This window comes from Ascidia mentula, chromosome 5 (assembly GCF_947561715.1).
Source record: "Ascidia mentula chromosome 5, kaAscMent1.1, whole genome shotgun sequence".
Classification (NCBI taxonomy): Eukaryota; Metazoa; Chordata; class Ascidiacea; order Phlebobranchia; family Ascidiidae; genus Ascidia; species Ascidia mentula.
The window spans coordinates 3,540,082-3,661,977 of NC_138570.1; the positions used below are offsets into that span (position 1 = coordinate 3,540,082).

At 41.1% G+C, this 121,896-nt stretch overlaps 6 protein-coding genes across 20 annotated transcripts; 4 read left to right on the forward strand and 2 right to left on the reverse strand.

The window, feature by feature from the left end:
* The first annotated feature begins 8,297 nt into the window (after nucleotides 1–8,297).
* On the forward strand, nucleotides 8,298–12,659 carry LOC145902664 (ciliary microtubule inner protein 2C-like). 2 transcript variants are annotated; one of them, XM_082990721.1, is made up of 6 exons: nucleotides 8,298–8,313; nucleotides 9,286–9,402; nucleotides 9,644–9,779; nucleotides 10,062–10,202; nucleotides 10,413–10,525; nucleotides 12,012–12,659. In XM_082990721.1, the coding sequence occupies exons 2-6, from the start codon at nucleotides 9,329–9,331 to the stop codon at nucleotides 12,166–12,168; spliced, it is 621 nt and encodes a 206-aa protein (XP_082846847.1). In that variant the 5' UTR covers nucleotides 8,298–8,313; nucleotides 9,286–9,328; the 3' UTR covers nucleotides 12,169–12,659. The 2 variants fall into 2 exon arrangements, with proteins under 2 accessions (XP_082846847.1, XP_082846848.1); XM_082990722.1 differs by lacking the exon at nucleotides 12,012–12,659 and adding an exon at nucleotides 10,863–11,387.
* Nucleotides 12,660–12,978: 319 nt separating this feature from the next.
* Nucleotides 12,979–16,793, reverse strand: LOC145902584 (protein fuzzy homolog). Its single transcript, XM_082990617.1, has 9 exons — nucleotides 16,679–16,793; nucleotides 16,432–16,560; nucleotides 15,789–15,971; nucleotides 15,516–15,608; nucleotides 15,251–15,345; nucleotides 14,894–15,022; nucleotides 14,486–14,688; nucleotides 14,031–14,288; nucleotides 12,979–13,582 (listed from the first exon to the last, which is right to left on the reverse strand). Exons 1-9 carry the CDS (start codon nucleotides 16,743–16,745, stop codon nucleotides 13,330–13,332), a joined length of 1,410 nt encoding a protein of 469 aa, XP_082846743.1. The 5' UTR covers nucleotides 16,746–16,793; the 3' UTR covers nucleotides 12,979–13,329.
* A 261-nt stretch (nucleotides 16,794–17,054) lies between these two features.
* LOC145902668 (uncharacterized) lies at nucleotides 17,055–25,759 on the forward strand. 9 transcript variants are annotated; one of them, XM_082990726.1, is made up of 20 exons: nucleotides 17,055–17,336; nucleotides 17,561–17,707; nucleotides 17,816–17,897; nucleotides 17,952–18,049; nucleotides 18,120–18,236; nucleotides 18,448–18,618; nucleotides 18,693–18,782; nucleotides 19,033–19,215; nucleotides 19,298–19,402; nucleotides 19,594–19,735; nucleotides 19,902–20,056; nucleotides 20,257–20,328; nucleotides 21,059–21,112; nucleotides 21,377–21,451; nucleotides 21,526–21,633; nucleotides 21,855–21,932; nucleotides 22,003–22,098; nucleotides 22,584–22,688; nucleotides 23,986–24,129; nucleotides 24,367–25,160. In XM_082990726.1, exons 1-20 carry the CDS (start codon nucleotides 17,264–17,266, stop codon nucleotides 24,522–24,524), a joined length of 2,253 nt encoding a protein of 750 aa, XP_082846852.1. In that variant the 5' UTR covers nucleotides 17,055–17,263; the 3' UTR covers nucleotides 24,525–25,160. The 9 variants fall into 9 exon arrangements, with proteins under 9 accessions (XP_082846852.1, XP_082846855.1, XP_082846853.1 ...); XM_082990729.1 differs by lacking the exon at nucleotides 22,584–22,688; XM_082990727.1 differs by lacking the exon at nucleotides 22,003–22,098.
* A 609-nt stretch (nucleotides 25,760–26,368) lies between these two features.
* LOC145901724 (SUN domain-containing ossification factor-like) lies at nucleotides 26,369–40,832 on the forward strand. 2 transcript variants are annotated; one of them, XM_082989491.1, is made up of 21 exons: nucleotides 26,369–26,544; nucleotides 26,815–27,271; nucleotides 28,897–28,986; nucleotides 29,083–29,160; nucleotides 29,278–29,338; nucleotides 29,435–29,593; nucleotides 30,053–30,135; nucleotides 30,439–30,564; nucleotides 31,103–31,201; nucleotides 31,553–31,744; nucleotides 33,845–33,994; nucleotides 34,265–34,413; nucleotides 34,855–34,956; nucleotides 35,535–35,732; nucleotides 36,677–37,448; nucleotides 37,512–37,655; nucleotides 37,732–37,859; nucleotides 38,240–38,390; nucleotides 38,735–38,865; nucleotides 39,293–39,406; nucleotides 39,473–40,832. In XM_082989491.1, the coding sequence occupies exons 1-21, from the start codon at nucleotides 26,486–26,488 to the stop codon at nucleotides 40,008–40,010; spliced, it is 3,981 nt and encodes a 1,326-aa protein (XP_082845617.1). In that variant the 5' UTR covers nucleotides 26,369–26,485; the 3' UTR covers nucleotides 40,011–40,832. The 2 variants fall into 2 exon arrangements, with proteins under 2 accessions (XP_082845617.1, XP_082845618.1); XM_082989492.1 differs by lacking the exons at nucleotides 26,369–26,544; nucleotides 26,815–27,271 and adding an exon at nucleotides 28,474–28,689.
* An 11,135-nt stretch (nucleotides 40,833–51,967) lies between these two features.
* LOC145901690 (focal adhesion kinase 1-like) lies at nucleotides 51,968–121,423 on the reverse strand. 5 transcript variants are annotated; one of them, XM_082989453.1, is made up of 40 exons: nucleotides 120,994–121,423; nucleotides 119,705–119,779; nucleotides 119,386–119,475; nucleotides 119,054–119,153; nucleotides 117,610–117,924; nucleotides 116,857–116,945; nucleotides 116,543–116,601; nucleotides 116,214–116,442; nucleotides 115,407–115,518; nucleotides 114,858–114,963; nucleotides 114,304–114,451; nucleotides 113,652–113,728; nucleotides 113,024–113,129; nucleotides 99,912–100,002; nucleotides 97,943–98,048; nucleotides 96,453–96,625; nucleotides 95,944–96,031; nucleotides 95,324–95,466; nucleotides 94,763–94,958; nucleotides 94,145–94,249; nucleotides 93,167–93,247; nucleotides 92,431–92,541; nucleotides 91,946–92,081; nucleotides 82,718–82,762; nucleotides 82,283–82,373; nucleotides 81,862–81,959; nucleotides 81,329–81,429; nucleotides 80,862–80,977; nucleotides 80,063–80,163; nucleotides 79,861–79,950; nucleotides 79,551–79,695; nucleotides 79,343–79,402; nucleotides 64,037–64,106; nucleotides 55,950–56,102; nucleotides 55,509–55,643; nucleotides 54,685–54,787; nucleotides 54,342–54,445; nucleotides 53,614–53,769; nucleotides 53,139–53,328; nucleotides 51,968–52,956 (listed from the first exon to the last, which is right to left on the reverse strand). In XM_082989453.1, the coding sequence occupies exons 1-40, from the start codon at nucleotides 121,331–121,333 to the stop codon at nucleotides 52,754–52,756; spliced, it is 5,037 nt and encodes a 1,678-aa protein (XP_082845579.1). In that variant the 5' UTR covers nucleotides 121,334–121,423; the 3' UTR covers nucleotides 51,968–52,753. The 5 variants fall into 5 exon arrangements, with proteins under 5 accessions (XP_082845579.1, XP_082845578.1, XP_082845577.1 ...); XM_082989452.1 differs by having other exon boundaries at nucleotides 117,793–118,113; XM_082989451.1 differs by having other exon boundaries at nucleotides 54,685–54,772; nucleotides 117,610–118,113.
* On the forward strand, nucleotides 85,958–91,476 carry LOC145901554 (uncharacterized). The gene is made up of 10 exons (XM_082989281.1): nucleotides 85,958–86,021; nucleotides 87,082–87,322; nucleotides 87,745–87,873; nucleotides 88,308–88,417; nucleotides 89,752–89,911; nucleotides 89,984–90,083; nucleotides 90,147–90,308; nucleotides 90,404–90,577; nucleotides 90,695–90,917; nucleotides 91,031–91,476. The coding sequence occupies exons 1-10, from the start codon at nucleotides 85,958–85,960 to the stop codon at nucleotides 91,474–91,476; spliced, it is 1,809 nt and encodes a 602-aa protein (XP_082845407.1).
* Nucleotides 121,424–121,896: the final 473 nt, after the last annotated feature.

Below are 121,896 nucleotides of genomic sequence, written 5' to 3' on the forward strand. Positions count from 1 at the left end.
AAATCAGTTTGTCGACAATGCACTTTCGTAAAATCTTTTTTTTAATTGATTGAAAAGATTTTAGAACAGTATGTGAATTATAATGGTTGCTCAGTGGTTTTAAAAAATTACAAAAAGGAATCTATGACGTATGTTTGACAGAGAGGTTGGGTTTAAAGGTATTCCAGCATATTTTCTTGGAAGTGTTAAATGTTTGTATTACGGCAAATCACACCAGTAATATTTTTGTAATTGTGTCGCGCCCTGGTACGGATTTAGGTAGGTCGCATCCAGGGATCCAGCAAACGCTAAGCACGTGATTTAGGCAACGCCCAATTCCACTAATCCAAGCTTGGTCGCAAGCTACAAATTAAAACCCAATCACACACCAGACAGAAGAAACGTGCAATCAATGTCGCATAACGCAAACACCTCAGCTATTTCTGGCTCCTCTTCAAAGATAGGGCGCGTCCAAGGTTTCGCATCCCACCACGCGGGCGTTTTTCAGGCGCAGTGCACATCTGTGTCAAGCGAGATAGACCCAACCTTAGCGACACGCACTGGTACTAGCAACGCCTCTTAACCGACGTCTCCAATTTGCGCCAGTCGAATTAGGCCTTCCGCAACCTTAAAAAATCGCGTACATCTTTGGTTAGGGTCCCAAGTATCGCTGGCGCAGGAGGTAATTATCAACGTTCGGTTCCTAATTTATGAAACCACAACACCTCCTCTGGTTAACGGTGCTAGGCCGTGTAACGGGCCGACACGACTAATTGGCCTGGAGACCGAGCGGAAATAGACGTGTTTGTTAACCAGGCTCTTCAAACTGGTTTTCCTGAACACGTACAACTTGCAAGCTCTCTGTGATCTTATCACGCCCTACCAGCCGCATGAAATATGTCAGATATGCTCCAAGGTGTCAAGGAATTCGGTTCCCACGCCTGTCTCGATTTGGTGCGGGGGAATCACGGACAAGATCTGAGGACTGGAGATAACGCGTATAATTTGCGTCGTGCCTGACCATCCCAACTTTGGACGAAATCTTTCCAACTTTCCTGACTCAATGGCACGATTTTAATTTACTCCAACATGCATCTAAAAAAGTAGCGGGCGAGGTTTGGGAATCGCACGATCATGCTGCACGACTGTCACCGCATTTTGCTGTTTTGACAGTTTGTGTTGGATAAAGCTTTAGATTGAAATGCCTTCTGTGAAAACGATTGTTGCTTACGCATGTTAGACAACTTCACCTTGTTCCTGTTTGATAGTATGAAAAGACAACCTTCATAGACAAGCATATTATTTAAAGAATGTCGCAAATGTGTATTACCGGTTTAACACATAAATGTATATCATTCTGGTGGCATTTTGAAGGCAAAGTTTCACGTTTCTTTCGTTTCTACTTACGGACAGGGATTAAGAAAGACAGCTGCACATTTCGGTGGTGATAAGATACTGTTACACACACGCAACGACCGACGCTTATAGGTAGAAGGTGAATGTGACCCCACGGTCCTCACGATTCGTTTATATTTAAAGATCTACGGGCGCAAAGTGAGCATAAAAGCCTTTTAATGTTTGGTTCCACATAAAGAGACGCTACACCTGTGACCTTGAAACCTAAGATTCAAGTGGTGTTGTCGAGACAGGGCAGGGTCCGAAAACATGATGACGGATTGCGCTAATTACAGACTATAACCGTACTTTTCCTAACAGCACCGCTCTACATACCCGGTAGTTAGGTCAATATAGTTGTCGCTCAATACAATGGGATCTAGAAAGCGAAGTGGGTGTTTTTCAGTGTCGATGATACTTTTCTCACTAACCCGATGCTATATATGCACATGGTCGTTTGTAGGCCCGGATGTTGCACTTCAATGCGGAAACCTACAAAACAACAAGGTCAGTCCACGACGCCTGTGATGACGTCAGATAGTGCCCTGCCCGAACTCCAAACACGGGGAGGATGACATCTCGCGCCATTATCAGATCATGCGGGTTTCTGTCTTATCGCAATAATCTACAGCCATTCTCATGACCCTTAAAGATTGCATCAAAAGTTAATCGGCGTTGCGCGTGGGGAAAGGAAAATGACATTTATCGCTCGTGTCCACGCCCTGTTGGACGATATCCGCAGATGATTAGAGGGCGACAGGTCACTGGATCGGGTTCCTGCTTCAAAAATGTATTGTCTTTCGTTCTGGCATCTACATCAGTGGTCATGGACGCCCGCAAAAAAAAACTCAGGAGGAATTAGTTTCTGTGCTGGTTTTACGTTTCGAATTGCCCGCCAATAAAGTAAGTGATTGTTTACTGTTTTTAGGGGGGAATTTCCAACCTTGCCCCCATGTGGCGCTTACTCAGCAGCGTAAATGACGAATGCGCTTCAACCAGGGCAAGAATTCGTGTAAATACTTTAATATTTTCCGAAACTGGCGTTTCCTGTAATGGGTTACAGGTTGTGCATTTCCTAATGCACACAGAGGTGACGCATTTCTGGAATTATTGCAATCCTTTTCCTACAACTTTGTCATCTTCATTGTGCATTGCCGACTGCTACATGGCATGATGGTTTGAGAATCTGGACACCTTGTTTCCTGTTTACGCCGCAAGAAGTCTGGTGTATATTTGGGCCTGTAACCGCTAATATATCTTTGATGTAAAGATGAAACCTTTCGTCAGTATTTTGACGTCAATAACGGTTCGATAGACCGCAAGAGATGAAAGCTGTTTGTGTTGTACTGTCATAAAGCCGCAGGACGCCATTGCAGAATTGCTCACAACTCTGTGAACGTGACGGTCTTGTGACACGATTCAAGCATGAATCCTTAAATGGGCCTTTGGCTGAGAATAATTGACTACGGCGGTTTTTTGAATCACTTATCGCGTCCACGTCGCAATCCGAAAATTGTGTGGTTTGTGTTGAGCAGGAAGTTTTCTGAAAACGTTCTTCTGCGATGTATAGGTATTTTTCGTGGGTGTGCAAGATTATGTGCTTCCCAGGGGTTCCCAAATTTGCTTGATCTGAAGTTCAAATTTGTGTTTATGTGGTAGTTCATGGCTAACCATGTGCTGCAAATTTTAGATATAAAGACCAGCGAATATAAACATTCACACTATATATCTATATGAAAACAGTGAGAAACAAGAATTCAACAAATCACAACTTACAAAAACGTCACAAAATCGATCAAGTCTGCGTCTAATCGACCAGACTGCAAATAAAATGTTACAAGCCACAAAGCATGCAATGGGCGTGACCGAGCAGCACATATTTCATATGACAGGAATACAAAATAATCTCAAGTTCGTGTCACAAACACAAGAGTTGGATAATTTAGGAATGAATAATTAAATCTCACGTTTTACCTCAAAACCCATTCCAACATGTCAATTAAGGTTGGGTTCCAAACGGTCGCGTTTAACACGCCCTTAAATCGCTTTTAATGGCAACGCACGAGAAATATATATTCGCAACTCACGTACTTTAATCTTCGTCACGTTTTTAATACCAAAAACGCCAACACACAAGAACGCAACTTTCTCCAGCTCTTTGCATGCCGTCCGAATCTGCCATTCAAAAAAAATTTGAATAGAACTCAAGTAGGATTTGGGTGGGCGATCGCCAACTTGCAGACGATTTAACTCCAATCTGCTTGAATGTAAGCAAACCTTTTTGCATGATCACCCGGTCGCCTCCGACGAGATTTGCCGCATACCTTGAGACAAGAATCTATTTCGGACTTATCTGAGGCACGCTTGCAAACCCCGTCAGGCTCGGTTCAATCGCCTGTGAACTTCTGGTTGTTTTTGTTTCGAAAAGGTCATGATTGATTTGCTTGCGATAAATCTAGTTCTGGTTGGGGCTCATCACGACAACAAGCGTGGTCAGTGGAGTTTGGTGCTCGCAGCATTTTCACCACCTGGTACCTGTTTAAGCCGCAATCCATGTTTGCTTGCGAGGTGCCTTACCCTTTGCCCAACCCTGGACATGGTCACGTATTTGGCAAACTGCATGCAATCAACACGTGATTGCGATCGTTGCTCGCAAGGACAGAACGTTTGGACGAAATATTCTGAACATTTTATTCTTAACATAGTTTATGTTTATATTTTATTTGCTGTGGAGTCACTATGTTGCTTTGCATGTTGTGCTGTAATGCTTACTTTTGTTTGGAAATCGGTAATATATGCCCAATATCGCTTGTGTGTAACTGTCATGAGGGTGGAAGGAGAACACATAATTTTGCGTGTTCTTACCGCAGCCAAAAATAAATTGCATTTGCGACGGACTGCATTATATACGTATACTGTAGTCAAAGTAAATCCCATCAGAAACAAAGATCGTTCATTACGCAAATTCCTCAATTTTGTGTGCTATAAAAATATCCGTGTCAACGTGACAAGGACAACGTTCAGCAAGAAGTTTCTCGCCACACTGAAATTTCCCGTTATCATTTCGCACTTGGGGGCTCGAAGCAATCTGATAGGTCATCATTTCTCAGCAACCGAGCAATTTCCAAAAAAACTCTGTCGCTAGTTTTGAGCATGTAACGGATCGTTCAATCACATTGTTGCGTTGTGGCATGTTTCGCTAGATCCCTATCGGTCTGGTGTAAATTTGAAAAGCTATCATAAATTTTGGCAAAAGTAAACTTGTTTTTATCTGAAGTCTGAAGGAAATTCGTATATGCGTTTAGTTATAAATTGCCCTAAATGGCATATTTGTCTGCGGGGTTGGAAATCTTGCGATGAGCTAATTGCGGGCGCACGGCAAATAAAACCTTTTTGTGGACTTTAAATACCAAGAACAACTTCAACAAATTCCTTTACAATGCGCAGGTGTTCATTATGGATTTGACAACACCGTGCAAACCGCAACCTTTGAAGGTCTTCAACGCCAAACGAATGTCGCCGAGAAACGGGATCTTAGACATGTAATACTGTGGCTGTCTTTAACCTGGTTGTAGGAAAATTGAAATTCCTGTTGCTGCCAGGCATATTGCAATTTAAAATGTATATTGCAATTTAAAAATGAAATATACGTGCTGTATTTTTTCGACGTTTCGTCTGCCATGCGGCGAGACTTCATCAGCTATTGATACCGAAATTTTGAAGTAAACTATTTTTGGATATATTTGTAAGAAAAATGTTCGCATTGTTCCGTTCGTTATAAATGGCTACATTAGAAAAAAACGCAATTGTATCTGTAAATCTCAAAATATTCATACATTTCGGTTATAATCCAACTATCCATGGTATACATCGAAAACGTCTGCTTTATCATTAGCCAACTCATTATCGATGTACGAGTCATCAGACGGAAGCGGTTGCAGTATAGTCTCGTCCAGGCCGTAATTCTCGTGTCGTTATCACCAATCAACGCGGTTTAATCTGTTGGTGTTGCAAACAAGCAGATCTCTCGCAAGTTTCTCTAAATGTCACATTCAACTTGCGCTAAATTTACTCTGTATTTGTGGAAGATATTACATGAGGTGAAGATTTGTGTTCATCCAGAAAGGCAATGACGAATATAAACATAGAAATGTTTATTAATAAAATGTTTTATAATTTGGTGAAACATGCAATCTTTTTGCGCGCGAAACAAGAGGATTTTACTAGGTATTCATGTCTATTTTGGGATCAACCTGTTATGGATAATCAGGTTCGGAGAGGTAAAATCTTTTCTCCGTTTGAAACACCACGTTTCCAAAAAATTGGAAAACCAGCGGAAAAGCCAGACGGAAATTCTTCATCACAGTTGCACTGATATGGTGACAGGAAGTGGTGTTGTGACTCGGGCCAACTATGTTTGGTCAGACCACACCATCACGCCAATGCCAAATGCTGCACGTTAATTCCTGCAAACTGCCTTTGGCAACGCTGTCGGAGCTGCGAATTCCCCGTAGCGCACAACAAGGTGTTGAGCGATTGTGTTGTCACAATGACCGAAGCTCGCAAATCGCGCGACGTACGTGTTGAAAGAGTGTTTTTGAACTTGTAGCGGCCGTCGCAACCCGCTATTAGCCCACGATTAAACGGAAATTCCTACCTCCTGCTGTCGAGTATATTTGCGCCCAACACTCATTGCGCCTCGTGACTTTGCAAGTTGTTCCTTGAATTAAACCCACCGTAATTGTGATTGTGGGAAGGGGTAATTGAGAAAAACAGAAATTACAGCCACACGGACCTATGTAAGTCGGTGGTGAAAACACCTTTTTGGGACATTTTTGAAAGATTTTTGTTCGGCCGCAATGCTTTAAAATATCCTGTTTTCGCGTTAAACATATTAAAACCCGGATAATGAAGCGTGTATTGTGTAACTGTGACTTGTCCACACATTGCATGTGAACTATTTGGGTATTCAATTCAAATTCATTTTTTCGTTTTACCGAATAAAAACGACACAAGCTGCATATTCCAAGGGACACCGAATCGAGGTCGCAGAGTTCACCGGTCAAAACAACTTTGTTTAAAAACTTGTTTCGTAACGTTGTCGAGCGACAATGCCTCTCCTGTGGTGGATTTTGTGTTGTTTTTCACCGACAGAGTAAACGGAGTTCGAAATTTGCCGCTATTTTTGCGGCCATGATCGGAAGTTTTGTTCATATACCACAATACCAGTTATCAAAAAGGCCGATTTCTCCTACTTGGTCACTACTAGTACTGCGGGTGCAAAACATGTTACGTAAATTCTTACGAAACCTCAATGTTAAGTAAATGTTAAATTGTCTGTATTTTTCCGCTTTTCTCGGGAAGGTTTGTATTTCGAACGAACGGTGACGTCAAACTTGTTTTGAAACCGCATTCAGTGAAACCGTCTCTGGAGAATTGTTGTTGTTTGCGACACTTTACGAATTACGGTTTTCAATCCATCATTTGACAGTTCAGCATGGGTCACTCTTTTGCAAATGAAGCAAAAACAAGCTTCCCTATTCCCTACCAATCGTTGTGTAAATTTTGAAAACCAAAAGAAAGCTCACTAAATGTCTGATGTTTTATGGATTTTTTTGCAAATAAACAGAAATATATGCTATTTTGTATAGTTATCTCCGGACCACTGTGTATTTCTACTGTAAATAGAAATAAAATTCACTTTTCTGTGTTTCGCGTTATTGTACGTGAAGAAAATGTCCATTGGCCGAAACATCTAGTTGTCAATCGACCGAACTTCAACGTATTTTCGATCTGGCCGCAAATTTGAAAGTTGTACGAAGCCATTCCAACCCACGCATGACATGACTTGTGACCTTTAGAATCGCCGCATTCTTCATCAGGCTGTATGGAGTCAATTCCTCGAATTCTTGAATTGCGTGTTTTCGCTTTCAGTTTCCTGATGCGTTGCTGAGAATTAGGGCCATGTCGGATTACCTTAAACAGGTATGATGCATCAAAACGATAACAGCTATTGGATATCACCAGTTAAAAAAATAAATACATCATGTTGATGAAAACGAATGTTTTTAATATATTTGTCATATTTCGTAAGCCTAAATATTTTTGTGCTAATCGGGCAGTGACTCCAGTTTACTGGTAGTTTAAGCCCGAGTAATACTTCGTTAATTGCGTTGCATCGAGCTTTGTCACGTTATGCTTGTTCATGCGCACCACACCAATTCCGTCTCAATCCCCCGGGTCCTTTCCTTTCGGTTGGCTCATTTGCATGTTAAAATTTTCCACTCGAAACGGAAGCATGTTGCTTTCAGCCAATGTTCAGTTCGCCAGCAAAAAGTTTTGCGGCGCAATCCTGGATGCAGGATATGTTTTGCTTTTGCGTTACAATAACGATGATCCCCTAATTTTCATATTTTCCGAATGTCTTTTAATTTGACACAGATGTTTTTTTGACTTGGCACACAAAGGTACAAATGGCCCAAATAAATTCACAACAACAATATAATAAACTTTTTAGAGCAAAAACTTCAAGTGAATAGGCACCTTTAGTGTAACACAACGTACGGTTGAAAAAAAGTGCTATGTGAACAAATTCACATAAGTTTTCAAAATACAAAGAGAACATCCCAAAGCACGACTTGCAAGCTTGTTTCAGCACAACGTGCTATCTTATCGGCGAAATCAGAAACTAGCTTAAGTGCCTTAAACCTTTGCCGTTGCCGCTAAAGACGGATAATGTTACATACCGACTGATAATGCGCAATTTCAGAGGAAAATGATGCTGGCCTGGTCGAGAAAAGCAGATTTTCCTCGCAGACTGATGATTTGTGACGCGTTGAATGCCCTTTGTCACGTCACAGGGCGGTTAAGTTTACGTGAGTTTGTTAATAACGCGTTTGTTATGGCTTGTTGGGTTGTTTTGTGCGGACTCTTGAACAGGTAAGATTTTGTGTATATTTTTTAAAGGCGAATCGTTAACAATTTAGGATTTTGGTTCATCGAAAAGAGGTGTAATTATTTGTTTGACTTAACATTAAACTCTTTTCCGTTGTTTTTAAATACGAAACGTTTGACGATCCTGCCTGTGCTCGAATAGCATTCTTAAATTTACTCTACGTCACCCACTAGTGGTCAAATTATTTTAAACGCAAACCTCCCCCTTAACAGTTAAAACGCATGAAGCGTCTCATCCTCAATTAATTGCACGTAAATATTACATTCACATGAAAAAATCGCTTTGTAGATATTTTTTTACCAATGTTACAATAGCCACGAGAGAGCTATATCGACTGGCACATAGAAACAATATCCACTTGCTTTGTCACAAGCCACTTTCACTTCCAGTCTCCGCGCGCCTACTTAAATAGTAGCGATTGTGAGGGCACAAGAGGCTCTGTTTATTATACGACGCGAGCAGCCATTCGCCTCTCTCAATATCGCCTTACGCTGGCAAGTGCCTTTCCCATTGTTCCTTTTCAACGGGCCTTGTTATGACTATGTTCGCAGTCGGGCGGGGGTTGGCGGTTTGATTGTTGCGCTCGGGCGTAATTTGGCAAGACGGTCGTATCATTCGGTCATACGGAGGTGACATTTCCGTCGTTGCAGTGGGGGTTAGTTTCTGTGTTTTTCAGAGTAGACTAACGTTGAACGACGGCTTTCAATGGAGATGTTTTTATTGCGTTTGGCTGCTGTGCGTTTTCAGTTGTCTGCCATCAAATCTATGACTATAGAAACAACTAAGTTGTCGCATATGTGGTATGTTATATTTAGCAGTGTAGCATACAAGTAACAGTAATAAAAAATAGCCACTGGGAATGGAAAGCTTTAGACATGTCGGTGCTGGTTCGGGCAAGTCCGTGCAGGCTTCCGTTATTATGGTGCTTTTTAAAGGATGGAATGCTTGCTTTTCAGGTCTCTGTAGGAACATATTTATTAATCGTACTTTGAAGAAAACATGGCATCCAGAAGCGCCGGAACGCTGATAACGACACACAATGCAACTTACATACCACCAGCTATAATGCCAGGGTAAGGATCCCTGCAACATGACTTCAGGACAACTAAATTGAGCCTAATATGATTTTATCGTTTTGAAAAGCCGTTGTCCTTATGCTCCATTTTACAGAAACAATAACCTTGTCATTTTTTATATTTCTGCTAATTTTTATATATACGAGTCTTCGAAAAGTGTGATATGATACACTATATATTAGGGGCCCCAAATAAGACGAACAATCATGGCGAAATGTAATTAGTTTTCTGCTTACAGTTACAGAGGGTACGTGCCCAACCTGATGTACAAATACGGCGACACTTACGGCAACGCAACCCTCAAATATTTCCAGGACTTTCGATCGGCCACCCTCAATACAAGCAAGTCTACGTACAGTGCCAGGGGTGGAGAAGTGAGTTGTTGTTGTTTTTTTTTAAAATTCCTGGGGTCTTTCCGATCATTGTGGAAACTAATCAACATTTGCCTGACAGCATTTCAACGGTTTAAACATGAATTACAAGATCTCTATTTAACTTTACGCTAGAGTACCGGATGCACAAGGTTTATGAGCCTATAATCTTTATTATGTTAAGTCTTTAAGCGTGGTACGTTTGAGAAGAATTGCCGGGCTATAGTAATGCACATTGGGTAAATTCGATTTTCTCTGTAAGCCTCTTACGCCATATTCGTTCAGTTCCCAACTATTTACACGTACGATCCGTCTCTGGTGCTCGGCAACCGAACAAGGACTAGGGAAAAGTATAGGACGACACCTACTTGGAGCCGTTTCAACGTCGACTACGACAGAACGAGAAATCTTCAGGAATTGGACACGGTGAGTCCCAAAACTAGTTTAACGTTCAATTAACCTACACAGCATGCACTCACCCAACTTTTCTTGTTTACATTGTTTTGTTAAGACATAGTCTTGTCAGTTAGTAATAATTTTGAAAGCATTTTGTAAACCTAGAACGTTCTCAAAAACAACAGAACAGACAGATATAATTTTTTGACAGCCACAAGTATATTATTATGTTACCGCCAGATGTCGCAGTCGCACAGGGATTCCTATCGCGATAAGACGGGGACCGTGAAGGGTCAAAGCTTCTTCGTAATCCCGATTAAAGCTGAAGAACGTTTCGCCGGTTTACCTGGGGTGTAAGTATCAGTTTTACTCTTCGTGTGCATTTGAATTTCGTTTGCGCAGTGTTTGCTTTCGTTTTTGAGTTACTTTTTTGTTTTGTAATCCTATATTACGGGCTTATGTTAACACTTGACTACACTTTGACAAATGTATACTTAGATGTCAAACATATATAGGGTATGCATGGAGCAAAAATAGATCTTAATAAAAAGTCTACAATTAATCCCAATAAAACGCGTTTCCACACTTTCCGTGAACATATTTTAGTGTGTTTTCACCACTTCCGGCCATGCCCACCAAGCCCACATTACAAACTTTCATTTCATGAGTTGGAAAATATTTCTTACCAAGTGTCAAAGACAAGCATCGATCGAAAAAGAGCGCGGGTTGCGCTCCAGTGACGTCAACTTATGCTGTTGATCACCGGGCGCCACCTAGAGTTAAGAATCACAAGCAAGTGTTGATGTTCTACAGGGAAGGCACTTCCAAATTGGTCTAATAAGCATGTGGCCGTCGTGGCTATTGTCCTGATTTAAGTGGCGTTCAAATATTGTCATTGCGATTACCACTTGATGTGGCTAACGTTGCAAAAGTACCAATATAATTTTTAGCCGATTTGTTGCAAAACCATGTAAAAGGCCAGCACCTGTAAAAACTATCCAAATAACCAAGCCAAGCACTTATATTTGTTTTCCCTTTAATTGTTGGTGCTTTATTACCTAATTGGTACTGTCATCTTTCATAGTAGGATATTGTATAGTAAGCAGACTGCATAGTTTTGTTTTAAGTTTGTCGTTTTGAGTTTTGCTTGTGTCATTTCCTTAAGTTTGCCTTTTGTTTGATTTTGCTTTTTTGCACAAAATACAAAGTTATGTTTTTTATTTTCTTGCATGAGTTTTGCTTGTTTGTGTCGGAATGGAGTTGCTGTGAATATTGATGGAGAGATTTATAATTCGAATATAATTAGCGTGCCGTGGTTCTCGAACAACATTTTATTTTGGAAGAAAAAAAAAATTTGTTTGGTTTATCCTAAAAAATTAAAGCGCAATAATTTTTGCAGTGGCAAAACCTGAACAAAGTAGCATAAGCAGGTTTTAAAACAAACTTTTAAGTTGCCTTTTGTCAATTGTCTCTGTGAGGTAAATATAATGATGGTCAAAAATGATTTTTGGCAATAGGTAATATGTATAGATAAACTTGATCATGTTTGAAAGATGTAAAGTTCATCAAGTTATGATTACCCCAGACAAAATTGCGATGTAACAACTAACGTCCCAATCTACTATATAATTTTATTACTATACGATAGATGCGTACTTTGTACAAACCACTATGCTTTTCTAATGCTTTGTACAACCTAACACACAACGTTACACGTAGACGCTATAAACCACTTTTATTAAAAGTAGAAATACTCAAAAGTAACCTACTGAATTTTTGCATAAATTTGCGTAAATCTTTAAAGTAACGAATTGCATAAACACCAAATCCGCGTTGCAGCTCGTTGGAACCAACCCGTTTGGCCAGAAGTTCGGACGTGGACGTACAGAACGTGACAGACGCTCACTCCAGGACAATCGCCATGCGCCAACGATTTGATCCCAATTCCAGCGTTCGAGACCGCGCCATGCGTGACGTCCACTTTGAGGAGCGTTAAATTACCGATCGCCAAACGCAGACGCCTCGAGAATTCTTTTTTGATGTTTTAACTGTTTCTGTTTACGCTTGTCTGAGATTAAAGCCGCCGAGATTGTTTTTGTGTGAGTCACATTTTGGCATTTCCAGTCTCTGCGTGGACGTACGTTCTGCGACTTTTCTTTTTACGTCAATGAATAAGCCTACTGCTTCTGGGAAGAGTTGTTTTCCGAAAGAGGGAACTTTGCCAGCGATGCGGTCCCCGCTAGTGATGTGTTGCGCCGGGTATTGACCAATTTTCATTAGCCGGACTCGGCCGGATAACACACTTAATTTTACCGGATAGTTGGGAAAGCATTTTGTCCTAAAAGCGGACAAACATTTCACAAATTACTCGTTTTGGGACCCAGTCTGTGATACTAGCCGATTTTTCTGTTGTTTGTTATTAAGGTTTTTCGTGACTTGTTATACCATATTAATAAATGCCCACGTTTATTTGTTCCACTCATGACAGGCTAACCTTAACAAAGCATTCTGTTTGGCAATCAAACATTTTTGCTATACCGATAAAATGTACGAATCGGTGTTAACAAACTGCCGGATCCAAATTATTCGGCCGGATTTGATTGATAACTATCCGGATCCGGCCGGGCCGGATAATTTGGAACTGGGAACATCACTAGTGCCCGCAGAGGCGTAACAACTACACCGATTTTAAAGATGCATATTGCCATGTACTTCCAGCAAATTATATTGGGCAAACCAAAGTAAGTCGTCTGGAAAAGTTTCAGAACTGGCTTCGCTAAAACCAAGGGAATATTACAACTTAACTCCACCAACCTCGTCGACTTTATGCACAAAACACAAAAGTTCTAAAAATATAAATTTATAAAAAGATTCGGATGTACAAGTAAACAAACAACGATATTAATGAACAATCTGGGCCACCGTGTGGTTTTCCATACTTCCAAATTTAGCGAACCATTTCAATTCCAGCAACTGCCCAAGGCATTTCCTGTTATCTCGTTCAAATTTTCGCGGTTTGGAAAACCACCTGTTAAATTCAGCAATTTAACGCACAAAAAAATTCCAGCACTTGCATTGTTATGACGTCACGACCCAAGATACGCAAAATAAAAATCACGACTCTTGGATGGAAGTAAGGGTGGTATATAGGCCGTCTTCATAAGCTAGACAAGGCGCCGCATTTGCACAGACTGTCCAGGGAACTTTCGCTTAAACTTTGCAACGCAAAAGTCGGGGCATCGGATTTGTAAAGAGCGAAAAATTGGTTTGGAGGGCGCCAGAGAGCGTAGCACTTGTGTGACGCCATACACCGGTAGTGAGCCAATCCTGCGTGGGGTGAAAGGTCATCCAGGGGTACTGGGGTTTCTTCCACGCTGTCGGGTAGCGGAAATGACGTGCCAACAACGTGCCTGTGAACACAAATGAAGGAGTTTTTACAGGAAAAACTGTAGATCTTACTTATTCAGAGCGGCCATTTGCTACTTGTACAATATGGGGACCGACAGGACGCTCGGGTGAAATTGTTAGAAGCCTGTATTAGCGAAAGGCGTTGGCTTGCAGGACCCCTTTAAGGCGAGCAAGACAATTTTATTTACTTCAGTTTGTGTCTCTTCCTTTTTGATTATTGGAGTAAAAATCAGCGCTAGACGCGCTTAATCTCCATACACACGTACGTAGAACATTATGTTGCTGTTGCTGCCAGATATATCATAATTTACTAATCTGTCCTTCAGACACAATTAACGTAGAGTTTACCCTGATGAAGTCTAGCTGAATAGCGGATAAAACGTCGGACAAAAAAATCACGTTAATTGTGCCAGAAATCATGAAAAATAAAGTACGTGTAGAACAACCTACTTGTAGAACTCGCTGAGCTTGGTATGGACCCACGCCGAATCGACCTTCTCCTTGTCGCCCTTCTGTTGCTTCCGTCGTTTCATGTTGTCATTTTGTTCCGTTCCAGTTTGTGGGTTGATCAGGCAGAGACAGCGATGTGCTTCGGCATCGATGAGCAAAAAACCCAGCAACGCACTCGGAAGACTCGATTTAACCGAGGGCGGTATGTTTTCTGACAGCACGCATTTCTGCAGTGTGCTCGTGCCTGGTCCCCAGAACCTATTGAACATTGGCAGTTTATGGGTAGCCTTTGTTCCTTTTTCACTTCCGACCGAATAATATTGTAAAGTTTGCAAGGAATAGTTTTAAAAGCTTGCTTTGGTGAAGAAGTTAACTTCTTTATGAGAAAACCAGCTTACTTTCTGCGACAACCAAAAATAAACTGATCTTGGTTTAACACTACAATTATCACAAACCTTTCCACATAGGAATTCTGCACATGGGCTAAAGAAGGTTGCGGCCCGCACAGCACACAAACACGCACACCTCCTGTCTTGCCCATACCCACTCCTGTCACAAGGGTAAAAATAAGGAGTCGGTGGGGGATATTAGGACTGCTGTGAGGCAGGTAGACAGCTATGTCTGACGAAGTCACAGAGGAAGGTGCAATGCTGATCAGCTAAAAAAATTAGTGCTGTTATGCTTTGTTGTACAGGTATTGTTCGGAGCAATGGTTAACAAGCAAAATATGCACTGTCCTGATTAAATTAAACTGTTCCCTCTGTGACTTGTTTGAGGTGCATTTAATCTTTAAAGCCAGTTGGTAACATCATACCTTAACACTAATTCAACACAAAAAGTTTTGCAAGTAATAAAAATCATACCCTTCCAAGCAATGCCAGTTCCTGGCCAGTCAACATCCACCACTTTTCAGTGGCACACACAACTTTTCCATTAACCACCAAACACCCATATGTACTGTCTGCAGCTTCAACAAATGCCTGAAGGTGCTCCTGCAGAAATTGGTCAAATGGTAGCTTATGCATACATTATTTATACCCTGAAAACGGGTGTTTCTTAAATTTTATTGTTGTACTTTAACTGCAAATAAAACTTTACCTTATTTAATCAAACACAAACAAAAATGGGTCTTTACAACAAGTTTGAACAATTTGCTAAACAGTATTAAACAAAAACTGTGAAATTGCAGGTTGCATGAATAAACCATACGTGATACGTACATGCAAAAGTTTCGCATCTTCATTTAGCACCACATCCACACTGTGCGTCAGGCCTCCAAAAAGTTTGAGTGACAATTCATGGTTTTCCACATATGCTGAAACACAACATTTAGGAAAATGGCTTGTAATGCACTCAATCCATGCAGCTTTTAGGGAAATTATATTCCTCTAAATATGCTTTTAATTATATGCCTGTTTGGCATAACCAACTACATTCTTGCCGACGCTTGTTCCATACAAACAACAAGTTCATCACAAAACTTACAAGTGTCCAGAAATGTATCCACAATTTTGTAACAGGCTCGCAGATCCTTTTTCAGGCGATCAATATTTTGCGTACTTGTAAGTTCATTTAGGCCTGCAAACAAGTATTAAACCCTGAGTACCAACTTCCAAAACATCTTCATTACATGCTAGTAGTAGAACAAACACAGTTGCATACGAGTCTCGTACTTACTAAGTTACAAACTGTAGATAAGTTTGCATGGTAGGGTACAGTATGAGACTTGTAGAACTGCCACAATATTGTTATACTAACCAGTTAACAGAACTAGAGAATGGAAGACATTATCAAGTAGGCGCAGGAGGTGAGCATCACTAACAGTTGACGCAGCATTTCTTGAATTTTTCTCCAAGTCAAGTGCTGGGTTATGGCTGTGTTCAGTTAGGTGGCCACACAACCGGTCTTCACATGGTGCCACAGCAATTAGAACAATGCTATCTGCAAAGCACAGTTTAAAACTTTGAATAGATCAAACAGTTTTTGATATTCTGCATAAAATGATTTAAAGTGATGTGATGTCAGTGTTCACAGGCAACATGAGTTTCGTATGTTTCATATTTTAAAACTTTTAACTTTAAAAAGAGTCAAATAGACTTTTACAGCTTTGCACTTTTGTTCATTTCGAAACGATATCATCAACACACAGAACTTATAAAGTTAAAATTTTTGGTAGCTGCACTTTATTTTATCTAAAATATCAGGATTTCTGAGTTTGGCTGATTTAGAGTTAGTGACAGAACAGAAAAAGGGCCAACTCTGTCAACCTGAGGACCCTACGTACACAAAATATAGAAACTTGTTGTATGCTTAGGTCAAATTGCCGGGCTTACCAGTAAAGCCTTGTGGACACCATGATTAAAGCTTAAAGCATACTTAAGAAAAAAACTGCATGCAATACCTTCATATATTTTCCATACAATGCGGTGGTCTGAAGATAAAGTGCTGATTAACTTAACATCTCTATTCAGTCCGAACATGTGAACACCGTTTAAGGAACCGACCACGGGAAAAGAAAGTGGTTGACATCCTTAAAGAAAAACATTGATCTTTAAAGCTGTTATAAAATTGCACCCAATTCAAAAAAAATGAAACCAAAACACATCCGTAAGATCAACTCAACATCAAAATACAATAAAAAACAAAACCTGGTTTCGTTCTTGTCAACAGAGGTATTCCACCAGCAGCAGAAATGCAGACTATATGGTCTGCCATGTCTATGTTACAGTCACATTTTTAACATCAAACGTTCGCTTAGAGCCGTGACTACTCAAGTGAAACGGTATTTATTGTTTTGGATATTTAACTTTTTTTTACGAGAAACGATTTCCGTGTTGTTATTGTTTTCCGAATTGTATGTAATCGTATTTAATTTTTCTTGTTACATAAAAATTAATAGTTTAAGAACATTTTAGTTTTAAAACTATGTTTCACAAAATGGCAAATATGGTGTTTATGCTAATATTTCACTCTTCTACCCCGTGTGATTCGATTTATACATAAATTTATTTTTATTCTAGAGTCGTCTTATGAAGAATTAATATGTCGTTACCTCGTTACCACGCAGTCAAAACGTGGTAAACATATTTAAGAATAGTTGGTTCCAACTGTGCCTCATTTTTACACATGAAGAAGAAACAACAATGTGATGTGATTCAGACTTGAACATTTTTTCTTTACCTGGAGAAATTTTATGTCACTTATTTAGGTTGTTGTCACTGAATCCCTGTAGAATGTGGCTTAGGATTTCTTTAGTGATCCAGTTAAGCTTATCATTATTACACTTGTGCTCAGTAAGGGCAGTCGGTGAGTATTTTATTACAAATAAACCCCAGGTTTATTTTGTTTCTGTATAACAGGCATATTTATTTGCATAAAGATTACTTGCAAGGTTGCCATACCAAAAAACTCAAACCTTAAATGCACAATTAAGATCAACCTAAATTAAAATTTGTACAAAGGAGTAAGTTTTTTTTAAAAACTTATTTGGAAACAATTTTGAAAAATATATGTTACCTTTGTTATTGTAGCAAATACCAATTGCGGATCACGCCAGGAAAATTCACTGGAACCTGGTAGAAAATGTAAAAAACCATGCACGACCAGTTCGGACTGTACTGCCACAAGAAAAGATTGTCATTGTGATGGTTTATGTGGATTGTCATGTTTCAATAAAAGTATGTTAGACTCTTGCATACAGCTTTTGTTGTTCTCATGTATTCTGCCATAAAGCAATTTCATTTTTTAAAGGCTTTAAACCATGTGCATTTTATGCTTCAAAACAGATTTAAACTGCTCTGCTCTACCAACCACTATTGCAAATGGCAGTGTGACTATTCCATCCATCACATATGGAAGTGAAGCTAGGTAGTAATATACATTTTTGTTAAATTTCCTTTTTGTTTTAATCTTTTTACACAGCTACACCTGTAATGATGGGTTTGTTGGGGTCAGTGGAACACCATTGCGCCAGTGCAGATCTGATAAGAAATGGAGTGGGTCTGAATTGGTTTGTGAAAGTATGAACTGAAAATTTTGTTGTTTGTCAGTGGATTTTTTACTGCACTGTATTGTGTTTCTTTATTGCAGGGGGTTGTGGAACTATTAGTCGAGTTGGAAAAGCATATCTCAACCCAGTAAAATATCAAGACTCCAATTTAAAAGGTTATAGAGTGGGTTATGAAATGCCCTACAGCTGTGATAACGGTAATATATTTATAAGAAATTTATAGGTATGAGTTTTCATAAGAAAGCAGGAATGTAATTTTGAAGCCCTGATCAACATTTGACATACACAAAACCTGTAGATGGGTTAAATTAGTGAGCAAAACATTAAGGTGTACCCTTCTTTTTCAAAATATTATACTTTCATGTATTATATTTAAACCATGTATCACATCTCTTTGTTTTGCAACAGGCCATCTTATGGTGGGAAATGCATCTCGATACTGTCTGTCCACATATCAATGGAGTGTTGCCAAGTTTCAATGTTCGCTCAGAAAATGTGATGAGCCAGTTTTGGCACCATTCGTTCACTATTCTGGCAACATCAACTACGCCAATAAAATTACATACACTTGTGACAAAGGCAATAAACATATAAGCTAACTTTTTGTATAGTGCTATGCTACTCACTTGTAAGCAAAACATACATTTGTTCAGGCTATACCTTAAAAGGAAGAAAATCCAACACATGTTATGAAAATGTTGGTAAGATAATGGGTTGGTTGTATGCTCATCCAACATGTGAAGGTGTGTGTTTGTCAAAGAATTCAATTTCAAGTGAAATAATACATATTTAAATAAAAAAAAATATTATTTATTGAAAATTTTGTATGCTGCTATTGCAAGGTACTGCAGTCATTTGGTTACAGAACTTTTTTCAGGCAAGAGTTCAAGCATTCTACATATTACTTAATTTCCTCAAATTAATAGCGGCAAACTTTAATTGTCACTTTTTTGTTTCTGTTGGAAAACCTTTCTCATTCCACGTTTTTCATAGTGGTTCGATGTTCTGCACCAACAAAACCTGTCAACGGACAGGTAAAAGATTCTGGGGTGGATTTTGTTTATGGTGCAACTGTAACATATGTTTGCAACAAGGGCCACATATTTGTTGGCAATGCACCAACAGAGGGCACTTGCAACGAAAATGGCACTTGGGGAATGGTGCCGACATGCAATAGTAAGTTTTTAACAGGACAAGCTTTTGTTTTGTCGTTTTTTTTATATAAGGGAAATTAATGGCCTTTATTTATTTCAAAAAGTTACATACAACTGCGACTTTGAGGTGTTCAAATTGGCTACCTGTGGTTACACAAGCACAAGCTGGAACCGTCAACAACTGGTTGATCACACTAATACAGCAAGAAGTAAGTTGGCTATTGTCTTTTAAACAGTCCTCTGTATGCAAGCATCAAAGCCATAGATAGAATCTACTTCCTTAAAGTGATCATTAGTTCATTTCTAATTCGGGACTGATTTAGGAGTTAACTGGTTTTGATAAATTAACTTATTTGCGTTTCAACATATTTTGTGTTTAAATTCTTCATACTTTCTGCAGGGTATGGCTTGAGAGCTAATGGCGAGGCCAGGCTAGCTTCCCAAGTACTCCCAACTAGTGTCCATGCATACTTGATCAACTTTTGGTATAAAACTTCTTCATCTTCCAAAATATCACTTCAGTTGTATTCTGTAGATGGACGGTATGTAAACATATACTATACCAAGATGTGCGTACTGCGTACTCCTAAGTGCACATTGCTTGTTTTTGATAAGAAAAGAAATATACCGATATCATCTGAAATACGGGCTCGGTGCATTAAAGACTTGCCAGTTGCCATAATATGACAGCAAATCTTATTGTCACAGTCTTTTGAAACCATACGAGCCTACTGCTGCAAGCCAAACAACTTGGAAAGAAGCAACTGTGTATATTTCACCCCAGGATACCAATGTTACATGGGTGTTCGTGAACACTGGAGGAGGGTCTTATCTGGATGACATAACTGTTACGCAAACTGCCAGTACGATTACAACTACTGCTCAACATAAATAATAATCAATAAAAGACCATGAATGTATAGCAGCTAAAGGCAATTTAGTATCAGTAGAAAGTTTCTATGTATCCTTGGGTATGAGTGCATTATAGTACTTAAATTTATGCAACTGATCTTAAAATAGATCTGTTTATTTACAGTGTGATGTATAACCAAAAATTTTTTAGTTACGGCTACTACTGCTTTAACAACAAAAACTACAACAACTAAGGTTCTGCCATCAGTTACACCACCACAAGGTAAGCACCTACCTCAGAAAAGAGTTTTTTATTTGTGTTTTTTTATGACTACTACCATGTAGTGTGTGTGTGATAGCAATTAGATTGTTAGTGTTAGTTATATGTGAAAGCTCTGCTTCTGGTTGGTGGTAAGTGATTTTATTTATAGTTTACAATACAAATTTTGTGTGTGTATATATACATGTATATACATATGTGGTATTTACATTATATTTACCACAATCCCATCATCTACAAAACAAAAACCCCTGTACTATTTTAAATAATTTATTTTTACCATCCCAGCCATGCTTTATCATGTTATATTTATAAACTAAATGCGTGCTTGCATATATATACTACCATATATGTTAATATTTCTCAGTGCCTGTGAAATTTAATTCTTCCTTGCCTCCACTTTGTCTGACTTCCGTAAATTGTTGCATGGTGTCATTTGACTCATGCTTTCATTTGACTCATGCTTTCGATAGATACTGTGTGTGGAATATTTCTCCAAATGCTGTCACCACTTTATATTGTTTTTTGTTTTTTTTATGGAAATATGTATTTCCAAGGTTAAAATTGGCTGACTTTTATATAAGACAAAGATATGTTTTCAACAGAATCGTCAATCGATATTTTATTTAAGTGTAATTGGCAAGTTTATCTGTAACTTAACAGAAAAAGTTTCACAGCAATATCTCCGGGATTACTTGTTAGTCTTTGTTTGAATTTATGTGGTATTGTTCAGCTTCAACACCAACAGCGACTACAACTGTTGTTCCATATAGCTCCTCTACACCAGGTATGTGTAATGTGTTTCGTAGTGTTGCATGCAATACCAACAATCACCTGACTGTTGAAGAACCCTATGACTTGTAATTTGCAAAATCATAATTGCCTTTTTTCTGCAATGAATTTCATAGTATGTGTTTAATTTAGACCATAAGATTGAGCATGACTTACACAGATATATCATTACAATGGAGAAATGATTGTGTTGGTACCTTGTCCAGTAGATTTTCTACCCACTATCCAAAGCTTTAACATAGTAGTAACCTTGTTTCAGTATTAACAACTTCAACAGTACCTGCAACCACTTCTACTAAAGGTCAAATTAGTGAAACTTCAACTCAAAAACCAAGTATGGTTATTTTCCTCTTTGTACCTATATGTAGTAACGTACTAACCACAGCCATGACATTGTGCCATTAACAGTCGTGACTTTAAGCACAAATAATCCAAAGTCAATGACACCAACAACAACAATGGCCACCAGCACAAGAATTAAGGGTCGCGCAGCTGATAAAACCACGAAGACAACTGGTATGAAAATTGGGTTCAGCTTTTTTTTCTCATTTTGCATGAAAGCATTTTTAAGAAGATCAGGGAATAATGGGAAAAATAAAATTTGACGATCCAAATAATTTTACATTCTCTGTTTGAAGCCACACCATTTCTTTTTTTAGTTTTTTTAACAAGCTATTAGCCATTAAATCTTCATCGGTCATAAAATCTTTCATATTAGTCAGCTAACCTTGTTTCAGTAATAACAACCTCATTATCACCTACCTCCAACACTCCAAACAAGGGTGAAATTAGTACAACTCCACCACGAAAACCAAGTATGGCCATTTTCTGTTTGTTGCATTACCGAGTAAACCAACATTCTAACACACAGTCATGACATTGTAGCATTACCAGCGGGGACTTTAAACACAAATACAAAAATGACCATAACGTCAATGATGACTGCCACCAGCACAGCTGATAAAACTACGAAGATGTTTGGTATAAAAATTGGGCTTAAGTTTCCTTTTCTCTTCTTGCTTCCAAACTTGTCTGCATGATTTGTTTTAAAAATCATGCAAGACTTCATAATTCACATATTGAAGCCATGGTAAACCAGATATCATCTCATTACATTTTAAGTTTCTTTACAAAAATAGTGCAAGAAGGTGCTCAGTGTATCCTGTAAGCAATATATCACTTGAAACATTTTAAACAAGTAAACTTGTCCTAAATCTGCCTACAACTACTGGTGACTCGCAACACTAATCAATGGGTTTCACCTCTGTTTGTAATTAACCATGGTTATGTGACAGCACTCATGACATTGGGGCATTAATGAAAGGGAACTTTTAGAAAACCTTTACCTACATTCACTGGTGTTATTCATGCAAAATTTATTAACTTGTGTCACACATAAATCAAGCACAACATTTGGCTACATTTAGTCTTTGTTAACTATTATGCTAACTTCGCAATTTCAACAGCAAGTACTTTGAGTTCGTCTTCAAAATCAAACAAAAAGTCCACATCTATCTCCATTACTATGAGCATTAAGGGTCGCAATGCTGGTGATACTCTGAATATGCCTGGTACTGACATTTGCTTTGGTTTTATTATTTAACCAGTTTGCTTTGCTTGCATGTGCATGGTTAATTTTTGTTTCAGTTATTTAGTTGAAATTTTGGCAACAGGCAGTGAAAAGGCTTTAGTTACTCGCAATAACACTGTACATCCCGCTACACAGTACCTGTTACTTCATTTGAAAAAATACTTAATTGATCTTTTTTTTATTTTCTGATAAACACCTTCATTATCCCTTCCTTTTTGCACCAAAACACTTTTAATATTTCATTGTTTAATTCATGCAACACAACTGCTTGATTTTTTCCACAATTTTGCACTGTTTTGTTTCCTCGTTATATGTAACTTCTTCGGTATAGCATGAGTGCAGTAGACATTTGTGGTGATGATTTTTTTCTTGATGTTTTATAATTTGTCGTATTCTCTCCATACTGAAATTTTATTTGGCCTACTTTTTTCCACTGTTTTTATGTTACTTAAAGTTTGCCTGCGCCAGATTTACCTGATAAACCAGTGTTTCTTAACCTATTATCATGTGCCCCAGAGTTCCTGGTTTAGAAACACTGTAAACAATTTAAACAAAAAAATCATTTTTTATTTTCTTTAAGCTTGCCGATTATAGTGACTTTCATAAAAAAAAAATTGGCAGCTAACATTAATTTACAAAATTCGAATAAATTGTAGCATTTTGATGTAGCAATAAACAAATAAAATAATACATTGTTTTGCCATCATAACTTACGCATTGCACAAGTTTTTTTTGCATGTGCAATCATTTTAGCCCTTTTTATTCATTGTTAGTGCAGCAACTTGGCTTAGCTTTGACTGAAGATGTTTCATGGTACAAATTTTACCTCAAACCACACTTGCTCTTTACCATTTATTCCATTTGGCATATTTTTAATGTCATTTCCATTTGATTTACACCAAATTGTGCACAACTATTTTGTGCTCAACAGCAGACAGAATTCTGTTTAGATTTTGCCCATAAATATCTCCCATTTTCATTTTTTTCCATAACCCCAGCTATTTCTACAAGTTTGTTGTTCGTGTAAGTGTGGTGTACATACTGCAATGGCACATACATATGTTGAAATATATATTTTGTTGAATTTAACTTTCAATCCAACTTGTCATAACTTCACTATTTCTTTGCCATAAAAGGCCTGAGGAAAGTGGGTCTTTTAATTTTGAACAAAACAAACATTATGAAACTTTCACAGCCCCGACCCCGTAAATTTCACAGCCCAGATTCCACTGTTGGTTGCAAGTGTACACTATATCTTTATGTGGAGTACTTTGCAGAACCTGAACCTGATGTTGGATGGATCGTTGCAATTATACTTGGAATATTTGTCTTCATTTCAGCAGTGGTTCTGGTGGTTTATCTGTATAAGAAGTTTTACCACAACAAAATTGGTAAAGATAATGCCGCATCTTTAGGTGCAGGTATGTATCAAAATCAACATAAATGTTACTTAGTGTACGCATTGTTTCGCGTTATAAGATCTCATCAATGCAGCTGATGACTGTAGCAGTGAACTATTATGACTTATTTGCATATAAAATGTACAAAGTTATGAAACTTTTTTTTCAAACAAGTTTTGCAAAAATACGATTTTGTTGTTTGTAAATGGTTGATTGGTTTTCGTTTCTTGATATCTGAATGCCACGGTTGTATCGCAGGAGAAGCGCAAGATCATGACCTGATGAACGCTTTCACTTCGATTCTTCACGTGTACGTCGTTGTCGCAATAGGACGGCCCGGAGAAAATTGGCGCGAGTCGGTTGTAAAGAACGGACCTGAGGAAAAGCCGCTCTTAACTACAACCTCCACTGTGTGAAATGTTCATCATATCACTTGTGGATCCTTGTTGTTTTTCCAGCTCATGAAATGTGTTCCTGCCACGCGGATAGCAAACACTCCCAACTCCCACGAGCCTATTGCTTCAATTTTAATTTTTTTTTTTGGCATGTGAACATTTTTAGTTTGTTTTACTTTCTTTGTTGGCTTTACAAGTTCAATGCGCATGGCGTCGTCGCAGATGGTGATAACTTTTGAACATAACGATTATGCATTATCCTTAAACTACCTGTAGTCCCTCGAAGGCTTAACAATTAGTCGTTTGCTGGAGGTGCTCCATATGCCTTAACTTGCCTTTGCGTCGGTAGGTGGTCAAAGTCGCCACGATCAAAAAAAACAACACCAAAACATTTTGTGTATCGAAAAGCAAATAGACGTTTTTCAAAATTTTTAAATCAACAAGTAAATCGCATCACTTTGACCACCTCTGTACCCATGCGTGTGGTATTATTGTTGTTTGATTTTGACTTTAGCTGCTCCATCGACCACGTTGCTGCTACAAGAAGACGTATTGTTAAAAGTCTCGACCACCACTTCCGGAGTTGCGTCCTTCGTGGCACGTCGATCTTCTGTTTTTCTGGCACTGCTAGTGGCAGCCTTGCACCTGGTCCTACTGCCGTGATGTCGTCAGTTGTTGTTTTAGCTCCCGAATCGAAAAAGTTAAATGAACTGTACTTGAGTAACTTGCTGTTCAAACACAAATTTACCGTCAAACATTATTTGCCGAATTGACATTACATCATACCGGTCTCAATGTTCTTCCTGCTTCCTTTCACTTCCCTGCATATGTATTGTGTAATGAATTGTTGCCAATAGTGCTGGAAATCGCGATAGTGTCGAAAGCAGTAAAAAAGTGTTATACAAATGCATGTTTTAACGATTGTGCTTAATCTGTACATAGGCTAGTTTTGTTGAACTGTTTCTTGTCTTTTTTTTTACTTTCTTGCGAAATCTGCCAATTATTTAAAAAGCCTATACGTACTATTTTTAAGTTTTTAGGCATTTCTTCGTCATGCACCAAGGCAAAACAACACAAAGGCAATAACCTTGGCTATTATCTTTGTTAATTTTGTATTCTTGTTCACATGTATTTTGTTTTCCTTTTTGTGCGCCTTCATTTGCGTTGGTTCCATGTTATATGCTTGTGGTTAAAGAGATCATTGTAAATTTTGTTCCTACCTACCGCCCTTATATACCCACAGTTGCTTGCCGCTAGTTACAGTCCTCGTGGAATGGTTGCTGGAAGGATTAGCCTAACAACAAGGTTTTTGAGGTGGTCATGTTCAGATGTGTTTATAGGCTACGTTCGTATAACAGATGTGGCCAATCCATTCAAGGTGCGAAGATTCCTTGCAAAACGTATTTCTAGGAACAAGGCATTGCAAAGGGCATAACAGAGAGGAAGTGTCAGTTACAAATAATAAGGGTGTGGTGTATTTCTCTGGAGCGAAAAAAGATTATGTCTATTCCAATGTTAATGCAGATGAACCCAAATTATTCAGGATTTCGCAAACAAATTTTTGGTTTATTAACAAACAAATTGACGACTCGCATTTTCGTGACTACTGCTGTTCATCAGTTGACAGCTACTATTTCATCGGACGAAGTCGTTGCATTGTATGGGGTGTCGTTTATTTGCTTTTTTCAACAATGTTTGTGTTTCAAAAAATTAATTTTGCATCATATAAAATATATTTTGGAAACACTGAATTATGACGTCATTCAATAATCCCCTGTTGTTTGTATTTTCCCTTCTGTGTGTGGCGTCAGTCAGTATTTCAGTGAGTTGTCAGGTTTGGTTTGTCTGTTGGAAGGTTCTCTGGCTGGTAAATTGTAGACAATTATGTGTGACTTTTGTAATACTTGCTAGAAATACCAGGGGAATGTATTAATGGTTTGAATCGTAAAATTAAATTAGTCATTATTCTGTTTGGCCTGGTCATGAAACGGCACAATATTATATGTATTTTGATAATCTTACTCAACCATGCTTCACACAGGTAGGCGATATGGTGTTTTAGAATTATTTGAGCTAACATAAGTTTTTTGTACCATATGCAACTTACACTTGTTATTCATTATATTTTTCTCACTTTTGTTTTCTGTAATTATTTTCAGCACCTAACACAGTGTAACCTACCTTCATTAACTTTTCTCATGTAATGTAAAAAAAATTTTTTAACCTTATGGGTGTATCCTAATCCTAATAAGCAGATAGGATATTTTGATTGCTCATTAACATAGTCTTTCTTTTTGTCTTGTGTTTCCAGTCCTCTGGCAGAAAGTTCGCAGCCCAAAACTGATGATCTTAGCAACACCACACTGGATGTACAAAGTCAAGTGGATAAATCATCAATGGACCAAGTTCAACCTTCCAGTTCTGAAACAAATCCAATTGACACTGAAAACAAATTCCCACAAGAAAACAGTGTAGATAGTAACACCCTAATCACTCCCAAAAAAACTGACAGTGTTGTTCCAACATCAGGGCCTAAGTCGGCTAAAAGTTTTCTTTTGAAAGATAAAATAGAAGATGAATACAGTCCCACAACAACTGAACCTGTTAAAGTTGTCAGTCCCGATTCTGATGGTTTGTTGGAACAGCCCGAAGTTGCTGTTGAGGAAAAAATTGTTTTAACCAAGCAAGACGACCGTTTAGAAGAAACTGTGGATGACACTGTGGTTTTGAATGACAGTAAAAGTACTACCAAGGAATCCAATAAAGAAGTAAGCCCTAAAATAATTTTTAATACATATGCAAATCTTCATAACCTTTAAGTTTTTAAATATTTGTTTATATTCTGCTCCTTAAAAAGTTAACAACTGCTTTAAACAAGTTTGGTCCTACACACTGCGTTGAAAGTTAATGGTAAATTATAGCAGACTTTATCAGGCTGTACTAAATTGGTGTTATATATGATCCAAGCAGTAGTACACTGACTTCCTTGACAACCTTTCTAGGTCTTTGGAAGTATATCTTTTGCAGGTTAACCAGCTCACTATTGAACCTTGACCCATTGTGACAGAAGGCACTCAGTGTCTGCAGAATATATGTTTGCCTGATCTTTGTACTCAGCTTACAAATATAAGTCAATGTGGCTTGTCAGGGATGTTTAATGCAGCTTAGTGGCAAATTATTCATACAGTATTTCACAATCTGATTCTGTCATACTCAGCTTTGGTAAGTTATTCGCAAGATTTCAGTTCAGTTGGAGTATTTTGGTTTATTTATGAATGTCTGCATTTTAATTTAGTGCATTCATGTGAAATAAGCTAGTCTTATCTAAATGCTTGCAATAGTTAAGAATTCTAGGCTTCTGTTGTAATTGGAAGGTTTCCTAGAGCCAGTGGTCCAGTAAAGTTAAACCTCTTCTATATATTGATAAACCTAAAAAAGTACAACCACCTCTGCGAAACAGCTTTTAAATTGAGAACATTTCAGTAAACCATTTCAAAGATGGTTTAAATTGTGTGTTCAACAGGCTGCTTTTTGTTTTACAGTGACATAAAAGATCCATCAAGATGGGTTTGATTTCAACATTGCTAGCTGTATGTTGACTTAGAGTACACAATGAGAAAAAATCTATCCTCAGTATTTTTTGAGCACACATATGTAATGGACTGTTTGTTGTTGTCAGGCATAGATGTTGTAAATCGCCGACAGGTCCTACCTGTATTTAAGCGAAGTTTAACAGAAGTTTTGCTAGTTTGTTTCAGAGTAAACAGAAAATGTTTAAAGTGCTGTACTAAACATTTTTTATTGAAATATTTTCTCTGTGTAATGTTTATCATCCTCAATTGTTTCCTGCAAATGTCGGAAGTCATGCAAGCGATCCATATGTCTAATGCCCGTTCTGCAACACATTTTTTCCTTCTTCATTGCTGTATGGAAGTGCAGGGACCAGCTTAGTATAACTTTATCTTTATACCTGGTGCAGAGTTTAGTTATTCTGAAGTCTAATAAGTACAATTTCACAGGTTGTAAGTTGTCTTAGAGTGTTTAACATGGTTTTGATCAAGAATAGAATGAAAGTAGAAGCATAGCTTTATCAGACAGTCTGTGGATATAACAATCAATGAATGCCGTTGCTGTGAAAATAGTCATTCTTCCCCTTCTTGTTTGCTGTTTAGTTGCCAACTCTGAGGTTTGTTATTTTAACCACTGTTGATTGTGTTTCAAAATTTCCATTTCATGCTGTTGTTCTGTCTTTGGTCTTTTACCTATAAATGCATGTGTGAATTTCAATATAATTTTACATTAGACTTAATGTAGTTAATTTAAGATATGCTATTCTGACTATGTCAGTAAATGTTTAACGAGTTCATCTCAAACCCTGCAAAAATTCTTTCAGGATGACAAACGCAATATTAAGGAAGAATCATCAAATGAAGTTGACGATTCCTCCAAAGAAATCAACAGCACAGCTGCAGAAAATGCTCAGGTATACCAATTACATTTAAATGTTGCGCCTTATCATCATACCATTTGGATATTTCGTCTTGGGTTGTGATCAGTTATTAAACTTGTATATATATAGGTTAAAGAGGAATTAGTTGTTGGGGAAAAAGTGGAAAACAAGCAAGAAAGTAAAGAAGAAGAAAACGCTGAAGTTGTGGTAATTTTAACAGTCAAAACCATAATTTTTGTACCTCATTTAATTAATTACTAAACGTATTTGTTCCCATAGTAATTGTTGTATGTATTATATATGTACTTCAATGTGTTAATAAAGGTACCGGAAAATGATGGCAAACAAGATCAAGTTTCAGAAAAAAAAGAAAATGAAGTTACAGGTATATATGTGAAAACTATTCTCAATGATTTTATGCCACCAATTTATCTATGCGTAGATGTGATAGTAACACTATGCTTTTTTTTATCAAACACAGAGAATAGAGACAGTGAAAATCCATCAGAAGAGAAAGAGTCTGTCGGGAGTGAAGCAGATGGCTCAGCAAGGTTAAATGCAAATATGACAGAATCAAATGCGGAAGCTGTCGGAGATGGAAAAACAATTGACGAAGGGACAAAGGAAGGTGAAACTGCAGGTCTGTTCTGGTTTTCACATACCATTTTTTATGATGTCAATTTTTTTTTTTTTAAATAAGAATGATTTGGTAGTGTGATGTCAGTAAGATTCACTAGTACCAGAGTCAGTTATTTTTTGCGACAGGGCGGAAACACACTTCTCACAGTTAGTCACACTGGTGGTTCTGTGAAAATATAAAAATGAGTGCCATGTTGCATCATTGGTGTTTTTGCCTTTTGCACTATCGCTTACCAAGCAGATCCGTTTGGCCATAGTGCGCTCCACAGGGGTGCCATGTTGTTTTGACAAAAGCATCTAATTAGGTCTTAAATAACATTTTCATGAAAAATTGCAAATGGTTGACCATCTTTTCAGTGTAGGTGAAAGGTGTTCAATATTTGCATGTAATGCTGCACTGCAGCCCACTCTGTAAACTATAATTCATATATCCAGTCACTCACTTTTTGTTTCCGTACAGACGACAAACAGGAACATGTTAAGCTGGAGGTTGATAGCATTCAGTCCTTCGAGGAATGGAAGAAAAAACAAATACAAGACCGTGTATGTTGAAATTAATTGCTCATCTCCGTAGCTTAGTCAATATTTGTATTTCCTTGATCTGGTTGTTTTGGGTCAGATGTTTTTTTATTCAATACGAAATATTTTTTATACATTTTCCTCAGTGGTTGCCAATCTTGTCTACCTTTATTGCTTTTGGAAAATTAGTTGCAACAACCACTTTTGTTGACGAAATTGAGTAAAAAGACATCGGTTTGCTGAAACACCATCACATATTAAATGCATCATTCGAAACCTGTGATGTATATCACTGCGAGGTTTCTAAAAGGTATTTCCTGTCAACAGGAAGAAGCTGCTGCTGTTGATATCAACGTCTCCTCGCAGAGAAAAATCAGAACCAAAAAAACTCAAGTCAATTATGCCTCACAGGACTGTGGAGCAAAAATACTTGCACACAATCCAGAATCCAAGGTCAGTCTTGTGTGTTTGATCTTATCATTGCATGTGTAGTACTAATTGTATGTATGTACCTTTATTTAACCTAACCTGGCAGCCTTGCAGATGTATTTAGTATTCAGTAAAATATTTGTAAAACCACATTTAGCAAAAACAGACTACAAGGCAAAATAAATTTTAATCTAATTTCATATATAGTGTAGCTTTTATGTGGGGTGCGGCTCGCGGGATATTTTTGCATAACTTACATTTCCTGCCACTTATTGCAATATAGCCCTCTGGTTTTATACATACACTTGCAACCTGCACCCCTGCCATAGAATAAACCTTCCCTCGCATCTATAAACTGTTTGCAGCTGACCATTTAAATTGTGAAGCATGGCTTTGTGATAATAGGGTCAAGCGAATCAATCTGAAATCCTTTGTCAGCTATTTAAAGATTTGTATGCTCGAAATGTTCATAGTGGAACAAATAGGCATCGCATGAGTTGTCTCAGACATGTTTTGTGATGGTGCATTTGCTTCACTTGACATGAACTAATTATTTGCGCAGCACACCTCTGCTATTTTGGATGAAAACAAGGATATGTATATGCTGAATCCGTGCTCTGCTAATATTTGGTTTGTTGTGGAGATGTGTGAACCGATACAGGTAGTTATATATGTTATTTGTATGTGTGGATTTAAAAGGGATATATTTTTCTTTGCCATTATTTTCCGCTTAGGCATTTTTTATGTTTGAAACTGGAATCATATCATGGTTATTGTGATAAAGTTAGTTTCATCATATTTATTTTTGTTGTATGTTTTATAAAGTGGTTGGTCATTTTAATTCTTTAAAAAGAAATCTTTACGATCTTCTTGTGATATGCCTTTAAATATGTTTGAATTTTAGACACCTGTCATTTTCTACAATGGTAGATGTTTTGTTTACAGTGTATACATTCTTTTCTTTGAATTCCTTTATTCTTACCTTTGCAACAACATGGCCTTACTTTTGCAGGTGAGGCAACTCCAGCTAGCCAACCTGGAATTATTTTCGTCGGCCCCCAAGTTGTTCGGTGTCTACGTAAGTGAGCGTTACCCGGCAAGAGAATGGCACCAGTTGGGTAATTTTGAAGCAAGGAACGAGCGTTCAGTGCAAACCTTTCCCTTCAACCACCAGAATGACCTCATGTTCGCCAAATACATCAAGGTGGGTGCGATTAACGTGTACAAAAATGCCCAAGCAAGTTTTGTTGATGAAAATGTTAAGAGGTTACTATTCGATATACCGGTAAGATGTATGTATATGTTAAACTATTCGGATACTTTGAAACGTGCTGGATTTGTTTTGCACCATTCGCTTTAGGCGAAACATGGCTAATATTTCTAATTTACATTTAATATTCCACTTATTAATTTGCACTAGTTGTGATAGCGTGTTAGAATTTGGAAACTATTTTCTTCTGCTCCAAATGAAATTAAGAAGCCGTACGTGTTCTACTTTATATTTTAATATAGAGGGTATTGAAAAAACGTATATGACATTTGCCAATCATTTTTTTGCATGTTTTGAATTCTGTCATTCATTTAAATTTAAGAAATATGCAAAACTTGGCTCATAACATGTCTTCTCCATGTCTATATTTGTGTCCCTATTCCACAACTACCATATCGCCAGCACCCATAGGCGTAGGCGTCGATTTTTTAACGTTTTGTAAAATATTAAGGGTGACTTTTCCAGGTTTTAGAAACACGCAAAAAACATTTCGTCAGTCGTATCGCCCTAGACATCGGTAAACAACGCAAATTCCGTTTCGTGTCACTTTGTTACGTAACAATCGACGAGACACTTGTGTTTCTCATGATTGTGACGGTGATAATACAGGTCGTTTGAAACTAGCTTAACGCATAGTTTAATGTATGTGGTTTTTCTGACAATAATTTTTAATTTAAACGAAATCCAAAGGTAACAATGCATGCGTTGTCACCACTGTTTGTTTGGGAGGGGTGACATGTCACCCCAGTCACCCCTAAATCGACGCCTGTGTCAGCACCTATCCATGCGTAACATGTTAAAAGATAACAAGCCGCGCCTCCAGGACCGCCGTAGGGTAAATAACGCAATTTACGCCAGGCCACTGTTTTACACCGCAAGGCCACGTGGCGTGCGAACGCGTTGCCAAGTGTGCCTAGACACGGAACCGCCTGGAAAACTCGCAGGCAGTGCAAATTGTCACAAGGCCCGTAAACATGAGGTATATGCTTACTTTGCTTGGAGTGTGCAATGTTCGAGTGCCACTCGGTCGATCATTACCTCTCAAAACAAAGTCCTCGTCGATATTCGCATTGTGTCGCTGACGGGTGTATTGATTTTAACATCATTGGACGCGATTGCAGTTTGAAATCGTCACCCGAGGGTGTTGTTCGGTGACTTTGGGTGTCTCAAGCGTTTTTAGATGGAAGTTCGCTGTTTCTTTCGAAGAGCAAAACCACCCAAACCGCAAATAAATTTTTTTTTCTCTGTTAAAGTTATTACCATAAAACGACATAAAATTGCATCGACGCTTTTTTTGTGAAGAGCAAGTTTCCTTTTGTTTTATTTTACAATTACTTCATAACACAGTATTTACAGCAATGTTCAAACCCTGCTCTGCTGTTTTAAAATGTGAACCGAAAGTGTCCAAGCCTAGTTATGGCTGTGTGATAATTACGTCAACTTTAACCTTCTGCCGTCTCGCTCTCGCACAATGCGTGCAGAACATCACAATAGTTCACCAATGTCAAATTTGTGTGCGATAAATCACCAATGACAATGTAGCCGACGTTTTCAATCACCATACATGCAAAATTAATGACGCACGGCCTCTCGTTGAGTGTTAGATGTGAGCACGATATGTTTCGATGCACTCTGCTCGTTTTACCACATTTCGTACCAGCCACACTCATAAATGTTGGCTGTTTGGTGTTTGACTGCCAGACTGCACAAAGTATGCAACTTGGCTTTTTCGAATAAATTGCATGGTTGAAAACCGCTGCGCAGTTGTGTACAATATAAATACCTTCACTCTGTTGCAGTGTTTCCCAAATTTTTTTTGTCCGCGTATCACTGCAAGGTTATTAAGTTGAGAAAGCCCTTTTTATGTGTGTTTCCAAATGTACAAAATAAGGCCCCATTTGACACCCATATGGAAAGTCTTTACATTGATCAAACACAAATTTAAAGTATTACTTATCGTGAATAAACCAATTACATACCGCAACTTATGTCATCGAATAAAACGTCATTAATTGTTCGTCGTTTTTTTTTCAGTTTGAGATGAAAAGTCATTTCGGCAACGAGCACTTCTGTCCCCTCACACTGGTTCGTGTGCTCGGAGTTTCGATGGTGGAGGAATATGAAGAGACGGAGGAGAAAGAGAACAAGAAGTCTGTTCCGGTGGATGAGGACACAGTTCCTATCGTAAGACACCAACTCTTTCATCCTCATTTTTGGACTAAGTTTAGGCGTTGTATTCAGCAGTTGATCACTATATAGTGATATGTCGTGTAATGTTAAGTTTTGACGAATTTTTGTGCCGCTTGCTCACAGTGGCCTGAGACTTTTTTGTAAGCCGTGATAAACAATATCGGTTTCATCCAAAAAAGTTTTCTAAAACTCTCTATTTATGTTGCTTAGCGCAACTTAAATGACGAACTATATCAAGGGAGCAAATAAATCGATCTTTTGTAGAGCGAAATGCGAGACGAAAACGTGGCCGTCCCGCAAGGCCAGGTCGACGAAGACGGAGTGTCGATTGGAAAAGTTCTCAACATCATGAAGAGCGCAGTGGGCAATTTACTCGGCAACGGCGTCGAATCAGACAGCAGCGACAATTCGAGGTGGGAGCTGTAATTACGGCGCAAATTTTGAGCCCAGAAACCGTAATGATATCCTGTTAGTTGTGGTTGATGATAGGATGTGTGTGTTTGAGTGCGCGGGTATTGATAAAATGTTATTGGTGAGGTGCCACGTCGATGTATTTCATAAAGTGTCACCAACAGCTGCAAGAAAGTCTCCTGGTTTTGTGCACAAATTGTGTGAAACGTATGTAGGCCTTTACGTTCACTATTGGGTTTAACAAACGTTAAAATATACGATTATGGTTTATTTGGACGCGGTATTCACTGTAAAATAATCAACAAAATGCTGCAAAATCGTATTGGAAGCGCTGTGGTAAAGATATTGATATAAAACATCGCAACGTGATAGGCCTTGGCCGATGTCGGCCTACGATGAAATGCCTGCACAAATATAACAGGTAAAACATTGTGTTGATTCAGCTCCTCCAACCAAACCGAGTCGAAAGATACAGTGAACAAAACACACGAAGATGACTCGTTTGACCCAAACTGGGAGTCCCAGGTCACCTTAGTCACAAACAAGTAAGTTACCCACCAGTACGCCTTGTAAATCAACAACAGAATTCGTACTCTATTATTTGTTGATTAGCAGTGTAGTGACTTGAAAACAATGCGCACTGTTTCGACCTGTTAGATCTCATCAGCGTAGTTGGTGACTGAGTACCGTCTAGACATAGACTACCCCTATACTTTGTGGTGACTTTGCGTCAATCCGTTTGGTACCAAATTAGGTACAAGCCCCTTGAGACGAACAACGAGAAACCTGATAGAGGTCGAAACAGTTTGCACTCTCTGCAGCTCACTAATCATTATTGCTGCTATATTTGCTTCTACTTGATCATTGAATTGCCATTGTAGTTCATAAATGTAATCAAACGTAAAACACTTTTCTGTCGTACTGTACTACGATCAGCGAATGTCTGCACTCTCCTAAAGCCATACCAAGTTGAGTTATTGTCATCTTATCCATATTTCTTCATTCCATGTGGTTCTACCGGACATCGCCTATTTTACAATCTGATTTCATTGGTGTTGTTATTTTTAAAAATATAGCGTTCGTCCGCCAAGTTTGTTCACAAAATTTCATTTCCTTATCAAAGGTCGGAGGTCGAAAGGCCCAAAGCTGGGTCGGACAGACCACTGGTGACCTTGGTGCAGACGGGAGATGGGCAGGAGATTGTGTATCTCGGGGCAAGTTCTGTCAACCCCCCTCCTATAGTCGACCTGGCATTTCTGAGTAAGCTTTCACATCACAGGTTCAGCGCTCACCTCTGCTGGTTCCTCGAGTTCGTGTACAGGTTCGTACAACTAGGGTTTATCCGCAAAATGTCAAAAAGATGTGTTTGAAAACAACATTTTATGAAATCATATTTACAAAGTCAAAGTAGATGACACATTTTTATATCATTGATAAGTGGTTAAAATAAATGGAAAATTGTTGCATTAAAAGTAATTTAAAAGGTTAACAGCGACAAAAATATTTAAATACCAATTTTTCGCTCTGTGTTAATGCATTGGAATATATATTGAACGCCGTTGCAGTGGAAATAGAAAACCAAATCACGTCATATTTGATTTTTGATGTTTTCTCATACAACCTAACAATTAGAGGGGATCTTGGCAATGTTTTTCAAATGAAAGTATTTTGAACAATCCCAATCCACATATACTGCTGGTATTCCATACTCATGTCATATATTTACTGACTGTACGCTATTTATGTGCTGGGTTTTTCCTCTTTAATCTATTCGGCATTCGGTTTATACAAGTTTTTTCAAGAATCGAGAATCGCTGGTCATGGATCTATGACGTAACAATGCACGCGTATTGCGCAACCGTTTTCACAATCCCGAAGATCCCGTTATTTTGACAGGTTTTTAAGCACGTAAATGTCAAGGTTCTTTTTTCGAGCTGTAAACCGTGCATTTGTGACGTGAACCTTTTTTATAGGGTTGCCAGCAGTTGGTTTTGTGACGTCAGTGTCGAAAGCGCTGGCTAATGTTTCCGGGTGTGATTAGATCCACGCGTTAGGCCTTACAAGAATTACGCGTTTCGTGGAATTTCCTTTTTCGGCTCTACCAGTATTTTAAAAAATAAAAAAAAATCAGATGTGCCTTAAAAATACAATTCTTTCGCGGAAAAATTAACTCCGATGAAGATTTAAATACAGCTTATAAATTTTTGAGACTATGTCTATACTATCCCACTATCGCTTACAGCCAACCTTCTGTAAATAACGCAGGGTCTCCATCCTATCCTGTATCGTTCAACCGCACAACAACCAAACTTCGGTGTCGCACGCATTCGTGGAAACTGTGCGGAAGCCGATTATCAACGCAACCACAAACAATGGCGAATTAAAAGTTCCCCAACAGAAGGACGAATTATCGGCGACATCAGGCGAACTGGATCACGTGACAATTGACCCCGGGGAAACTAAGTCTGAGTCGAACGACGGCGTCGATGCTTCCGCGGTTGCCGGTGAGGATAAAAGTCCTGGCGAAGATTCCAAAGCGAATAAAACGGACCGAAAACCGTTGGGTGACGATTCTGGCACCGAAGAACCAGTTGCCAAGCAACCCGAACCGAAACTGGCGCCAGTTGCAATTCCAGACGAACTCAAAGGAGAAACCTCGAAAGACCAGCAAAAGTGCCAAATTTCGGACGAGGTTAAATCAAATAGAGATACGTCATCGTCCAAGGCCCCAAATGATGACGTCATCCCCGATAAGCCACGTGATAACCACGATGACTCCAAAACAACACAGAACGACGATACTGTGAGCACTGGAGACGACTCGAGCCCGGATAATACACAGAACACTGTGACGTCATCTCATGACGTAAAAATTCCACCAACGGAAAACGAACAAACGGACGACATCCCGGCAATCGGTAAAGACACGGACACTGCGAACGCAGACAATGGTCAAATGGTGGAAGAGTCTGCGGAAAAACCGGAAGAAAACGTGAAGGATGAAGTTGGCAGCAGGGAAAAGATGGATGAAAATGCGGTAAGTTGTCAATTGACAATTACTTCCACCCAAGAAAATACTCAACACAGTAAAATACTTAAGGAAACTGAGGCGGACTTCGTTCTTCCGGCTCCCACCACCACCCCGTCTCCGTTAACCCCACAAGAGGAACCTGGTACCGCGATACCGCCACTTACGGGAAACGAATCCGCGAATTCCGAACAACAACTGAACGCCATTGTGGAGGTACTATACAGAAACACTGGCGTAATAAAAAAACGGGTTGTGGCGTCATTGCTACGTAACGTTGACGTATTTTCAGGATCAGGTCGTGATCAACCCCGGTACGAATCAGAAGGAATCTGTGTTAATGAGGTTGAGTAATAGGATCAGGGCGTTAGAACAAAACATGTCCCTCAGTAGCGACTACTTGGAGGACCTCAGTCAAAGGTATCGAATCCCTTTCCGAATCTTAAATTCGAATATGCGCACAATTGAGATGCAAAGTTATTTTTTTTTGAGTTTTATGTTGATGTAAAAATGTTTGAAGTGAATTGTCAATCTGGAATAACTCACACAGAATTAAATAAGCAGTTAGAAAAACTCACCGAAAACGTAATTGCCTTTATTATTCAAAAAACATTCAAGTTTGGGCCGAATAAACGAATTTCCACACAATTAATAAAACTATCATAAGCTTTTATTTAAAAAATAGAAATGTTAGGAGTTAATCAAGGACAACCCAAACGAACTCATAATTGTGTTCATCATTTTACAAACTTAATATTTTGCCGGGAATAACACAGTATTAACTGTGCGATATGTTTCAGGTACCGACGACAGATGGACGAAATGCAGAAAGCTTTCAACAGAACCAAGACGAAACTGGCCGAGGCTGCGCGCAGAGCTGAAGAAAGCGAACATAAACAGACGGAGGCGATCCATCTTGCCCACAACAAAACTGCATTGTTGCAAGATCAGGTGCCAATAATTGTTTTTATTATACCTGTTTGATGCTTCAAATTCGTGACACAATCTCGAGTCATCAAAGTTTTACCATAAAATATTACTTGTTTGTGAGTTGTGACGACACAAATTACAAAATACGGTTGAACGTACTGACTTACGTTTTCTGTCTAATCCGAGAACAGTGTTGGCAAACTGTGGCCAATTGCCCAGCTAAAACATTTACCATGGGCCACTGAGATATTTGCATACAAGTTTATAATTAATTGCTCTGCTGAAGCATTTCCAAAGTTTCTGCTTTAACATACGGGTCAAAAAAGTTTGGAAACCACTGTTCTAGAACTTTTGTTTCCTTAAAGGTATCGGATATGTCGGATGGATTCGAATACCTCAACCGACAGATGGTCGCCCGCCACCTCTGTCTTATGGCGCTAGAGAGTGTGGTACTCATCATCATCACAGTCACGTGCTTCGGCGCTCGTCAAATCAGGTTCGTTTTTTATATATAAGAAGGAAGCGTCAATCGCAGGAAGGTGTTGCAATAGTTTGCTGCAATGCTTTTTTTGAATCGAATGACCTGCAATGGTTTGCTAACCTTGGTGTATTTTGAAATCGAATATCACCAGAACAAAATATTCCTGTTGTTAGAAATGGCGACCTCTGTTGCAAGAGTTTGTGATTAAAAATTAGTCCTTTTGTTACGAAACAATATTTCACTTGAAATGCCGTCTGTACATTTAAAAAACATTTCAAATGTGTTAAACTATAAATGACATTTCGTGTATAATTGTGTCTGTGCCGACGTTAGTTTATATCCAGTATCTTGCTTATTGCTGTTACAGCGTGTTTAGGGTGTCAGCACTTGGCAAGTAACATATTCTTACGAGCCGAGTTCACAACCTTGTCTCTTGTTATAGGTTGGCAAAGCGCGTTGAGCGGGCTGAAAAGCTGGTCCTGCAACTATACCAGCAACACCCCCAACTTCCCAACGGAGACGTTCCTACCGATGACAAAGCCGGAATCAAGAAGAGGTTGGTGCTTTGTGTGCAACTCGCGATCGTCCCGGTTGCTTTTAAAACTCCACGTTCCGCTTGCAGAAAAATCGCTGTCAAACACGCTCCTAAAACCAATGTGGAGAGTCTTCATCGCTCGTCGCCATCGCGTAACGGTAAAGTGCGAAACTTTTCCCGTCCACCGCTGTCGCTTGGAGAAGGATGTCCTGAACCAACTCCCCTACGACGAAAAAGCCTTAAGTCCACTCTCAGCGTCCAGAAAAAGCACAGAGGCGGGGGCCAGATCACCAAGAGTCGGAAGATGAAGATGAACGGCGCTCCCTCGAAATCCGCCTCCTCCGCTGCGGGAGCGGGATGCGCAAACGGAGCGAACGGTTTCCATGGCAACAGGAGGGGCAGCTCCTCCGGATTGTTGACTTCCGACATCCTCAGACCCCCCCAACAACCCCCTGCGTCCAAAGGGCCCAAGACCGGGCCGAAGGTGGAAACCAAAAAGGTCGTGGCACCCCCCCATGTTTTAGGGACGGTTGCCTTTACCCGGGAAATCCCCCCCACCGTTGGGTGTAGGAATCACGTGCCGTGGGCTTCCCCAACTGGCGTGCTTTCGGGCAAGGCGAGGTAGAGGGACAAACGAGTTCTTTTAATCACTTATTTGGGCAATATCATCGGCTGAGGTGCAATGCAAACGCCCTGTGGCGGCGTTCCAGCAACTTAAAAAGTGTGCTGACGTCACGCCCGAAGATTCATTTTGCTCTTACTTAGTTATGGTAACGCATTGCATGGTGCAAATCCTGGGCCCGAAAAGTCTTGTTTAATTTGGGCAATCCAGTGAGTGAGCGTAACAAGTAGCCGGAAATCGATTTCTTTCATCCAATCGCAACTACACAGAGAAAGATAATGTCCGCCATTGTCGTGAAAGTTTTTCGTTTCATGGTCATTGCGATCACACTGCGCCCAATAGTGGCGGTGAGGGTATAACACAACATAACGTAGCAGCACACGTATTTAGTATAGCGCCACTTAGTAACCACGATATATACATACTTAGATTCTTTACATAGCTGCATATTTATTCAAGCCCGTCCTACCTTACAGCGCGAGGACGTTGTAGAAAAATGTCCAATGGTATTACGTTTATTTTTCGCCCAAATTGAGGCGCTTTCCGCTCAACACGTAATTGTAGGCTGGTGCTTCGGCGGTTCCGCTCTCCCTCGCTTTCAAATCCTCGTTTTCCTCGCTCGCCCATTCCCTCGATTTCGATCGTATTTTTTGTCGCGGTCGCTCCGCGAAAGGCCTTCTGTTGTGCGTGCTTCTCTCGCCGCCGTGAATGTATCTTTTCTACTCTATGTTGCGGTGCTTCGAATGTCTTCAAAGCTCGAACGCTTGCCTTCCACACCCGAGGTCCTCACAGTGAAAGTTAATAAATTACGCACCACTCTGCCGACCCGGATTTATTGTCAGTCGTTTTCTTAGCAGCAAACATAACCTGCCAAGTACGCAAGATACTAGCAATGTTCGAAACTACATTTCTAAAGCTAAATCCTGCAACACGATGGAGACTTTCACATTGGAGTTTTAGGATCAAGCTGTTGTTCCTATCATGTGGACGCGGTGACGTTGCAGTCTAAATTGACAAAAGTCACCTCTAAAGGATCTTTTGACGTGAATGTGAAATCTTAAGTTCGTTAGTAACCGCATTAAATTTTTTTTATATATGTATAATATAATTCATCGGAGGTGTTAAAAGCTAAGAAAATCTGTATTAAACTTCATTCTTGCGACCTGCGGTGATAAATCCATGCTGACCATATTTAAGGTTCACGTTTCCTTCTTTTAAATGTTCTGATTTTACCACTTAGTTTCATGCCCTTTAGGGGTTTGTCATAGTGGAGATATCATATTTGGTTATATGGAAAATAACACAGCAAACTGAAAAAATACACTTGTTTTATTTTCAGAACAGTTAACATGATGTAATTTTTTATTTGTTAGATGGCCAGAAAATATTGGTAACAGTCTTCCTTACCAGTAGGCACTTTACGTTTTCACTGTTAAATGCAAACAAAGGCACTCACCCATACGTTCTGGAACAAACCGCAAAGTGTAATTTGCGACGAAATTTACGATGTTAATATTACCAATCTCCAAAATGGAGCCAGCAGTTAGTTCGATTCACTATGAGGAGTTATAACCGACGTCATAAACACTTTGTCATATAATATAAAGAAGACTGTCACCATCACCTTCAATTAGGTATGATGAAAATGTTGTGTTTGCTCGTTTTAACATTGTTAAGTGCTACCACATATAAAATCGTCCGCTAATAAATCTTTAACTACTATCCACAAGAAGCGCCCCTGAGCTTGTAATGAGCCCAGCCTTAGAACTGTACGGATGTCACCAGCAATGAAGGCTCTTTTCTGTTTTGCTCCCTTAGAGATTAAATTCGGCTTTTCACAATTAATATAGGCTTGCACCATTTCAACAACAAATTGGACAGAAAATAAGAAAAAACAATCGACACTGTTCAAAATCAACGAATTAACATAAAACACCACAATGAACTTTCATATCGAAATGATTATGAAACTTGTTATTAAAAATGTGTAATTAGGCTGTAATAAATAAAGGCAAACCCACAAACAACGCTTTAAGACCATGGTGGACGAACAAGTTACGGTTTCAATATTCTTTGGTTGTGGTAATTGCAAGCATAACCCGTGTATGACTAAATAACTTTTGAGCTTTTGTGGTGACAATTTCAGTACATATTGATAACGGGCTTCGCTGTAGACAAAACTGCAGCACTTTGTATTGGCGTGAGTGCTTTGCATTTTTATTGATACGCTTACTACAAACAATACTCTACTCCCGCAAGTTTTGCTATCGCTCGCTTTGACAATAGCCGGACACCCCATTGTTGTTAATATCTGTTAAGGCAAAGGAAAAACGCCAAGGCTTTTGATTTTGTTAACCCATGGAATAAGCGTTACGCCGAATAAAATGAAAACCATGCCATGGAATAAATGCTCCAACCGGAAAAAAGACATCTTGAACCAATGAGGTGAGATGATAACTTATTTAATAGTTTTGTGCATGGGAGAAATCGAAGTGCTATTATTTTTAAAATGTTTCACACTTTTAAAATATTTCTCACTTTTAAAATATTTCATACTTTTAAAATATTTCATACTTTTAAAATATTTCATACTTTTAAAATATTTCAATCCCCTTTTCAAAAAAAAAATCACGAAGCGGCCGTTTTATGAGCACGAGCTTGCCCATAAGTGTATGAATTTATAACTGTGAGGTTTCTTGAACATGTTTCAGCTAAATGTTTTTGAGCTTTAAATATAATAAACATGAACATATATCTGAAGATAGTATGACCGCGTGGCAACAAAGGCCACTGTTTCTATTTCTAAATACGATTTACGGGGTTTGAGAACATTTTGTTGCTTACTAACTTTGCCATGATCAATTCTTATATTAAACCCGTTTATTTACGGCTTGATGTAAATATTCAGAAAACTGTTAGTGGCCAAAATTGAAAGGTTTCTATACAATATAACGTTTTGGAAGTATGAAAGGGCATATCAGTTAGGGTTATATCAGTTCGTTTTATGGAATTTCGGTGGAAGGGCTGTCAGTTTTACAAAAAAAGGGCATTTTAACAGAACATCATTCAATAGCGCAGTAGAATCAAAATGAAAAACACTAGCATCACTGTTCCATTCGATATTTTGAGACTTTTTGCTGATAATGAGCAGATGAATGTAATGATTGGCCCCACTTGTTTATAGATTCTATTTGAATAAGACACTGAAGATGATTTATAGCGAAATATAATTGTCTCTCACGAAAATTAATAGATTTTAACCCAGAAAACATATTTTCCCACTTGCTTGTATATATATTCTCTAAATTATTTTGCAAAAGGTCAGGGCTGAAAAGGGTATAGACATGGTGTTGTAAATTAACATTTTAAGTTCAATTGTACCATTTCCGTATTGTTGTTTTGTCATTTTTCAGTTGGTAACTTTTTGCTTCCTGTTAAAATGTCGACAGCGCCCAATAACCAACAAGGTAATATAGATTATACACATACTGTACGAAAATTTGCAAGCTTTCTTTTGGTTTTATATTTTTTCTAATAAATATTAAAAATAGCGACAGTATTTCATTATAACAAAACTTGAGCAGTGATGCAACCTATATCTTCCAATCTACATATTAATTGTGAATTTACGTGTTTTGTGTATAGGTCAACAACAAAGCGGCCATAAATTCAACTTCCAAGGTCCAGTTCAAGCAGCAAGCATCGGTGACGGTAACACTGTGAATATAGGTAATTTTTGATGGTCACAAATAGTACTGAATTGCAGAACTTGATCGATTGTAAAGCCTAACAGCTTTTTTCCTTGGCGTTTAGCATATTACCTGAATTTAATTACACACGTCATTGGCAAAATGTAAACACAAATTAATTTAGTTTGTTTGTTTTGTTTTGTTTTGGTTCGATGCTAGTAACTTGTTTTTGTAAATTTAGCATCATCCCCAAAACCAGACAAATGAAAGACGTGAGAGAACGGAGGATAAAACTGATGCCAAAGGTGGTACTGCAAATATTACGCAAATAGTAATCATACATTTACTAATACAAAAAATAAAAAATGTCAAGTGCATATTAAACAATCTTTATAAGTAAGTGCAATCGGAAGAGAGTGTATTAGTATACAGTGTACAGCCAGCTAGCTCAAACATATTCAAGAGCAACTTTAAACTTGCAACTGCGGTATTAAGTATGTAGATTTGCTTACAAAATAACAAATAGTTTCAACAAATAGAGCAGAAAATATTGATAGCAATCTTCCTTACCAGTAGGGATTTTATGTTAGCACCATTCAAACAAAGGCACTCACTAATGAGCATAGAACGCTCTGGAACAAACCGCAAAGTTTACTTGGCGACTAAATTCCCAATGGGAGTCAGTTTAAATTCACGATAATAAAATCGACAATCTGTGAAATGTGAAAAGCCAGTCAGTTCGATTCGGTAACGAGTGCAGATTAAACTGAAGTTATAGGCACTTTGTCATATAATATAATAAAGACTGTCACCAGCACACATAAAATCTTCAATAAGGTAAGATGAAAATGTTGTGTTTGCTCGTTTTAACATTATTAAGTGTTATCACTTATGCAAAATGGGTAAATGTGGATCGCATCGACATGAAAGCCAGAACTTTTTTTGTTCACTAAAAAACCAAAACGTACGAAATAGTTTTATATCCCTTATATAGGTTTTGGCAGTAAAGTATGTTATACAAAGAAAAATTTGACAGCTCAGCTTTTTTTGAATATTTTTTTTTGAACTAACACTTTTCTGTAACAAAAATTTCTTACAGGTATCGCTTTTTGTGAGCTAAATTTATTTAAAACCGATGATATTTGCAACTTAAAAGTTATTTCTAACCAATATTTCGAGTAACAAAATTTTGTTCCATCTAGCACTTTTCGTAACAAAATATTGTTCTAGCTAACACTTTCCGTAACAAAATTTTGTTCCAACTAACACTTTTCGTAACAAAATTTTGCTCCACCTAACACTTCTGGTAATAAAATTTTGTTTCAACTGACACTTTTCGCAACAAAATTTCCTTCCAGCTGACATTTTTGTGAGATAAATGTTATTATTGCAACGATTTTTTGTAACATAAATTTTGTTTCAGCTAACACTTTTTGTAGCAAAATTTATTCCCACTAACATTTTTGTGACGTAGTTTCTTCCAATAAACAGTTTTGTATCAAAATTGTGTTACAGCTAACACTTTTGGTAACGAAATCCAATCGGTATGTTTTCAGCATCTATGTACGAACTTAACATACAAAATCTTGAGAATATATTTAAAAAATTTTCTCTGTCGCCATCTAATGAAAAAAAAATATGGTAACAAAATTTTTTGTTACAGCCAATTTAACGATATTTTTCTGTTCAAAAAATTTTGTTACAACATACCAGAAATTTTTGTAACTTGTAACAAAATTCGGAACAAAATTTTTGTTCCGAAACGAAATTGTTCAATTTGGAACGAAATTTTGTTACTCGGATTTGCTATGGAAAATTGCATTATGCCCCATTACCGAGGTCCTCACAGTGAAAATTAAATTACGCACCACTTTGCCGACCCGGATTTATTGTCAGTCGTTTTCTTAGGAGCAAACATACCCTGACAAGTACGCAAGATACTTGCAATGTTCGATGGTACATATCTAAAGCTCGATCGTGCAGCACGATGGAGACTTTTACAGGGTAACACTAAATGCTTACGGAACTGACCAAAGGCGTCTGAGGAAATACATGGGGCTTACGGAAAAGTTCTATCTACATTCCTTAGACGCCCTTTTCCCGTTCTGTAAGCAGTATGTATTTTCCTTAGACTATATCTGTTCCTTATTCCGTAAATTAGTGTTACCCCCTTAACAACTATTGTCATTCTGCCAAATCCATTCTTTTTTTGTTAAATTCGTTCCGCATTATTAAGCAGTCTTTCAGGATAGGGTTTTCACTAGGCAAACAAAGGCACTCACCCATGAAAAATCTCTTGAACAAACAGCAAAGTTTACTTTGTGACGTAGTTAATATTGACATTCTGCGACATGGAGCCAGTTCGATTCACGAAGGAGTGCAGTTTAAACCGACGTTATAGACACTATGTCATATAATGTAATTGAAACTGTCACCACACATATCACCTTCTTTTTTTAGGTATGATGAAAATGTTGTGTTTGCTCGTTTTAACATTGTTAAGTTACATATGGAAAATAGGTAAATGTGGATCGCATCGACATGAAAGCCACATCTTCAGAAAAGAAAACATATGGCCTGCCTGGCAACGGCACCAAATAAGGTGAGTGCAGATTTTTTTGTGCACTACAAAAACTGAAGCGTACCTGTTGTCGTAATAGTTTTAAATCCCTACAACCTAAATTAATTTAAAATCAATTGTGGTTTATACCAATTTTAGCATGAGTTTGGCAGTAAAATATGTTATACGGAGAAAATTTTGACAGCTCTTCCTTTTGAATATGTTATTCCGAATTAGTGTCAAAATTTAACATGGTTAAAATCGACGTTTATTGCCTTCTGATTCTTCTGCAAAACGGCGACATGAAAAGATTTGCAGGAGGCATGGTTGTAACTAAGCGAGAGTCATGTTGTTTGCAAAAAAATAATCGAAGTGACATTCCCATCTATAAACCATTAAAAAGTTGCATACAACGCCCCGCTAATAAATCTGTAAATATTGTCCACAAGGAGCGCCACAGGACTTGTAATGAACCCAGCCTCCAGAACTGTACCGATGTTACCAGCAATGAAGGCTCCATTAAATTTCGGCTTTTCACAATTAATATAGGCTTACACCATTTCAACAAAAAAATGCACAGAAAATAAGAAAAAAACAATCGACACAGTTAGAAATCAACGAGTTAAGATAAAACACTACAACGAACTTTTTTATCGAAATAATTATGAAACTTGGTATTAAAAAAGGTATAATTAGGCGTGTAATAAATAAAGGTAAACCCACAAACAACGCTGTAAGGTACGGTTTCAATATTCTTTAGTTGTAGTAACTGTGTGAGCATGCCCCTTGTGTGACTAAATACCACAATTTAAGGAAATATGAAAGAGGAAGTATAAACAAAACTGCCCGACCTTTGTATTGACGTGACGTGCTTTTCATTTTCATTGATGCGCTCACAACTCCCGAAGCGTACCAGAGAAATGAGCTGTGGTTCTTAACCTGGGTTTGATGCCGAGGTTTCAGGGGTTTCGACGAAGGTCCAGTAATTTACAAAACTAAGTCGCGTTTTTCAAAAAAATTAATTGCTCGCTTTGATAATCGTCAGACACTTCATTCGTGTTAACAGTGTTAATATTTTAATATATTCTAAGGGAAAGGAATTACGCCAAAGCCTTTTAATTTTGTTTACCCACGAAACAAATGCGACGGGGAATAAAAATGAACATCACCTTGAAGTAACAGCTCCAACAAAGAAAAGACAACGTGTACCAACAAGGTGGGATGGTTACTTATTCAAATATTTTGTGCATGCGAAAAATCGAAGTGCTATTACTTTCACCCCTTTTTTTAAAAAATCAAGGAGTTTATTAATTTTAAAATATTTACCTTTAAACAGTCAAAAAATCAATGGGAGGGAACCACTGATCTCCATTAAACACTATAGAGATCACTCACCAATAAGTGTGAAAATATTGGAATAGAGCTACAAAGCACGCTGCTTCGAAAATTTTTGCAGAAACATTTAAAGCTACAGACTATGGGCTAAATAGTTTATTTTTATAATTTTTGTACAATATCGTGAAGTCAAAATGTAAATAAAGGCGAATTTACGTGGGTTCTGTATGTTAGTTCACGATGGCAATCAATTTTAGTCATTTCCTTTTTTTTAATTCGCCACCCTCAGTCTAATGTAAAGATAACTGGAATGCACACAGGGCTTAAAAAGAAATAGCAGCACACTGTGGGTATAGGTAGGCCATTATGGCTCAAATATTTTAAATCAGCCTTAACTGGCATTCTATCACACACATAAAAATAGAATTTCTTTGAAGTTTAATTAATGTTTAGTGTCAACCTTATTCCTTCTATCACCACAAATTTAGCTATAAACTCTAACCGTTTTTGAGTTAGTTTACCTATATTGTTTGGCTTTGCAGACAAATTCAAAAACATCCCATTTCGTGAGCAATTTACATTGACACACAAGCTGATAGTTCTGCTGATTAGTCTAAAAGAAGGGTTTGGGTAATAGGCCAAGGACCAGCCTTTGTGCACATTTTTGGGCGTTATCTTTATACGGGAAGTCAAACGGTTTGAGCACGAATACTTTGAAACTTGAGTCCTGTAATATCCGCATAGTAATTGTGTCAGAAGAAACATGGCATTTCGGTGGCAGGGCTGTCAGTTTTACGATTACATGACTTATGAAGATGTCATTTACAGAAACAAAAAGCACTGTTCAATAGTACTGTACTATCGAACTAGAAAACACTTGCATCAAAATACCCATGGCTATATTTAGATTTTCTGCTGATAATTTTCAAATGAATGCAATTCAAGTAAGAAAAAACATTTATAAAACTAACTCCTAGGATTTCGCAAATTGGGTCTATGGCTATTGATCAGGCTGATAGTTTTTCATATACTAGCCCAGTGGTTCCCAACCAGGGGGGGATTCCTCACTTGAGGGGAATTTTTGTCATAATATTAATCTCTTAGCTTAATTTCTGTTCTAAGAATTACATTAAAATGTTAATGTAAACGATATTTTAGCAAACTAAATTTGTAGGGGGGAATTAGATTTGAATATCCACTAAAAGGGTGCACAGGACATAAAAGGTTGGGAATCACTGTACTAGCCGGTATTTCAACGATTATTATATGAATTCGCCTCAATAGTGGCAAAAGTTTCCTGGCTTCACATTAGGTGTATTAACTTGCAGTCCTCTCTGGCCGAGTTGATTTGGAGAAGTTTTCATCTCCGGAGCACTAACGGCGACATCACTTCAAATGATCTGGTGGGTTAACATCATATAAACTTACAACCTCTTATGATCAAGGCATGACTTCAATGTATAAAGCAGTAATACATCGGTTATTGTTCGTGGTACACAAGCTTAAAACATCAACTGCTTTCCATTTGATAAAGCTGGTTTTAAGTAAAACTTATTAATTTTTTACAAGTAACTATTAGCTGCTCAATTAGGCAACCTGACAATCCTCAGGACATAGCACAGGCCACAGGCCACAGGGCTATTCATTTAATGTCATTTTTTCTTTTCTTTCATGTACTCGTCCTCTGCTAAAGACATTGTATATGTAAGTAAAAGTTGGTTTATTTTTGCAATACGATATAAAATTAATTTCCATACCATGTCAGTATTTGTAAAATTGCGCGTTGCAGTCAAGTTCTTTGCTCGTATCTGATGAATTATAACGCATTGTGTTTAAAATCACGAGACTTTAACATAAACATCGGTATCTTAAACTTCTATTTTCTTTATTTTGCTTTTCAAACCATACATGGTTGTGTTTTTGCTTTAAGGGAGTGCTTGAATCCAGAGAATGGGCGAAGCAGAGGTGTGTATTCTTAACCTTAAGGAAATATTTTCAACATTAACTTTGTGTCGTTTATTTGCAGTAATTCAATTTCCCATTAAATTGGAACGTTCAGGTGACTTTTCACGAGCAGCCGCGGAGTATTATGCTGAAAAACTTATTTCACAATCCCAAAAAATTTGGTGACGACATTTGGTTCGTTTTTTTTTGTGGTGCTGTTTGCAACATATCACCTGTACAAACTGTTGGCTATGATGAGTAAATTCTTGCATTTGCATGTTTGTCTTTCTGGGATAAACCCTTTTATCTAATTTGCAAAAATGTCAAAATTGTGATAGAAATACATCACAGGACAAAACTTCGCCACTGTCGCTATAGTCTTGGTTGCTGATTCATGCTGGTTTCTGTCGTTTTCAATCGTAAAATTTTCATTTGTCATTTATTCAGTGAAATGCTTTGCACACAATATTTACTACTTTTACCAAGAGTATCAACCTATTCTGTGTTTGCATTCAAATCGTGCATGCCATGAGATTACACCACTTACCATTCTGACGTATGGTGGAGAGCAATACCTATGGATTTACTCTTGGTAAAAAATAACATTTCTCCCGGGATAATTGCCTCAATCGCATTCTTGGTCAAAATGTGGCACCATCCGTGAATACCCGACTGTTTTCAGTGTATATGTGTTGTTCGTACTATCATCCCGTTGTTTCTACGTTCATTGTCCATGCATGTTTGTTGTCGTTTGTCCACTATAAACATACAAACACAAAAAGCGTGGTGCTTGCTATGACAATCCAGCTCGACTTTACAGAATCATAATTTGTACAAACTTTCCCGAGTGGGAGTTTCCCTCCTCAAGCTGTCCCTTTTCACGAGACAGTCAGTGATGCATGACTCAACCTCAATACACATATGTGCAGATTGGTGGATCGGGGATGTAAATTTGACCATTTTCTGGCATTTCTTTTTTCTTTTTCGGCGTTTTCAGTCATTGTCCCAAATTAATTTACAAGACTTTTAGGAAAACTTAATGCCGAATGGGGAGTATAACCGGGGAAATGGGCTGATACAGCAGCCATTTTGCAAAATTTCGTTTCATTTTTTGTCAGCTAGTCTAGCTAAACTTTAACACCACTCAGCAATTGAGAAGATGTTTAAAGTTGCCTAAACACGTAATAAACTAATCAAATCAGGCTCAAATTTGCAATTCCAGCTGCCTCATTCAACCGCAACATCAATCAACAGTTTACTTGAACTTCTATCTTGTGAACAACCAATATGACAATTAAACCAAGTGACTCTGTTTTCAAGGCCCTCTGCGATAGTGCACCTGTCAACTGTTCCGCTTGTTTCTCAATAACCTTTGCTAGGCCCTGTGACTCATATACCTAATATTATGATAGGGACCTAATATTCTTCTAAGTTAAAAACTATTGCACCTGGATAGGACTGTACAGAGCAAGGATTTGTGGAGCCTCCGGGAAGATCTTGTGACCCACAGAGTTGCATAAATAGCCCTGGGAGGTTGCTAATGCAATTGCATAAAACCACAATAGATGGGATACTTGAACGATTCATTTTTTTGCAAAATCCAATTGCATTTTGTTGCTGTTTTACCCCCAAATAATGTCCAACTGAGGGAGGATCAAATGCCCCCAGGGGTCAAAGATGCATGTGTCCGGCAACCATAACACCACAAATTGCTGGGCCCTTAATCGATATATTTTTTTGTTAATACAGCTTGAAGTTTGAGCTGCCATTTTAGCTCAATTATCCACAGCACCCCGTACCAAGTAGCTACCTGATTTAAAACGCCCAATAACCCACTAAAGCTACCCGACATTTTGTAAAATTAACCCCCGCTGCTGAATGCTTTGTGACGTCCTTATTCTATAAGGTTGGCATTTCCTACCACCGAACTTCTTTTTATAGAAATACCAATATGCGAATACATATCTTCAGTGAACTCAATACACACAATAACAGTGCTATACTACTCAACAGGTCACATGCCATTGCTATTCAGAGTGACGTGGAGGTGGTTGCCACCAGCAGCCTTTATGTTTGGTAATTTAACCATTGCTCTTTTCCACTGATGACGCTATTCAGCGAAACATGATTTCTTTTAAAATATAACTGCGTTTTGCCAGGGGGTTATTATATATTGTAATTTCACAACGCACACAACTAACTAACCAGGAGTAGGACTTGAACCAACGCAAACCAAAATATCTATTTGCGTGATGATGTTGTTCTTTGCAGACTCATCGTAATTATATAATTGAATGTATATAATTTTAAATGCCAATAAAAACGTAAATTTATATAATATAAGTGGGAGTTGCCTCGCACATACGGTTGTCATAACAACACCATCACCTCTCACTGATTGGGCATAAAAGCAACAGTCACGAATCTTTATATGTTGACCAGTTTATTTTCGCCTCCAAGGAAAGGTGAGCGCACGTTAGAAAAAAAGTCGCAGCGGAAATTGAGATTACAATAAAATTTCTCCCCGCCGTGGCGGCGATGCCGAGAGCTGGCGGAAAAGAAGAATCGCAGGCGTTCGACGACGAAACGGCAAATAAAGTTAAACAAGATTCATTAAAAAAAGGAAACAACGGGAAAAGATAAACTGCGAATGTGGGAACAAAAGGAAAAAAAAACACGGCTTCAGTGGCTTTTTGCACGACACGCATGACGTCACCGAGATCCTCGCTGTGATTGTAGTAATGTGGCTTGAAAATAAACACTCCGTTTACGACTTGAGAGTTTGACGCCGAGGGCAATTTGCTGTCAAGCATAAATACGTTCGTTTGTGTTGCCGTGCGGTGGCGCCGCAGAGCATACCGAAGCGGGCGATAGAAGAATATGATCAAGGCTTGTCATAGAGCGCGAGAACACAACAGCACGCTGGTTTTAGCGCGAAAGATACAAATAAATCTTTGGTCACACCGGTAGCTATAGGTCTGGGGTCCGACGGAAAACACGAAAAACATCGAGTAATTGACTAAAAATCTCGGAGTCGTGGCGTGCTGTGGGTTGTATATATACTGCACGACGATATTGTCATCCTCTGTTACGTTTCGGTAGTGCGGCGCGCATAGATATTCTGCTTTTTACATTGTCTCGTCCACGTCACAATGCTCGTCGCGTCGCGTGGCGCGCCTTTGCGCAATTTTAGTGTCAGTCGCGATGCGCGTTCGCTTTCACCCCTCCTCGAGCAGTTCACTGGGGGGTGGGGGCAGAGCAGGGTAGTCATCGGGGAAATCCCCGAGGTCACTTCCAACTTCGGACGAATGGCTGCTCGTTGGGGGTCCATCACTCGCGGGCCGGTTTAAGCGCGCTTTGTCCACGACGTCCAAGAGGTTTTTTACGTCGATGGCGAGCACTTGGGTGGCGGCCATCAAACCTGAGATATTTATGTGTTAAAGGGTGCTGCATTAACCTTTTTTTAATACGACAACCTTACATTGAACCACATACGGAATTAAATGAAAGAGCACAAAGTCTGTAGTAAATGGTTCAAAATGTTCTTTGGTTTTGTCTACTCCATGGTCTAACAGCAAAAATCAGCAGTTTCGCAAAACTTACACTTCTTGTACTCGGTGACTTGCGTCGTCGAGTAGAAACGTTTCACCAACTTCATCTGGTTGATGATCTGGGAAAGGTCTTTGTTTGTCGTTTTCTGCGCCATGTCAATCTCCCGGTGGTTCCCCTCCGGCAGCGAGGGCATCTCTTGGTCGAGGCTTGTACATAACTCCTTCAGCGCCTTGCCGATGTTCTGAAAGGTGAAAAAATGATGGTAAGATTTGGTTTTCAGCGTTGGGAGATTTTCATTTGCAAGCATTCGAGGTGTATTACGAATTTTGTCCTGTAGATTGATCGAATAAAGAATTTCCGGTGCAACATCTTGGGTCAGTTATATGATATACAAACTGAGTTGTTGTTTTATTTTAAACTGGGTTTCTCACATTCCAAAGTTTGACACAAAATTAATTTAAAGTCCATCGCGGAAAACTTTGCCAATGTCATTGCACACTAATAAATGTGGCTAAACCAAAAGTACCTTGACCAGAACGAAGATATCGTCCGGCTGTGCGCTCATCACTTCCTGGTTAGCTTGCAGCACCGACTTAACCACGTTCATAGTATCCCGGTAAACTGCGTCGTTGCTTCGATCAAGCTTCATTGTTGGAGTCGGTTTGACTTCCTCCAATTTTAGCTGCGAAAATGCAAATAGAATGAGTTGGGGTTGCATTGCATCTAATATTTTCCACTCAGGACGTATTTTTGTTCATATTAGGAGTTTTATGGCATCTAAAACGAAAATTTCGGAAACCCTATAAGGCAGTATGGTGAAACACGTACAAAAACCACATGACACAGCACAAGTTAAATACAATGATGTAACCCACAGCGGTCGAAGTCCAAACTAGTTTGCAACAAATTTCCGTGAACCGTTTTGATATTTCAACGTGCTAGGAAGTGGGCGACTTTTAACGTGGTTCAAAGCGTTCTTAACTGGAACCGCACCCCAAGAAAAAAACGACCTTTTCGGCGCGCACGCAGACAAGATCTATAATGTCGTTGTGAGATGCTCGGGAGCCTGTTGACCTTAAAGTCGGGAACGGCGAGAAAGTTACACCAGTCCCTTGCAGGGACAAGGTTGAAGTCTGTTGTGGGTTGGTTGGGGGTTGGCCGTTTTGAAGCGGAATTTTTACTACGGATTTTGCATTCGCCTTTTCAGACATTTTCCTGTGGTTTTCGCAAAGAGTAATAAGACCTTGAACATACCTTGGGCATGGGAGGAATAGGGGGCTCCTTAACAGCGGGTTGGCGTGGGGGTTTCGCCGGGGGCATTGACGGGGGAGGTGGGGCTTCCAATCCATCACGAGAATCTACACGACGTATCAAAATATTTAGGTTTTTGTAAGGCTAATATTATTTTGACACACCTTGTGTACTTATATTTGCTTTTAACACGATTGCATGATTCAAAAACAATTTGGAATGCATTAACACATTACAAGCGACGTAGGCACGTGGCCATGGCTTCATACCAATTCGTCAGAAAAAACTATCTCGCTTTGTGGATATAAAAAACATCTTAATAATTGCAAACTAAAATCGCACTTACTGGCATTATTTCCTCGTTGTCTGCGCGCTTCCACGGTCTGATACAAATGACCGGGATCTTCGTCCTCTTCGTCGCCATTGGGCTGCTCCTGTCCGGGGTACAACTGTTGATTAGCATCGCCACAACGAGCAAGGTACAACAACCAACACGTAAAAAACGAAACCACGCGGGCAAGGCACAACACCCATTAAATTAAAATGTCAATGCCACGTCAAACCGTGCACGAACGACATGCAATCACCGCGTTGTGTTAAATGGCGTTTCGGTAAATTTCGAGTCAGTACATGCGACGAAAACCGGCGGGTGGCAGCAGAGAGAGGTCGTCGTGTTCCGGTCGGATGAGCGAACGGTGATTTTCCGGACGAGGTCGAGCAAATTTTGAAGAAAAAATGGAAGAAAGAAAAGTCATGCATGAGATGTTATTGAATTCGTATCGTTGGTGCATGATTATTATACACAGTGTAAACTAAAGCTAGGAACATGCAGTTATTTATCCGCTACCATAGGCTGGTTAATCACATTTTAGTTGCGCGTTCATTCCGCATTACTTTGCGCTCTAGTAGCGAATCAAATCAGCCAATTTATCATCAAAGAATATTTCGCTATAAATCTCAAGATCAAGGTGACAATGGTAAATACCAATCAACGTATATTATTTCATTACTTCGGCAGAAATAAACGTCTAATCTTTTTGCTGTAATCTCGTAAAAACAAACCGTGATTTATGCGTCAACGAAACAAAATAAGTCACCATGATTAGAATTGAACTCAAAGGCGATCGGGACCAGAACACAATAGATAGGGGATGAAAATCGTTTTCTCACCATTTGTTGTTGCTGTTTGAGCCAGAGAGCGTCCTCGCGTTCGTCGATCATCTGCTTTTCGAGTCGCAATCGAATGCCCTCCTCCTCTGTCTTCATCTGCCGCAACTTCTCTTCCGCCTCAAACTTAACGATCTCCTGCGTTTCGTTGAAAAGTTTACGATATGTTCGTTGTATTGGGGTTATGAGGCGAATGCGGTCGGAATGCTTTAACGCAACGACGTTAGTGCGAAAAGATTCGTCTAGGCAACCTAAATTTTCAATAATTATAAGTATTTCGTTGTATTGCGGTGATAAGACGACTATTGCGGTCAAAAAGCCTTTAAGTAACAAGATATTAGTAACAAAATGCTGTATGTAAAACACCTTGCTCTGGAACTTATCAAATAACTACAATGGCTATCCAGTTATTATTTAAAAACAGGGCGATCACGCCTCAAATACCTCAGAGGTCATAATCTTTGGCCCAGTCTTGGGCGGTACAGCGGGCATGTTATGGGGTGCGTACATTCCCTGTTGCGGTCCCGTGGGTTGGTAAACAGGTGCGCCACCTTGCGGAGGGTAGTTTCTGTTGTTGGGGAAACCAGGGCGACTCGGCTGCAAAAGAATACGAGGCGTTGATTAACAGGCTGAAAGATAGGCGTAACGATTGCGCACTTAAACACACCGAAGCTGAATAGGTTTGCTCCAGCTTGTTTTGTTTTGTAAAAGTTGAATCAAACTAAGAACGTATGTTGGCTCAACAGCTTTTTTTCCACGCAAACTATTGGACTGTTTTTAAACGTGTAAAATCGTGTCTACCGAACCAAATGCATTTTAATTGGAATCTAAATAAGGTAAATGACATGGTTGTCTTCAAGCGCAACACAAGAAGTCGCCAAAGATAGCAACCATTCAAAATACAGGTCGTTTAGCGACCAAAACGTGCGCGTCTCATTCACCGTTTTCTTGCAAACGCGGCCACTGCTTCCGCGCCTGGTTTTACGTACGAGGGCGTAGAATGCGTCAGGCTCTTGTCCGGGCCCAGCAGTGGAGCCGGCGGGTTTCTTTTCGATGAGGTTGTCATTTTCATCGCGTTTTCCCTGCTGCGTCTTGAGTGAGAGCGACATCTGAGTTAACATTTTCAGGGTCTCATTGAGCTTCTCCAGCTCGGAGTTGGGAGATGAGGGCACAAGCACCCCGACCGACATTTTCATCGTTGATTTGGCAATGATTTCGTCCCAGCAATGCCTTATTGTTTGTAGCAGGCGGCTATGTGTATTAACGCTTTAAAATCGCAAGAGTTCTGGAGATACAAATGCAAAAATGCTGCAGATTTTCAATATAACCTTTGGATTGGCTCGCGAAAAACAAGCATAAACACTAACGGTTACCGAAACAGCACAAATCCTCCAAATACTGAACATACACAGCCCGTATATACACTGTATCGTCAACAGTACAGCTGAAACAATTTAACTAACGAAGGGTGGCAACTGCCAATGTAATCGCTCCCGTGGGGAGCTACAGGGGCAGCTGCGTAAGCCGCAGAAATGCAATTCAAAATTCTGTACGACTTTGCAATTGACGCACATCGCCGACCGCGGTTTCCGCAACAACGTCGGTAAACAAGCGCAAAAGAAGCCTTTCCGCGGATATCGAGTCCGTCTACACTGTTCTCTACCACTGCTCTGGCCGCCTAACTGGAAAAAGTAAGGGGCGGTTCTTGATGGTTTCGGGCGCAGATCGTGATATGCCGTCCTATGTGTGCGTGCTTGCAAACCTCTGACGCCCATTTCCAATTTAGGAGGGGCCCAGGCAGGGAACGTCGTACACACAGAAAAAAAAAACTAACGTGAAACAATGCTTTTTCACGCAGGTTTTGAACCTTGTGGCAAAACAACTACGAAAACCGTGCTACTGAGAATAAAGTCTCTTTCATTTGCGAATTATTCTGTGGTTTTCATCTGTGCAAACTGACATACAAACTAGATCTCGCACATGCTGAAGTATTTCTTACTTGGCAGCAATATAATATAAGAATCTCACTTACTGACCCCAGTACTAGTAGCTCCAAGTGCAAGACGTTTTAGCTGCTTTAGGTGCTTAGATGCCACCCTCAGTAACATCACGAGAAGACAAGGCAGGCGTTTTAAACCACCAGAAACCAAACGAGAGAACGCAAAGAAAAAGGGGATTTGAGAGAGAGAATCGGCGTGAGAAGAAAAAGGGAATCGTTGCACTGCATCGTGATAACCAGGGCCTATTTTAATGCTTGGAAATGCGACAGCGGACTTTCGCTCTTTGTACATTCCACTAATTGCCCGATCCTACACGTAAAAGATAGCGTGCCAGCGAGGGATGCAAGTCATCTTTAGGCACGGTCGATTGATGACGTAAGAACAGAGCGGTACACTGAAAGTCACGTCGCAAACAATGAAGGCTCAAAATTTAAAACTTTTGGCTCTCTATCAGGCAAGATGTCCGATTAACATTTGCGATAATCGCAGGCATACGCGGACAACAGCATCACGCGATGGAATCAACAATCTAGCTGCAACCACGTAATCAAACAGAACGATTGTGTCTCGCACAAGACGACACCGATGACTTGGAGGTGCCAGCATACGAGTCACTGTTCCGACCAACAACTCCAATTAACCTCACCTGACCGTGTGGGTGAAGGAAAGTGCGCTGTTCGAACTTCTTTTGGGACAAAGTCTCATGCATTACCTTTTGTTATGCGCGTTGTGCGGATTTTTGCGAACTAAACTGCAGTTCTGGCGTCGCGGTGATTATCAAATTGTTCAAAGACATTGGAACTACCAATAATGAATGAAGCCACACTGGAAGTGTGTGATGTAACGAAACCGCTTATTTCCATGCAAGCAACATGCAATGCAAGACACGTGAGGAGTTACCAGGTCCACGCGAAATCACCCCAAGCCGGAAACGTTAAGTGGGTTAATGGGGAACATCACATTCTTATGCAAGACACAGAGAAAACGCGAAACTTTCCGAAATGACCAGCGCGCGTCACAGCGATAACGACTTGGCACACCCCTGGCGGCAAAGGTCGCTGGATTACTCTCGGAATCACCTGTCACGTGCTTCCGACCACGTGACGTGAAGATGGGTGGTCATTTTTGCAAGAGGGGTTGCGACATAAGCTGTGTGGAAGGAGCCATAGATCCACTGTGGCATTGAACCATATATGTGGATTTTCAAGACAAAATCATCATTTTCCGGTCGCGAGTCTCGTGTGAAATTGACCCATAACATCGCAAGGCTGCTGACAATAAATCCATGACCTGTGAAGGGTCGGGGTTTTCTACCGGTTTGTCGAAAAAAGTTTAAGACATTGTTTCGTCACTATCACACACGAGTAGTCTTTTTGTGGTATCTTTTTTGCTAGCAATTTTTGGTGCTTAAACACCATGTATCTGTACCCAATTTATAGGGGGAGGCTAATACCCCGCTTATGGGAAAGAAAATATACAATTGCGCAATACCATAACCCATTTGCAAACAAACCACAAAAATACATTCAAATGCGAACGTCTACGAGAACGCCAATTAAATGCATCAAGCTCTTTCAGGTGACGCAGATTGGCGCATTTACCTACGCACAAAATCGCGACGTTCAATTGCAAATTCAGCCCACAGGTCGGTTTTACCGGCCGACGCGACGTCCACGACAGATCTTTCGATTCAATATGTGACGCGTCTGTATTGCCGACGCCTTTCGCTGTCTCCTGCATTCAAAAACCCGCCTGGGACCAAACAAGGCAAGAGGGTTGAAGGGGTGCAGACGGCAAGAATTACGACGCCGATGTTGGGAACGCGACCGTCGCGTGGCAAGGGTCAACCTCGTCACACGGAAACGCCACCAAGCAATAGAAGCAGGGAATTACAGCAATATCTGTGAAATTCTGGCAGATATGTGGACCTATAGGAGACAGGTCAACTGAAGGTCGCACAGGTAAAGTGAACTCCAGAAATTCGATAGATCATATTTTTTTTTAAATATGTGCTTTACAGCGCGATTAAATTTGGTGATATGCAGCGATACGAAAACCGTGTCATTAGTAGAATCGTACTTTCCCCCAATGTGAGTGAAACGCATAACCTCACGATTCGGTTACGCAGTTTGTGCGGTGGTAATCCACGTATACGTCCCATATTTAGAGGAAAGCTCCCAGAATGCAATTCGCGGCGTTGCATGACTGGGTTGCGTCGATATGTTTGCAATCCACGTTACCCGCCAAATAGGGATTTCGCAATTAGTATCTGACGTTACACAAGCATTGCATCCTGGCACCATTATAAGGTTGCCATTTTACTTATTGAAGTACCTAAAACCTACTTCACAAGACAAATCTGCAGAAAATACATACAGCTCTGAAATGTGAAACTGCAACCCCGGCGGCCATCAAAGGAAACTGCTGCGAAAGACGATTTTGCTGCATTACGCGATAAATGTCAGGTCACCCCTTTTGCGCGGAAGCCACCAAATAAGCTTGCCAGAAGCCATCAACATCACAATTCACGCCAATACTCAGAACACCGCTGCACTGTAAATGACTGCCAGCAGACCTGCGGCTCCCGACCAATCACAGCCCATTGTAACACGTGACCTGAAAATTACTTCCGCCAGAAAAATATATCATCCCATTTTATTTTTTTCCAGGTTACACATAGGGCGTTGGTACAGAAGTGACATGTCATATTTTTAACGACTTCTGGCACCCATACCGTCTCCATGACGCATTTAGGAGATGACTTTCGGCGTGCAACCGTTATTTCTGGTGCTACAATATTTCGAGACGTTGCAGACAATGCAATCGCGAAAAGAAAAATTCCCAAAGTTTTCTCTTTTGTCATAGCTCCAAAAGATCACGTACATTCCCAATGATTGTCAACCTCTTTAGCACGAATTTATCAGCTCCGATCGTTACACTGGCACTTGCACGGGGAACCAACACGAACGAATTCCACCCACCGAACGTGATATAACAATAATAAAAACATGTACCATCGGCTGTGATATCGGGCTCAAATCAGCATACAAAATTTTGGGTGTCAATTAATAAATCATATGATGCACAATGAAATGCTGTTTCGTTTATTGGTTAATTGGAGACCCAATGTTGTGTTTCTAAATTTCTTTTCCTGTTTTTAAGAACCGACATTGACAACGACCAATTATGCACGAAATCTGCACTTGAAGATATCAATGCCGTGTCGTTTGAATAGCTTGAAAGCATTCCAGTGATCAAATTATTATAACAAACCAGTGTATCAAGCATGAACGCAACTTTGTCAAGCAAACTGTAGCAACTGGGCAGTATGGGTGGTCGTATAGCGGTTGATTGGCCCATCACGAGACCGGATCTCCAACCGTTGTTAACTCGCAATCGTGGAGAGCAAGCTTGCCAATTACACTTCTACCGGGGTCGCTAGAGACCGATGGGTGCGGTGACCTCCGTGGGGTAGAGCTTAGCACGCATCCGTGCAGTTCACGGGACTAAAACTGTTGAGCCTTACTTGTGGAGTCGGATCTTGCCATTACGCAATATGAGCATTCCGGTTTGCATTGCAATGTTATTTCATGCTACGACTCTTGATTGTTTTTTAATTTACTTTCCTTGCGCTGTACAATGGGGTTTGTTGTCTTTTTGAAGGTGATATTGAATCAATAACCACATGTATCACATGTACCAATGCAAACGCGACACGTAGAGCATACGCGATAGAAATTACAGAATTGCGAAGAAATTTTCACAAGTCATGGTCTTGTGATGGCAAGCAAATCTGACAACTGCGCAACTCGCAATAATAGTTAATTGTTGATGACGCAAGATCCCCAGTAACCCAACCCTTAACTGCCGGAAGCTCGGTTATTTTCGACAAAGTTTCTGTGAATAAGATCGACGCAAGAAAAGATGCAAAGCAAATAATGGCGACCACCAGTGTGCCGACGACCAAAGGGGTTGAGGTAAAAGATTTACTCGGAAACTAATAGACAGCAATCAAAACCTTAATATAAATTGCTGAGAAACCGAAAGCCGCAACTGCGGGACATGAATAGGGAACAATGACAAATGAAAAACTACGCTTCATGACGTAACCCAATACAGGTGACGTCATCTACAACGTAACACACCCGCCTTTGTCCGTGGGAATCAAGAAGGGGGACGTTTTTTAACCCGCTATAGGATTATTAATAAAACTGTTTCGGAAATGTACGTGAGGATTGCGTAGGTTTGAAACTGCACCTGGCTGAAATCTAGATTTATTTAAGTTGTCAGGGCCTAAATGAGCGGATTTGGTCAAAAAGGCCAAGTGCGTGCTCCCTTTAGCTGTACACGTCAGTTACGATTTGATTTGGGGCATTACCGGACTTGCGGTGTGGGAACCGATCTGTGCGCCCATTCAGAGCGCCCCGTGTTACAAGCTGGGCTGAAGCGAAGGCGCGTTTGTCAGCTGCCAAGTGCCCCACAGGAAAGGTTGAGCCGGTTCGGTTTGGTCGGATTACCGGCAATAATTGGAAGTCCTTGCGAAGAGCCGACGCAAATTGCAGGCGATAGGGACGGATTAAGAACTGACTGGGATTGCCTAAACGGGTTTCAATTATTCCACAGCGCGACACATAGGAGAAAGGTGAGCCAAATTCGTGACATTTCATATTTTGTCGTTTTGTATTCAGTGTTGCACGTCCATCCTGTTCTGTGCGGTTACAATGGACCTTTAGAAGCGCCGTTCCTGGCATATGTCATTCCTAACATGCAAATGTAATCAATGGCAGGCGAACGACTGGTATTTTTAGACACTAAAATGGGCTCGTGATGAAACAGTACTGACGCCAACTGGCACGGGCCGTCCGATTAAGAAGATGTTTATGTTGTAATTAAGATATGTGGCAGGCGAGGGCGTCATCGTGGAGCCAGCGCTTTGATCATTACACGGGAATGCTGCAGGCCTACCAGATGTTCGACGTAAACATTGTTTGCACTGAGCTCAAGTCAGTTCTCAGTAGCCATAAAGAAGATAGGAACCATTGACTTGCTACATGTCCGTCCAAAGGTAAACATTCATAGAAAAGATCAATCCAAAACTGAAGTGTAAAGGTTCGGATATTCATCTGCCTGGTGCTTAAAGCAAGGTGACCTAGTGTCAAAAACGTCACTCTTTGGTGTAAAAGGCTTGTCGGACTTTTTTTGTTCCGCGACCCCATTATCAATTAGAACTTTCTATGTGGCTCCATTTAAAATAAAGTTTCCTGTTCGACACCTGGTATAAGTGTGAAATACGAAATTGTCGTCAAAAATTACATTTGCAGACCCCAAATAGGGTCGCGACAGAGTGCTTGAGAATTAGAATCCACCAACCCACACATTTTCATTGATCAGAAGCGCTTCAAAACGAGCCGGCGGTGTGAGCACTGGACGTAGACTCACGACGTCATACCGGCAAATTCGTCGTCTTGAACGACAGGAAAAGCATGCCAGGTCGCTACTAAATGGACCAATTGCGTTCGTACTGAAAAGACGTAAACGACACAAACAAACCGCCTGGATATGACGTGGGAGAAGTGACGTCACACAGCCGTGCGCAAGGGTCGCGACGCGATCACCTCTAGTATGTGGGAACCGCAAGGCGATAACCCAACAAGCAAGTTCGATTATCGGAAATTGCGTTGTTTCGTTGCTGATTCACGAGGTCGATTCCAAGTTATGACTGTTTACCAAAATTTCTGCAGCGAAAATGCCAGCACTTGTGCGAATGATTCGAAGTGACGAACTTGGGCAGCGAATTGGTTCGCAGCAATAAAGTAGAACCGATATTGTCGGGTGAAAAGGGAAAATAAATTTATCTGACAATTAATCAAGCTACGATATCACAACCCAAATTATAATCAAAGTGCACTACTAAAAGATTTCCTGTACATTTTCAAACCAACACATTGTCAAAGTTTCTTTCGAGTGTTTAACTGAACTCTTCGTCGGGTTCACTCAAGGGGTGTGTTGCGCCATCTAGCGGACACTAAATCTCTCTTTTTGTGCCAGGTTAAACCAGTTAAACCATAGCTGAGGGACTGGGACATTAACATTTAGGGTGCTAGCACGACTATGCTGGAAGCACCCGTTGATATATTGAATAGCATGCGAGCAGCTGCGGCATATCACGAAATGGAAATATTATGGATGCAGTTTATCCCGACTGCACGAAAGAGCAATGCTGTTGTAAATCTCGATATTTACATACACATTCTCAATGTATTCTTCGTACGTTACGAAGGTGATGAAATTTATGTTTGAGAAATGGTCGCGTGTACAAAAGAAGCGATGTGTTGGGGTTAGAGCTTTTCCCCCTTACCAAATAACTTTTTTTTTCGTTTCTTTGTCTCATTTTAGCTTTTTTGTCACATTTAGTTCGGTATATGGCATGTCGAATTTGTTTTGAAAGTCATCAAAAGTCGAGCTTTATTATTCCGAATAACGCAGAACGAATTTTTGTCAGATTTTTCATAATCGCTTTACAACACGTACCTTGGGTGGAGGACCGGCTTCCAACTTGTGTCTCTCATCGAGTTGCTGTTCAAAATCGTCCAGAATAACACTGTGGAAAAAGACCAAAGTTAAGTCGAGGTGTAAAGGAAAAGGGTAGACAGAACATGCACAAGCGTTCAAGTAAAACAAGAGAACTTTCGCAACACGCAACAACCGGACCGGAAACGAATCGTTTGTGATGTCACAGTTCCATCTGAGTCATGGCAGGAATTTAGTGAGGGGTATGGGGGGTTTGCTGCGTCATCACGGAAACTTCTCTAATTTAAGGGGAAACGTTGCAATATTTCGGAAACCGCATCGTGGTTTCGTATACTTATAGTCCGTTTGTATCAAATTGCTTTGAAGGAAGTAGGTGTAAAAGTTAACTTATTCCCTTTTAAACCCATTATTACAACACAAAGCGTCGAATAAACGCTCTATTAGCCAAGCCCTTTATTTTCCCACGCAAACAACATGTATTTGCGAATTTAAACGTTAGTTTGCCGAACAAATTTGCATTCGAACCAAACAGCTCGAATTCAGTCTGATTGGTCCACCGGAAGCTCTTAACGCTGTCGGTTACTCCCAATAAAGGTAAAGTAACAAGCCAATGCAACCCCCTCCCCCATGCGTCACAGCAATTAAGTCATCTGTTTACTTTCATGCGATTGCCGCGTCGATTTGAACAACATGGTACAGGGTACTGACTACCTGCCTCCAACTACCTTTTCGATCGTTTTCGATGTGACAAAACTTTAAAAAACAGTCGCTGCATTACCGTTCGCTGGTAATAAACACATCGTCACTTTCATCGCCCTGGCTTTCTTCAACGATCTTCGATGGATTGAAATGCCCGTTAGGTTTGTGGGCAGATGGCAAGACGGGGGTGTACAACTGATTAACAACAGTCTGCGGTAGCTCGCTTTCCGATGACACTACGCTATATATACGATCCGGAGATGGAGCTCCTCGTTTCGGATCTTCAGCTTTCGGCGGTACCGGATGGGTATTGTTCGGGCGCCTGAACGATATTCTCTCATAATGGGGTTCACCGTCCCCTTCGTACGTTGGGGTGATGCCAAAAACATCAGAAACGTCGGTACTGCGCTGGGAGTCGACGTCATCGTCCCCGATGCTGTCCAAGGCAGGCCGCGAGAGCTGACGAACAGGAGGTTTCTGCTGCGTCACTTTGTACGTTATTAGCGACTTGCGCTGTTGCAGTTGCATCCCAGCCAATACCATATTACCGTGGCTACCGAACTCCGAAACGTCTTGCGTGTCACAGCTATCTCCCGACTGAATGCTGCAAACTCCGATGGAGTCTTTCGATTCACCTCGGCTTAATTTTCCCCGTTTGCGCTCCTTCAGTTTCCGTTTGAACTTGGACACGAGACCCGGTTTCCCGCTGCCTTCCATTGGAACTTTGTGACCCACTGAGTTGTGCTGTGCAAACGTATAAGGGTCGAATGATCCAAGAGCCTCGCTGCCTCGTCTACTGCTGGCCTCAAGGCTTGAATTTGAATTGCGGCTTGCGTTATGGGGCGAGTAAGGCGTCTGCACCAAGCAAGTTCCCGTGAAAGGTCTCGAGTTGTTCGCAGCGCTCATTCCGTGATCGCCACTAGTATTGCCTTCAATGTTTTCCTGGTCTGAAATCTCACTCGCGTTGTGCAGCACTGAATCGCCACTGCCCTCTTCCGCAAAGCCTCCGCTACCGGTTTCAGTTTCGTTGGCGTTTTCCTCGCTCTTGGCAGTATTCGCACTTTCGTCAGTTGGCAACTGAACGTTTGGCTGTGAATCAGTTGGTTCCTCTTTCGATACACCACTCTTCGCTGGTTTGCGCACCACTGCATACACTGGATGCGATTTGTCATTAGGCATCTGATTCACGGACAGATGCGCATTGTTTCTGTTGCTGGCGTTGTTGTCTAATCTCGGGCCAGGATTCGATGATTCCGCGCTGTGATGAACGCCAGACGCAAGCTTATTTGGGTTTGTTTTCGCCGCGCAAGCCACCTCGTCACTGGACTTGTCCGTATCGGACGACGTCGACTTGCCGATACACCTGCTCGACGTTTGGGTCGCAAGTAGAACTTTCACAACCGCGACCATTTTCTCATGCATCTCGGCCATAGAACGCTCCATCCGCTGCATTTTAAGCTCGCTTTCGGCAACTCGCGTGCGATTCTCACGCACGCAACTCACTAGCGCCCTCAGCATGTTGGCGTCCACTTCTATTCGCTCCGGACCTCCGTTAGGGGCGCCAGAGCGCTTTTTGCCGACGCGAGCGTGGTGCGCCATCTTAGGACTGCCTTCAACTTCACTAGCTCGCCCGCTGTCGTGAATGTCCAGTTCGCTGCCGAAGTCGCTGTAACCGCTTGTGGCGGGAGATGGAAGCTCGTCGTGGTGCGGACGGCTGTGCTGGGCACTGTGTTGGCGATGTTGGAAATCTTCGAAGAGAATAAGGGTCGCTTTGTGCTCTCTCATCGCAACATCCATGTCAGTGTGTAGAGCGTCACGTGGCGCTACAAGCTCCGCACCACTGGACGCGAGGGTTTCAATAAAGCAATGACACCTTGTATTTTAATCTACGCTGGATGCTGAGAAATTCACAAAGTGGAAACAGTTAGTGTCTGATGATCTGGCAATGCACTATCATAGAAGCTCAACTGGAGGACAAAAATCAGTAGCAAATCACTCCTTTGTACTAAATCTGCATTTTTACAAGACCGAGACAAAATTTGCAAGATTTTCACGTAAACAGTTTTGATAGAAAATCATAGTCATAATTTCATTCAAGTTATATAAAGCAACGCATTTCTCCCTACACTGAATATTTGTTTACACAAACCCTGTAAACAACCGGTAATCTTCCTCAAACGAACGCACTAAGCTCGACCAAGCTACCGTGTACACAAACGATAAAAGCCTCGGGAACACCAAAACGCGTCCGCCTTGGAAGTCGTGCGGTCTAAAAACCAATCACCGCGACCTGCTTTACGGAGTGGATTATGACTCAGAGCCCGGGCTCTTTTTGTGTACATTGTCGTCGCAACTCTGCGAGGGACGCCCAGGCGGAAAGGAAAATAAACACTCGTGCTCCTAAAGCGACTTTGACAGTCCCGAATCTCCGGGCGAGCACGGTGTCGTATCGCGTATCAAACATGGGAATAGGATAGCGACAATTTCCCATGGTGATGCGGTCCCGCGTGCGTGCAGCCCGGCGTAGGTGTTGTCATTTGGGCGGAACAATGAACCTCAAATGCTGCGTGAACCCCCGTGTTGCAATAGGGTGTGAAGGCGTGGCTCGTTTCTCATAAGCTGCCCTTGATGGGGGTTCGATTTTGATACAAGGCTGGATATCACACTGTTCTTTCAGCCTAAAGCGGTGAGTCATTAGGGGAATATATTGGATTCTTTAACCTAGATTTCGCAAAGAAAGGGAAATTCGTGTAGGTGCCAACCTCGTTTCCCATTTGAATTGTAATGAAATTGGACACAATATTTCGCGCGTATGCCGTGTAAATCGAGACGTTAACCACGCCGGGTAGTGAATCACCATTTTTCAGGGAATTTTTTGCGACGACCGACAATTGTGAGGGTGTGTTTGAAATTCTTACTTTATGCGCAACAACCGCCACCGAAACTTACGCTGCGAAGAACAACGGCTTAAATATTCTACGACTTTTACGTGAAAATTATTTCGGCTTTTGGAATAAACACTAATTGGCTGGTTAAACATACAGAGTTTACTTACTACCATAAAGCAAGTGCCGACCCCATCAGGCCAGTTTGACGTTATCAAACTCAAATCAACGCATAATTGTATTTTTTTTCCTCCTAAATACACAATGCGCATGAGAGCTACAAACATAGCTGGATATGCTAAAAAAATTTTGACAAGAATTCTAAGGGAGTGAAACGATCAACACCAGCACAAGCGAACTTTACGCAGCTTAAGAGATGTAATTGTTGCGCCATCACGATACCACAAGCATCGTACACTCAATCCGAACTTCCTGGAAGCGCTAACGAAACGAAAACCGATCGTCGTTTAGCTCGGGATCGTGTTACGGTGTCTGCAAATGTTGGGGGAAGCGCGTGGTTTTGTTATGTAAGGAGTTAACAAAAGAACCGGAGGCCGCGAACGATCGACTTCCGTTTACAATGGATTTTAACGTTGATCAAGTTATCGCTAAAGATTGTTTATATATCAGGTTATGGATACACATTTGAAAAACAACTTAACGTATCGGACCTCCAAGCTCAAAACCAAACGCTTTTAAAGCTATTTTAACGCCTGCGACGGATCACACAGCAAACGAGTATGCGTTAACACCAAAAGTGTTATCCAAGTTCGCACCGCAAAAACGCATAGCTTGCACACAAACTGCTGTTTCGCGGCTAAAAATGTCACGTGCGATGCACGCCCTTTTTTGGAGTTGCGGCTTTTCGAGTTGATGGTGAAGGAGGTAGAACGAAAAAAGCGGCGAGTCTCAGACACGCCCTTGGAGTTCGAGTTCGTAAGTCCGAAGAAGAGATACAAAAAAACAAGTGAAGTATTCACACACGTATCACTTTTCTCCTCGACATTTGCTCCGATGCAAAGTAACATATTTTTACATCACAGCTGCTCTCGAAATTCGCTACACGTCAGGCCTATTTAAAGCGGACGCCAAACCCGGCCGCAACCTAAACACGACAGAATAATCGCCAACATAATTAAAATAGCACTCTTAACCACCACAAGCCCCCTCCAAATTTGACCAAACTCAATCGCGCCAAACTGTCTGTCCAGGGTCTGAGCGTGGGCACAATCAGACGTAATCCAATATTTCGATGACGAAGTCCTTAAAACCGACGATTAGATGAGCTAACGTTTGTTAACCACCACTTCCCGTATCGGCCAAATTCAAGCCTCGGGCTTGTGACGTCACGTTGAAAGTGACGCGCTATTGGTCAGGCGCGACGAGCACGTGACTGTCCGGCTGGTGGTTTGTTTTGGGTACAGGAAAGTTTTGGAGAAAATCCTGGCTGTTTGGGTGAGATGGCCGTCTGTTAATCACTCGCATTAGTCAGTCGCTGTAACTTTCTAGTTATGGAAACATTACGAAGACGCGCATATTTACGACAGAAATGTTTGTGAATGACGAACTCGCCTAAACTTTACCCAACAGCGAAAACAACACGGAAATGCATTTTTCCTTGTTTATTGAATCGGTGATTTTTGTTACAGTTACTATTAGAAATTCCTTTCTGATTTGCGATTGTAATATTAAACAAAACAACAAAATCGTAATAATGGCACAAAGACCACCTAAACAAACCGTGTTGACACGTTCACAAAAACGCGAATCTCATTTAACCACAACAGGCGTCAACCACCTGCCACAGCAAATTGGTATTTTTATACAGAACACCTCAGCCTGTTAAACACCTTGTCCTCCACCTAACCACCCGTTTCCTCATCCAACCTTTCCAATTTTCTCCACACGACATACAGTAAAAAATCTGTCCCTTATGTAACCTCACTGCCCACAACGTGCCAGGATTGATCGCTGATCAGCTTTCGGTCATTAAAAAATGTCACGAACGCAAGGCAGCGACATTCGCTCTTGAACAAGGGTGATCTGTCACGCGGTGTTGGACGCTGGCGTAGAAGGGTTAATGAGGACGCTCGTCGCGGCATAAATATTTCAAACAATCGTTTAATTTAGACAGGCTGCGTGAAAACTATAAATACACTGTTTTTTTTGTATTTCACACACTCAACCAATAACTCTAAACACAGTCGACACAATATATTTATTTTTGTATAAAAGCTGATATTTAAACACGAGAGCAAGGAAAACGCCGCGGTTAACCATACCATAGGCCAGTAGCCAACACAACAATGGGCATTTAGCACGGCGGCTGAATTCAAGTCCACACGTCGGCGCCACCACTGTTCCAAACGCGTAAACAAGGGAGTAATAACCTTCCTACTCTGAACTCGACGATAAATAGTTACCTTCTGTGGTACTGTTTCCTACTCCCACACACACAACAGCGTTACGAAATTCTCACGAACGACAGCAGCGTGAGGTTTGCAACCAAAAAAACGACAATTTTAACAGTAACAACTATACAAACAATGAGTTTTTCTTGCAAAAACGTATCTGCTGAAACCACTGTCAACGCCGCTCATCGCACGCAATATGCACTAAAACCAGTCGAGTCAGCGCGCTGGATTCTAAGTGGCCTCACCTCAACCCGTATGAGTGGCACATTACCATCTCGAGCTAACTGAAACCTTTCCTTTTACGACGGTGTCGACTTTCAGTCGTCCGAAACGAATTACCCGCGACACAAAAGACAACGCACCCCGCGACAGCGACCAGGTGAAGTGGGTTAAGGTCTAACTGATCACAACTCACTCAGTCTCGCCTACAAGTCTCTTCTAGTCAGCGCTCGGTAAAAAAACGCGCCTGTCAATGGCAGAGAAAGGTGAGTTTCTTCTTCGGGAGGGCTACCTGCACGCGTGTGACGTCACGTGTGACGCGAAAATACGTTTTTTATCTGCTGTCGAAAGAGTTTCGGGAAAACACGGAAAGACATTTGTTTGATCGCGGCGTGGTAACATAATCGTTGTAGTTTGCGTCATGGCCGGTTACCAAAAACTGTACAGCGCTTTGATACATTTCAAATTCACATGAGTAATTTTGCGGGTGGTGCACTTTTCTGAACAACATTATTGTCGAAATAATTGACAAATATTATTTCTACATCTGCACTGGTGTTTTCAATCCGACAACGCATTCACACCGATACTAAACATCAGAAACGCTCGTGCGTCATCACACGCAAACAACGTTGGTCTAACTGCCTGTGACCAAGTTCAACCTACCTTACAACGCGAATATTTCGCGAAAAATGCGCCCAGTCTGCACCTGCTTCCGAGAAGCCGGAGTTCAGCCAAGTGCAAAACTGCGGTCAGGGACCTCATAGCAGCATCAGCAACAGTGCTTGTGCACGCCACCATCCTGTCATACCTCAACGGTGGGTCGCTACATAACACTCTACCCCGCCTCGTCGACTCGTTAACAAGGAATTATCCGCCGATGATCTCCTGTGGGTGCAGGTGATGAGAAGGTCGCGTTATCGCAAGCACTAATGCAGGATTCACCTCATCAGCGGCGGGCCACTATAGCGCCTAAGGCGAGGTATAAATCTTAACAGAGCCCGGCGCGCACGTCAGAATGGTCGGCCGACACGCGTTAAGGAATTCGCGACGTAAACATGCGCAAATGCGGCCGTGTTTGCGGAGGCGACATGCGACGCGCGCTCGCGACAACGACAGAATAAAATTTGGTCAACTTTTACCCGTTGTTATTTGTTCGACCTCGGATCGAGTTTATTTGGAATGATTTAAGTTCGACTCGTCAACAAAGCACCTGAACGGGACGTAAACGAAGTCTAATGTCATATATTGATATAAATAACAAAAGAATGGGGGCTATTTTGAAAAGAAAGTGGGAAACGGGTTAGTGCTTTTGTGTGGATATACTTAAACCTGCTACCTATTAAGGTAAGAGCATCTGCGCCGAAAACGCCGAACACGTTCCGTGCAGGTCGCACTAACCGCACATTCTGAGACAACCTGCTTAAGGTTTTGCAAAGGCATCAATCCACTAGCGCGGTTTAAAAACCTTGCAGAAAACACGAAGCCTTATAAAGCGATGGAACGCCGTTCAGAAGGAACTTGACCTCAGCATGTCGCGCGCAAGACAAGGTCGTCTTTGCTATCTTATCTCTACACAAACTTGAGCGATAAACCTCTATTGTAAACAGTACAAGACTGCCTGGACGTTACATGTATTCCTGTACCCGCAAAGACCAAATAAAGAAACGGTTTACAGGTACAGGCTGCAGTCTTTTAACGAGACCTGCGAAATATGATGGTTTTGGTAGATATGCCAATCAAAGAGCACCAAACACAGGATGGACAACAAGGCGATATTCTATAATAGCGGAAGACATGAACACGGAGTTCAACCAGTCGAACTGTTAAAGTTTAAAGCGCGGTGACATACCTCCTACAGCACATTTGTAAAGAATTAGAACAATCCATGTAAAACGTGTATGACTGTAAACCTAACTACGTTGAGGAGCATTTACTGTAGAAATCCACTTACTTTATTTTAAGGTTTCTTACCGATTTTCAGGTTATAACAGTCGCCGTTTACTCGTTTGGAAACTGAATGAAGTTCTAAAAGACTGTACAATGACCACAAATTTGCAGCGAGCCTAAAAAAAGCACTTTACGCCATACCTAGCACTTGCAACCTCACAAAAATATTCCAAACCTATAAGAAACGCACATGAGCAGTGGGAAAGCTACCTCCCTACTGTAGCCACGCAACTAAAGTTCAACGAAACGCCACAACAATCGTATATCCTGCTCGAAACGACTCGAGAACCCGACACTGTGGTTCTGCCTTTTCTTGTTTGCTCAACTCTGGCGAAAAAAGGTAGAAGTTGTTGCCCCAACTTTAGCATGAGCCAAAATCCGGAGGTACGGTAATCGGAGCTGGGAGCGCTAATTATACGGACTGTGGTTGGAAGGATAAACGTTTGTGACTATTTGTGGTGTAATGTAAAACATCTGTATCTCAGTACCACGCAGTGCAGATGTTTGTTTCAACCCGGTATTGGTTGCATTGTTTTTTTACACGTCTGTTTGGTAGATTCAGCGCGGCCACCTATGTTATATTGCTGTGTTGCATTTTATCATCAAACTACGTAATTCTGAAGATCCGAAATAGGTTATTTATCACTGAAGTTGGTCGGTGCGCGGATAGGCTAAAGTTAATAAAAATAAATGAAAGTATAAAATTCATCTCATGAAATTTTAATGGACGGTTTATTGCATACAGAGCAGGTGCTGTAAGCGCACTTGGCAGCAAACGCTAGCACGGAATATTAAGCAGCTGTTCTTATTATTTTCAACGGAAACCAAATTTAATACGTATTGCTATTCTATATTTCACAGTGGTTTGTAACGATTCTAAATAGCAAAATGCACAAAGATCAACACAAAATTTAGGCACCCTAGAGCGATGTCAAAATCATTTTCTAGGCAGCGTTATAAATGGCAACATTACAGTGTACTTGTCCGGGCTTCCGACTTATACGATATCAGAAATACACTTCAACCAGGTTCTCGTTCAAAATGCGGCAACAGCACGAAACGACCAGCTCGCATTAACTCCCAATATACATCTACGCTGCATGTAACATTGTTTCTACACCGCCCTGCACTACACATACACCGCAATGAACTGGTTTGCAGATAGCGCGGCACAAATTCAATATCGCTGCTATGAAAAGAGGCGTTCCCTTCCAATTTTGGGCTAACGTTGATTGGAAAAGAAAATAAATAACCGCATTGATGAAGCGAGAATGAATCTCATATCAGCCTATTTCAATCTTCATTTCCGCTGACTTTGACGTTAATCGCAAACCACAAGGCGATGCGAAATGTGACAAATTCATGAAACTAATGAAGCTCGATAGAAAATAAACAAACATCCTTTACCGCCAACTCGATTACCAGAAATTGACAATTGATTGCGAATTACTGATTTCCCCGCACAAATGTCATTCTGCAAAACACAAACCAACGTCCCTTCGTCGAATGCGAATTGGCGCAATCAGTTTCCCACAGAATCCATTTAAATCTGAGGGACCAACATTGGAGAGCTCTATGGCCGGAAAGGCGACTCACGCCCGAGAAGTGGACACAAAAGCGTGTTAGCAACTCGAGTCGGCCGCTGCGACAAGAAACGGCGGCACTGCGCTTTGATATCACTGTGTAAAGTATGGCATTGTGTTATCTTGAGGATATGCGTAAAGGGGGTTTGAAGCGAACGTCGCGGAGCCGTTCTATTGTCGAGGGTTGCATGGTGACGTAATTGTTTATTTGGGACCTTCCTCAAACAACGGGGAAAGTTATTGTGGCCGTCCGGTGATTAATGAATTGCGCTACCACACATCCTCTGCTACAGTTTTGCTCAGTTAGCTGGCAAATTCACGTACCACAAGGCTTGTGTTTATGATATTTCTTGTGCAACGTCAATAATCCACAACAACAAACATCGGCTTTTGACCAAATACGCCAAGTTTATTTTTGAGTTAATTTAAGGCAAAGTAAGCGCAAGCAATAAAACAGCACGCCGTTGTACAAACCAAACAATGGCCCCCGACTTTGGACGAAAAGGCCCCCAGCAGGGGGGAATGTAAACACGTGTAACGAAATGCGAGATGAAAAGCGTACGAGATTGGTGCTAGTCCAAAAGGCGCGTTAACGAGGTGTCGATGTATCGCTTATCGCCTCCAGCGGCGAGATCAAAAGCTTCCAAGGGACAAAATTTAGCGGGAAGGAAATTGTTAAACGACCATTGTAGGTATTTAGTGCAGTGCCGCAAAAACGGTGGTGCGGTTTGTAGCATTACGCTTTAAAGCTGGACCATTGGCCCGGTAGTAAAGTCTCGGCATTCCATCCAGAATTTTTTACGTTGAATCAATTGCATGGACGTATGGGATTAATTCCATAAGCAAGTCTTACTTGCTTTTTGTATTTCACCATGCCTAACTATATTGCCAGCGTGCAAACCACCTTTAATTCATAATATCGACCGGACGATGAACCCCGGGTAAACAAAACCCGCCTTATGAAAGCAAATGGCTGCTTTTATAATATTTACGCTAAAGCCGAGCAACGCTTCAGGAATAATCATGTTGTGATAAGCCTAGACCGACCTTTCGGAAAAGGTCCAATGTACGCAACAGAGCCAAAAATAAACAGGCGCTGACAACGATAGACACAGCAGTATATATATTTAAATCGAGTTATGCGGCTTGTGGTCAAAGGTATTTAGAAACCCGTCACATTTACCATACGATATGTTACGTGGTGAATTTAATGGGGGTTAAAAGGATAGATGTAATTTACTGAGAAATTCTTATCTGCTTCTGGTGACGACTACCCTACGTTCTGCACACATTACGTATCACAATCAATTTTGCGGTCCATTTCCTGCGATACGTCAATGTCTTTTGCGAGGGACATGTGCCAATTCTTGAGGTGCTTTCTTAACTCTGGCTCAGAAATCTTACCTTTGCATTAGACTATCATGAGTGACTATCATGTGCATCAAGCAAACGAGCCATAACAAACCATGAGCTGCAATTAAAGTACAAACATACCTTATCTTTACATTAAAAACTTTAACAATCAAAAGAGCCTCCATATATCTGCGTTCATTTCTACCTGTGGAACTAGTCCTTTGCTGTGCCCGACACAAACGCACCTCTCATGAGCGCCCACAGAGAATGAACAGCGCGCCTTGTCGAGCTTTGTGGAGCCCTGTTTTCCGACCATTGCCGCATGTTTGAATTATGACGTCTCGCTGGGCATCGCTCGTTCTCGACAACGAGACAAAAGAGCAAACTAGCTCGCTTTGAGACCGACCAGTTTTCGGTTCTGAACCACTGAAGTCTCAAGGCTTACACTTGAAACACGAAAGCTGTATCTTCGAACTGCCTGCAGATTAAATTCAAACGCCCGCCTTTTAATTCTATACAACTGCTGAGAGCGAAAATATAATTAGAGAAGTTTGACCTTTTTTATCGAATGCGATAACCTGAATGCCTGCAAAACGTACTGCGCGCGAAAGCGGTCGGTCGCTAGCTTTCGGAACAAAATAAAACGCTTTGCGACCTTCTGTCGGCGTCCTCCCAATGTAGAGAGAGCTATCGAGCGTCTACGCAATCTCGTCACGGCTTCGCTATTCCCTAAAGTTCATATTGGCAAAGGCGCTGGGCACCGCTGGGCTATTTGGCAGCTTTTCCAGTCTTGCGAGGTTTGATTTACAGCTGGCAGATAAACACGTCCCCCGCTTATTACCATGCTCTGCGACTGTCGTCTTTAAACACACCACAACGCACACCACAAGGAAAGGGTTCTTTGATTAGTACAGTGATTTCAATAAGCTGTATACGCCCTTTAGTTGGTGACATCGGTGGAACGTGGAAGTCTTCGCCATGCTATTTCGCTGACAAGATCGTTTCAAGTCACCAAGCTGCACTGATGGGAATTTGAAGGTCAAAACTGTGGCCCTGTCTGCAACTCACTGAAACATTGTTGGCGCTGTTTGCTTGTACCATGCTGTTATCGCAAAGGTTGCCTAAAACATCACTGACGCTTCCTCTCAAACCCGGTGATGGTTGCAGAGGGAGACGAAAGGCCGATCTAGTTTGCCAGGAAGATATTTGTTAATGGAAATTAAAAGGCGGAGGTAGCATTAACAATAGCCAACAAACGCTCCATTTAGCAAAAGCCGCGAAAAGGCTACGGAAGAAACAAAAGTTCACGCTGAAAGACAAGGGCCTCAAGCGCGCATGTATTAAAGCTGACAAGCGGAAGTCATGGGCCAGACATGCGGCTCTGCTGGCGAAGAGTATCGGTGAGACGAAAGCAAAACATCTTACATCCGGAGCAGACCAGCGTTTGATGATTGGCTCGAAAATCGGGCGCGAGGCGTCGTTAAAAGCCTATCTAGACATGAAGTTGTTGAATCGGACATATACCGCAGCAGCGCGAAAACCTCGCTTGCCCCATTACGCCATAACAATGCGGCGGTGAGGAACTTTACTGGCAGAGAACAAAGCAAGGCACTGTGCCGAGCAAAGGGTTTGTTAGGTAAGCTTTTCGCTGATGTGACGTAAGGGTATTCCGGAGAATGTAGGCGCGCAAAAACGTCTTTTGTCACGCATGATTGTGTTTGCCAATGCCGGTGAAACGCCGCAGCTGTGCAAGCTCGTTTACTCGGTAAATTGATCCAAGATAAAGCGGTGGTTGTAAGGTTACAGACACGGACTGTAACAAAAAATGGATGACCTCTCACATCAACCTTGTAACGCTTCGACGCTTCGTGAAGTAGCAACTCGTGTGGTTATGCTGAATTAAAAAGCAATTTAGCCGTTTGGTAAAGCGATAAGTGTACGAACTATATCTTTTTTATTATCACAATGAGCAACTAAAGACAGCTTCATCAACTTGCAACGAACTGAACTAAACATACAAAGTGACTGTCCAGAAAAAAAAACCACAAATTTAATATCAACCTTGCCCGTTTTGCTTTACTCCACCCCAGTATATATGCATAAATAGCCTTTCTTTTTCCGCGCAGCTGCAAATCGCACAAATCCCAGGTCATGTTTTTTATGACCGGGAGTTCCGCCTAATACCGCATCCGCACCTCATTGTTCGCCGCTCTCTCGAGTATCGAAAACCAAACTGTGTCTGTTTCGAAAAAGCTGTAACCTGAATGCGCCCCCGTAAAAGGGATTGCGACCTACACACTTCTGACTCAGAGTTCTATTTCAACACGTCACTGCACATCATCTAACCCGGTGGAACCGTTCGGATACCTTAACACTCACGGATGTAAACGATGTACCCGCTCCCATTACCCAACAACAAGTGACACTGCACAACATCACGTAATACGATTTCGTGACCCAGTGTGGATATGTTCGTCTATTCAAAGAGTGGTGATATGCCACAGCTCTTGAGTTTTGCTGCTTATTGCGATGCGAAGAGTTTCCGGGAATTCATGCCGTGCAGAGGACCTATACTGGACCATAGGGCAATTATAGAACGGTGCAAATTGTATTTAAATCGAGCGCTGTTATTGAAGTGGTTTTCGTGGCTTATGAAGTCCACATGTGTACATAAATGATGTACTAAAAACGCCCCTGCACTTATGCGCAAGTTGAAAGTGTACGTGACGGCGACTTTAGCAATACCAAGTTTTCAAAAAATGGTTGCGTATTTGCAGTGATATTCGCGTTGAAATTTTCAAACGGGAAACACTGGCGGAAGTTTCGCTGTGGTCCAAAAAATGCGAATCCGTTTCTTCCGGCATGTTTGTTTTGGGTCGCAAAACTAAGGGTGGTATTTGCCAATACAGTAGAACCATTGCACAACCGGCAATTCTAGCAGTAAAACCGAAGTGCTATAAAATCCCAAATCAAACAGACCCATAAAACACCAACAATTTTACAATGGAACCCCCAGCGAAACAATGAGATTCCTTCATGGGCATTTTCCACACTACAGAATAGGATTGCGGGGCTGCGGTTTGAACACACCTTACGCAGCTACGACCACGAATTGCCGAGAAATACAACAGAGCTAGTGCGTGATTCACCGTTCCGCTATTCGTAATGACGTGACCGAAAATCGACAGGTCGCTCCACTATAACAGACATCTTTTGTAACTTGTTTGTCTGCGCGGCATCGTGACGCTGCAAACGAGACTACGAGCGGATCGACCAATCAGCGCGCTCCCCGGAACACGAAGCAACCAAAAGACGGTCAGAAATTTGGGCGTAGAAGTTTGCGGTGGAAATCCGATTTGGCGGATTTGCGGGTATGTGTAGGTAATTACATAATGTCAGATGAAATTGTGAAGTAAATTGCGAGTGTACGGTCTGATTTAAATATCTTAGTGAGATATTTGCACATCGCACAAATACAGTTGCGCGAAGCACAATCGTAGATCCAATGCCATTTGCTTCTCTGCTGTCGAATCACAAAGCATACAAAATGCTCTGCAGCTACCGAAGCGGCTGCAATAAAAATCTGTCCCAAACTTGCCCTGCTGATTATGGTAAGCGTTCCAACCTTAATTGTACCACGTGATTGCGTTGATGGACAATGACGTCAATGGGTTTAGGTGAAATTGTCAAGTCATTGAGCACGTGTCAGGATTAAAAGCCTAAGACGCGCCTTGAATCCAACTGGCAATGGACACGGGATTGTGGCCAAGGAAAGAGGCTTTGACTTCACGTTGGAAAAGCTCGTTTAAATACAAGTATTTGGTGAACTTTTAATGCAGAAAATTGTCACGCAACTTCTGCAGCAGATTGCAACTTTATAAAGAAATGCTGAAAATCGGTTTGTTTCATTTTAATAGAATAACTTATTTGATAATCTATTTTGTTGTCTGCATGTAACTGCGTGTCCAAACGACCAGTGGAATTCAAACACTACTTACCCTCGCAGATTGCTCAGATACAAAGAAGAATTTTCTTGAGAGTCGATTTGGCAAAAGTTTCCTTGTACAACTGGCATTACAGGCAGCCGAAAGTGGGACGGGTTTAAATTTACATTTTTTGGATTTTCGGTCCGGTTGCGCGGTTGCGAAAGTGCGCCATGCAAATCAAAACTACGTCTCAAACGGAACCGAGGATATCACGTACCTGAGACGCTGCTGGATTTCTTCAAAGAGTGGCCTCATTCCGGGATCATAGGACCAACAACTGGAAAAAAAATACACGTGTTATATGTTGTTTTAATCTTGTCAGTCGCGTCTAGTTTTAACAAGACTGATAGCCAGCGCCATCTTGCGGTAAATGCAAAGGGCCCTACATATACAAATGACTGATTTATAATGTTTACCATTCTTACCTTAACATGAGGTGATATAAAGGCGGGGGACAATTAGAGGGCATCGCTAGCCTCTCGCCAGCCTCTATTTTGCCGATGACGTCATTGTTCTTCACTCCTTGGAAAGGTTTGATTCCCATCATGAGGATTTCCCAGCAGCACACAGCTGCAATGACAATTGTGGGTTAATTTACATTTTCACTTTTGCCGGCTGCCGGGTATACTGCCATACCTAAGTAAATTAAAGAGCAAATTTACTAAATAGTATAGACTTGGACCAGCCGGCAGAATATTACGTTCGGGAAAAAATCAAAGCAGATTGGCATATTACCGAACATCCAAACGTCGGTGGCTGTTGTGAAACGGCGGAAGTTGATTGACTCCGGGGCCATCCATTTAATAGGAAGCTTGCCCTTGGAAGCTGCACAAACAAAATTGGTTAAAGGTGCGGCTTAAAACTAAACGAAAACATCAGCAACTTGTGATGAGTTGGGAGCAGACGAACAAAGGCACAGTGTAATGGTTTCACACACCTGTGTAGTAGTTTTGGTTTTCCATATACCGCGAAAGACCGAAATCTCCTAATTTGACGCAGTCAGGTTGTGCTACCAGTATATTTCTAGCCGCTACGTCCCTGCAGGAAAAATTAGTGTTAGAATATGTAGAATATAGAATTAACGTAAGGGTGAGTCGAAGTTTTCCAATATTTCACTTCTTGAACACATCTGTATCCGGACCCCATATTAGCTGACCCGCAATACAGATATCAGTGCAATGTGTTGCATATTTAACAAAACAAATTGCAAGTATCTACAAGCTTTCTTAAAGGGCTGCCATCGGTCACTCCGCAACCAAATGGTTTATTCTAGTGATGCACCGAAACAGCTATTTTTATATTCGGCCGAAACCGAATATTCGGCAAAAGTTGCCGAATTAATTCGGCCGAATAAACCGAAACTAATTTTGGTATCCATCTCTTTCAACGCAATAAATTTAAACAAAACATGATGTACTGGATTGGATCTAATCCTATCATACAGCCTTTTTGGCGCTTAAAGAATAACCTCGACTTGTTCCAACTGCTATAACTTGATTTTTATCATTTCTGTGAAAATAAACAAATGAAACGAACACAATCCTACAGTTTAAACAAGGATTCTAACCTTTTCTAAACTTTGCGTATCAGCGTTTTATGCAGTAAAAAAGTTTCGGTTTCGGCCGAATTTTGCAGAAATATTCCGCCGAAACCGAATAATTGCGAAAACCTTAGTTTCGGCCGAATAAATTCGGCAAACCGAACTTTCGGTGCATCCCTAGTTTATTCGTAATCACCTATGCACGAATCTGTGGCGTTCAAGGTAGCACAGGGCTTGACTAAGTTGGTAAGTATATGTGATAAGCATCGTCATGTCGAGACTGTGTTTGTTTGTTTGGAGGTAGGAACGCATCTGAAACGCATAAAGTCAGATTAGAAGACAATGAAAAGATGATGAACAGTGAACACATGAGGGAAGTATTTTTAATAGTGTTGTATGATTTTAGGTTGCATTTTTGAGGTTGGGGGGCTCACAAAATACAATACGGCAAAACTATTATAAATGCGAAGATCGCAATCTTCTGAAACTTAAGTGAACATTTTAATACCCACAAATAGACACTTTTTATTTATATATGATCAAGTATTTACAAAAGCTGTAAAATTACCATTCGTTCGTCAATCTAGCCAAGAAAACAGAAACAAAACAAGCTACATAAAGCTGTACATGCATTATAGAATGTGTTAGAAACAGAAAGATCACCTCTCCATATTTACAGAACTCCATGACCATCCAAACAGGGTGATCCGTACAAACTCCAATCAGCTTGACGATATGGGGATGGTCGAATTGTCGCATGGTGCCTACGGTAAAGGGTCACATTTAAATCCACAGGTAAATTATAGTTTCCCGAATGTTAGGACATGATGATGACTTTCAAATATCTGTACATCGTTAGTATTTAGTCATAGGCCGGGGTATAGGTACAAGCTGACACTGTTATGACTAAGATTATTTAGGTCTTTGAGCGGAATAAGTGCAGTTGCATCATTTGCGCACACTTAATTCGAACATTTTAAAGTGACGTGAAAGTGTAGGTCATCCCTTGATGTCCCAGACCAATCTAGTACGAATAAACGGTGAACGATATCGCGTGGACAAATGCCTTAATCAAGCAAGACCATGGTTACTTCAACAAAATCAATTTTGGCTGTGATTGTGAGCGCCAGGAGCACAAAGTTTTTCTCAAAATCAATTGCTTGCAACAACAACATTATGATGTTGTTTCTACTTACGAGCTTCATCAAGGAGTCTATCAGCGACACCTTGCGAGTCTTGGCCGTGGAATTTGCACGTTTTTATGGCAACCGGCATGTCCTGTTGGTCCCGAGTGCTGTAAAGTGAAAAGTATACAACATATGGAAGTAATTCTTCGGAGAAAATCTTCACAAAAAGTACAGTGAGGTAAGCTAGAATAGAGCTTGGAGCTGACATTCGACGACACTTGTTGTCATGGTTGTCAAAGTTAGGGCGAAATTGTAAACTTTTGTTTGCTTTGTATGCTTTGTACACGATAACAAACCGATGTGTGCCTTAGGAACAACTTGTTTTTAGTACAATTGAGGTCGCGTTTCGCCAGTGAGGTTGCATGGAGAATTGTAAAATGCACAAAATAATGATCGGAATTAAAACTGAAAATCGAGATTGTGGACAAACCTGTATATTCCTTTGTGTACATCCCCGAACTGACCCTCACCGATCGTCGTAACAACTTGAATATGATCACGCGGTATTTCATAATCGTTTTCTGTAATGAAATCCAAGATCTTTTACCGAGATTTTACAGTTTAGTATTTGCCAGGTCTGCCTGATTCGCAGTATACCGTTGTCTCGTCGTGGCAATTTCTTTCATTGTGTACTTTGGGTAGAGATATTGATGTAACGCTGGCATAAACTACTTTAAAACCAATACAAGTATTCGTATTCGAATCTTAATCAAGCAAATGTTGTCTCAACCGATATTAAAGTGAGTTTTAACTAAACTGCTCGATAATCAGAAATGTGAATTGGTTGCAAATTACGTTGAACTAAATGCAAAGCCACGGCACCGGCCATTTCAATGCACAGATAGTCAGCATAAAAAACACATACCTCTGCTGTTCATATCTTCCGAAATCTCGGCGTAGTCATCAGTATCTGCGAGAGGAAAAGACATACGGTTACGAGGGTCGTGAACAGTGACTGGAGGCAGAGGCCTCGGGTCGCTTAAACGTTTCTTTGGAGACTTGCTAGTGTCCGAATTGGTGCTGGCCCGCGCGCGTCGACTCGACCTAAACTTCCTGCCCGATCCGCCCGTGTCCTTCGCTTCCGCACGCTGCGTAAAGAGTGGCCTTTTGCTGACCGAAATCCTCGGCGTGGGCAGATTCTTACGCAGTACCGGCTTTAACGGAGGCGGCGTAGGTACTGCGACCTCTGTGGGGACTGTAGAAGGCACAACATGGCCTATTTTGCTGCTGTGGGCGCGGTTGTAGCTTAATGTTCTTTCAAGTGTGTCCAAATGCCCTTCCTTGTCGGGGCCACCAAAGTCGTCCAGCAACTGGTTGAGTTCAGTCAATTTCTCCACCTCGGTCCGTGTATCGACTTCGCGTTTTCGTTTGTAAACTGCAGACACTTTTACCGGAAGGTGTCGAATCGAGTTGATGGGGCGACTGTTCGGAATGGCATAGTTGTGTTTGTCGCACTTTTCTTGGTACCAGGGCTCGACCACGGACACCGAGCTGCCAGGTACGGTGGTCAATGAACCCCCTCCGGTATTCCCATCGGAGTAAGTCTTTCTGACCAGTTCGGGACTCGTTTGTCCTTCATTTCCAAACACGCTACAGTAAGAGGCGAAACTCTCGCCTGTAAGGGTGCGTTTGAGTACAGGAGAGTGGGGAGGAAGGTCGGATGCGGACGTGTTGCGCCTTGGCAAAGTGGCGGAGGCTGAGAGGGAACCTGTCTTCGATGGAGAACCGGAACTTTGGCGTCTCGGCGGAGCGGACACATTGAGTTGATTGTAGCGGACTGTAGCTTTCATGGGGCCGGTTGCAATTGGACTTTCGGCAGCCAGAAAGTCCGGCGGAGTGGTCGGCGTGCTGCGTAGAGTACTCGATCTTGAACTTAAATCTGAACCGCCGTCTAAGGAAGACAGAGTGCTGGTTGAAGGCAAAGCGGGCAGAGGTGAAGTCGGTCGTTTGCTTCGGTCCATGTTGGCTTTTACGTCCAAGTTGAGGCGTTTGTCGAGAGGGCGCTTGGGAAGAGTTCCAGACCTCGGTTTCCAGAATGCGTAGTTGCCGAGCTTTTTCCGAAGTTTCGACGGCCTTTGATCCCCGCCACTGCCTTCGGGCGTTCTTTTCTCGTCTTCGAAAGTGGAGTAATTGTACGGAGAGCTTATTCGCGTCGGGGAACAACACAAAAGACTCGGGGAGCCCCCTTCCTCGAATGAAGAAGCGTTGCTGTGGACCAACGGTGGACGAGAGGTCGGGGTGGCTCCCTGCACCATGCTGCCTTCGATCTTCTTGCTCACAACTTCGCTGATAGCGAGCTCCACGTATATGTTCTCTGCTTCGGGGGTCGAATCAAGCGCGGATTCGCGCAACGTCGGTTTGGCGCTCGACGGCGGCGGAGGTGGAGGTGGAGGCGAGGGGGTGGTGGTTTGGGACAACATAGACGGCGTTTTCGTGAGAAACCGGCGGTCCAGACTCATCGATCCGTCGAACTTTCGCGAATCCAATCGATTCGGGAGTATTCCGGTCATACCGTGGCGCAGCGTGCTGCTGCTTCCGGTGCTACTGGTGCTGTATGTAGGCTGCTTGGGTCGTTTACGGAGAAGGCTCCCAGGATACTGGCTGTAGTTGGAAAGGTTCACGCCCATGCTGGTATAAATGGAGGCCTCGTCGTCTGCGTCTCGTGATTCGTCCAGTGCCGCCACCAGGTTCGGATCGCTGGCGTTTCTACGCAATGACACGAGCGACGAAGACGAATCGGAAACTGAAAGTGCTTTGATTGGTCGTTTCGGAGTCTCGCCCGATTCTGATTGGCTGTCGGAGGAACTCAATGACGACCGACTGCTGCCGCTGCTGTTGTTAGAATTGGTCTCGTTGTAGTTCATGTACACGTTGGTTTCGTCGTCAAGGTCATCGGTTGATTTCCAAGGTCGCGGCAAGCCAATACGATCAGCCAAAAGATGTTGTTTCACGCTGGACCGGCGTCTTGGAAGAGTACAAAACGCCCCGGCTGAACTGAGGTCCATGTACATATCTTCATTGTCATTATTATCGATTGTGTCTTTGGCGAAAGCTTCATTTTCGACGGGTCCACTCGAGTCAACCTGTTCGTTTTCAGCCAAGTCATCGAGAGATTTGCAGGATCGACGACGGAAAAACTTGGAACCGAAAGAGGATTTTTTCTTCACCTTTGCGTAAGTGGGGGTTGCCGGTCGCGCCGTTTCCGTTTCCATAACAATCAGTTCTCGAATTTCGGTGCTCTAAGCGTTAGCCTTACAATGGGTTCTAATTGCAAGCTACGTAATCCAGGAGTTTCGCTGCTTCTATCAATGCGTACACTTATATACTATGCAGCTAGAACTGAAGAACAAGTATACCAAAAACTTGTAACTACAACTATGCGTCTATGAAATGAACCCAATTGCTATAAAACGACACAAAGCATAGGTAACCAACGTGACAAAGTCCTGCCTTCCAACAGCCAAAATCTCTCCACACAACTACCCCGCGGAGAGTACGTCAGTGGGGATTAGAACACACTGAAGAATCTCGCAGACGATTTTGAATGGAAGGAAACGGATTGGAAGAAGACGAAATAGGATTAGTCGCGTGCCTTGCAGTGCGAATAACCCCAAAACATCCGGACGTGTTCCAACTCTGGCTACCAATTGGCATCAATGGACCTTACAAGGCTACACAGATCGGGCAATGAACCAAGCATGTTGGAAAACCATTTAGGGGGACTAATATCAACGTACAGAAAAGGGTAAAAAGTGGTCCCAAACGACGCTTTTATAAATTCTTGAACGTTTGCCCTTTTGACTGTCAAATAAGTTTAAAGCTGTTGTTGTGCTTATCGCATTCAGTAAAATCTGATTTGGGATGACTTTTTGTTGCAAGGTGTTCAATAATCCGAGTAATTGAATCGATTTTGTCTACAGGCTGTCATCAACAATATTGGTATCAAAATAATGTTTTTTTAAGACAAGCGCATAAATCCTACAGAATACTCGAAGAATGTAATGAACGCATACTACAAATGTTTTTCGAAGCCTACTACTTCATGGGTTTATTAGCGGCACATATAAAGCAGACATGATTTGATCACCCGCATCATTAGTCTACCATGTATACCCAACACTCCACTCCAACTAACAACAACTTCTATTTAAAGCACGGCTCACGTTCAGGTAACGTAAGATTCATGGTGAGAACTTTCACAACATTCAAGGTTCTAAATCGGGTCGTTAAGTAACATAATACGAGCTGCGGCGGTTCAACGCAATGGAACAAATCGCCCATTAACGCTATGGACACTTTACCCGATGCGAGGTCGTAAAAGTTAGAAAGTTGTGGTTTCCTCTATGTTACTACCGTAAAGTACAGCATGAGACGATGCACACTAGGTCGAGTTATAGGTCGTTAAAGGCACGTCGAACACGTGGAAGGGTGGACAGCTTCGGTGGGCGGATGCCCTCGACACGTTAAACGACAGATTGCGAGCGCTGCATGGCCCGGGGGCATTCTATCTGGCTCTGTGTGGCCATACACTGGATTAAAGTGAATCATACGTGCAAGGGCTTGGGCTATCAAGCATCTCAAGTGCTTTGGCAGAGTAAGGTTAGTTTTCAGTTGAAATAGGTGTTTGGGGGTTAAAGCTGGAAAGAGGCACAGGTAAAATAGTTACACTTTGGGGCTAGTTATACCGGTAGACATACGTAAGTTTCTTAAGCATGGCGTAAATTCCAGCGTCATGTATTTAGTTCCAGTACAAAGTTGAGTATCTGGTAACAACATATTTTAGGAAAACAGGTGGGAACAATTAGGAACATTTCGGTCCTTACATCCGGGCTATAGTGAAATATTTCGGCAGTACTGAACCTACATGACTTAAACAGTACTGAGTCAGGATGTGTCTGGAGATGTTTTCGCCAAAATATGCATGAAAATAGATTTCCTTATAAATTTGACGCCAGATTTAGAAGATAGGGGGTGGACGCACCATTTCTATCATAAACAATACAGTATAATATCGAAACTGTTCCAAGCATTACTCAGTTTTCCTGAAATAAGCGGAAGTGATGTAGAAGACTTTACAATTCGTTGCTGACGCTACCAGGCATAATATTCGATAAATTCAGAGCTCAAAAGCTTTTGTCAGAAGAGATTTGTTTATTAAAGACTTTACTTTACTCAAGGCAAAATGTTTAACATTATAAAGCCATACAACATATATCCATTGCTAAACAGAACATTCACTTAAAGGCATGGAGCTGAGAAGCCGACCAGTAATTTTCAGTGCCCTGTCCGCCGTATGGCTGTTGGTGGCGATTGCACCGGATTTGAAACGTGATATTGGGTTTGCTGATGCGGCGGTAACCGCGTGCCCCTGCAGGTATTGCGGAGATGCAACCTATTGTCACAACATGGGACACAACATTGTACCGATCGGTTTGCCGGATCGAAACGTAAAAAGAGTTCTGCTATATGGGTAGGTAAAAGATGTCAGCACCCCAAAACACTTTACATGGCATGGATGTAAATGCGTATGATACAATGGCTGTTTATCTCGTAAGGTAATTTGTCCTGAATGGAGCTCGCGAAATTTTTTTTTAATTTTTTTTTTTTTCTCTTCAGAGAGAAACTGTACTTTTTCCTTAATTTTGCTTTTAAGCTGTTGTTCTAACACAAAGGCCGCAATAACGCATCATGGTAAATATGTGACGTGTATGAACGTGGAAAAATGTCCCCACGAGTCGAAATTACACATGTTAATCTATTAAAGTCTGCGTCGTGTTTACATTTTCGTTCCAATCCTTCCAAAGAATATAAAGCATAGTCGAAAAATGCAACACAATGGTCAGTTTTATCAAATACCTTTACCACCATATGATAACCACAACATATATACAGGAATAACATCACTGCAATATACGGGGGCGATTTTCGTGGCATGGTACATCTCGAGATGTTGGTTCTCAACAACAATATGATACGTAGCGTGGATGCTGACGCGTTCGAAGGCCTTATTAAACTACACAGGTTAGTTATATGCCTTATTTTGTACCCTGTATAATAAGCATGGGCCCGGGAGGGCATAAGTAACACCAACACAAAAATAAAATAAATTGTTCCATTATTAATCTACAAAATGAAGTTTAGTCACAAGTTATGGTCGTATATGTTTGAGGCTATTTTGGATTGCGTCATGTAAATAACTCGGCAGGCTATCTTGACCAAATAAGCGCTGCTCAACGAAAACAAGCGATAACATCACAACAGAGGCTTAAAACAACAACGAAATACCCGTTTAACTTGTATTGGTAACTACCACCACAATTTGTTCACGCATTTAACGACCGTTGACGTGTCTTCTTAAACGCCATTTCCTACAATGCAAAAATAGACACTCACAGCCCTACAGAGCTTGTTTTCCAAGAACCAGTTAACTGAGCATGCCAACTATCTCCTCACAGTCTACACCTAGAGTACAACCAAATCACACACATCTCTGAAGGAACCCTTAGAAACCTGCCAAGAATCAAGAACCTGTACTTGGACCACAATAACTTGGCTACTTTTCCTGGTGAGTGCATTAGACATAAATCTGCCGGGCTCGCTATACGTCGGTGTGAACAAAGTCATTTAGTCGCCGTGAAATTGCTCAGTTTCCTCTCAAAATCGTCCGACTGGGTTGCCTCCAGATAGGCACGTATAGGACGGCAACGGTGCAGGGACAACATTTCGCAATTAGATACACTTGCCCAGACCGCCATATACGGCTTAGTCGAAGTTTTCTGATGTCAAATGCCCCAGTTTGAATAGAACCACATGTTATGAATCACACCAAAGACCTATATACCGCATAAATGTTAATGCCAGACAAACTGCATCAGATAACACATCGTGTGCGTACAGCATACAGTATACGGCAGTCGTGTTAACTTAGCATAAATTACTTCTAAGGCAAGTTACCTTGAATATGAGTCTCTTCATCATCTAGCAAGTTTTTCTTGACCGTCGAATAGCGGCTCGGCGGAGTCTTCGGCAAAGAACCTTTTCTGATAGTCGACGACATTTTGCGGTCGATTCTCGCCAGTTCTGTGAGCATCTCGGAAAAACTACCCCCTCTCATAGTCATATAGTCACCCATCACACTTTTCCCGGTACAGTTTCCGTTTAAAACTGCTCCAAGGGCCCGACTGCGGGCACGAACTCGTGTTCTGACATCTAATAAACAATAAAAGTATTCGCAACCTATCGGCCCGTCTGCCTCTCAAATGACCGCACGTCAACAAAACTGCACAACTGGGTCTCTGGAATAACAACAGCACCACCTTACAATGCGTAAAGAACCACTGACGTCACACGCAAGTTTCGTCTCCTGTGCTCGCAGCATTAGCATTGAGGGCCCGGGATCATGCGGTGACTGGTTGTCGGGGCGCCCAGTGGACAACAGAGGTTTGTCGGGTAACTAGAGTAGGTTGGCGGCTGCCGTTAAGGTGGACAGAAGACAAGGGTGGATGACGCACTAAGGACGGAAGAGCAACAAAGTGAATACCTGCTCCTGTCACTTGCATGTTTATTAATAAACAGATCTTGGTAGACGAGGAAGTTTATGGGGGTGGAAGGGTCATTTGGCAGTGAAAGTTACTAAAAATTCAAATTGAAATTTAGATTGTACGATTTTAGCGTGCAAAAGTCATGCTGTTTTATGACACATGTATTTTGAAATGATTGTGAACAAAGGACAAAACCGCGGGTCGGTTTTCGGGTGTTTTGATTGGACCTTTGTAATACTCTGTGTATTCCAATAAAACCTTTTGTGTGCGGACGATGCGATTGTAACAAAACCAAGTTAGTTTCTAGTAGTTTTCCGTGATAACTGCGGCCGTTATTTCTCCAACCCCTTCTGCGCAGGCGACATACCGTACTTGCACCGACTCGAGAAACTCACACTGGCCGACAACAGCATCACCTCCATATACTGGGCAAGCTTTATTCAACTCGACCAGATCAAGTCGCTCACGCTGTGGAAAAATCCGCTGCGTTGCAACTGCAACACCCAGGAGATGAAAAGGTGGGCGACACACAATATTTATAGCGCTTGTAAACAACCACCCGGCAACTGATGACGTCATTATATGCAAAGGTGGTTTAAGTCTACCTCCAGCGGACGAGCGATCAACGACAAATCGAACGCTAGCTGGTGCCCGCAAGCAAATAACTGCACTTCGCCTAAAATCTTATCGGTAAATATTGAAAATCGCAAGTACAGAACACGAGTATTTGAAGTGATTATTTTTCTGTACCAGATTGAACACATTCGCAATGACGGGGCTTTCCCCGAAAATGTGTACATCACCAACGAGCGGGCGATGTTGCATTGCAACGTCACGGGCTCACCGGCGCCTCTCGTGGTTTGGCAGACCAAGACTGCGGGATTCGTCTTCCCGTTCAAGACAGGGAGAATCGAAGTACTTTAAATTTGTAATACGATTGTATACATAGCATAGGGCGTCTAAAACCTTGGACATGCGTCGAGATGCAAACAACAACTGCTTATGTTCAGGCTTTTCCCAATGGGACACTGGTGGTGTCGAAACTGGCGAAGACCGACATGGGAACGTACGTCTGTCACGCCCAGAGAAGTGGCCGAGGCGGCAGTGATACAACCATGAAGACTCTTTTGTTCGTCACTGACGGAGTGAAGCCGCAAGCGATTCCCAAGAAGGTTAAATTCGAGGTAAAACCTCATGTAATACAAACAGCTATACGACAAAATGTGGACTGGTTATGTTGAGCCAACAGTGAACCCTGCAACGTTCACTCATACACATTAAGTTGTCGCTGTGTTCTATAGAGGCAAGTCGATGGGAAAGTAGACCTCGTTTGCGACGTTACCGGAGTGCCCAAGCCTGCCATCTTGTGGCAGCATTTGGAAGGCGGGGTTTGGTTCGACGCCGAAAACGTAACAGGGAAACGATTCAAGCTTTCTCGCGAGGATACGAGGGCGAAGCTGGTGATCGAAAAACTAACTGTAGAGGACGGAGGACAATGGAGATGTATCGCTCGGAACAACCAAGGTGATGCGCTGATATGATGAAATAATCATCCGGTTATTATTACATCACAAGAGTGTTTCGACATGACAGTCGCCGTGTGATTCACAACATACTAATAATCTATATTTATTCAGGTTCGGCGTTCGGTTCGATAGACTTAGTGGTGCAAGCGCCCAAGATTACTGACATCACCGTTATAATCATCGGCGCATGCGCAGGAGCCGTGTTCCTCGTGATTGTTGCCGTGGTAACAGCCATCGCGTGCATCATTAAGAGGAGGCGTGGTCACAGCGACTTGAAAAAGGGCAGAGATCGAAAAATCCAAAGCTCGCCGCATGAAACCGATTCATCTGAACTTGAATGGACGCAAGAGAAAGGACAAAAAGGAACTGGTAAACGAGAGAAAAGAGAAAAAGGGGATGAGCAAAATAAAGAAAAAGGGGAAAGTATCATACGAGAGAGGCAGGACAAATCCGAAACAAACACAGACAAACTTGGTAAAAACAATCCTGCCTTTTCTCAATCCGAACTCCCACAGCCATACGAACACGAGCCCGAAGTGAAAGGATTTCGTTTGTAACACGGAATCAATACAACAAATATTGTGGTTACTGTATTTGCTTGTCTTCTTTCATGTAATCACGAGTGTCTTCAATACAATCTATGTTTTCCACGTTTTTCTTTGAAGCAACATTTTATCTGATATTACTTTATCCCCATCGCTAACCTCGCACGAAGGTCAGGCCAGCACCAACTAACTAGTTCATCAAAATATTCAACTGTATTAACGGTAGCAACCGAAAATGAACGCATTGCTTGTACTGACTAATTTAAAAACTAATGGACGTCATGATAAAACATTGCGTAAATTGTGTTCATTTTCGGTTGTATAAATGAATCTGTAGCAACCAAAAGTGAATGCAATTTACTGCAAATATTTAATTATCAGCACAGCCATCGATTTAAAATTAACAATCGATACAAGCAACACCACAGATTGCGTTCATTTTCAGTGGCTCGAACCAAAACGAAGCTCAAAAATAAGTTACCCGACATGAGTCCATCTCTCCTGGCCATACTGGCATCCCTGCGGGAGAGACTCCTCATCGGACTCGCCTCCACCGTAGCACCTCCTCCGCTCCCACTGTCGTTTTCAGGAGGAGGAGGAAGTTCTCGCTTGTTGAGCTGCATCAGGTGAAGAGTATAATTACAGAGGTATTTTCGAAAAAATTATAAAATAGAGAGAACCTATTTGGGACACTTGAAAACGAGCAGCCGTATGGAAACGAATTTAAACTGCTTTATATAGAATAGATTGAGCCCTTTAAGACTTTGCTTAACTACGTAGCGTTAAGTGAGGAAAATCATATGAACGGGAAGAGAAGAGTATTACATTGACCCAAAACATCGTAATTGCAACGGAATACTCGCTTTCCTTCGTTTCCACGGTAAGGAATATATTCCCAATCATGTCGCGTTACACGTTGAAATTGCCATGTTAAAGAACCTTGAATGTTTTAAAAAAAAAACTGACCGGCAATACAATGAGACTGTGTTCAGTGTTGTTGACGATACGGCAATATCCGTCTATCAGGTCAGCGATATTTTCCGCAATCGCCAGGGATGGTGCGGTGATGGTTAGTGGCTGAAATGAACAAGAGGTTTAAAATAGCCTCTTACACTTAAAAAAAACTTGCCCGAATAACTAGCGAAGCTCATAAATGAGTGTTGTAAAACACAACAAAACGTAATTTTGACAACAAACTGCGGGGTGAGCGGAAATAGTAAGTGGCTGAATTCGCTCATACACGTTTAAATATCTCGAGTAAAAAGTGGATCAGATACTAAGCGGACCTATGGGGCATCACAGGGTCGTAACGCTCAAGATAGGTTAAAGGTTTCATCACTTCCACAACAAACCGCCAGCGATTAAGTACAATAAGCAATAGTTCAACACTTCCTGTTTGTGGTGCCCACCTCCGCGACAAACGTAAAGACCAAATATGGTAAATTGCTGTTTGAATTCAATGCAAAACAAAAACGTTAACACGTTGTGACGTGGTTAACCATACATGGTAAACCTCGGAAAATATTTCATGTAAATGTATGTAGAAAACGTCCTTCGTACAATAATCAGCTATTCTAGCGATGATTAACAAAGGAGTATCCGAAAATTCATGGTATATATATAACTTAATACAAACTATGTAAGTGTTTGTCTTAAACCCACGACTATATTTTTAGTCAAAGTTACACATATCCGTACTCACATCGTTGGCTCCCTGTATTTTAAGCAACAGCGTTCCTTTCTTAGTGGGGTCGCTTGACGAATCTGTTTGGATGGACATCACCTGCACATGCACGCCAGCTATAAATTATCTATCGAACATTCGCGAACTAAAAGCCCGCTGCTGCATTTTTGTCAACACAAAACAAAGCAATAAGAGGTAGCAGAACTGTGACAGAAGGGTTCATATTTTTATCCGGCGTTGACAACGTGACGTTTCAGGGCGCATATATGTTTACGTTTCGTTGCGATGTGAATATGAAATACAGGAGCTGTGCGGGAGTTTTGTCTTAGGAGGTTTCTTGGTGAATGGCGTGGTGCCAGACACACAACAACATTTTGGGGTGACAATTTTTACAGAAACCTATGGTGTTAGGATTAAGACATTATTTGATGTTTGGACAAATTTTATAATTTTGTTATCATTGAAACAGTAAAGTTTGCAGATAAGAAGGCAAAACAAATAAACTAAAGGTTTCCGGTTAAATCGCGTTCATAGCGGGTATTCAAGATTCACATATCTCTTTTGTTAACATTAAAGTGCAAAACACCTATTGCTATAACTAGTTAACGAACACGTTTTACCATTACCCGACTTAACAAAGGCAATACAAAGAATCGTCATGAGCCAATTTACAGGATTAAATTGCAGCCTCCATAGGCCTGACAGCAGCACTAGCCTTGCATGTGCTGGCGGATTTAGCAGTTAGCCCACGAGCAGTTACGTCATCGCATCCTGTCGTGTTCCGCAGCTAACACCTGACGTCACGCGTCGTGCCAGCAGGTTGAAATCGGGCGGCAACCTATTGTTTACGGGCCCAGCAAGCAAATTGTGAGGTGTGACATTTACCGGGCGAATCGCACGCATAATTCCGCGGTAAATTTTGATAAATCGTGATGCACTGCAAGCTAGCACGCCTGGTACGTGTTTTTTTATGTAGCTTGGGTGCAGTCTCTTCACCTGGTGAAATTCAGCTAACACAGTGGGGGTAGCGCCTTTGTCCGTCCAATAACTTATGCCGTCCTCCGGTCCAATCACCAGCTCCACCGCCACACTCCAACCCGTCTGTGACGGAAACAACAGCCTTTATGACACATAGTGGAAATTGTACGCAGAGATAGTTCTACTGTATCTCATGGAACTATATACATGACGCAAGTGTAATTTGCTTGAAGAAGCAACACAGGTGTTACGAAGGAGAAATAAACACATTTGTTATTTTGTTGGCTGCTATTGTTATTTGATCCGGCGGCTGCAACCACCCGTACGTGGATACGGACATAGAGATTATGCAGGAAAATTGGGCATGATACAATATGCTTATGTAGTGCAGCTAAAAAGGGATTGAAAAATGTAGGTAAAATAGCCGTCCGACTACACATTGACAAAACTTTGCGAGTACAAAAATGGCGCAATCATCGTTCCTTCCTCGGTAACTGGAATATTAGGTTCTAAAGTCCCGTTTAACAAAGTTTCGAGCACAAAACATAAAATCGAACGCCCCGTATCAACACACACGAAACCGAAACCCTCCACCGCCCACTGACACACGTGAAACCCCGACCGGTAAACACTTACGCCCAGCGAACACCCGAACATCTCTTGATCGAAGCGGGTAATCTTGCGGAGGATGTCAAAGAATCGGAACACGCATTGTTGTTCGGTGAAATTGGCGATGTTCCGGAATTCCCTTGAAATTGCCTTGCGAAGATCGCGAGCCCGCGTCGTATCCACCACTGAGTTGGGGAAGAATTTGCGCAATCCGACATCCCGCCTGGAAAGAAAAGCGGAATAAATTTCATGCTTGGTTACACGTGGCAGAAACTTGGTCGACAGGTGGAAAAACGTGTAATTCGCTTGTGTCAGGCAAATGTAGTTTATTCGACCAAGCGAAAAGGTACAGATGGAGTATATTCAATATTTTTGCAACGGTTTGTAAACTGTGGTTACAATTATATAAACCATTTTAATGAAAATTACATTTTCTTTGCATGCATAAACGACGCATAAAGTAGAAAATAGAAGTATATATATATATATATATATAAAACGTATATACAATAGAACAATTTTTAATTTTAGAAAAAAAATGTCCGGTGATGCAATGACGTTTGTTTAAAATATCTTAATTTCAATTACTCGAGCAGTTCGTAGTTGGACTTCTTCTCAAACACGTTTGAAGGCATGTCCTTGAAGGAGCGCCGGATCTCGAGGCAACCCAGCTTTATGGCAGTTTCGTGTTCAATCTTTTCAGCTATCACTTCAAGGTAGTCGCAGTACACCTGAAAATTCAACCGATTTTCAGATTGCCATGCGTTAAACGGGTACTACAAAGCTGCAAATGATGGAACTAAGCGTAGATTGAAAATTCGAGCCGTGCCAAGGATTAGATACATTTTAAACTCTTCTGGTTAAAGTTCGGGAAATGCGGGTTGCAATTCTTGCAATTTGGTTTCTTTAAAGACACAAACGTTTAATTCTTTTGGTCATAAACCAGTAATCACCACTCGTCGGGACTTAACGTCATAGCTATTGAAACCGAGCCATTACATTTAAAGCTTGTCTCTATCAATAGCATTATATTTTTGCATGAAAACAGTGTCATGCGATGTTATGAAAACGCTGACTTTCTAACCCTTATGGGGAAAACGTCTGTATTTACTGCACTTGGCCAAAATGACCTTTAGTAACCTTAATATGTCACAATCAACACTGAAACCATGGTTACATGTATATAGGCAGGGTTAATTTAGGCTTACCTGTGTGTAGTAATAGTAGAAAGAGCTCTTGTCGCGATCGTGCATGTCTTGTGGATTTTTCGGTAAGTAACGAACCCGAAGTTCGTATCTGCAGAAACGAGTAAGCTTATACGAAGTAACCCAAGCACACTAACTTACAGGGTGTAGATAAATCTTATCACTAATTGCGTCATAATCTGTAGAAACTGAAGTGGGTGTAGTCTAAGAAGTTGCGTATAATTGCCAGGCGTCAAACACAAAAAATTTAGGAAGAACAATAGCGCGGAAAGGAAGAAGTTTGAAAGTCCTAAGCAGTTGTTTTTACAAAGTTTAGTTACTTATATATATTTGTTATTTGCATATATTTGTTATTTGCATATTTTTAACATAATTTGTAACTGACACATTGAACACAATTTGTTGTCATTTTCAGCATAAATATCTCCAATTATTTCAGTTTAAACCCAAGTTGACTCCTTTAAAAACCGCAGGCTCGTCTGCAAATAGGCAAATTAGCTTGCACAGATCACCTGCATTCAGTTGGTTCCAGTCGGCTGTAACGTTCCTTCACCTCCTGCATAGTGAGGTTTGGGTGCAGCCAGAACACGTCGCCAGTGGGAACGTGACGTAAACGGAGACCGAAGCAGTTTGCGTAGAAAAGTCCCTCCGGATGAATGCGGCGGGTCACGGCTTGAACGATACCCTGTAAATAATGCGGGAAGGTTAATACATTTGAGATACGGACTGGGGTTTATTTCGTACAGTTCAGGGGGTGATAAGGGATATCTCGCAGCATTACTTTGATTTGATTATATAATCGCTTTAGCTGGGGAGTATGGGGTTAAAGTTGCCAAAAAATGCAATTAATCACAGCGCCGAAAGATAAAATTTTGAGAAAGCGGGATCTGTGGTCAGATTTTTGGCCGACAAAGACTTACGTTTTGAATAAGCGATGCTGACGAAAGTGAGTACGGAAAATGTATGTAAATATATATATATACATATATGTGTGCATGTGTGTGTGTGCATAAAAGTATAGTCCGAAGTCCCGTAATTACTGTTTTGTGTGAGCTGTGGTTAACAGCATAGACTATAGCAGCGGCCAGTTGGATTTCAATAACATATTGTAAATGCGCAAGTACACTCGCCCGCTAACTGTCCGTATTACGAGAAGGCAACAGTGTTCTTCCTGGCTGAGTACCCAACACGCCCAATCATAATTTAACTAAAAATAGCCTTGGTGTGATTTATTCGCACAACAGGTGGCTCGTCGTGATTGATTACCGCTGTATTAAGCTGATTAGTACAGGTATAGATTGCGGTTTAACGTATATTTGTGTATTAACGCAATCTCTTTGGCACCATTACACGAAAATTTGAATAACACAACCACAGTAGGCAAATGTAGTCGAATAGTCATTGTAAACCCTGTCGCAAGACGACGTATCGTTGCATAGATACTTCAATCTTGGCAAAGCAGCCCAAAGCGGCGTGTTGACAAGCAAATTTGGTCTGTTTTTGGTAAGGTCGCCACTCTAGGGAGGCGGTTTTGACCGGATGTCCCAACAATCACGTCACAGCCTTAATCCCCTGGCACGAAAATTGCGGCACTGAGAGGCGCAGATCGATATTGTCAATGACGTACGTCTAATCTACTTCCAACCACAGTTTCCAATCCTAAATTCCCATTATTCCGTGAATAGGACACCAGAGGCGTCGCAAAAGTTAGACGACCATTTGAGGACTCAAAAATGTCGTTGCAGCAGAGGGTCGTAATTTAGCGAGCGTAGTGTGTTTTGGTGTAAAGTGTCGGAACCGAATTTCAAAAATTTAGGATAATTCTGGCAAATGTTCTTCACCCACATTTTTACCTCAATAAAGATGGAAGGAGACGCGCTCTTTTTGCTACATACTTAATAACAAAAATTGAATAAATTTGTCACGTCCTACAAATTAAATACATTATACTTCCCAACTCGTTAAGAGAAGGCTGCAAGTCGCTTTCAAGCCGATAACTTACCCGAACATCGATGGGGTCTGTGTATTTGACGGTGCTCAGCGCATCGTTAAGCTGATGTACGGTGATGATGCTCTTCTCAAGTGTAGCCAGCTGATTAACCAAGGGTCTACGACAAAACATATGAGAGGTAATAATAAAAAGATAAATGACTAAAGTTTCAGGGCGGTCATTACTTCTCTACATATCTTCCCACCCACAAGACAAATTGTTTTGCAGTTAAGTCCTCAATCATTTGTTTTTACAGTTAAAAGTGGCACTGACGACTGGTATGCATGTGGTTAAGCAGACGCAGTTTTATTAGGCTTATAACCACTCGGGGAAGTGACTGACGCAAATCACTAGGTTTCGGGAGCGTAAGGAAGTATTGCAATCATTATGGTAATTTAACCACACCATCCTTATCACAGCGTGACGGTTTGCAGCAGTGGTTGTCAAAAGTTAAGGCCGCTTCCGAGTTTCAGGGCGTACTTGAGACAAAAACAAATCGTTCTGGTCGATTTATGCTTGGAACGTCGTTAAGTTGGTGGTCTAAAAATCTTTACAAGTGCGTTGCAAGAGAAAAAGTTTAAAGAACAACTGGATTACAGAAATCAATATTTCTAAAACCATAAGTTTTAACTAACGAGCTCACATATCGATCATGCAGCCACGTAACTTGAAATAACGTCATAGCACCATCCACACCAAAGTTATGATGAGACGAACGATCAAATTTTCCGTTCAATACCAGGGTATAAATAGCAAAAGCGACATTAGACGATGATTACATCACTCAAAACGCTTACGTGCTTATGTATATTTTATTAAGCTCGGAACGTTGCGGTTTGGGCATAAAGTGTACATTAAAAGCCACTTGCGGTGACTAAAATAATGCATATGGGCCATCAAAAAAGGACTGGTTAATTCAGCGATGCCTAATGGGACGCATATATAACCAATGGCCTGATGTTATTTCTAATTGAGGAAAATAATGAATATCTATATTTGCAAGCAACCAGCTATAAACACACACTGCGGTGAATGGTGTTCATGCACGGCATTTTTGTTTAGTGTTAGGTATGCAAAACGAATAGGGTGACTGCGGTTTACCCACGAGATTCGCATGCAAATCCCTGCAATGTCGGGACAAGTAAACCTATATGCATGTTTTCTATACGTCTACCGGTCTGAACTGTCTATGATTTCGTGACAAAGTGCGTCATTATCATATAGACAGTTTCTAATCACCGCACCACCCGATGACCGTTATCACATAATACAACAAGTGGTCCATCTACGTCAACAGCTGGTGTCGATATGATTAACGACCGAAACACAACCATACAATGAATACGTTGCTGATTATGCAACACAATACATGGAAGGTGAATGCAGTGCTTCCACGTATTGTGATATATAGATCGAAAAGCAGAAGCAATTTTACACATTACTTCAAACCTTAACGACAGGTGTGTAATTTATGCCATAGCGCATTAGGGCTATAGTGCTATAGCATACGCGAAATGCGCATATGCAACAATTTACACACAATAAATGTGCTTTACAAGTAAGACGTCAACATGTAAAACGCACTCTTTACAACTGTTACCAAAACAATGCTTGCCAAATACAAAAAAGCAACTATTTTAGATATACTACTGACAAGACTTCTCTTTCAAGCCTAAATTGTATGGTTAACCTACGTTAAACTCTCAAAACAAAGCGCGTATATATAGAATTTTGGTACAATTTCTACGCATGGGAGTTATATATGTTGTACTACAACAAGACACGAATGTGCGCCCTCGACGTGACATACTTGGGGTTTCGCGACGCAACCGGGGTTGGTCAAGGGGCATTCCGGTTGCGACATAATCGCTTTAGCTGGAAAGTACGGGATGATATTTGCAGGCAGTAAATTCGCCAAGAAATGTAATTAATCAGAGCCTCGATAGATAAAAAAGTTGAGAAAGGCTATGGTCAGACATACTTGGGATTTCGTGACGGTAGTGGGGGTTGTGGAAGAGGCATCCTGGTATCCGTTTTGCTGACACTCCAGTTGTCCGAGTCTTCCTGGAAACCTGCAGTTAAAATACATGATTAATAGGTTTACCATGACATGATCGAGAAATAACGTAAGGTTGAGGCAACCACTTTCTATATTGTGGTGTACTTTCCCAGTCATAGAAGGTCAATATCTTTTAGGCTTTTTTACTATAGTTATGCGAGGCTAAAATGACCATATACTTTACAAAGCAAATTCAATACCATAGTTTTCAAATAACGAGGGAATTGGTTATTAAAATATCTAGTTTTAAACTTGCTTTATGAAATAAATCCAAAGTCGTTTGTTCAACAAGGTTATATCTGTTTCTAAGTCTTTGTCGGCCATTAAGCTATCTGAAGATTTTATAACACACACTCTTATTAATTGGTAAAAAGTAAAATTTAACAAAAGTACCAATTGAATGGTAACCGATTCATGGACCCACAAAATGGCGAAAAGCATCACCCAAGAAACAGAAGGAGATGTATCAAATGCAATTGAAATAGCAAACCGCCTCTCATGAGGAACCGTCAAAGCCAAAACAGTGGGCAGATATCAGCCATGCCTGCCCACCCAAAAACTGCAACACGCGCAATGTGATCATTATCAACGAGCCTGTAATGCTCGCCATATATGGCTAAGCCCTGCGAATTTTTATCATAACAATCGCATTGAAACTGGCGGATGTTACCAGAAAAAGTTTTGCGACAAAAACAGAGAGATTGGTCATGTCGTCCAATTACTGTGTACGCTTTTTTTTAACTACAGAGATTACTAACAACACAATAACTCTACAGGATGAGTAATTTTTGTACAGGCAACATCGGCTTGCCTAAATTAAGCAAGGCAGTCACGAGCACACATTTGTGTCCTGGTTAAGCATCGTGCTACATTGCTTGAAGTAGGCCGTTTAGAAATTCGCAATCAACCTTATAGAGCTGTCAGTATTAATGTGACTGCTTCCTATGGTATTCCTGCAAGCCGATGACACAAAACTGATTTTGAAGCTAGATACAATAGGCTGGAGTCCAATTTCCACCATGGAATTGTTGGTATAATATTAGGCAAACTACTATAGGGATTTTGACATTTTATCGGTAAAATACTGATTTTTAAACAGATGTGTTACCGAATTCCTCACAAAGCTGTTTTTTACAATTGGAGGAAATCTACATGCTACAGTAAAATGTCCAAGAAGAACTGGAGGAACCAAATTAAAATTAACCATAAAACCAGGTCATAATTAATAGCCAGCGAATTTGAGGAAATTACACACTAGTGAAAAACATTGGGAACTAAATGGACTTTTCTGACGCCAACACTAAAACTAAACCAGATTCAGCTGAAATGTCATACAAGACTTTCCTAACCTATTAATTGTAAACACAACAAACTATCCGCTAAACTCTTTAGCCAACCATGGCTAGACACAGTCTTGGCGTAAACAATCCCTTTAAACTGCCTTTCGAAATAAACTGACATGCCGCGATACACAGGGAGTTAAGGGCACACAGCTGACAAGCTAACCCCCCGCCCAATCGTAGCTTCAGCTATCAGCAACTTTTAACTGTTTATACCAATTGTGGAGTAGACATCGTTAATATCCTCAAGTTCCTCGGCAGAATCGTAGGTCTCCAATGTGAGGACTTCGTCGGTTGGAACTTGCGGCACCTCGAAGGAGGCGGGGGGAACGGGGGGGAAAGGGTCCAAATCTATAAGCGTCAAGTCGATTTCAGGGCAGATTCGTTGGGGCGAGTCGCTTACGCTTCTCGACAGTTTCTTTTTCTTGTTGACTTTCGCGTAGACAGGTTCCGGAGAAATGCGACCTTCCAAAGATCTGTTACGAGATCTCAGAAGCGTGGAAGTCTTTTCCATCAACATGGTACCGTACTTGCTCATTGTGCTTGCCTGCTCTTCGCCAGTGGCTTGCTTAACCCTGCCTCTTTGTGACACTGTTATACACTGGCTTTGTTCCCAAAGACCGCCGGCTAATCTGGTTATCTAACGACGGCTGTACATCGGGTGACCGTAATCCAATTATTTCGATCTTCTTGTTTGGTTCAGGACTCTTTCCTTGTTATTATGATCCGCTTGGCTCGACTGAGTTACTTTCCTAATTGCAAGCCTGGCTCACTACAATGATGATGGTGGCTATGACGCAGCGGCATTTTTGACTATGTTGCTAATCGCCGCACGCTGGTGCCGTGACGCCCTACGCAAATGCGCGCGCAGGAGAGAAGTGAGAGCAGGAGTGGGAGCGTACGACAAAGCGGCCAGGAGTAGGTCGGAGGAGCGAATCTCGATGCATTGTAGGAGCAGAGGAGTTGTCACCGTGCTTGCCTGTCGGTCGACTTCCTCTCAAATCACGGCAAGGTTTGTGCAACTGTGACGTCACGCGCAGGAAAGGCTTTGTTTACCGTTGCGTGGTAGAAGTGTGCTGCGCTTTGGCGACCGCTTGCGAACAAATGCAAGTGCATGTGATGCTGACGTCTTTGAAAGTAAGTCGACCATTTTAACCCGTCTACTGCTACTGAACGGAACAAGTCGAACAATTATGCTTACATTGCACTTTTCTTTGTTAGAATGAATCGAAAAACAAGTCTTTTAATTCCCGCTCATTATCACATGTGGACCCGGAACTTAACATTGTGATAACGGACGAAGAAAACTCCACCCACTGCGCCTATATTTAACACCAAACCATTGAAGGGTCAACATCACCACAGGCACTTCAACACACCCAGGTGTGTTTGAGCGATAGCTTCTCATGACAAGAAACTTTCAACATCTCAACGACAAGATTGACGTCAGTCACACAAGATCGAGACGAACAACAAACAGGTATCGTGTTTTAAAGTAAAGAAACAAGGTAACACATATGTTTGTTGTCTTGTTTCTTTGTCGGGCTTCCCTTTCGAATCTAAAATCATTCCAAACGATTACGCCACACCAAGAGGCAGACCGCTGTAACACCAACGGTTGTGATTGCGAAATGGGGTTTCACTATTATGTCATGTTCGTTGTTGGTGTTGGTAAGTTCCCAGGTACTGGTTTCATATCTGCAAGGGCTGTCTTGTTATGAATTTGAAATTGTCAACAGGAAAACTTCAGCTTACACGGACAGAAGGAAAGATTAGGTCTGAGTAAAGAGCAAAGCAGGATATTGACAAATACACACCTACGCTGTTCGTCTGCATCAACCAGTTTGAATCGAAAAGGCGCATTTACAGACAAGTATACTTGCTTTACCATAACGTTTCACTGCCATCTAATGGCCTGACAATAGACCCTGATAGAAAAATTCAAACCCAAACAAGCTTGGAACACCCGACTTACCATCATTCTTATGCAAGTGTTTGGTGGGAATCGCATCGCCGAGACACAGTGACGATTTGATCGCACTCGATGCCACATTATCCGTATCTACCGTTGCTAGCTCGTCGTTGGCCAACATTGCAACTTAACTGCTCTGGCCGATCACTGAATACAACTGTACTGTGACGACGCGGACCGAAGTGTTCGACCAATTTCCATTCGCCAATAGGGAAGTTTTTGGCGGAGCATTTCTCACAAATGACACGCGGCGTACAGGTCTCAAAACAGAGCCCTTATCTTTGGAAAGCGTTTTCGCCTGAGTATCTCGCCAATGTTTTGAAACTAGAAAATTTGATGCCAGGTCGGTAGGAGCTGATAAAAATCACCACACAATCAGTTGTTTTGTTGTAGTTTATAGACAGGGTTACCAAGTGCAATGCCCTTGTCTTATTTTCGACTTGTGTGCTAAATTTGCTTAGTTTTTTGTCTATTAGGTTTGTTTGTCAAAATAACATACGGCGGCAGATGAAACTTTCAAAACCCAAGAATTTGACCACAAATTCGTGCACCATTAAGTAAAATGTTGTTGTGACGCAGAGCGCTTAATGTTTATAGCAGTATTAATTGTGGTGTTACCACTTCAAAACAAATGTTAAACAAAGCATGTGGAAGCCTGCAAACCCCGCGATATTTTCAGGCAGCCCTTACACCTCAAAATACCTACCTAAAAGCAATACAAAGAACTCCATATATGATTATTCAGACTCGAAATAAGCCCAAAACACGAGAAAGAGCGTCAAGTAACAATAGACCGGTTACTGTATTGTGATTTACTATAATCAAAACCTTAACGTTTGATACGAAAACCAGGGTCATGATACTTAGGAGCAGGTCTGAAATTCTTGTGAATTTTTCGTTAGCTAGAAAGTCCAGACGACGCGCGAAGGCACGCGCGGAACGAAGATATTCGAGAAACCGCGAGGTTTTCGCCGTCAACGAACGAAAATGAGCAGCACTGCAGAGACGCGATGACGTAAGCAGCGGAATGTCGTAATCGCGTTCAAAACTGCGGCGCGAGTTCGGGGTTTTGGCATGTGTCGTCTCCGGGCGCTTGCCATACAACATCCGGCCTTCCTGCCCGGGCGAATTGAGGGATATGAATTATGCAGTGTTGTTGCGACGTTGAGGTGCACTTGGGACTTCATACGATTACGTCAGCGTGTTTTGATGAATTTACTTTGGGGGACTTTGTGACGGCTTGTGTCAGATGTGTGAAATGATGAAACACGTGGGAGGGGACTTAAGACGGCGGCTTGTATGGATCGTTCCACGCTGATTGAACTCGAACGGCGTTTTGTTGAAACGAGCTACATTTTTTATTGTTACCCAGAAATTTAGCAAAATTCTGCAGCGGTTAGAAAATGTTGACGCCAGATTTTATAAGAGAGTTGGGCAAAAATCAATGCCCAGTAGCTTTTGCACAAGGAAGTTCCTTCCCAAAGGAAACCAAATGAGAATAAGCGTATGTGTACAAACCTTGCAAAGTTACCAAAAACCAGCACTGTAGCTAACCGTAAAAAATATCGCAATAAACCCGATTTTGAACGGCAAGTGCAGTAATTTGATTTGCGCAGATTACGCACAAACCTCTTTGCAACAAACCAGACAGATGCAAAGCACGTGTTGGGGCCAAGTTTTCTTGCAAAAGTGTCAACAACCCGTGGTCCTAATGGTTTTGCCCGTGCAGTTAAAAGGCAGTGACGATTCCCCGCGCGACCGTTTGAACTCGCGGCCTTATGTCCGAATGTAAACAGTCGTTTGGCATAGCGGAATGCGGCCGGCAAACTGGTTTTAAAACGTTAACCTCAGCTACACCCAGCACAGCGCAAATGGACATTCCTATGCGGCATGGCGGCCGTTAATGGGTCATAACGTTGGGAGCAGATAGGACTTCGGTCACCTTGCAAAATCACTGCATAATAACAGGTATTGAATATACGTTACCTAAGTGTGTTATGCAGATACTCAACCGACACTAACTGGTCGAGTTGATTCGAGCGACACAAAGTTACAAGAATACAAACAACTACGATATCTCACGGATGCAAGTTATACACATAGAGCTACACATACACATACACATACAGCTACCAGCATTAAAGTTTCCGAGATATTTCTCCAACGTAAACGAGAAATATTTCTAGGTATGACATTCACACGTTATATAGGCCGAACCCTTTCCTTCTCGGCACCCAATACCACACCTTGCCTTTTAAAACAATCGGACCACTGCTTGCTTACCTCCCCATAGTGGCTTGTCAGGAGCTTTGCGCTTCAAACGAAACGACGTTACGGCGTTGTTACCCCTCCTTGGGGTTCGATCCACAGCCAACATGAGAGCAGACATTAAAAAATCTCGAGATAGTCCTACAAAGCACGTTGAAGGCAATTTAACATCCACCAATGGCCACCTTCCTGTTGTCTATCATTGCAGAATCAACAATGCTTCTGTACGGGAAATGCCAATCTTCGGTGCCTGCTATTGTGCAAGGTAATGGCACTTTCCTGTTTCTTCCAAAGCACAACTTGCAACGTCTCAGGGGGCACAAAAATGCGGCCGACACCTTGTTTCTGTTGCAATGCCCGGCGTGGCAATGTAGCGTGACGCCGACGAGTTCAGTTTTCCACTCGAGAGCAAATATCAGCCTCTTTGTTTCCAGCAACAAACCCCGTTTGCAGACTAAATACTAAACGTATATAACAGATGGAACCTGTCACAAAGGAGAAAAAACAGCTATAACTGAGCAGCCTGACGTTTTGAAAGCAGACAAAATACGTTAAAATCGACATTTCCTTATGGACACGAAGTCCCAAGAGGCCGCGACGGCGCCTTTTACGGTCAAGCGACGTTTCATTCGCACAACACGAAGTACATTTCATATCTTCGTTGATGTCAGACTCTAGCAATAAACACATTGAGTACATACGTAGTTTGGAACGAGATCAGCAACAACCATGTCGCCGGCGCAGTCAGAACAGGGCACTCACGGATAAATCATAGCATGTCAACATTCAAAACTATGTTCAGTATAATTTGGCGGGGCGACAAACCAGAGGTCAATCAGTGGTTATCAACCACTCACACTTAGCGAACTTCAAAAGCGCGGCGCTTATGCATTGAACGTAAGCTTTGCCTCACCAAATCAACCTTTCCTTTCCTGTTGTTCATTTTTTAAAGCGTTCTTTGTATCAATCGCAAAAGAGTTTCATGCTGCCATGCCTAGGCTGATACACCTGCGACTGTATTAATTGGTGAGGTTTGCGCCGAATAATGTTTTAAACAGGCAGGAAATTTGTTATATGGTCACAGCTAATTCTGTCTGGCTGTTGTCTATCCAGAAGCACTTTGTTTGCAAACTGCACACAAATAATACGTTCACTTATAAATGGACTACTTATATCCAATAAATGGACTACTTATATTCAACTAATCACGCCAAACTCGTAATAAATTGGCCTAATTCGTGCTTCAACAACAACAAACATCATCCACGATAACAGTAACACCACATAACGAAAGTCTGAAACGCAAACACACAAACAGAACCAAAACTCGGAACCACACAGATAGCGGGTTGGGTTCCCAAACCATAGTTTAAACGCTTCCCAAAGGGGCGGGGCGCAAGGGAAGCAATCCATTCGAGCGAGCATATCGCTGCCTAATTCTGGCAGCAAATCTTTGTATGGGGAGGAAACGAGAACGACGAATTGCTGCCACATTACCCGATTCTCACCCCGCCAGCTAGGTTACGCCACTTCAGTGCAACTGACCACTTTTTTAGATCTGACAAATTTTAAGTTCCGAAAAGTCGATAGTAACGTAGTGGTAGTTTTTGTATACTTGGTCAATGCGATTTAGTATCGGACTCTAGTTTAAACCTATATCTGTTTTGTTTACTTCACCACCAAATATTTTTTTCTCGCTGCTTCTTCACAAACTCGAAAAATACTGATCACACATTTTTCTGTACTAATACCGAAAATACATATCTGAGAAGGTGATTTCAAACGTTTTAAATCTGTAAAAGAGTTTCTAAAATTTTCGTGTTCATGTTCCACGTCTACAGGACTGACTGAAAACCTAAAAACCATTAACTACATTCCACTATACCCAGCTTGATGAGAAAGCGAACAACTTGCGTAAAACGACCGAACCCGCGCAACCGCACTCCCTCAAAGAGGATTATCGACATATTTCAACACTTCGTAACGCACAAACACAGGGGCCTCGTCAAAGTTGTACTGCACGTGCACGCATACCAATACATCCCAATCAGCTTACACTTTAACCACATCTAGTACACATATTGCGCTGCCTAGTAGCGAGAAACCAACACCCCGGGGTTGCCGGATGACGCAGTATTCGCCGAAGACTGTGAACTCGTGTGGATTGGGCGTGCCCGGGGTCTCGCACTAATGACAAAGTGCCCAGTGCCGAACCTTCTTTTTAGCAATATCGATGCCATAATACCACGCACTATACTGCCTTGTCTAAAAATAGTGCACCTGCCAAGAAACGCACCAAAACGCAAACGAAGTTTGACATTCGTGTCTTATTTTCAAGGAAAGTTTCAACGCACGTTTCCAGTCGAAAACACGGATTCAATCTATTTTATAGCGTAAGATACCGATGTTAACCAATCTGGCATTTTTATACCTGGTAAACTCTGCCCTAACTTAGCCCTTGCAAGCTTACGTATATCTGGATACCCGCTGGTTAGCCTAATTCGACTTAGGCTGCATTAGCCTATAAAGAAGGTTTAAATGGCGACCAAAATGCGCAACACTGATGAGGCACCAGCCACTAGTTGCCTTTTTCGTTGTTACGGGATAAGATGCAAAATGTCAAACGATATAAGCAATAAAACGAATTACTCAGTCATTACTCAGTCACGTTTCGCAACGACATAGAAATAAGCTTGTAGTTATGCTGTAGGTCTGATTCAAGATTATCAAGCGGTGAATTATCCTTAAAATTATAAAGCGTATGATTCAAAAATCATGCAATGCACCTGGGCCCAAACTTCAAACATAGCCCAACCCGCTGGATTGACCACAGTTATCATTTTCAACGACACTGAAAGCCCGAAACTAAACTTCCTGAAACATCTTAGAAGCCCAGCGCCATTAAAGACGACGAACTGCATCTCCGCTTCCTTGCTTTTAACCTCACATGCACTGCATGCTCCGGCCTTATCTGCAGTCAGCTGTCCGCCTCTGCCCAGCCTGTCAGTGACCAATTGCCTTACATGCAACCACACACGTCGTCCGCTTGTACCGTCTCTGTAATTTACCGCAGTGCATTTGCAGTGCAGGCGATACTGACTATACGGGCATACATCGTCGCTCGTAGCGCCACCGAATGAAAGCCTCATAACCTTAGCGAGTAAACAAGGACGAAAGTACACGTCGGATTGCGATTACCCGCGAAAGCATGTTATTCGGTCCAGTCTCGTTATGTGAGGCTGCATCTACCGACTTGCTGTTCGAGTTCTACGAAGAAATACTTTTTCAAGACTGGGATCGTACGTTTTTTCTACTGTTTATTCGAACTTCTCAGATTCAGAACAACTGAAGCGCGCGCGCTTTGAATTTTCGGCTACTGCCTGGTGCTTCGATGTTACACCATTCAATGGTTAACTTATTCAACACGCGTTTTATAGACACTAAAATCGAAGAAATTCCAATCTAACGGGATACAGGCCCACGCAGCTTTTAACCAAATGCTTTGGAACAAGAAAAAATGTTGCACTGACAACCTAACAACCAAACATTCACATCCTTTCCCTATTAAATGAGTTATTCCGTTTAAGTAACGATTGGCGCAAATGCCAATTCACCATTATTTAAACCTGATAGGGCGTCTTATCGATTCGGAAATCGATAAATGTCCTTGTTACCCCATTGTGAAGTCATAATACACATTCACAACACGCGCCCCAACGCCACTTAAAATTACAAACGCCTTTCGAGACTTTAACAATAAACTACCACAATCAATACTTAATACTTTTTGATGGACATTAAAGCACCATTTGGTCTGGCTCTGAATAACATGAATATAATCTTCTCGTATCCCCATAAGTGTATGGGACGTAGACCTCATAACTGACAGTGAACCTTCAACTGATCCATCTAAGCCTGAATGCATTCAGCTGAACGCCAGCAAGCACAGGAAAACACGCTAGATTGCCTGATTTTCCCACCAGCGAGTAATGGCCCTTTTTCCTCAGAAAACACAGGGAGCGATTTGGCAGCGGAACCAATCAACTCCATATTGCATCAGGGTGACCACACGCGAAAGGCCATCAATATTTCAACGCGAAACAGCATTAAGTAGTCTGCTCGGCATCCGGTGGAATCGCGCGTACTTTCTAGGACCTAACACAAAGCCTAATTTTCCAAATTACAATCAGGCTTGTAGCTTGTGGGGGGACTACTGTAGAAGTACCTATAAACACAAGCTGTTATAGATAACTCTTTTTTTGGTGTTACAACTGAATCTTGTCGACAAGAGAAGTCTTATTCAAACCTTGTCACTTAATCAATTCTAATGCGTGAGTTGATCGATTTAAAAGCTTTCGAGTGATGACTTACAGATGAATTATTCATAAAATTAAGACATTAGCGGTTGTACGCGCTAAACGACACATGGCTTATATTCTTGATGAGATCTGTACTGGTTTCGTGACATCAACTGCAGGCAAGTCATCGACATTTCGTTCATAAATACAGATTTTTTCGACAAAATAAAAACTTTCGTTTTTGCTGACTCCATGCTTGTGCAACTTTCAAGGCTTATAAACCTCAACACATAAAGACCCAAAAATAAACAGCAGTAAATTACCACCGAACCTTGCGCCAAAACAAATACCAGACCTATAATATTGGCGACAGTTCACTATTACTACCATTATCCTACTACCACAGCACGAAATAGCAGCTGGAAACAGGCAATTAACGCCGAAAATCACAGTTCTGGTCAGCCAAGCTGTAGTAGTGTTAGCTGCGAGAGGCGAGTGCCTCAAGGCGCCGTATTTCGTCCATCTTTATGTGTCCGTAGTGCTGCGACAGAAGCTTAGCCGCTATTTACAGGAAATAGGTGGGATTTCGACGACTTATATTGGAATTGGGAAAGCTTTAACGTGTGCGCGCGTTTGTGTACGGTAAACTAGAAGTCCACAAACAAAGTTTCGCTGTATTGGTGCTTCACTGTATGCTGCGATTCCCAAAGTGGGTTCCGCAAAACCCCAGAGGTTTCATGAGCCACTAGCTCGGTTCCCCAACACGAGAAAATATCACACTTATGGTGAAACACGTTCAGGAAAACAACACGCTTTAAAGGTTAATTAACAATCTTACTGGGTTTCGCGGACAATTTTTTTTGGAAACACTGCTGTTAAGTATATAAATCCGCAGAACCTTTGAGTTCGATATATAAATATGGAAGGTTTCCTTTAGGATACAGCTGGTAGATATGTTTGATGAGAAAATTAATAAAAAATACGATAATTACGGTAAAAATGATTAGGTTTATTTTGCCGTTCTAGGGGTTCATTGTCACCTTAAATAACCCAGATGGTTACGCGGACAAAAACGTTTTGGAAACACTTCTCTGTTGTACTAAATCGTCAATACACATTCTGCCTATATACACTACGCATTTTGTTCCACAAATTATTGCTATCACTAAACAGACATGCAAAACAACTGTCTGGAACTATGCGACCTGCTAGCTGCGTAATATACGATATAGACACACTTCCATCAATCGCAGTCTAAGAAATATTCAATGAAGCTGCGCCACTGCGAACAACATATGTTCAACAAACTTGCACACCTACCACCACTTACAACAGCTTTCTACAGCAGAGAGCACTCACTAAACCAAAGGGGCGAGACCAACAGAAAGTATGCGAAAAAGTACGTTTTGCAAGCCGCACATTTGCGCTCGACCAACTGAAGCAGGGCGCATATTTACTAAACAAATGCACCGGATATCTACGAAAATTGCTTGCCGCCACGCAAAATGTTCCTCTACTTTTCTGCCAGTAGTCGCCTTTGCACAAGGTAGCATTGCGATGTTCTACACACGCATTTTACAATGCACGACGACAATGATGTTTACAGCGCAAACTGCCAATGTACTTGGCACCGGAGTGTCGAAGGGTTAGTCACACACGCGACAAGCTTGTTAGGTAATTAATCGACGAGACGGCCTTCAGACAACCACGACGCGTCGTTATACCTTTACGACTACATGAACACCGACACAGGTCTGTAGATGGTAACAGGTGTGGGATGACTGACTGACGGCGAGAGATGTTGTAAAACAAAGCCAAAACCTGTACTTACCTGCGGGGTGAGTTAATTTGCACCCTGCCCAGTACGCAAAGCGCCGAATTACTATTTTCTGTGTCCAGGACGTGCTTTTATTCACAGGATATTCGGTGTAATCGCCTCGTTGCGAGGTGGTGAGGTGCGTATTAAGGTACCGCACGACCAAGTGCTGGTTTTGACTTACGCAGAATATACACACACTGTCCTTAAGTCACCTATCGTGGAATCTCATGACAGAGGGATGTACAGCAAGTTTTATACCTTATGTTTTTTAAGTAGGATTCAAACGTCTTCTTGTAGTTCTTGCGGTGAAAGGATAGCAATAGAAGGACAAATAAAAACCAAACTACCTTAAAAAACGTGGATTGCTGAATTGTAGCAACACAGATTAATTTCGATTGCAAAACCAGAAAGCTCTCAATGTTCTAAACTTAAAAACCACATTTACTCTAAACTTTCTGCAGGATTAATTGATATAATGCAAGTAGTTCCAAAAAGATCCTCAGGATACTAGACATCTCCGGTGAATGTGAATCCAGTCTCACAGAGCTTCGTTTCGCAGGCTGCTTATTAGTATTACGGCTAGGTTACTCATGGAACCTTGACTTTGGCCGTATTAGTGAACAAATACAAATATGAACGTACATACACTGAATACACGCAAAACAGGTTGTTGATTTGCCAAAGTTTAAAACGTTGCACCATCTAGCGACGGATGCAAAACGTACAAATCAGACGCAAGGTGTCGCACTGAGCACACATTGCTGGTTTACGTTGGGAATGCTGTGAACTAAATGCTAAAATTAGTCAAGTGACGACACCTGAATTTTCAGCGATCACCGATACCGATACTAAAGAAAAGTGTTTTATGGGGTATAGGCTGAGACACCAGAAGAACATTGCATAGTTAATGCTAGTATATGTAGAGGGCTTGCTTCAGGTGTAACACCATTAGCAACAAACCCAGCAGCAAATGCAAACATAACAACGCATGAAGCTGCTAAAGTAATAAACTACAGGATATGAACATTAGTATATGAGGCTTACTTGAGGTTTGCTTGCTAGTTTCAATGCGAATTATATGACTGGGTGTCATTATACTATGTTATCACTAATTAAAATAACGTCGGATTGTCAACTACAAACTTTGACAATTTCGCAGAACTGACAATTGATCCGAAAAGCGTCTAATCTTTACAAATCATTGATAAAAACAGAATCCTAAAGTAGTTCGGAAACATGGCCACTTCTCAGGACAAAACCTCAGGACAAGAATTACATTCTTTCTGGAGCACCACGCGTAACAAGACAGTCTTGTATGTTGAGCAAAAAACACTTACGGGATTTCGGATGTCTTCGGGTTTCTGGCTTGACAGTCACGTGATCTCTAGCCTTGTTAGCGGCGTCAGGTGAATATCGTTCGCTCACTGCTCTTCGTAAGGAGTCCTGACAACGCAACAAACACTGAGATTAGAATTAACAGTAAATAATTGGCACGAACGTTATCTACACTGATACAGTTCTTGTAGACGATCTATGAATTTTACGTTTTTTTTTAAGATATCGGCAAATTTAGCAAACTGGCTAGCATGCCAGCTACAATAACAATCAGAACTGAAACGGCATGCACTACTGTTTGCAGCTCGAGGTCCAACATTCTTGCACGTGTATTTAACAATACCGTTCCAAGCGGGGTAATTGGAACGTGGCATTGTATTAACGATACATCATGACTAGGCATCCCAAGTATAAATAGCGAGTTCGCGTGTCTTGGAAGTAGGTCAACAGCACTTACAGAATGACAATAATATTTTTTTTCAAATTTGCATTGATGGAAATTTGTAGCAAAAATAAGGCGTAACTATCTGAGCGCGAAGGGTTGTGCCAAGTCATAACATCGAAAACCAGTGTAGGTCACTATATTAATGGACGCACATATGCACATATATATAAGATATACATACATACCCCTTTTGTAGTTCCGACGGCGCGATCCGATACGTGCTTTGCGCTCTGGATACGGTGGATTGGATTTCGGGCCACTTCTGCAACGACAAAATACCATTGAACTGTCAAGTGATACAGGAATGATAAGCAAGCTGCAGTGCCACTGTTTCGGGTTTCGATCCATCAGGGCTGTCAGGCAATTGTTCAAATGAATTGTCGAGAATGGGCTGCGTGGGGATGAACACGGAAACGGGAATACAGCACCGAGGTATTCCTTTGTACAGTAAAAACTATGGACTATAGTTAATGTGGTGGAATTTAGAAGGCACCAACATTTTGAATAATTTCCCATATGCGGGAAAACCCCGGTACAGCAACCATCGAATTCTCACACAGAGCAATTTATTCAAATTTATCGCCGACATAAAATAATGTGCATTTGAACATATTTTAAATAATACAAGACTACGAATCGTTTACAAGTTGTCAATTATGAACGAAAATGTCGTTTTTGCAAACCCGATAGTGCACTACCGACCCGTATTATATCTCTCACTAATAAATATAATTACACCTTTTTACGATTGTTCATTGATAACCAAATAACATAAACCCTTGTACCTTTTCTTAAATTTCTAAAAAAATAAAACACAAATTGCAAGGTGTATTTTACCGCGTGGTGGAGAAGACGAAAATAAACTCTCAGCCTCTGGTTTGACCTTGCGGAAGGTCTTTTTGATGGAAACAAACCGACTGTGGGATTTCTTGACCGGTGCTTGAGCTTGCGCTTGCTGCTTGGCCACCTCTGCTTCTTTTAACGTCTGCAAGACAAATAGTTGGTTAATCCACCGGCCTTGAACAAATGGTGCAGTTCAGCCCAGCAATGGATGCCTTCTCTTGTATTATAATTTTGTATTTGTTTTGAATTGCTCTATAGAATAATGAGTATGATTGCAGTGAATGAAACAGCAACCTTTGTTTGCTTACCCATGTAACACTAATCGGACATTGTTAACTTTTTAAATATAGCTTTAAATTTTTCTAAATTGCTATACTAATTGCTCAAGTTTGAACATTGAATGTTTAATTCTCATTTGCAAGACAAAAACAATTGCTGAAACGTCCTAAAGAAAAAAAAATGTCCATGTTTTCAGCACAATGGGCCAGTCTGATTATCCCCAGAATTATGAGTATATGTTACTAATGTTCCCAATAATATGCAAGTACCTCTGTGTATTGCTTGTAGAACTTGCTCTGTAACTCTTCAATGTTGTGGTTTTCTGATCCGTGTGCATTAAACTTATCAATCTCATCCAAGTCAGCTTCGTCGGGACTGAAATAGTGGAAAAAAAAATATGAGTTGAACAATCATAGAAAAAACGTGAGTTGAATCATTTGGATGATGTTAAGTCTGAACTGGCTGCAACTGATTTGCACCAAGGAATATGGATTGCACGAATTTAGCCAAAAAAACATATTGTTTTTATTTTCACAAAGCTTATGGTAGAAGACAGAAAACCTAAACAAGCCTGTGGAAAATATATGTCTACTGATGACAGCTACACCCACACAGAAACAGCTTCCTGCCACCTTAGATAGCATTTGCATTCCTGTGGGCAGACTAATACAATGGTCAGCATTGCATTGCACTATCACATCGCAAGTTTGGAAAGAACCAGCGGTTCAAAAAAAAAAAACGTCATCAAATGGCTAGCCTTTCACAAGACAACTAAATACACTAGCATGTTGGTAAAAACAGATAGTTGCTGCACTTACTCGATGGGTTTAAAGCCAGACACGGAATCAACAGGTTGAGTGTATGAATATGGGTCTATCCCTCTCTTGTCTCCAATTTCAAACAGAGGAAAACTCCCTGATCTTGGTCTCTCTGGGGGAAAAAGAGAAATTAAAATCGGCCCCACTACATATGGTACTTGATTTGTCAACATGGTTTGAGGTGAATTAATAAGTTAATAATTTTAAGTACATGCTTTCAGTATAATTGTCAAGTACGAATTTGCCTGTGCACTGTACAGTCTTTGGGAAGCATGGTACTTCAAATAAAAATGCATGATAACAGTTAAGTATCTTTTGCATTGGAAGTCGGTGCCACAATGCTTGACACTTTTAAGCAGACTCAGAAAACAACATACACAATTTCTGAATTGACTTGCATTGAGATACCTCATTAGTGGACGTCTAAACAATTTTAAAATACACCAGTATGGAACCCTTGAATTATGTGAATTACTATCACAGTATGCTACATTAACTTAGCACGTTTTAAAGAAAGGTACAAAAACTTTCTACTTTCTGAGACATTTGCTCTTAAAAAAGCACAAAATTGTTACAATGACAATAGCACTTCATTCAGAAATAAAACTAAGTGCACTGCAAGTCTACATCGTAACATTGCTATCTTCATGACCCATTGCTAGCTTTGTAAAGCTTAATTCATGAGCCAAACAGCAGTAAAATCATACAACATGTCATAAAACTAGGTACATGAACTGAGACCTACAGGCAGCAGTTAAATGTTCTTGATCCAGGACCAACATACTGGCAATAAAAAGCGAGCCCAACCTTCTAAATCAGAACCAGCTCCTGGTGGCACACTTCTAGCTCTATCTAGTGATGGCGGCGACAAATGACCTTCAAAGTCTTCTGGTAAGGAGTAGGGATCCTCTATTGGACTTTGGGGGTCACCACTGGAGCTATGGCCAGACGAGGATGACCTTGGCTTGTTTACTTTCGTGTAGAGAGGCTTGGAGTGTTTTTTGTCTTTGTTGACCGCAGTGTATAATGGCCGTTCCTGCACGGTATGGCTTATCATTACTTTCGAATTCAAGAGTTAAACTTATGCTACTACAAGAAATCAAACTGCAGTCAAAATAAATATAAAATGTATTTACCTTCGGGAAACTTGGACTTGGTGCTCCAGACCGAGCCGATGGGTTGTAACTTGATATGCCTACATAACATTTGTAATTTGTTTAAATATTCATGTTTATTTTACATTTACATATCTTGACATTGACACTGAACAAACATACTTTTGTGTTGTTATTGCTGCCAGGCATGCTGCAATTTACAATGGATCTTTGGGCAAATGTTACCATATAACAGTATCATGTATCCTGGCAACTATTATGTTCAGAAGAGGTATGAAACAACTTCTGAGTTTTCCCCAAATAAACCAAGGAACAAGGTTACACAAGTTGCTCACCACTCTGAGGTTTTTCAGAATGCACACGCCGAAGGTTGCTCCGTGAAGGTCCGAAAGGTTCAATTCCCAACAATTCCTGATCACCGGTGCTGTTTTGAAATCCATATTATATCAGTACAAGAGTAAACAAAAAGTTACTTATTTTAGGTGTAATGAAAGGATTCATAAAGAGGAAGTGGTAGATGAGACCACACCATGCTTTGCATGCATGCAGCAAACATATTTGTGAATATGTGATACCAATTTCCATGCAATACCTAGACACCCAATACATCTTCTCAAAGCAATTGACACTCAAGTTTACCAAAAAAAAACATCAAGAACAAATAATTTTACTACATGCAAAAACCACAAAGAGTATCAGTAAGGTCAAGGGAATCGAATTTTTTCCAGCAATTAAATTGATATATATATAAGTGGAAACCATGATTTCTACGATGTACTTTGTCAGTTGTGATGCCACAAGTTGTTTGGCAGTAGTTGGAAATCATCTTTAAAGTGTCAAATGATTGGATTCATGTATAACTGGCAATGGACTGTAGCATATCTTAAACAACCATTTGCCAAGGTCATTGCTTGGAACCGAAAATCTGTATTTTTTGACAGTATCTAGTACTAAGTAATGTTGATTAGGGTTGGATGTAATCGCATGATAGCATTAGAATGTAGAAATGTAAGTTGCACGCAGTAGAATGTAGAAATATTGTTAGTTGAACGCAGTTGATTTGGAAAAAAACATGTTACACCACTCACCTTGGTGGTGCAATGGAAAAGGATGAAGACAATGAAATGTTATGTTTCAAACAAGTGTCAGAGCCCTCACCACCCACACAACCTTCATGCACTTGTTTTAGGATGGAGGACGATTGCCCGGCACTGCGTTGTCTCAGATGCCTGAGCACTGATTTGGTGAGAGAGGAGTCAGATGAAACTGACCTTTTATGTTGCCTTGGCAAATGCGGCGGCGACCGCTCTGGAAACTTGAAACTGACTGGAGAGTTTAGTCTTGGTCGAGACTGAGCAAATGCTGAAACAGGTGGCGTGTCTGGTAGAGGAGAGCTTGTATCTCTGTAGGCACCACCCAAAAGGTTAACCCTGGGGTTGTGACTTCTTTCAGAGGGGGCGCTCAGCAATAGCTGGGCATCGTTTAAAACTATATCGACACCGCTATTGTTTCGCTGGCGACCGGTCACTCTGTGCGGACTCAGTGAATTGCGGTGCTTGTACTTGTGTTTGGTCAAAAACTGGTCTTTGGCACTGTTTTTGTGCAACACAATCAAGTGAACAACAAGCGTGCAGGCATGGAATTGAATGATTACACATTTCCACAGAACCAGAATTCCAACCAAAGGAAAGTATGAAAAACAAATAAGGGAAAAAGGTGATGCATGCCACTACAAATTTATGAGCACACTGAAAGTAGCATGTAGTGTTTGTATTGTGTCACTTCACAATACATATACTTGCACACATAATAATAACAAAATCTAGGAAAGTTAAAGTATGTGAGATAGGAAAGAATACTAAGCACACAAACATGCACTTATCGAAGAAGATGGAATGCTACAAAGAAATTAATGATTAACTTGAATTATTTGTTTGTTCAATAAACAGGAATGCAAACAAATCGAAGAATCACCTTTTTAGAAAATTGTTAATAAATATCAAGGTTATGAAAAATTACCCAGAAATTTGCTTTTACAGAGATTAGTTATCATTGATAAACCTTTCTTTCAATTTTGTAAAATTATTGTTTGACATTGTAAACATAAACTATGTATAGGGGTCTGATATATGTTATTTAGTACATAGTGACAAGCTGACAGAAGAAGCAGACTGCACAGGATCTGTACAACGCAGCCTGCAACTTCCCAAATCAGTCTTGTGTCACTTCCTGTTGCTAAACAATACAGCAAGATTTACATTAGGTTGGCAGGGCGGCCTGCCCAAGTAAGCTACTTTGATGAACAGTACATACATGTATTGAGATGATGATGCATGTCATAACGTAAGTAATGAAGTTATTTGATCTACAGAGTCTTAAACAAAGATGAAACAATCTAAAATTTTCATGACAATGCATGCAGTTGTGCTTGTGAATATCACTTAATAAAATCAAACTTGGCACATTTATACCATGAACAACTGTTTGTAGATTATGGTATATTTGAAAATTTTCGAACTAATTTCTACATACGTTACAGCAGTAGCAGGGGATGATTCTCGTCTTTGCAAATGGCTTGAGGAGACATCGAAAAATGAATGACGATGGCCACTTTTTAAATTTCTAACACGTTCTGAACATAACAGAGCATTTAGCTTTGAAAATAGTTGTACACAGCACAGTAATAAATATGCCAAAAAAGTGGTTCCTAACTTTGTCTCATTTACAGCACTTGGCCTCCTTTGTAAATCTGACATAAGTATTTGTTTTAATGCAGTGTAAAATGCATTTGGCCTGTGCACAAAAAATGCAGACTTTCGTGTGAACCTTTGGCGTAACAATTGTTCAATGTCTAGTCTACCTACCAGTATGGACACTTTTATCCTCAGGTTCTTCCTCCAAGTCTGGTGGAAGATCTTGGGATATGAGGTTTTTTATTCGACAACGAGGTGCACCTGGATATCATAATGAAGAATTTGATCACCAATCAACACAGGAAGTAGGTTTCACACAATACATTTAAAGTTTTTGCAGCAAATTTCAACATTGCACACCTTGTAACTAACTTTATAAAATTATAATACCCAAAAAATTGACATGAAAATTTAGTTTTTGTGGTATATTTATTTTACTTTTAACAGCATATTTTTGAACATGTAAATTGTTACACCAGCACAATCTTACCTGGAAGTTTGGCAGAGTCACACTTAATAGCTTCAAACCACAAACTAAGTGCATCAGTAGTAAACAGATATGATTCTGAAAAAAAACAATACCAGCACGATTAGAAAAAGAAATGTTTGTATATTTTAAAAAATATACAGAGATCCATCAGAAAAAGTTTAAGAACATATGACTAGCAACACTTCCTAAACAAAATATATGTGAAAGGGCAAAAATCAAGGTGTTCAATGGTTGAGTTTTATTTAAATTATGTAAATTATGTAATAATCTCATATGGTAACAAATCAATCTTTTATAAGTGGCCCAGATTAGACAATAATGTTTAACATTTAAAAGGTTTTGTTAAAATGGTTTTGTTAATAAAAAGGAAACTTCTTTGCAATTCATTTACAATAACTGTAACTAAAACCCAAGCGACAAATATCAATACACTTCCGGGATTTTTTGGCCAAGAAATTGTCCTTAAGCTTTACACAAAAAGCAAGGAAACAAGATTGTTTCAAACAAATAGTAGAGCACTGAAATGATCAGTGACATACAAGACTTCGGAAGAAAGTGGTTAGCCATTGTCTGTTGAAAACCTCTACCATACCAAAAAACTATTTCAGTAAAAATGACACCCTTGTCAATGTAATTGCGATGTTTATGAAACTGTGCAATGGTATTGCTATAACAACAACTACGCATCCAACCATCCATCAACGCTGAGTGTCTATTTATTATCGGTTCCAATTTTAAAGCAAAAAATTTGTGGTTGACAGGAATTTCGTAAAAGATTTATTAAAACGAAATTATTTTCACCAGACCCCCAAAGGGTGCCCCAGAACACACCCTCTATACACGGAATTTGTCATAATCACGGTAGTTTGCTGCCCAGCTGATTTTCTGCAGTCGCAAGTTTTGCTGAAGTTTACCACAAGTGTCAACTTACGAACTTTTCATGGAACAGAAAATGTATACTCACAGAAAACTTGCTAAAAGCAGATGTCACCAGTCGGTGAAAAACAGCACAGCTACAATATTTCCATGCGCTTAAAATTTAGGATTACCAAACTTTGAATCGTATAAATGCGTAAATTAGGTGGGAATATCTACTTCCTGCTCCTGCGCCCCAACAGCGTTTACCATTTGCGGAAATCAACTAGGTACTTTCCCTTTGTGCAACACAGAAACAACATTGGTTTCCCTTCATAAACTTATATCAAGCAAATGCCTTTTTAAATGTCACAAATTTTGTATACACAAACGTTATAGGCCCATGCAAGTGACCCAGTTCTTATTTTACTTACCTGAGCCGACATACGCCCTCTGAAACGCCACTTGGTCTTCAGTTGAGTCAAATTCCTGAGAAAATATACCACCGTTCGAATAGCGTTTGCTGGTTGGCCTCTCAGCTTTTGTCATGGCGTCAGCCCGGCGTCTTACAACGGTTGATGAACCCCGGGTAGGGTCATCATTAAAAAAATGGTCTGGTCCCACATCATCATCGGAGCCAGATGAATTTCCGGAGTGGCTCCTGTCACTTCGGTCGCTCGGTACACGACGGACTCCAGCTCCAGTGCTGCTGGACGTTGTATGTCCATCACTCTTCTTCTTCCGCGAAGACCCGGAGCCAGTAAATTTCAACATTTTACAACTATCGTGTCCTAGTTAGCGCCAGGCATCTTCTATACAACAACGCCGCACTCTGGCTCTCGCAGTAGCCAAATATCACATAAATACAGGTCTGCAACGAAAGATATGCATTTGTCGGTATGTTTTAGAGCTAGGAGGAACTCTTGCGAAAACGCAATCAAGTCCGTGGACGTGGCGTTTAACAATGGCTTTGGCAATGTACTCACTTGATTCTTCACGTTCCAAACTGGACCCAGCTACAGAAAAGACTAATAAAATAGGTGTGCACTACACAGTCGGTATGCGTTTGTTTAGTTGCTGGACGAAGCCGTGCCAACAGACATCGCGCGTGCGGTCTTTCCGTTCCCAGCTAGCGGCGTGGCGTCATATTGCCGTCGCGATTAATTATTTTAGTCGCTGACGTCAGCGCGTGGAGCGCGGCCATGCAACAATAGTACCAGCACGCTTTTGAACAATGCGCATCACGACCGTGCATGAATACGGAAGTCTTATCTGTTGGAGGGCTGCTATACTTATGGCGTTGTATGCTCAAGTTAATACGACCACCTTAGACCCGG

Bases quoted from the DNA above. Each gene is read 5' to 3' on its own strand.
- LOC145902668 (XM_082990726.1), top strand. From the start codon at position 17,264: ATGTGGCTTAGGATTTCTTTAGTGATCCAGTTAAGCTTATCATTATTA. The intron at 17,337-17,560 runs GTGAGTATTTTA...TTGTTATTGTAG, and splicing joins GTGCTCAGTAAGGGCAGTCG to CAAATACCAATTGCGGATCA. The intron at 18,237-18,447 runs GTAATATATTTA...GTTTTGCAACAG, and splicing joins GCCCTACAGCTGTGATAACG to GCCATCTTATGGTGGGAAAT.
- LOC145901554 (XM_082989281.1), top strand. From the start codon at position 85,958: ATGTATACCCAACACTCCACTCCAACTAACAACAACTTCTATTTAAAG. The intron at 90,578-90,694 runs GTAAAACCTCAT...TGTGTTCTATAG, and splicing joins CCAAGAAGGTTAAATTCGAG to AGGCAAGTCGATGGGAAAGT. The intron at 90,918-91,030 runs GTGATGCGCTGA...ATATTTATTCAG, and splicing joins TATCGCTCGGAACAACCAAG to GTTCGGCGTTCGGTTCGATA.
- LOC145901690 (XM_082989450.1), bottom strand. From the start codon at position 121,333: ATGTTGAAATTTACTGGCTCCGGGTCTTCGCGGAAGAAGAAGAGTGAT. The intron at 54,788-55,508 runs GTGAGAAAACGA...GCTAATCAACAG, and splicing joins TCAAACAGCAACAACAAATG to TTGTACCCCGGACAGGAGCA. The intron at 54,446-54,684 runs GTAAGTGCGATT...TACGTCGTGTAG, and splicing joins ACAACGAGGAAATAATGCCA to ATTCTCGTGATGGATTGGAA.
- LOC145902664 (XM_082990721.1), top strand. From the start codon at position 9,329: ATGGCATCCAGAAGCGCCGGAACGCTGATAACGACACACAATGCAACT. The intron at 9,780-10,061 runs GTGAGTTGTTGT...ATATTCGTTCAG, and splicing joins ACAGTGCCAGGGGTGGAGAA to TTCCCAACTATTTACACGTA. The intron at 10,526-12,011 runs GTAAGTATCAGT...TCCGCGTTGCAG, and splicing joins TTCGCCGGTTTACCTGGGGT to CTCGTTGGAACCAACCCGTT.
- LOC145901724 (XM_082989491.1), top strand. From the start codon at position 26,486: ATGAAACGGCACAATATTATATGTATTTTGATAATCTTACTCAACCAT. The intron at 29,339-29,434 runs GTATATATGTGA...TATCAAACACAG, and splicing joins AAAAGAAAATGAAGTTACAG to AGAATAGAGACAGTGAAAAT. The intron at 34,414-34,854 runs GTGGGAGCTGTA...GTGTTGATTCAG, and splicing joins GACAGCAGCGACAATTCGAG to CTCCTCCAACCAAACCGAGT.
- LOC145902584 (XM_082990617.1), bottom strand. From the start codon at position 16,745: ATGGCAGACCATATAGTCTGCATTTCTGCTGCTGGTGGAATACCTCTG. The intron at 16,561-16,678 runs GTTTTGTTTTTT...TTTTTCTTTAAG, and splicing joins GTTGACAAGAACGAAACCAG to GATGTCAACCACTTTCTTTT. The intron at 15,609-15,788 runs GTTAGTATAACA...ACTTGTTTGCAG, and splicing joins TTCTCTAGTTCTGTTAACTG to GCCTAAATGAACTTACAAGT.